This window comes from Coregonus lavaretus, assembly GCF_964263955.1.
Source record: "Coregonus lavaretus genome assembly, chromosome: 5".
Lineage (NCBI taxonomy): Eukaryota > Metazoa > Chordata > Actinopteri > Salmoniformes > Salmonidae > Coregonus > Coregonus lavaretus.
The window spans coordinates 70,619,819-70,763,997 of NC_139992.1; the positions used below are offsets into that span (position 1 = coordinate 70,619,819).

The window sequence follows — 144,179 nt, forward strand, 5'->3', positions numbered from 1 at the left end:
AATTTTGAAATTGCACCTTGTGTAATCTACTATTCTAACCTGCAACAGTAAGTTGAGACCCCAACTGTGTTGGGGGGTGGGGGGGGAGTGAGCCGAGGGCTTTACAAACGGGGGCCGCGGGACGCCGCCAGTTGCCCATCCCTGTTCTAAGTGGTTGAGGCTTTTGTAAACTATTCTTCTTCCAACATCACATGCAGTGAGATGTCTGGTATGGGTATCTGGTTTGGGTATAATTTCATAGAAGATCAAGGCTCTAACTTCAACCTACCAATATCCAAACTCCTCTGCAATCAATAAATAACTGTACTGCTTACTGTACAGACAGTCACATGCAAGAATACTTTCACTGTGTCAAGTGGAATAAAGTAGTCCCATATGAAAACTTGCAAAGATGATCTGGATGTCACGGTTCTCTAAGACCGAACCCAGAAGCAGACCAGGACAAGGTGAGTTGAACGAATGAGAGTGTTTATTTACAGATAAAAGATGCAGAATAGTCCTGGGGCCTGTTGCACAAAAGTAGAATTAAGACATCCGGGATAAATGACTCAGCTGAGCTCAATGAAGCCAAAACATGTGCGTCCAGGCTTAATTGGTTGCACAAAGACCAAGCCAGGATGAGCAGACACGGATTCATTAAGCCAGGTGAAACCAATCCTGGATAGGTGCGCGCTCACGGCTCACTCAAATAGACCCCGCCACAGATCACAGATTAACTGATTTACCATGGCAACTAGAGCCGCGTACTTTTCCCCGTCGGAAGCACAAATCCTCATGGAGGCATACGAGGAGGTAAAAGATATAATTAAGAAGAAAGGCAACACCGCCACAGTGATAAAGCAAAGAGAAAAAGCGTGGCAAAGTATTGCAGACCGCCTGAATGCGTAAGTAGTGCACAATTACACACTCACCGCTCCGCTGAAACATCACAATTACAATTCAAATATTTAATTCACATCTCCAAAAATGCAGTTGTACTGTAATTATGAAACGGTTAAATTTTTAATTGAAATGCACTGCAGATATGAGTGAAATTGTGTAAAGTAACTCCATCACACTGTATAAAGCTATGATAAATTTTTTGATATTTTTACTGAAAACAAGACAAAAATACCAAGTAATTTTTTGCAGTGTGACTCCATTAAATGTGTGTGTGTGTGTGTGTGTGTGTGTGTGTGTGTGTGTGTGTGTGTGTGTGTGTGTGTGTGTGTGTGTAGATTAAACATGAACGGGCCAAAACGGACATGGCAGCAGGTCAAAATCAAATACAAGAACATTCTGCAGAATGGTATGGTCCCTGACTAATATTTAACAAAGCACAAGCATATATTGTACCCAGAAGGTGCCTGCTCACACATTGTCTGTACTGTTTTAGCAGTGAAAAAGAATACCCACAGACAAGGCACGGGTGGTGGGTCACCAAAGGCTGACCTTACCCCAGCAGAGGACATGGCCTTGGAGCTAAATAAAGGCAGGCCCGTCTTAGAGGGGATCCCTGGGGGGAAAGAGACGAGCATAGGTTCCTCCCAAGATGCCACCCGCTTCATTCAAGGTATGTCCTTCCATCTCTACATGGGATACAACCACATTCATATTGAATCAATTTGGACTGTCTGACTTTGGTTTACCTATTGCCTTGCAGTGTCTGGCAGCACTGTGTTCCTGTTAGAGCCACCAGCACAAGCACCAGACAATGCTGATCCAGTGAGTACTCCATCAAAGGCATACTGTAGGCCTGGCATGTCTTGTCTACTAGCTTCAATATGAATCCGATTAAATGTGATAGGGTGAAGGCCCCAGTGCAGCAGCAACAGCACATGATGGAGACGATGATGAGGAGGAGACCATCTCTCTGGATTCCAGAAGGCATGAGGTATCATGTTAAGACTGTGAAAGTACTATTTACTCTACAATGGTGAGGAGTCCTCATCAAAATCAAAAAATCTAATTTCTTTTACAGGACCCAGATGCTATACAGTGGGAAAACCAGCCTGGCAACATAGTGCGTATTAATAAAAGGACACCACATCCTGCCAAATTCCAGCTGCGCTAATTGTATTGTGTTCACAGAGCTCACAAGCTATCAGAAAGTTGTATGGCAACCACCTCCGGCGCCAAATAGAACTGGCAGACATAGACATTCAGTACAAGAAGAAAAAGATGGAAAATCTTGCACTGGAGTCCGAAATAAAAAAGAGGACAATTAGGAAACTGGACCTTGAAATAAAAAAACTTGAGAGGGAGGTGAGATATGCCTTCAATGTACACTGTATGCTAACTGTAACACAAATGTATTAATCATTATTTTTCTTTCCTCCCCCAGCTCCAAGAAGATGACACAGCTCAAAATAAAAATTAGGTATATTCTCGTAAAGTCAAGTGAGCCATGACATATGAGCTCTTATTGTGAGCACACAGGACGGTGGCATCTTTCTAAGGTTTTTTTTATTTTCCCAGCAATCAGTACAACCAAGTCATCGTTATAAGGCATCGCCCTCTTTTGCCCACCCTCCCAGCACCAGGTGTGGCCACTAGCCTATATGAAGGCCCAAAATTGTGTGTTCCTTTCTGCTCTGACAATGGCATGCCCATTCGTGCGAGATGTGGTGGATGAAGAAGCACTTGTGCTGAGGAGAGCCTTCAGGCGAGAAAGGGTCTTCAGGGACCGGTTGGACCCACTGGCCTTCCCTGATGACCATCTATATGAAAGATACAGGTTTTCTGCAGATGGCATCAGGTATCTATGCAGACTACTGGGTCCCAGGATTAAGCACCGCACTGCACGGAGCCATGCACTGAGTGTGGAGCAAATGGTTTGTGTGGCCTTGCGCTTTTTTGCTAGTGGAGCCTTCCTGTACTCAGTGGGGGATGCAGAACAGCTGAACAAGGCCACAATTTGCCGCACAATAAGGAGTGTGTGTCTGGCTATCAAAGCATTAGCAGATGTCTTCATCTCCTTCCCTGGCCACAGAAGACTCTGTGACATCAGAGGAGTTCTATAGGATTGCAGGTAAGAGGATCTACAAATTACAGGACAACTGTTAACACATAGTAGGATACTCATTACTTTGTGTGACAGGTTTCCCCAATGTCATTGGTGCAGTGGACTGCACACACATAAGGATAAAAGCCCCCTCAGGTGCCCATGAGGCCGATTTTGTGAATAGGAAATCCTTTCACAGCATTAATGTTCAGGTGAACATAACTTTTTGATATTGTCCATTGACGAACACTCTGCATTGCCAGTGATGTGCATTGATTGGTGTAATATTCCTCATCTTATGATTTCAGATGGTCTGCAATGCTGACTGTGTGATCAGCAATGTTGTGGCAAAATGGCCTGGCTCAGTCCATGACTCCAGAATCTTTCGGGCCTCTGAAATCTATCAGTGCCTATCACAAGGTAAGCCACACAACCCCTATTTATAACCATCATGGCTGTGTCAAGAATATCACTGTGTTTATGAGGTAGTAATGATGAGATTTTGTGTTGACAGGTGAATTCTCTGGTGTGTTGCTGGGAGACAGGGGGTATGGCTGCCAGCCTTTTCTCCTGACACCTTTCACAGACCCCCAGGAAGCACAGCAGGCCTACAACCATGCCCATGCCAGGACCAGGGCCAGAGTTGAAATGACCTTTGGCCTCCTGAAGGCACGCTTTCACTGCCTTCACAAATTAAGGGTCAGCCCTGTTAGGGCATGTGATATTACTGTGGCTTGTGCTGTCCTCCACAATGTGGCCTGCCTGAGGAAGGAGAGGGCCCCCAGAGTGCCACCAGCCATGGACTGGGACAATCCGGCAATCTTCCCTGATGACGACAGTGGTCGGCTGCTGAGGGACCAATATGTGTTGAATTATTTTAGTTAGTATGTGTGCTTTCAATTTTGGTTAAATATGTCCTGCGGTGGCAGAGGAATTTGGGTTTTTTTGGGTTCGTTTTTTTACGAATTTGGCCTCTTATGATGTTTGTGCGGTATACTGTGTGTAATACAAGGCTGCAGGGAGGCTACTGCATCCATTCATTTGTCTGTTCAGTTGATGTGTATGGATTTGTCCTGCATTTATTTTAGTGTGCAGACATGCAGGGTGTGTTATATACAGACCTTTGAATGTGTATGTATCATTTTGTATAATATGCTTGGATTCTGTGCTTTCCATCTTGTAGAGTCACTGTGACTTCAGTTTCGAAAGGAGCTGATGGTTTACCTGCTTTGTTTTGTCCTTATTCAATAAAGGAACATAATGTTACACATTGTGTTTTTATATTCATATGGAATGTGTATTTGTTTATATGACAGAGTACTAGGGCCACACTGAAGAAAAAGGATAAAGTCATAAATTTATGAGGCTGGTTCTTTCTGCAGAAAAGCTACATATTGTTTTTACAGTTTTGATACTTATGACAATGTGATACTTAATATTCTGGCACATCAGCATGTCTTTGTTTATGAAACCATACTGAAGTACAATTTCACGAAATGCCCCACATCTGTCATTTTAACAACTGTCCTCCTTTAAAACAACTGGTTACAATATTATGACTTGTGTTTTTTTCCCCTCTGTGGCCCTAATATTCTATCATTTTATATATAGCCTTATAGTCTATGGGAAACTGTAAATTATCTAATAATAGCAACATCATCTAAAAATCATTTTTTATCCAAAATCATTGAAATTAATGATCACAAACGTTTAAATAATGACAGTGGGTCTAGTTATATGTGATAACAATGTATAGTGAGCAGTGAAATAACTATTGGTTTCCATTTGTGGTGACTGCTGACTGACATTAGGGATGAGATTAAATAGATCCTGGAATTTAGCCTGGTCTGGAGCAGGCTAGCTCCACAGAATAAATCTCCATGGTAATTTATACCATAACATATCCTCCTGCCCCCTATCCATCTTTAGTGCAACCGGATTACGGATCAATTGAGCCAGGATCACCAAGATATCCTGGCTTAATCCCTTATCCTAGTTTTGTGCAACAGGCCCCAGGAGACGGAACGGGTGGCGGAGATGAGTAGGTGGTGGTGAAGTGGCAGATGAACTGATGGCACGGCAGGGGTTGGGTGAAGGTTCCAGGAGAATGACTGTAGACAGAACAAACGGAGGTAAGTACAAGACAGGTCAACAAGGTGCAAAAAAACAACAAAACTAACGCTAGTACTCTGAGGCTGATACGCTGGCAAAACATACTGTTTATGGCTAACGATCCAGCAGGGAATGGATGTCAGGTCAGAGCTTATGAAGGGGTGATGATCAGGACCAGGTGTGCCGAAGCTGATGAGAAGCAGGTGCGGGTAATCGAGAGATCACCCGCCTAGCAACGTCGCCCGGCAACCGGACAGGGTGCGTTCAGGCACCTTCGGGAAACAGGAGATACAGAGCAGAAAAATGGCAACACAGGCAGGAACAGACTCAGGACGCAGGGTTCATGACACTGGACCAATCATCTCATCACTTGGAAATGAATTTCAGATCAGCTTGTCCCAGATTTACTGATTGCCGTCTATGCTCAATCTGCTCCAGTTAAGTCATATAATATGGCAATATGGTTACTCAAGTCCTAAGTGGCCACAGCTGAATTATGCACCATGTTACACAAACGTGACCAATACACCCTGATACACATGACAAAAGTAAGTCAATACTGTACTCGTTTAAATAATCTAATTGTTCTTTCTACTGGTGTAAGCAACTTATCTACTGTCTCGTGTCACTTTTGTGCTTTCTGCATCACTTTCCTACTGTCTTGAACCACTTGGCTATTGTCTTGTGCCATTTACCTACCTTCAAACAGTATTGGCAAAGCAGTAGGTGAGTGGTGCAACATTTTAGCCTAGTACCAATAACAACAGTAGAGTGAAGGTTTTGCTCCTAATTCCTCTTGAAAAGTAGAAACATCAAGTACAAAAGCAAGGAAGTTGGGCCATATGTTTATAAAGAAAGAAGTAAAGATGACAGGACAGTTTTGAGTAGAACATCAGCAGTTTGAAGAATAGCTGAGTGGAATATGTTACTGTCATTGCAGTCATCAAGTCAGGAAAATAATAGTAGTAATCTCATTATTGTTTACATTTCAAACCAAACTCCAATTTGTTTACAACAGACCCAACAACAAAGCATGGTAATTCCCACTCAGCTACCCTGGTCTGTATTAGGCTACCACTGTTCAGCTATCGTGAAAACCACTAAAGTTCTAATGTGTTCTCTTAACAATGGCAATCAAAGCTGTGGTAACATTAAACGAGTAAAACATGTGTTGAACGGAACCTTGAACAAGTTCAACAGAACTTTGAATGTGTCTGTTAATCTAGTCCTACTCTCAGCTGGTGTGGTGGCTTTAGTTTCTTCATTGAGCGGTAGCAGTGGGCTCTCACAGAGATCTCATTTGTAGCCCTGTTTTTACCTGATACTTTCATAAAAGTACAAACACATGAAGTGAGAGGTGTATATAAACATGATTAAACTTTATTTAAAGCATGATTAACCTGAAGCAGGACGGAGTCATGACTTAAAACACCAAAGCAAGGCTTCGAGCTCAGGCTAGCTAGTGTTAGCATATTACCTTCAAAGTTGCAAAGAAAAGAAGAAACGTAAAATTTGAAGCCTTAATCCAGCTATGTGGTGTCGTACTGGATGTCCGGACGACCCTCCGTATATCATTAACAGATACTTTAGGCAACTCCAGCAAACACCTTGTAAACTTCATCTCTGCCATCATAATGGTCTACGGTCACTGTCTAATGTTTTTTTTCCGGTAACCGGAAATGCCCAAGCATCCTTACGCCAATGCGGAAGTGATGCGTGCATAGAGCCTATTACATGCACATGGTCAATTATGCAAATTAGGCGATGACGTCATTTAGCAACTTCTAGCGGCTTTTAGGACAGCCAATAGCTACTTTCCTTAATGAGGAGTTGGCAACATTGCCCTCCTATGGACACAGTAAATAATGAATCCTACGTGCTTTCGACAATACCTTATCAACAAAAAGTAATGACTTTCAAATAAACCAAATTTGCCTTATCAACACAGTAGGCCTAAATATTTCCTAACGATATCACAACTTAAATATAGCCCACTTACTCCCCAATCGGCTCAAGAACATCTTGGTAATTATTTTTATAGTCTCTTAAGGAAACTATCTGGGTCAGACACTCTCGAAAATTGCGTCTGCCGCTTGTAAAGAAATGAACAAATTAATGTCTGTGTCGCCGCCGAGCTCTCAAATACCGTGCCCGTGTTTCACTCTATGAATGGACACTGCTATCCCGATTCGTTGGGACGTTCCTACCCTGAACTATAACCCTTACCTTATCTTAACCATTTTACATTTATACTTGATTGAGGTAGGGACATTCCAAGGATCCCGAAGAGAACGGACCCTCTGGGAAAGCCTATGAACTCCTCTACTCGACTGAAATGCACGGACACAACTCGTATTGGTTGTCTGATTAAGGCTACTGGGAACTGGTAACAACACAGACTGTGACTGGCCAACAACATTTAGATCTGTATACAGCGAGATAAGATAACATACCGTCCCATGAGGTGTTGAGGGAAAGACAGATTACCTATAGATTGGACATAATATTTTCTAGGCCATTAGCGATAACAGGAAATACATTATAGCTCAAGGTGTAGCTCAAGGTGGCTACATCGGAATGTCGGCTTGCACGGGAAAAACTGTACATTTCTAACATTTATGGTTGAGATTTAATTAATATAAACTATGCACCTTATGACTTTCATTAACACGCAGGCGTCACTCAGACATTAGTAAGGCGTTGGTATGACGACATGTTAGTTACACGTTCAATGGTAGGCAACAGCCACACGGTGGTACTGTTGCCTAGTTTTATTAACACGCAGGCATCACGCAGACGTTAGTGAAGCTTCGAACACACCTAGTGAGTTATGCGTTTTGGGACACCAGAAGTACATTAATTTCCAATGGAACTCTGCGTTTGCCTTGCAGCATTGCGTTGCAGAGGCAGTTGCAGTGCGTTCTGTGTGGTGCATACGTTGGATTTATCGAACGTATGCGTCAAACTGTATGCGTAAATGGGTTAACGGAAATGGTAAGCCCTCCTGTAGCTCAGTTGGTAGAGCATGGCGCTTGCAACGCCAGGGTTGTGGGTTCGATTCCCACGGGGGGCCAGTATGAAAAATGTATCAACTCACTAACTGTAAGTCGCTCTGGATAAGAGCGTCTGCTAAATGACTAAAAATGTAATAATGTAGCAGAAGGTGAATGTTGAACTTTTGTTGCACACATATCTAGATGACGCTGCATACCTTTATGCAAAACTTTTCTTAAACGAAAGCAAACGGAACGAAACGGGGGTAAACATACCTGAATTTGTCCAGTAGAAACTCTCGTTTGCAACTGTTGGACTAATGATTACACCCTAGATCAGCTAGATGCAGGCAAGTGTGTGCAAGGCGGTATTGAATATGTCACTGTCTGTCCATGTGTCACCTCAAATTTTTCTCTTGACCTTTGCGCACCTATGTTGTAAACTTTAATTCATAGACTAGGTTGTAGCAACCTCATGATGGGTATAGGGAAAATTCGAGAATCATGTAGTATCCTAAACTTATCGCTGTTACATTGAACTAGGTGAATGGAATATGAATGACAGTCATCCAATATGCTGTAATAGAAATAAGGCCACTGATATATTATGTACAGTGTGTGTGTGTGTGTGTGTGTGTGTGTATAATAAATATATATATATATATATATATATATATATACACTACCAGTCAAAAGTTTGGACACCTACTCATTCAAGGGTTTTTCTTAATTTTTACTATTTTCTACATTGTAGAATAATAGTGAAGACATCAAAACTATGAAATGACACATATGGAATCATGTAGTAACCAAAAAAGTGTTAAAACAAATCAAAATATATTTTCTATTTGAGATTCTTCAAAGTAGCCACCCTTTGCCTTGATAACAGCTTTGCACACTCTTGGCATTATCTCAACAGTCCATCATCATTACTGTAACACGTAACCGATCGAGAAAACCCCCCAGAAATAAACTCGCAAAAAAATAATGAATAAACATCAATATCTTCAAAACTGTTTAAAGCTGTTCAGGCTTATCATTTATTGACAATATGTATCCTGTTACTGGAAATCCAAACAGGGCTAAACTGGGCTATTTGAACTGGATGAGATATCCTTTTCAAATAGGCCAACTACAGTAACGGATACATTTTGTTTGATCTATTTCCCTTGTTGATTCACGTTGTTGCCACACCAAAAGGCTTTTTATATACAGTGGGGAGAACAAGTATTTGATACACTGCCGATTTTGCAGGTTTTCCTACTTACAAAGCATGTAGAGGTCTGTAATTTTTATCATAGGTACACTTCAACTGTGAGAGACGGAATCTAAAACAAAAATCCAGAAAATCACATTGTATGATTTTTAAGTAATTAATTTGCATTTTATTGCATGACATAAGTATTTGATACATCAGAAAAGCAGAAATAAATATTTGGTACAGAAACCTTTGTTTGCAATTACAGAGATCATACGTTTCCTGTAGGTCTTGACCAGGTTTGCACACACTGCAGCAGGGATTTTGGCCCACTCCTCCATACAGACCTTCTCCAGATCCTTCAGGTTTCGGGGCTGTCGCTGGGCAATACAGACTTTCAGCTCCCTCCAAAGATTTTCTATTGGGTTCAGGTCTGGAGACTGGCTAGGCCACTCCAGGACCTTGAGATGCTTCTTACGGAGCCACTCCTTAGTTGCCCTGGCTGTGTATTTCGGGTCGTTGTCATGCTGGAAGACCCAGCCACGACCCATCTTCAATGCTCTTACTGAGGGAAGGAGGTTGTTGGCCAAGATCTCGCAATACATGGCCCCATCCATCCTCCCCTCAATACGGTGCAGTCGTCCTGTCCCCTTTGCAGAAAAGCATCACCAAAAATGATGTTTCCACCTCCATGCTTCACGGTTGGGATGGTGTTCTTGGGGTTGTACTCATCCTTCTTTCGTCCTCCAAACACGGCGAGTGGAGTTTAGACCAAAAAGCTCTATTTTTGTCTCATCAGACCACATGACCTTCTCCCATTCCTCCTCTGGATCATCCAGATGGTCATTGGCAAACTTCAGACGGGCCTGGACATGCGCTGGCTTGAGCAGGGGGACCTTGCGTGCACTGCAGGATTTCAATCCATGACGGCGTAGGGTGTTACTAATGGTTTTCTTTGAGACTGTGGTCCCAGCTCTCTTCAGGTCATTGACCAGGTCCTGCCGTGTAGTTCTGGGCTGATCCCTCACCTTCCTCATGATCATTGATGCCCCATGAGGTGAGATCTTGCATGGAGCCCCAGACCGAGGGTGATTGACCGTCATCTTGAACTTCTTCCATTTTCTAATAATTGCGCCAACAGTGGTTGCCTTCTCACCAAGCTGCTTGCCTATTGTCCTGTAGCCCATCCCAGCCTTGTGCAGGTCTACAATTTTATCCCTGATGTCCTTACACAGCTCTCTGGTCTTGGCCATTGTGGAGAGGTTGGGGTCTGTTTGATTGAGTGTGTGGACAGGTGTCTTTTATACAGGTAATGAGTTCAAACAGGTTCAGTTAATACAGGTAATGAGTGGAGAACAGGAGGGCTTCTTAAAGAAAAACTAACAGGTCTGTGAGAGCCGGAATTCTTACTGGTTGGTAGGTGATCAAATACTTATGTCATGCAATAAAATGCAAATTAATTACTTAAAAATCATACAATGTGATTTTCTGGATCCGTCTCTCACAGTTGAAGTGTACCTATGATAAAAATTACAGACCTCTACATGCTTTGTAAGTAGGAAAACCTGCAAAATCGGCAGTGTATCAAATACTTGTTCTCCCACTGTATATCTAGCCAGGGACATCAGACACAGCGGTTCCTTGTACTATTCTGACGTCAGTTGTAGACCAAAGGGGAGGTTGGGCGACCAGTGAGATTGGGCGGATTCGATTATGCTGCGCCGCGGGGCACCGGGAGGATCGCCGTTATCAAATCGAACAGTAATCTGTGCCACTTGGTCATTTTGTCAACAAGGCGGAATGGTGCATCGTCCAGAAACAATTTTATTTTTTCCCTAAGTAAATGTTTAACTTTTCTGACTATTTTTCATTGGGAAGGTAGGTAAAGCGTTTTTATCAAAAGCAATCACTTTTGCATGGAAATCACAGAATCCTACTAATTACTACAAGTGCTTAATTACGTCACTTTTGTTTTGAGCCGACTTCGCCGTGGGTTTTGAACTGGGCACCTGGCTCACGCCTGGGAGGCAATCGGGTTCATATCGAATGCAATCAAATTTCAGCTGATGCAAAAGACGCCTACACGGGCGAGATTAATCGAACCCCCTCACTGAAGCGTGACAGTTCCACGAAGGTCTGAAAGAACAAGGAAGTTATAGCTAACCGCCAGATAACCTGCCGCCTGAGTTGGAGGAGAAACAAGACGTGTATTTTGGTTATTCCCTCTATTTCAACCAAGGTAAGTTTGATAATGTCTCTCTATCCATGTCTGAATTGATGGGCGCGGCGATTTTCCACAGCCTTTTCTGTCAAGGCAGGATGAGCAGAAAGTGAATTTGAGAGCACGGTTACATGCACACAATAATGCGATTATTGTGGATAGTCAAATTAATATAATAGTTCGTTTAAAACGTTTACATGTTTGTCAAGAAGAACGATTTCCCTAATAGTCCTGTTTACATGGACACATCTGAAATCAGGCTACCTGATGGCACTGATAAATGCAGACCGTGTTAGTTTTGGGAAGCATATTTGATTCTGAGTTCAGACATACATGAAAACTACTTCAAGACACATACATGATATTTTTCTGAACTCCACTTCGGAAGGGAGGCTCGCTTCGCTGGTGGTAGGACATGCGCATATTAAATACACTGCTGGAAGGCAGAATAAAAGTGTTTACATGCCCTAATAATTCGAACGATTGCTCAGAAAACTAGGTGTTTTAATCGGCGTATGCTACTTTGACTTTATGGCGATTTAAGATAAGCAGAATAAGGTGTTTACATGACTTGCATAATGCCTACTGCCATAATCAGTTTAATGTTGAATTATTAGTGTACATGTAAACATTTGTAATGAGATTGGAGAAACGGTTGGTTACAAAGTTGCTGATGATCATAATAATTGAAAACATAGTATGGACGATGTGGCTTTCTAGCAAATGTCCTGCAGTAGGCTTCTCTCTTTGATGGCTGTCACACAATGTCTTATTTTGATTTTAATGGTTGTAAACGTGTTTTTGTTTTTTACAACAATCCAAGATAATTACACTTTTGCTTTGTATACAACAACTGATCTCAATTAGGATGCTATGTAATAAGTCCCTAAATTAGGGGGAAAAAACCTATTTTTAAATAACATTGGTTAAACCAGTATTGTCTACTGAAGTTCAGTAGCCTAATTCACTTCAGTAAATTATTTTGAGGCTCTGCAGCTGCCACATCTAAATGTAAAGCCTGGTCAAGTTGATTCCAGGTATGATGTTTTGCTATTAGCTCTACTGCAGGCTGCTGTAGTGTATGGGCCAACAGGTGTTGTGCTGTGAAAGTTTTAGTGGGTTACTTAGTAGCCTATGTCGAATGAATCCATTGAACTTGCACTTTAAGTGCTAAATTGATGACATTGACCATACCTGTAGTGTAAATGACTAATGTCGTGGCAGAGGCCCATGATGGAGTTGAGCAAGCCAAGCTGTTGCTAGGTACACTGTTGGTGGTTCAGTGCTTGGCAACGTCATGTTTTCAGACCAAGATTCCAGCATATTAGGTTATTCATGCCTGGTAATAAAAGCAATGGTCCTTCTGCTGCCCTCTGCTACACATGTGATCCCCAGAGTATGAAGCAGAAGTTGTATGAATGCCAGGAATATATCTTATCCCCCACTGAGATGAGTTGCTTGGTGGAAAGTTTACTGTAGCCTACAATGCCTTCCTTGGACACATACATCCACAAAGTTTAAGTTATAGAACTTACATTATGGAATGGAGAGAGATGCTCATGCCAGCTTCAGAGGTCCTGCTGTGTTTGAAACTGTCTTTCATTCTTGTGCCCTGTAGGAGAACACAGCTTCTGAGGGGGTATTCCAGCAGGTTCTTGGCCATGTCTCCCAGGCCTAGTGTTGAGCTCACAGGGTGCTTCTGGCCAGAAGTGAGCTGCAGGTCTTTGTGTTGGTCATCGTCATCATTGCTGTGAGATCTGCCTGTCTGTTGACCCCTGACCCCGCAGTTCCTGTTATCACCCAATCATCATGGCCCCTGTGCCACCTGGCATCCGCTTCCTGGCCTCCTTCAACAGAGACCAGTGGTGAGTTTTGTATGTCTGTCTGTCAGATCAATACGTTCTGTTGGTTTGTGCCCCTACTCTGTTTTTTAGGGGTATTTGTCAGTACAGGACTGGCTTACACGTGAACTTAGTTGTAAATTGTTGATGACTTATCATGAAGAGACCTCAGGGCTCAAGCCATACTGTTCATGTGTGTGCCTGTGCAGGATTGTACATGTGAATGTGTGTCTGTGCTTGTAGCCGTTTCTATTTAGTCCTAATTATGTGTTTTCTGCGAGAGAGTGAATTGGCCGGGTCACAGAGAAAGAGAGCGAGAGCACTGTGCAACTAACACAACGGTCCTCTAAGTTCCCATACATCATGTAGAGGAGGGCATACGCACCATCTACTGTATGTGGCATAGCCCTGTATACGTACAGGCTGCTTAATGATCACGTATCCCGTTCATTATTAGGGCCAGGAGTTGTTCCTGCTCAGGTCACATGGTTAGGAAAAACTCCTGATCCTATTTATTATCAAGAGAAAGAGTGGGGAACCATGTTCTGAACCTGACTTCGAAGTATTTCTTAGAGCTTTATCACATTTCATTGCGTTCATACTGATTGTTATACTGTGCGAGTGACAGTGGCATGCTGAAATCGAGGTTGTAAACCTTTGTCCCTGTGTGGCTGTAGCCAGTATAGTCTCCCTCTGCTCAGTCTCTATATGTACAGTATGTCTGGTCCTATCAGAGAGTTGGAGCTGGGACAGTGGTGGTGTTCTGTGGTATCACAGAGCCACTGACATGTTTTTCACTAAATTACTGCCAACAGGGAAGATACATTGCCAGTGTCCTAACTGTCCCCTTCCTGTCCTGTCTTGTGAACACAACCCCCTCCCCACTAGACACACAGAGAGAGAGATACAAACACACACACATGCTGTTGTGAATGTGCCTAGGCAATCAGGGAATCTTCCCTCTGGCTACTTTCCACCCCTAACAATTGGTCTGTAGGGATGGTTTATTTTTTTATTTTTTTTGTCATTTAGCAGACGCTCTTATCCAGAGCGACTTACATGAGCAATTAGGGTTAAGTGCCTTGCTCAAGGGCACATCAGCAGATTTTTCACCTAGTCGGCTTGGGGATTAGAACCAGCGACCTTTCGGTTACTGGCACAACGCTCTTAAACACTAAGCTACCTGCCGTGGGGTTAAGATGTCAAGACTGCCATAAATTGCTGTGTTTGGCTAGGTCAGGGGCAGACCCACGTCGAGGTGGCTGTGTTTGGCTAGGTCAGGGGGTAGACGCGTCCAGATATGTCAAACTCGATTTGTTTGCCAATTGCACAAGTCCCCAAGGAAATGACTGAGTGGGAAAATTAAAGGAACGGCACATCCTGGCCTTTGTTATCCTTACCAGTTCTCACTGTGTACTTTTAACATTGAATTATTTTGCAAAGATTAGCAAATTCCTTTGATTGTGTAGGTGTAGCTATCCTCCCAGGTGAAATGTTTGATCTCCATTCAGCTCGTTTACGCCACTATAAAAGAAGCCAGCCAGTCAGTTCAGCCAAGAGGTCCAAAGTCCAGTTGTCCTCCACCCCCTCAGAATATAAGTTAACATCAACAACATATCTAAGGACAGATCTAGGATCAGATTACCCTAAATCCAAACCTCACATTGACCATTGCGAGAATGAAACGAGATCTCACCCTGTATCAGTCGTCAGGGATGAATGCTACCCACTGACTACCTCCTCCCGTCCAGCCCTTCTCACTGCTGCCCCCTTGTGTTGTCCCCCTCCAGGTACCGAGCCTTCACATTTGGCCTCACCTTCCTTCTGTACACCAGCTTCCACCTGTCCAGAAGACCCATCAGCATCGTCAAGGTAACATAAACACACACACACAGACAGACACACTGATGTATCCTATAGGGAATTTGCTGTACTATACTGGCATAACACATAATAAGAGATTTACTCACTAAACACTCCTCTCCACACATTAAATATACAGTGGGGAGAACAAGTATTTGATACACTGCCAATTTTGCAGGTTTTCCTACTTACATAGCATGTAGAGGTCTGTAATTTTTATCATAGGTACACTTCAACTGCGAGAGACGGAATCTAAAACAAAAATCCAGAAAATCACATTGTATGATTTTTAAGTAATTAATTAGCATTTTATTGCATGACATAAGTATTTGATACATCAGAAAAGCAGAAATTAATATTTGGTACAGAAACCTTTGTTTGCAATTACAGAGATCATACGTTTCCTGTAGGTCTTGACCAGGTTTGCACACATTGCAGCAGGGATTTTGGCCCACTCCTCCATATAGACCTTCTCCAGATCCTTCAGGTTTCGGGGCTGTCGCTGGGCAATACGGACTTTCAGCTCCCTCCAAAGATTTTCTATTGGGTTCAGGTCTGGAGACTGGCTAGGCCACTCCAGGACCTTGAGATGCTTCTTACGGAGCCACTCCTTAGTTGCCCTGGCTGTGTGTTTTGGGTCGTTGTCATGCTGGAAGACCCAGCCACGACCCATCTTCAATGCTCTTACTGAGGGAAGGAGGTTGTTGGCCAAGATCTTGCGATACATGGCCCCATCCATCCTCCCCTCAATACGGTGCAGTTGTCCTGTCCCCTTTGCAGAAAAGCATCCCCAAAGAATGATGTTTCCACCTCCATGCTTCACGGTTGGGATGGTGTTCTTGGGGTTGTATTCATCCTTCTTCTTCCTCCAAACACGGCGAGTGGAGTTTAGACCAAAAAGCTCTATTTTTGTCTCATCAGACCACATGACCTTCTCCCATTCCTCCTCTGGATCATCCAGATGGTCATTGGCAAACTTCAGACGCAGGGGGACCTTGCGTGCGCTGCAGGATTTTAATCCATGACGGCGTAGTGTGTTACTAATGGTTTTCTTTGAGACTGTGGTCCCAGCTCTCTTCAGGTCATTGACCAGGTCCTGCCGTGTAGTTCTGGGCTGATCCCTCACCTTCCTCATGATCATTGATGCCCCACGAGGTGAGATCTTGCATGGAGCCCCAGACCAAGGGTGATTGACCGTCATCTTGAACTTCTTCCATTTTCTAATAATTGCACCAACAGTTGTTACCTTCTCACCAAGCTGCTTGCCTATTGTCCTGTAGCCCATCCCAGCCTAGTGCAGGTCTACAATTTTATCCCTGATGTCCTTACACAGCTCTCTGGTCTTGGCCATTGTGGAGAGGTTGGAGTCTGTTTGAGTGTGTGGACAGGTGTCTTTTATACAGGTAACGAGTTCAAACAGGTGCAGTTAATACAGGTAATGAGTGGAGAACAGGAGGGCTTCTTAAAGAAAAACTAACAGGTCTGTAAGAGCCAGAATTCTTACTGGTTGGTAGGTGATCAAATACTTATTTTATGCAATAAAATGCAAATTAATTACTTAAAAATCATACAATGTGATTTTCTGGATCCGTCTCTCACAGTTGAAGTGTACCTATGATAAAAATTACAGACCTCTACATGCTTTGTAAGTAGGAAAACCTGCAAAATCGGCAGTGTATCAAATACTTGTTCTCCCCACTGTATGTTGGGTTTACTGTAGTTTGTGCTTTTTTCAGTGTGTGCACACATGAATGTTTGCTCATTCTGATTATTTGTTCCACAGAGTGAGCTACATAAGAACTGCTCAGCTCTCAATGAGCTCTCCACAGCCAGTAGTAGCCAGCTGTCTAACCTCCACACAGATGCAGAGTGCAGCTGGAAACCCTTTGGTGAGACCCCACTCAACCCTTGTTCTCCCCCTCTTTCATCCTCCTCTCAATCCCACTTTCTCTACTACATTCTATGCATCCTCTATCCCTACACTTATCACTAATCACATATTTTTTTACTATTCATTCACACATTGTTGTCGATCCCCATAACCAAACCCAGGAGCCTGTATTCAGATGAGTTGTCCTTGGTTGAATTGATGTCATTCTCATGTAAAACTACCTCCATATCCAGATAAAAGCAACTATAAGCAGCTGCTGGGAGCCGTGGACTACTCCTTCCTCTGTGCCTATGCTGTGGGCATGTTCCTCAGGTAAGGCTAAAACTAGGCAGTCCACTTTACCTGATCAGGAAAACCTCTGGGCTCTAGTTATCGGCTAAAGCTCTTCCCCATCTCTTGTCCGCCAGTCAGTCAGTCATTAAATCTGCAGGCAGAGTCTATGGGTGTTGCGGTGACCGTATTACTGCCACACCGGTGGTCATGAAGGCAGTCAAATTCCACATGACTGTTTAGTTACGGTAATTAGGCTTCTCCAAGCTCATATGCTCAGCTGGTAGAGCACGGAGCTTGTAACGCCAAGGTAGTGGGTTCGATCCCCGGGACCACCCATACACAAAAATGTATGCACGCATGACTGTAAGTCGCTTTGGATAAAAGCGTCTGCTAAATGGCATATTATTATTATATTATTATATGCTGCTGATGGTCATTAGTAGCCTACCAAACTTGCGAACTACCTGGTACTCAGCACTCTATTGTCCCTCTAATCACTCTGACATCAATGCAAATGTAATTGAAAATCTAATCAAACACTTCATGAGAGCTCATGTTGCGCAACATTTCTATAGGCTATGCAAATGCATGAGAAAACAGCGTGATGGCCTCTATTAAAAAGAGGAGGATCCCATCAGCTTTCTATAGGCTAGGCCTACTATATTTATTTCTCAATTTTCCTAATATTAAGCACATTGCTTATCTTTACAACAGGAGTTAAACCTACCTGGCTGGCATGAAAAAGAACCACGGGAAAAGCATCCTCCATTCGCTATTTAAGAGCATAGATGACATGTATTTTTTCCCCTGCCCCTGTTTCGAGACAGGTGCACGATAATGGTCCATTCTAAATCAAAACAAATTTCACACATATGTTATTTAGTATATGTAAAGACAAGATTAAATCAAGAATAGTCTGATGGGTGACAATATTAGCCTATCACTTGTGAATTATATGTTATCACTTGTGAATGATGCCCAGCATAAGGCTAGAAACAATGCCTTTTTTTGCAACTTTTGACATTTACATTTAAGTCATTTAGCAGACGCTCTTATCCAGAGCGACTTACAGTTAGTGAGTGCATACATTTATTTTTATTGATAAAAAAAATTAAAAAATTCTAATCATAGTCACACACCTCATGTAGCCTAGCCCATAGGCCTAAATGTTTTGATAAGGTTTGTATCACAACTAAAGTGGCCAAACAATTTCTTAAAATTAAGCACATTAATCTGCTTTACAAAGGGTGTAGAGCCTAACTGGCAAACATAAGCAGCGCATGAATTTCAAGTTTGGGGACGATTATTTTCACCAAAGAAATGCACCTTTATAATAAAAGCATTACATGCATAATCGCATTTGGGGTCACTTTTGATAATGGTGTTTTCCCGCTAATGGAACAATCGCGCTTATAGCCACTGGCCGCAAAAGGCATGACTTTTTTTAGGGTGCGTTACGGCCACACAAAGGGGACGCCGGGAAATTTGAGGCATTAACAAGTGTGTACAGCCTGTGCAAAAAACTAAGCAGAGCTCATGCCTTTTCAAGCAACTTTTTTCAAATCATCATTAGTCACATCATGCAGCCTTACAATGTATTAAAAATCAAAACATATAGCCCAACGTTTGTAGAACAACTAAAGTTACATGAATAACTAGAAGCGTAAAGGAGTACCTATTTCTTTGTTAACCGCTCAACACAGAATAGCTGCATGTGCACACTCCCTCAAATCGTTTGGAGAAAATATCCTTTCTATTTTATTCAGCTTTGTTCAATTGTATTCTGCATACTATAAAATAATGCCATGGAATTCTAAGCAAATCTTGTCTGCTAAATGAACTAGTGTAGCCCACAGCCATTCGGCATAGCCAGATCAGGACTAACATAAGGACAACTCAGAGTATCCTATTCTGTTCTTCTGAAATAGACTACATTTTCTTCATATCATGTTTATTTTAGACCTGTCGAAAATAAATAAATTATGGATTTATTGTGAAGGTGTAGGCTATATTACATGGATTTATTAGACTTTTTTAAATGTGGATGTTCCAAAGGTCTGCATCAGTGGCTTGTAGGCTATGTGTGGAAGCCAGGAGATGCTAAATGTGTTTATGTTAATTAACGGTCAATTACCGTGAGACCAACAGTTATTTGCTTGACAATCACCGGCTAACTACATTTTGTGACCGCCACAGCCCTAGCAGTCTCAATTGGGTGTTCTTCGTTGGTGAGCAGACCCTGATTTCAAGAATTTTAACAGATTTCAATTATTTTTTAGCCAGATCCTAATTGGGATATCGAATTTTATGTTCCTTTTGATGGCGTTGAAGGCCCTTCTTGCCTTGTCTCTCAGATCGTTCACAGCTTTGTGGAAGTTACCGGTGGTGTTGATGTTTAGGCCGAGGTAGGTATAGTTTTTGTGTGTGCTCTAGGGCAACGGTATCTAGATGGAATTTGTATTTGTGGTCCTGGCAACTGGATCTTTTTTGGAACACAATTATTTTTGTCTTAGTGAGATTCACTGTCAGGGCCCAGGTCTGACATAATCTGTACAGAAGATCTAATTACTGCTGTAGTCCCTCCTTGGTTGGGGACAGAAGCACCAGATCATCAGCAAACAGTAGACATTTGACTTCAGATTCTAGGAGGGTGAGGCTAGGTGCTGCAGACTTCTAGTGCCCTCGCCAATGTTTTTATATATATGTTGAAGAGGTTGGGGTTCAAGCTGCATCCTTGTCTCACCCCACGGCCCTGAGGAAAGAAATCAGTGTGTTTTTTGCCAATTTTAACCGCACACTTGTTTGTGTACATGGATTTTATAATGTTGTATGTTTTTCTCCCAACACCGCTTTCCATCAATTTATATAGCAGACCCCTATGTCAAATTGAGTCAAGCTTTTTTGAAATCTACAAAACATGAGAAGACTTTGTTTTGTTTGTTTTTAGGGTGTGTTGTGTGAATACGTGGTCTGCCATACGGTAATTTGGTAAAAAGCCAATTTGAAATTTGCTCAGGACGTTGTTTTCACTGAGGAAATGTAGGAGTCTGCTGTTAATGATAATGTAGAGAATTTTCCAGAGGTTGCTGTTGATGCAGATCCCATGGTAGTTATTGGGGTCAAATTTGTCTCCACATTTGTAGATTGGGGTGACCAGTCCTTGGTTCCAAATATTGGGGAAGATGCCAGAGCTGAGGATTGTGTTAAAGAGTTTTAAGTATAGCAAATTGGAATTTGTGGTCTGTATATTTTTTATCATTTCATTTAGGATACCATCAACACCACAGGCCTTTTTGGGTTTGAGTGTTTGTATTTTGTCCTGTAGTTCATTCAATGTAATTGGAGAATCCAGTGGGTTCTGGTAGTCTTTAATAACTGATTCTAAGATTTGTAAATGATCATGTGTATGTTTTTGCTGTTTGTTCTTTATTTTATAGTGCCAAAAAGAGAAGCGGTTTATCCATACATCTCCATTTTGGATAGATAGCTCTTCGTGTTGTTGTTTGTTTAGTGTGTTCCAATTTTCCCAGAGGTGGTTAGATTCTATGGATTCTTCAATTACGTGCGCGTCCTTCTTTTTCCTTAGTGTATTCCTGTACTGTTTTAGTGTTTCACCACAGTAAAGGCTTAGGTTTTCTTGGTCGCTGTGGTTTTGGTTGGATAGATTTCTACATTTCTTTTAGGTTTTTGCATTCTTCATCAAACCATTTGTCATTGTTGTTAATTTTCTTAGGTTGTCTGCTTGAAATGTTTAGATTTGATGGGGAAGCGGAAAGGTCAAATATACAGTTTACACCTTCACTATTGCAGTGAAACGTTTTGTCCAGAAAGTTGTCTAAAAGGGATTGAATTTGTTGTTGCCCAATTGTTTTTTGGTAGGTTTCTTCACTACTTTCCTTCCATCTATAGCATTTCTTAACAGTATGCGTTTGTTTGGCTTTGATGTCTCATGATTCAGTATTGCTCTGTTCAAGTAGACTGTGATTTTGCTGTGATCTGATATGAGTGTCAGTGGGCTGACTGTGAACGCTCTGAGAGACTCTGGGTTGAGGTCAGTAATAAAGTAATCAACAGTACTACTGCTAAGGGATGAGCTGTAGGTGTATCTACCGTAGGAGTTCCCTCAAAGCCTACCATTGACTATGTACAGACCCAGTGTTGTGACCCATTTTGTTGGTTGTTTTATCGTAGTTGTGTCTAGGGGGGAATATCTCGCTCTTTTTTTTCCTCTCTCTTTTTGTCTTTCGCTCTCTCTCCTCTCACTCCCCCTTTCTCTCCCTCTCTCTCTTTTAGAAATGAAAAGGTCCTCATTCTGTCGCTTTGCATTTCCACAGTGTTACAACATGAACACAGTGTGCTTTTCAAGGACAGTGTTGCGTAACTAACTCTGTGCCCCAGCAAGGTCAAACAGCTTCTAGCCAAGCTTGTGGCGGGCTGGATGTCATGCTAAATAGTGTTGGTTATTTTATTTTCATTTAATTCAAAACTGATGTTTCGTTGTATCAGGGGTAGAGAACATTTTTCAATATGCCAGCCAATTCTCATGCTGAATATGCCAGCCATTTTTGTCAGCCTGCATTGGGCGCCGAGTGGCGCAGTGGTCTAAGGCTGTGCCACTAGAGATCCTGGTTCGAATCCAGGCTCTGTCGTAGCCGGCCGCAACCGGGAGACCCATGGGGGGCGCACAATTGGCCCAGCGTCGTCCAGGGTAGGGGAGGGAATGGCCGGCAGGGATGTAGCTCAGTTGGTAGAGCATGGCGTTTGCAACGCCAGGGTTGTGGGTTCGATTCCCACAGGGGGCCAGTATGAAAAAATTAAATAATGTATGCACTCACTAACTGTAAGTCGCTCTGGATAAGAGCGTCTGCTAAATGACTAAAATGTAAATGTAAATGTAAAATGAAACTGGTCTTATGCATTGTTAAAATGTCATTGTGCGTCCTGCAGTGGCATCATCGGTGAACGCCTGCCCATCCGTCTGTACCTGACGTTTGGCATGCTGATGAGCGGCCTCTTCACCTGTCTGTTTGGCCTGGGCTACATCTACAACATCCACAGCCTTGGCTTCTATATATTTGTCCAGGTAAGTCACAAAGTGGACCTACTGTAACTACCTACACATGTACAATATAAGTCAAGCCATACAAAATTGTTGGTCTGACATTTCATAGGAAGACGAGTTCAGAATTCAGAGGTCAAAAGTTGTATATTCTGAATGTTTTTCTAACTCTGTGTTTCTCCTCTGCCTCAGGTGGCTAATGGCTTGGTTCAGACCACTGGCTGGCCCAGTGTTGTCACATGCATCGGGAACTGGTTTGGAAAGGGAAGGTAAGCCACGAGATCTGTTGTTAATGAAATGATTCCTCCATAGTTCAGATACACTGAAATTATAGGAGATGCATTGAATAGAAAATAGTTATAGAAGATACATTGAAGTTAAAACAGGATTCTAACTGGTTTGCCTGGTAGGAGGGGTCTGATCATGGGCCTGTTCACATGATAACACTAACCTAACCCTTTTTATAACTGGTGTCTCCTACAGGAGGGGTCTGATCATGGGCATATGGAACTCCCACACCTCCGTGGGCAACATCTTGGGCTCTCTGATTGCAGGCTACTGGGTCTCCTCCAACTGGGGCCTGTCCTTCATCGTTCCCGGCCTCGTCATCGCTGCCATGGGAATCATCTGCTTCCTCTTCCTCATCGAACGTGAGTACTGCTATGTGATTGGTTGGAGGAGGAAGAGACTCGTCCCATTTGCCTTTGAGTAGCTTCGATGCTTGATTTATGCGATGGTCAGAGTTTTGCATGCTGATATTTACTGTGATTTTGGTTTAAACTGTTCTTGGTTTTGTCTGTAGATCCAAATGATCTTAGAAGCATCCATGCTGTACAGAACCCTGCTCCCTGCAGCAACAATGTGAGTACTTAGGATGTCTCGCTTGTTCTCAAAAGCATCTCTAGTTAGTATAGACATAATATGAAGGACATTTCAGAGGTATAAATTCACAGATATATTCATGAATCACAGACAGTAAAAGCCCCACTTTGTTATATGCTTAGTCTAAATGCCATTTTGGAAATGTATGTCCGTGAGTGGGATCATTGTGTGGATCACACGTCATCAGAATTTGCCTGGATAGCATCACATCTGTCGCACATCGCGCCCGGCAACCATTTCCTAGACAACTGTCGTCCACTTTAGCTCCTTGTGTAGACGTAGAGTACCTGAGTGTCTCCGAGAGCGTGGGCTGGCTCTGGTAAAAAGGCCTCCCTGGAGACAAACACACAAATCAAAAAGAGATGAAACATTATGAACGTGGGCAGATTCATTGTATAAGCTTTATTTAGGGTTCTTCTTGATTGACAGGTGTCATTTTCAGTCTCCCACTGTACTATGAACTGCATTGCAGTTGTTTTCACTGGTAGCTGGTGGAACACCTACCAGTACATTGTGGTAAACTATATTGTACTTTGTTTTTGTTTTTTGCTCATGCAGCAAAAGCTGACAAAGAACTGGAATGGGACGAATGGACACAAGCAACTGTACCATTCATACAAACAGGGAGACAAATATCAGGTGTGCCTGTTTTTATCGGAGGTTGTCTGTGTTTATGTTAGTGTCTGTATGTGGATCTGTGTGTTATATTAACCCTTGTTTTTCCCCTCCATCTCTCTCTCAGAACTGGGACACAGATCTGCTGCTCCCTCAGGACAACAACAGCAGTGTGTCTGTCCCCGTACAGCAGGTGGCGGTGGTGAAGAGCGAATCAGAGCCCTCGGCCATCAGCTTCATGGGAGCTCTACGCATTCCGGTCAGTCACCTGACCTCTCACACCACCCATATCACATACACACAATAACAAAGGCCCAGGCCCTGTTCCCCAAAGCCAGGGGTGTCAAACTCAATTCCTGGAGGGCCATTTATCTGCTGGTTTTTGTTATTTCCTTTCAATTCATGTCCAATTAAGACCTAGACAACCAGGTAAGGTGAGTTTCTAACTAATAAATTACCTTAATTGATCAATCAAGTACCAGGGAGGGGCAAAAACCCGCAGAGGAGGACACTGGAAAATGGCGACTGCTTGAATCTCAAAGTGCAGCAAGTGAAGTGTGTGATAATGAATGGAAAATAGTGAAATCAAAGAATGGAACTAAACAAGCAGAAGATGTAGCAGAAGATGAGGACCTGCATTTTTTGGACAAGGAGGTTCATTTGGGAAATCCATTTGTACTATTGAGGACTGTGGAGAAAGCAGTGGGAAAGGTGGATTCAATCAAGGTGACTAGAAGCGGCCTCGTTTTGGTTAATTGGAGTTAACCAAAGGAGTTATGACTGGAGTCTCGTTGGATATACAGTACCTGTCAAAAGTTTGGACACATCTACTCATTCAAGGGTTTTTCTTTATTTTTACTATTTTCTACATTGTAGAATAATAGTGAAGACATCAAAACTATGAAATAACACATGGAATCATTTAGTAACCAAAAAAGTGTTAAACAAATCAAAATATATTTGAGATTCAACAAATAGCCACCCTTTGCCTTGATGACAGCTTTGCACACTCTTGGCATTCTCTCAACCAGCTTCACCTGGAATGCTTCTCCAACAGTCTTGAAGGAGTTCCCACATATGCTGAGCACTTGTTGGCTGCTGTTCTTACACTCTGCGGTCCAACTCATCCCAAACCATCTCAATTGGGTTGAGGTCGGGGGATTGTGGAGGTAAGGTCATCTGATGCAGCACTCCATCACTCTCCTTCTTGGTCAAATAGACCTTACGCAGCCTGGAGGTGTGTTGGGTCATTGTCCTGTTGAAAAACAAATGATAGTCCCACTAAGTGCAAACCAGATGGGATGGCGTATCGCTGCAGAATGCTGTGGTAGCCATGCTGGTTAAGTGTGCCTTGAATTCTAAATAAATCACAGACCGTGTCACCAGCAAATCACCATCACACCACCTCCTCCATGCTTCACGGTGGGAACCACACATGCAGAGAAAATCCGTTCACCTACTCTGCGTCTCTCAAAGACATGGCGGTTGGAACCAAAAATCTCAAATTTGGACTCATCAGACCAAAGGACATATTTCCACCGGTCTAATGTCCATTGCTCGTGTTTCTTGGCCCTAGCAAGTCTCTTCTTGTTGGTGTCCTTTAGTAGTGGTTTCTTTGCAGCAATTCGACCATAAAGGCCTGATCCACGCAGTCTCCTCTGAACAGTTGATGTTGAGATGTGTCTGTAACTTGAACTCTGAAGCATTTATTTGGGCTGCAATTTCTGAGGCTGGTAACTCTAATGAACTTATCTTCTGCAGCAGAGGTAACTCTGGGTCTTCCTTTCCTGTGGCGGTCCTCATGAGAGCCAGTTTCATCATAGCGCTTGATGGTTTTTTCGACTGCACTTGAAGAAACTTTCAAAGTAATGATGGACTGTCGTTTCTCTTTGCTTATTTGAACTGTTATTGCCATAATATGCACTTGGTCTTTTACCAAATAGGGCTATCTTCTGTATACCACCTACCCCTACATTGTCCCAACACAACTGATTGGCTCAAATGCATTAAGAAGGAAAGAAATTCCACAAATTAACTTTTAACAAGGCACACCTGTTAATTGAAATGCATTATTGGTGACTACCTCATGAATCTGGTTGAGAGAATGCCAATAGTGTGCAAAGCTGTCATCAAGGCAAAGGGTGGCTACTTTGAAGAATCTCAAATATAAAATATATTTTTTGGTTACTACATGATTCCATATGTGTTATTTCATAGTTTTGGTGTCTTCACTATTATTATACAATGTAGAAAATAGTAAAAATTAAGAAAAACCTTTGAATGAGTAGGTGTGTCAACTTTTGACTGGTACTGTAGATGACGAGTACTTTAGTCAGAAAATCCCAGGAGTGTTCAGTGCACGTCGCATGACCCGTATGGTAAATGGAAGGAAGGAGAAAAGCCTATCGATGTTGTTTGAGGAGATTCTACCTGAATATGTGAAGCTTGGATATGTGAGGTATGCGGTGAGAGCATTTGTGTCCAAACCATTACAGTGTGGGAATTGTAAAGGATATGGTCACGTGTCAAATGTTTGCGGAAGGGAGAAGTAATGTATTGAAGAATCTGTCAATGGAAAATGTTGCAACTGTGGTGGGGATCATACTCCGGACTTCCTTGAGTGCCCTTTTAGGGTGAATGAGGTTGAGGTGTCAAGGATCAGGGCTGTACAGCAGATCTCCTATGTGGAGGTGGTGAAGAGAGTCGAAGGTGCAAGAGGCAACAGTGTTGAAAATATGGCGGTGGATGCATTGCAACCAGTTGCTAATGTTTTAAGTTGATCGAGTGATCTGGATACACTCATTGTGAAAAAGGTAGATTTTGTGGCATTTATAACCACAGTGATTCATTGTAAAGCACAAGTGTCTAAGAAGTCCAAGAAGCTGGACATCATATCTGCAGCCAATTTAGATAATTTTTTCTTACAGAAAAGCAGGTTGGTTTTGTTTAGTTCATTTCTTTTTTGATAGTGGGTATGATATTTAATGTATTTTTACCCACATTATTTAATTTTTTGGGATCCTTATTATCCACCCGCACAGTAGTAGGCAGAATGCACATCCAATTGTTGTGAACGCCATTATACCATAAAAGAAGAAGAGCCTGCAAACACATGTGCCCTATGCACTTAAATAGATCTGAAATAATTGCATAGGTACTGTATAAGCAACAGGGAAAACCCCTTGCCCTAAACATACACCATACAAGGTACCACGGCATTCTATTCTGGAGAAATGTATAGTTTTTTTTATTTGTTGACAGTATGCTTCTCTCTTTCTCTCTCCAGGGAGTAATAGAGTTCTCGCTCTGTTTGCTGTTTGCCAAGCTGGTCAGCTACACCTTCCTCTTCTGGCTGCCACTCTACATCACGAAAACAGGTATGTACATCACACTTCAACAGTGGTTCTGAACTGGTGGGTTGCGAATATTTTTTTATTTTAAAAATAATTATTAAACATTTAAAATCAGTTAAAAATGGATATTATATTTTTTATGAAAATATACTCCCGTCTGAGTTTAAACAACTAATACCAGGTAGAAAGTGTGTAGAAATTATAATGAACCTACATTAAAAAAAAATAAAAAATTCTCTGAAAACGATTATTCTTCAATCACAGTATTTTCAATATAGAGTTATAAGCAGCACTATTTAGATTTTTACATTTTAGTCATTTAGCAGACGCTCTTATCCAGAGCGATTTACAGTTAGTGAGTGCATACATTTTTCATACTGGCCCCCCATGGGAATCAAACCCACAACCCTGGCGTTGCAAACGCCATGCTCTACCAACTGAGCTACACGGGACACAGATGAGTTTGTGGTCTCAAACAAGTGAGCTTGCCAACGTTCTTCATCAAGAATATGAGCAATATGGAATTATTGACAATTAAAAAGGTGGGAATGTTGTTCCCTTGTCTAATATAATTGCTACATTTACTGTCAATATAGCATTAAAAATTGTTTTCCAGATTGCATTTTTCCCCAAATAAGTTGCCATACGAATATTGGGTTGCGACTGAGACAACCTGGTTCAATTTGGGTGCCGACGCAAAATCAGTTGAACCATTACACTAGACTACACCAAAACCCTCACCCCCTGCTACATCCATATAGGAACTCTGTCTGTTTGGTCAAGTATACGGTACATGAATCCAGGGCATTGTGGAGAGATCTATAAGAAGTGTCAGGGCATTCAGTATTTGTCCACTACCTGCTATACCTGCTAGTCATTGTCTGATACATACTGTATCTATCTGCTATCTGACATTTATGTCTTGATAGTCTGTGGTCAGGTATGTGGTCAAACCAGCTCTACCTATTAGGACAGAGGTTCTCAAACCTTTTCACTCAGGCCTCCCTTCCAGCATTGGGGAACATCCCTGCCTGCCGACCCCTCGCCCCACAGTTTGAGAACCACTGTGTTAGGATACCTATGCTTTGCTGGTTGTTTTTGTTAGTATCCTGTGTCACTTGTTTGGTTTGCCAGAGGGTGTGTGGAGATAATATACCTATCTGTCTATCTCAGCTCACCTAGATGCCAAGAAGGCCGGTGATCTCTCCACTCTGTTTGACGTGGGAGGAATTGTGGGTATGTTCCCTTTTAGTTTTTTCAGTGGTTGTTTTTAGATCTGATTCTTTGGTATGAATCAAACAACTTTATGATCTGGATATTTGTATGCTCCTGTGTGTGTTGTCAGATATTTGATTTGTAAAGATGAATTAGGAAGTCCTGACATCATTCACACATCATTATAATTGAACTACCCCCAAACCACTAATTTTATCTTGATTGTTGTGCTAATCTCATCTCTTTCTGTGTGTGTGTGTGTGTGTGTGTGTGTGTGTGTGTGTGTGTGTGTGTGTGTGTGTAGGGGGAATCTTGGCTGGGGTCATATCTGATAAACTGGGAAAGAGAGCCACCACCTGTGCAGTGATGCTGCTGCTGGCTGCTCCTACAGTGAGTGCCTCTTTCCCTGTGTTGCTCTGTTTGTTTCTATTTCTCTCTTTCTTCTCTCTCTTTCCCTCTCCGTTTCTGAGAATCAAACCAACTATCCTGGCGTTGCAAGAACCATGCTCTTCCAACTGAGGTTCAGAAGACCACTGAGCTACAGAGGACCGTTGACCATCTCAATGGCTAAACATAAGCATGTATCATTTAATCTTACAGGAGGACATGATTTTTAAAGTTCTTATTTTTGTTCTGTATCTCAGCTTTATGGCTTCTCCATGATCAGCGAGTTTGGACTGGGACCGACCATCGGTAATGATCCATTTATATTAATAAGTCCAGTTTTTGTTGCTCTTTTGTGAGAGGGATTGTAGACTGACTTCATGACATCCCACTCCTGAGCTCGTTTACTTATTGGCTGTGCTATTCTGACTGTCAATAACTCCCAGGTGAACAGAGCTATGTCACAAGCTTGGTTGGTTTTGACATTCAACCAACGATCAAGTGAATCATGATGTGATGTCCATTTTCCTCATAGGTATGCTACTGGTGTGTGGAGGACTAGTGAATGGGCCATATGCCCTTATTACAACAGCAGTGGCTGCTGATCTGGTAAGTGTGTAGTGAGTGAGTCTTTCTCACTGTTGTTTTGCACTAATGTTAAATAATCCTCCCTAGTACAGTTTTGTCTTTCTAACCTTTTAGATCAGCCATGCTATGTCAGTATTTCCTGTGTCTGTGGGCCTTTCTCTGACCTCATATCCTGTCCCTCTCTATTTTGACCTTGGAACCTAGGGAACACACAAGAGCCTGAAGGGCAACGCCAGGGCTCTTTCTACTGTCACGGCCATCATTGACGGCACAGGATCAGTAGGTCAGTCTCTCCTGTCACCTCCAACCATACCAGTAGATCCTATGTGATAAATTAGCTCCACGAGGGGAGAATTTAGCATAGGATTAGCTCTGTGACTTACAAACTGTCCTGTGATCGTGTTCTTCTCAGGTGCAGCAATAGGCCCCCTTCTGGCAGGAGTGTTGTCGTCACAGGGCTGGGACCAGGTCTTCTACATGCTGATGGCAGCTGACTTCCTAGCACTGTTGGTAGGTGCTGATGCTTGTTAATATTTGTCTTATTTTGTATGTGGATCTTATAAAATGAGGCTTTGTGTGTGGATGTGTTTTCTCTGTAGCTGTTGCTGCGGCTGGTGACGAAGGAGCTGACCTCTGGTAATGTGGTTAAACCTCGTTCTGGCAGCACCACTGTAGAGTAAGTGAATTCTCTCTGTTTGGTTTATATTCTACTTGTTGTAGTATGGTGGTATTGTGTTGTATACAGGCTTGATTATGATGACTGATGCCACTGATCATGTTATATGTTGATGATCCATGTTAATGTCTATGTTCTATGATCTATGTTAATGACTTGTATTTAATATCTGATTGTGTCTTTTTTATATTGTTTGCTGATGACACCAACATATTTTTGTCTGATAAAGACAGTCAGAAACGTATCACTAAATTAACTCCAATACAATTGTGAAAGGTATTGGTGTCATCAGATGAATGCAACATCTTCCCAATAAAAAAATTAATGGAATCTGTACTACACCTTACTCTATCCATTTATCTCATATTGTAATGTAGTATGGGTCAGTACTTATAAAAGCAACCGCAATAACATCTTCATTCTCCAAAAACTTTTTGTGAGGATGGCAACTCACTCAGACAGTCGTGCCAGTTCCTCTCCACTCTTTCGTCGCCTTCAAATCCTCAATATTTATATCAACCAACTTTAAGTCTCTGTTTGTATTCCAATTCAAAATGAATCTACACCCTGTTTCTTTTCAAATGCTATTCAAATTCAATACTCGGGTTCATCATTATTCTAGAAGAACAGCCACCGATCTCCACATCCCTCCTTCTATTCAAGATTAGGTCAATTTTCCATAACTTAGATTTTAAAAAAATATATATATATACAAAAAATACAAACCTGCCAGTGGTGTGTTTCCACCAGACAGACTTGTTGTGGATAAAACATCAGTGCCTGATGACGTAGTGCACACAAAATGTACTTTTTCGCTTACGTTTTCATGTACCGAATAAAAATCAAAAGTTCAATGTGTTTCCATCGCATTTTCAACTCTACCAATTTAGTTTTGTCGCAAACTGTAGCCTTAAATAGTAAATGTGCCTACTCTGGTCTTGGCACGTGCGCTCTAGCCAACAGCTGGCAGATACTGTGCGGTTAGGCAAGTCTACATGATGATATTATTATGGATAAGAGCGAGAATATCTTATTTGTCAAGCATCTCATAATGTCACCAGAATAAGACCCTCAATATTTATTGGAAAGGACCATCAAGATCACTGTGCACTTTCACCACCCTGTCATCATAACTTATTTAGACTATAGCCTAATAAACTGCATGGTTTCCCAAGTCGTAGTGGGAGGACCACACCATATCATCGTGTGACTCCAAGTTTACTTCAATATGATGGTTATTATATCAATATTTGCGCATAAAGGCATTTCTACCACCGTTTCTCTTATAATTAATTTTACCGACACAAAAAGATTATTGTCGATGCTTGGCTGCTGTTTGACAAATCAAAATAATCTTACTCTTTTGTCCATAATAATCTCATCATGTAGGCTATACCTGCACTGTAGCCTAAATGTGAGCTGTTGACTAGAGCGCACGTGCCAATACCAGAGTGGGCACACTCGCTATATAACGCAACATTTTTGGTGAGAAAACCATACATAGAGTTGAAAATGTGATGGAAACCCATTTAACTTGTTGTTTTTACGGTACATCAGAATTTTAACTGCAAAAGGTATTTATATGTACATTAGGTCATCGCACACAGCCTTTTATCAATTTGATGGTTGGAAAATGCACATTGTTTTTATGCGGATTTCTGAATATTCGCATGGAAACCTAGCTAGTGATCAAAGTCTGTTTTTCTGTTTCCGTCTTGTAGGATGAAGGAGCACTAAGCACTTTGCACTAACTCTAGACCGAGAAGTGAACAGACTGGCCCTCTCAGCACAGACACACTGCATCTTATACCACTACCCTGGACTGGACCTTTTAACTGAGATGAACTGAACCCACCCTGCCTGTGGTCAACTCTCTATCTTAATCCATTCCCTACAAACCAGGGCACAGTTTTTCAAAAGTTATCTGGATTTCAAGTAAATTATTTGTCTGTTCTATTAATATGCCTTTAATCCTGTCTGATAGGTTTTGAAAAACTGGGCCCAAGAGCTAGACCATGTTCACAAAGAGACATAGACAGACAACACTTCTTTCTAAAGGTCTGTTGTCACTGCGATCTTGGCTGTACCTCCGTCCATTCAGCAGTAGTTGACGTTAACTAGTGTGTAGCTGCAGCACCAATTGGAACCGAATGAAAGTCTATGAAGATTCAGTAGCGGAGAATAACAAGCAACCAACCAAGCCATCCTCTGAGCACATACCACTTTTTTTTTTTACTTGTTCTACAGCACATTGGGCCTTTAAAAATATATTTTTTACTGTCACTTCTGCCTTATGTAACCAAAGATTGTGGTGAAATGCATAGTAATTTATATGAAAATATTTAAATGATATTTTCTTTTTTCTGGTGGTGATCTATGTATGTTCTCTGTTTAGGAAGTATATGAAGGTACTGATATGTTGTATTCTTATATGATCAGCAAATGATGGTGCGGTTTGTTATGTTTGGGGACTTGAATACTACGAATGTAACATTTTGTGTTTGAGTATGAAATTCTATATACCAACTCCGAGGAGGATCAACCATTTTTCAATCAGTTATATTTATGCAGTGCAATGTTGAAAACTGTGTGATGTTCTTTAGTATATGTAGAAAATACCAAATGCCATCACCCCAAACCTTAAAATGCTCACAAAGTAAGATAATTCATTCTGCCTTTATTGTGAACATTTTTAAAGGTGTTCCTGTGACTAATGCTTGCTACCTCCGAGTCCTGCGAGTTTAATGCGCCAAATGAGTGAAGAAAGGTAGCCTATGTACAGTGAGGGAAAAAAGTATTTGATCCCCTGCTGATTTTGTACGTTTGCCCACTGACAAAGACATGATCAATCTATAATTTTAATGGTAGGTGTATTTGAACAGTGAGAGACAGAATAACAACAAAAAAATCCAGAAAAACGCATGTCAAAAATGTTATAAATTGATTTGCATTTTAATGAGGGAAATAAGTATTTGACCCCTCTGCAAAACATGACTTAGTACTTGGTGGCAAAACCCTTGTTGGCAATCACAGAGGTCAGACGTTTCTTGTAGTTGGCCACCAGGTTTGCACACATCTCAGGAGGGATTTTGTCCCACTCCTCTTTACAGATCTTTTCCAAGTCATTAAGGTTTTGAGGCTGACGTTTGGCAACTCGAACCTTCAGCTCCCTCCACAGATTGTCTATGGGATTAAGGTCTGGAGACTGGCTAGGCCACTCCAGGGCCTTAATGTGCTTCTTCTTGAGCCACTCCTTTGTTGCCTTGGCCGTGTGTTTTGGGTCATTGTCATGCTGGAATACCCATCCACGACCCATTTTCAATGCCCTGGCTGAGGGAAGGAGGTTCTCACCCAAGATTTGACGGTACATGGCCCCTTCCATCGTCCCTTTGATGCAGTGAAGTTGTCCTGTCCCCTTAGCAGAAAAACACCCCCAAAGCATAATGTTTCCACCTCCATGTTTGACGGTGGGGATGGTGTTCATCTGACCACAACACTTTCACCCAGTTCTCCTCTGAATCATTCAGATGTTCATTGGCAAACTTGAGAGGGGGTCAAATACTCATTTCCCTCATTAAAATGATAATCAATTTATATCATTTTTGACATGCGTTATTCTGGATTTTTTTGTTGTTATTCTGTCTCACTGTTCAAATAAACCTACCATTAAAATTATAGACGGATCATTTCTTTGTCAGTGGGCAAACGTACAAAATCAGCAGGGGATCAAATACTTTTTTCCCTCACTGTACCTTCATGAAAAAGTCATCTATATTCTTATGAACTTTCATGATGGCACATGCCTGGGGCTGTGGTGAATTTCAATTCACCTCCCGTATTTAACTGAATTGAAATGGAAGGGACCCCATCCAGTAACATGTCATTGTTCTTTATGTGGCGCTAGAGCACTTCTTGGTGGAAGCTGAATCATTATTATCGCAGTGCTTCAGTGGTAGTACTTGAAATACTGTGTACGTTTTGGTGTTTGTTCATTTGTCGTGCAGTTGCTTTGTTCAGTTACTTGTGTCTGATTCTTACCTGACTTCTATAAGTACACGGTCTTGGTGACAATTGTCCGTTTGTAAAGACATCTTGGTAAATAAATAAAAGGGGAGTGGCTGTGTTGCTGAATTCTCTGGAAGCCTCTTCCCAAAAGCAAAAGATCGGTCTTGGTTTCTAAGCATAATGTTGAGTTGATTTGTTCACCAGGCTAAATGTGTTCCAGTTAGGAGGCTGGGTGGTCTCAAGTCGCCCAGCTGGAGCTGGCAGGTGTCAAACAAAATGTTCACTTCTGAAAGCTAGTCTGCCACTCAGTGACGCAGGCAGGCACACACACACAATCTGTGTTTCTGAGAAGTACTGCAGGCCAAATCAAAGATGAATTATTATTCTCTGAAACAGTTTTAAAAACATTAACAATAAGTTATTGGGACTGGTAGGTTCTCATGTTGTGCCTAAATAAACCAAAATGTAATTATGCAGGATTATAAGGCTACATTCAATGAGCGTTTATTGAAAGTATTAGTATGTTTTGATTGCCGATGACTCATCTTCCACGCATAGCGCCACAAAACCCCTGAGCTGACTCGAGCCTGCAAGGCTTGATTGATATGTCATCAAGGGAAGCGCGCGGGCGCCCATGCAAGAAACTAAATTACATGTGAAACATCTCTTTTCACGGCGCTTGCTGTCTGTTTTGGTTTTCTTTCGTCGGTTCCTTTCCTCTCGTGTGCCTTGACAAAAATACAGTTTATAGAGACTAGATATGATTTTAATAGCCATATTCAGGGTAGAATATAGACTAGTGTATTCTTAAAAGGTGAATGAACATCGCGGACAGACTGCAGTGTGGGCAGGCAAACTACCCCGCTCATGCTTCCTTGAGGAGCCCCGGTAACTATGGCGATAAGAGAAAGAAGCGTATGATGATCGTTGCTCTTCAATTTTCCGTGTGTGTGTGTGTGTGTGTGTGTGTTTGTCTGCGACTCATTGAGTGAGGCTGAGGGAGGGGGTTTATGAGATGAGAGATAGCTAGGTGACCGAGAGAGATGTTGAAACGCTAACTTAATTTGCCCATTCAGAGACGGACCGACGGCTCTCTGGGTTTTTCCAATTCGACCACGGACTGAACGGCGCGGTAGCCTATAGCCCGCAATCCGACTCCTCGGCAGGTTTGAGGGGTGGAGAGAGAGATGGGATCAGCTTCTTCGGCGTACCGACTAATCTACCTGGACGTGGATGGCAGAATTCAGAAGGTATAACTGTCAATCAACCGTTATATCATGTCAGCCTGTTTCATCATCAACCTACACCCTGCCCTATAGGCCTAACCGGGAAGAGGTCCAATATTGCATAGGAAATATTTGGAAGAAAGGTGCAATGATAGTTATGCTTTCTATAGAATAGGCTGCCCTCAATAGCATATAATTGTATAATATTCATATACAAATCGTGGTTAAAATGAATAGCTTAATGCAGTCAATGATAATGATAATGCAATACAAATCTATTCATTTTTTGATGGTTTAGGCAATAATGCATATGCCAGACAAACTTGATTTACTGTTTAACGGATGCGCCGGTTCACTTTTCTCCCACCGCTTCAATTTTATAAAAATATGTATACTTTTTTGGGTCAGTTTATGCGGTGCTTTGTTCATATAACGCTCTCCCTTGAGGATTTCCCAAACTGATGTGCGAGAATCAAAGACGAATCCACCTCAGATCAAGCGCTTATTATGTTCGGGCCTCTGATTGGACAGTGACACAATTCTGTAGATTATACAATAGGCTATAGTCTACTCTATGGCCCGATTGAAATTTACTTTTTCCAATGCTACATTCATTTGACAGACCTTACTTGAACGATTGTCCCTCTTTCTTCAAAGTAAAGGCCTAGTCTATGATAGGCCTATTCATATTTGTATTGTATTACTATTTTGTTAAAGCGTAGTTAGGCTATACATTTAAGTAATGAACTGATTATACATTTTGTCCATTTTTTCATTAGAAAAAACACATTTGATATTGTACTCTATTATATATATGTTAATAATGGTGCTATTGATGTTTATCAGATATGTTCAGAATAAAGAAACTGTCACAAGATATAGTCTCCAGTGGTGTAAGGCACTGCATGGCAGTGCTAGCTGTGCCACTAGAGATCCTGGTTCAAATCCAGGCTCTGTCGCAGAGTCTCGGGAGACTCATGGGCGGCGCACAATTGGCCCGGCGTCGTCCAGAGTAGGGGAGGGAATGGCCGGCAGGGATATAGCTCAGTTGATAGAGCATGGCGTTTGCAACGCCAGGGTTGTGGGTTCGATTCCCACGGGGGGCCAGTATGAAAAAAAAAAAAAAATATTCACTAACTGTAAGTCGCTCTGGATAAGAGCGTCTGCTAAATGACTAAAATGTAAATAGGCTTACTGCCCATTGTGTTTCATTTCACATGATTATAACAATTAACATTGTACCATCATCTGCATTATTTTTCAAAATAACACAGGAAAGATTTCCTAGCATAGGTTTTTGCTTGGAATAATATAACTATTGAAGCCCACATTAGGCCTAAAGCTTGCACAGGTTGGTAGGACAATGTGGTAAAGTACTAATTTTAAAGTCTCTCACTTGCTATCAATTTGGAGTCCATTTTATTTTGGGGTCAATTATCTTTTTTTTGCTCGCTCGCCTCACTTTTATGAAGTAGAAAAATGCAGTTAAACAGTAAATCAACTTTGTTCAGCCATATAAAAAACTGAATTTTCAGAATACTGTCTATGTTGATTGGACACATTCACTGTCCTCTCTCTCTCTCTCTCTCTCTCTCTCTCTCTCTCTCTCTCTCTATATGTGTGTGTGTGTTACATTTGCATCTTTATCAAGATTTGAAACTGCACTATTTTTATGAACCTGTGTGGAATGGCAACATATGTAGGGCTCTATTTTTGGCTGGCTCAAACGCACGTTAGTTTGCAATTTCGTCATTTAAAAACTGGCGCACTGGCATTTTCCAACCCCAACGCCAGGTTCCGCAGTTTACCTGTTTTATATCAGCTTGCTTGCGCTCAGATGGGCGGGGTGGAAATATTTGAGGTGTGTCCTTAAAAACATGATCCAAAGTGCTGATTTCAGGCAGCGCTGATATGGATATTTAAGACCAACCAAAAGCTGGTTTTAGCAGTAACGCAGTTGGTTATGGCATGAATTTTGACAGCAGAAACGCAGCCTATCCAGCCGTGACGCACACTGCCCAAATGCGCATGGAACAAGAGTAGCCCAATGTGCTGTTGGTGCCTGTATACTTCATAATTAGAAATATAAAAAACTAAGTTTTTTTCCCCATTTTGTTTTATTTGATTAAAAACCAAGCATAGATTCCCCTCCTCTCAATTAAGGTTTTTTTTTTGTCTGCCCAATGGAATCGCGAAGTAGGCTAGTCAATACTGTCGATAAAGGGTTTTGCTCCTGAGACCGCTTGGGAATAAATCTTAATCACCAAAGCGTTATGAAAATATAAGGTGGAGTAAAACAGTGAGCTGACATTCTCTATGCATTGTAGTCAGGCCCACATTATTTTAGTCATGCAGGTCCCGTTTTGGACGTGCGTAAAACCTCCTCCATGATGTGTCCATGCCCATCATGAAACGAGAGATGAGTACCTCGGTGAATGAATACCGGTGAACCTCGTATTTAGAAGTGATCTGTAACCTGTAGAAATGGCTTGTTTTCCGTTTCATATGTTCAAAACCCAAGCCCTTCCTTAGGCCTACCATAACGAAGGCTAGTTCAACAGCAATGTGTCTTTTTTTTATCCTGGCGATTGTATGATACCATTAAATTTTACATTAATTTATTGTTGTTGTTGTAAAAAAAAAACGGCTTGTTTTTTGTTTAATTTTATTACAACCAAACTTATTAGTATGATTCACCTTCCTGGTTTTATGGTGACAACGTCCGTGCGCGCTTGCAATGCAACTTCTGATCTGTAAAATGGTTCCGATTATATTCGTAAAGCATAGGCCTATTGGGGAGTAGTATAACGGTGAATGGAAATTCTCCCTTTCTATTTATATTGGATCTTTGTCCAGCTACTGTGAAAAGTTTGGATGTGTGTATAACCCTCCATAGTCTACATTGTTTTAATATGATATGCCCACGGGGAGAAATTATGTCTGTAAGTCTGACATAGCCTATTTAAAACAAGTTGTTTTGTTTAGAATTTGATTAGAATTATTAATTCTCTTTTTAGGCCTTATCAATTAATTAATTTAATATTGCTTATTGACAATGTTTGACATGTCAATGCTCAGCCATAATGCAATTTACAGTAGGCCTAGCCCCTATATCAGTGTGAACGCTATTGAAGCAATGCAATTACTTAGAACAATGTGGACTGAAATTGGGTTCAAGTTAATGTATTTAGCAAAGATAGGTCTACATTTTGTTATTTTGTTTCTGTAAGCCATTTAACAAACTATTATGGACTAATATTGGAATTTGAGTTAATTCCAAGACAGTACATAAAAGACCATAAATACACAACTTGAAGCAACCACATATTTCGCCATGGAGCATGTTCTGATTGGCCAGTGATGGGCCAAGCCCCCACACACCCACAATTTGTTTATTCATCAAAACCCAGCCCTTTCGCGCCAACGCCAGCAAGTGCGCGGATAATTGTGATAATGAAAATAGCAAACATATTTCTGACACACCCCTGAACCTATAGTGCTACCGCCTGCGCTTAGATTGACCATTGCTTGAGGTTTGTTAAAATAGTGCCCCTAGAGTTACATTTTGGTAAAAGCATGATAGCCTATCAATCATTTGAGTGGAAAAAATAACAGCTAATCATTAAATGCTTGATGAAATTCCTTAGAGGAAGAATAATTCCTTTCAGGATTAAGATGAGAGGACCAGATATTTGCTGTTTACTTTGCTGGACAATTATACAACTCCAGTTCGGAACAGATCATCTCCCACACATTTTAGTCATTTAGCAGACGCTCTTATCCAGAGCAACTTACATGAGCAATTAGGGTTAAGTGCCTTGCTCAAGGGCACATCGACAGATTTTTCACCTAGTCGGCTCGGGGATTAGAACCAGCGACCTTTCGGTTACTGGCACAGCGCTCTTAACCACTAAGCTACCTGCATGTAGTCTACACATCTCTATTACAGTAGATATACCCGCCATTCTAGATTCCAGGATGAAATGCTCAGGTTCTTACATATATGATCGAAACCTCAGCATGTAGGGGCCAAATCTTAACTTGAGATGTGTTTGTGTAAATCACTGGAACACTCCCTACATGAAACCTCAAGTGACTTACCTGCATCTCATGTAAGGATTTGGCCTAAAGACAATTTTGTATAGTGTCACAAACTCCTTATTCTACAACGGCTTTGTCAAAACAAGCATTGTGATTAGTTGAGACGCGTTCTAAGCCATACTAAAAAAAACTGTTTAGCACGGGTAAGCCTATGACGCAAAAATGGGAATCTTGTTTTCTGTTCCATCTGAGAAATCCCTGCTCATCAGCCCAGCCAGCCAATTCATTAACTTGAGCTCCACTGTAAAAGGCATCTAGACATTATTTCCCCTTGCTTCTAGCCTAACATTTGGTTTGCAACAACTGGTGGTTGTACAAACGTTGCTGTCTGTCTCTTGACATTTGCAACATAGTTTCAATAGTGAAATTAGATCTAAAAAGTCATTTAGCACGCCCTCTCGTGTACAATTGCTTTAATCTCACACAGACTATATCCATGTCAATTAGCCTCCACAAACAGAGCCAGAATGGTGGGTCTAGTTCCTGTCCAGGGGGTTCTTTACACTTACACCCAGTGGAGTGGAGGACACTGAGGACCAGGGCCATAAAGGAACAACATAAAGACTTTTATGCTCCGCTCCGATGGCACTTTGCATTTATTGCAGACGTGTCATTTTTTATGGAGTTCATTCCAAGTCTGTATTATGTTTGTTTGGTGTTTCTCTGTGAGCTTGTTTGTTCAGTCGGTTTAGGATATGCTGTGGTGTAGGCTAGTACATTTACATTTTAGTCATTTAGCAGACGCTCTTATCCAGAGCGACTTACAGTTAGTGAATACATTTTTTTTTTTTTTTTTATACTGGCCCCCCGTGGGAATCGAACCCGCAACCCTGGCGTTGCAAACGCCATGCTCTATCAACTGAGCTACATCCCTGCCGGCCATTCCCTCCCCTACCCTGGACGACGCTGGGCCAATTGTGCGCCGCCCATGAGTCTCCTGGTCGCGGCCAGCTGCGACAGAGCCTGGATTCGAACCAGGATCTCTAGTGACACAGTTAGCACTGCGATGCAGTGCCTTAGACCACTGCGCCACTCAGGAGTCTAGTAGTCGGTGACTACATCTGTGAGCGCAAAGAGATAGATCAATTTATCTCTGACTGTGTGTAAGCTTTTGTTCTCTATTTCTGATATTGATCTGTTTGTTCCGTTGTCATTGGTCAGTTGTTGCTGGGGGAAAAATATGGCATCTCGTCTCTTTCTCTCTCCCTCACCCTCTGTTGTTTTCTCTCCCTCTCTCATTCTCTTGTGTCTATGGGACGCTTCATTTTCTCACACTGTTGATCTATCAATCTCTCACACACACATTCTCTCGCTCCTTTCCTTTATCCCTCTCACACACTCCTCTCTCTCTCTCACACACTTGCATTCCTTTATCCCCCTCTCTTTCTCTGTCTCTCTCTCTCTGATCTCTCTCTTCTCTCTCTCATACTTATTATCACTGCTCCGTCATTTCTGAAGATTACTTCCCATCAGACTCAATTAGAGTGTCTTGCCTTACTTCTCCCACTCACAGCTCAGTCTGAGTCATAACAACAGGGACATATCAGATCTCCTCATAATTCCAGCATAGCTCTATACACAGGAGCCCATTACTAACCACGTTTCCATCCACAGTTTTTATGCGAGTAAAGTCGTACCATATTTGTAAAAAATCACGACAGCTGTGATGGAAACAGGAAGTTTCGGTACAATTTTATAAATGCCGATAGATCATTTGTTCGTTCGACATGGTGGGATCTTTTTGTGTCGGTAAAATGAATTATGTGAGAAATGTCGGTGGAAATGCCTTTATGCACAAATATTGATATAATAACCATCATATCGAAGTAAACTTGGAGTCACGCGATGACATGGTGTGTGGTCCTTCCTCTACGACTCAGGAAACCATACAGTTTATTAGGCTATAGATTAAATAGGTTAAGATGAACTTCACAGGGTGGTGAAAGTGCACAGTGATGAGCTTGATGCTCCTTTCCAATAAATATTGAGGGTCTTATTCTGGTGACATGATGATCGATGCTTGACTGCTGTTTGACAAATACAAATATTCTCGCTCTTATCCATAATAATTTCATTATGTAGACTAGCCTACCCACACAGCCTACCCGCACTGTAACTGTGAGCTGTTCGCTAGAGCACACGTGCCAAGACAAAAGTAGGCACATTTGCTATTTAATACAACCATTTTTGTGACAAAACTATTGGTAGAGTTGAAAATGCGATGGAAACACTTTGAACTTTAGATTTTCATTCAGTAAATGAAAACTTAAGTGAAAAGTACATTTTGTGTGCACTACGTCATCACGCACTGATTTTTATCCGCAACAAGTCAGTTTGGTGGTAAACTCTGCCGAGTCCCCAACAACCGGATGTTCCGGTTTTCAGGGGAAATGGAAAGAGAGCCTGTGACCCAACTTCCGCTTTTGGACGAACAAGGTGACACTCCATCTTAACTCCTCCTCCACATTTACTGGATTGGTTGAAAAGTGCAGAAGAGAAACCTCCCCCAACAGTTTTTTTTTCTTCTCGTCAAGACCAGTATGTGGGGGATCTAATTTCAGGCGTTTCTTTTACACCTGCTACGTTAGGTTAGTTTGGTGAAAACACACCACTGGTAGGAAAATGCACATATTTTCTTTATGCTGATTTCTTTATATTTGCATGAAAATCTGTCGCCAAATGGATGGAAACCTAGCTACTGACTGTTTTGCTCACTGTCTGTGGCAGCCAACAGCAGTAATCAAGCCACCAGCGGTAATCAAGCTGGAAGCCTCACCAGTCCATCCACCAGCTACTTACTGTCTCGCTTTTTCAATTCTATTCTACTTTTCTCTTCCCATTTAGGTAGCATGTTATGACTAGGGCCTAGGAGTCTTTCCTGGTCTGGTCATGTAGTCACTCATAACACCACTGGCCTTTGTCTGACCTGAAAGTTTATGATGTTTGACATACAGTATAATTTTGACTGGAACATTGTGCCGTGCTTCCTGCTAGCCTGTGCTGTAGCACCAATTCGAACTGCTCTCGGACTCACATATTGCTGTTCACTGGACCTTATGATCACTCAGCTGCACAGCTGATCCCTGCTGGACTGTTCCTTTACACGGTACCCTGTCCTGTTTATCTGTTTAGCCTCAGCCCAAACTTTCATCGCCATTACCAGTTGTTGTCTTAGCTCTCTCGAATAACACCTGTGATTGCTTTATGCCTCTCTCCCATGTCAATATGCCTTGCCTATTGCTGTTCCAGTTAGTTCTTATTATACAATTTCACTGTAAAGCCCCAAGTCCCTCTCAAACTGCCTCAAATAGGTCCTTTGTTCCACCCCCCCATTCACGCGGAGACCAGCTCAATCGGTGCCTCCAGTGATGCTATCTCTTTCATTGTTACCCAACGCTTAGGTTTACCTCCACTGTACTCATATCCTTCCATATCCTTGTCTGTACATAATGCCCTGAATCTATTCTACAACGCCCGGAAATCTGCCCCCTTTACTCTCTGTACCCAACGCAATAGAAGACCAGTTCTTAAAGCCTTTAGCCGTATCCTTATTCTAGTCCTCCTCTGTTCCTCTGGTGATGTAGAGGTTAACCCAGGCCCTGCAGCCCCCAGTATCACTCCTACTCCCCAGGAGCTATCATTTGTTGACTTCTGTAACCGTAAAAGCATTGCTTTTTTGCATGTTAACATCAGAAGCCTCCTCCCTAAGTTTGAGTTATTCACTGCGTTAGCACACTCCGCCAACCCTGATGTTCTAGCAGTGTCTGAATCCTGGCTTAGGAAGGCCACCAAAAATTCAGAAATGTCCATCCCCAACTACAACATTTTCCGTCTAGAAAGAACTGCCAAAGGGGGTGGAGTTGCAATCTACTGTAGAGATAGCCTGCAGACCTCTATCATACTATCCAGGTCTGTGCCCAAACAGTTTGAGCTCCTACTTCTAAAAATCCACCTTTCCAGAAATAAGTCTCTCACTGTTGCCGCTTGCTACAGACCCCCCTCAGCCCCCAGCTGTGCCCTGGACACCATATGTGAATTGATTGCCCCCCATCTATCCTCAGAGTTCGTACTGCTTGGTGACCTAAACTGGGATATGCTTAACACCCCGGCCATCCTACAATCCAAACTAGATGCCCTCAATCTCACACAAATTATCAAGGAACCTACCAGGTACAACCCTAAATCCGTAAACATGGGCACCCTCATAGATATCATCCTGACTAACTTACCCTCTAAATACACTTCCGCTGTCTTCAACCAGGATCTCAGCGATCACTGCCTTATTGCCTGCGTCCGTAACGGGTCCGCGGTCAAACGACCACCCCTGTCAAACGCTCCCTAAAACACTTTAGCGAGCAGGCCTTCCTAATTGACCTGGCCCAGGTATCCTGGATGGATATCGATCTCATTCCGTCAGTAGAGGATGCCTGGTTGTTCTTTAAAAGTGCTTTCCTCTCAATCTTAAATAAGCATGCCCCATTCAAAAAAATTCAGAACTAAGAACAGATATAGCCCCTGGTTCTCCTCAGACTTGACTGCCCTTGACCAGCACAAAAACATCCTGTGGCGTACTGCATTAGCATCGAATTGCCCCCGCGATATGCAACTTTTCAGGGAAGTTAGGAACCAATATACACAAGCAGTTAGGAAAGCAAAGGCTAGCTTTTTCAAACAGAAATGTGCATCCTGTAGCACTAACTCCAAAAAGTTTTGGGACACTGTAAAGTCCATGGAGAATAAGAGCACCTCCTCCCAGCTGCCCACTGCACTGAGGCTAGGAAACACTATCACCACTGATAAATCTACAATAATCGAGAATTTCAACAAGCATTTTGCTACGGCTGGCCATGCTTTCCACCTGGCTACCACTACCCCGGTCACCAGCTCTGCACCCCCTGCTTCTCCTTCACACAAATTCAGACAGCTGATGTTCTGAAAGAGCTGCAAAATCTGGACACCTACAAATCAGCTGGGCTAGACAATCTGGACCCTTTCTAAAATTAGCCACCAAAATTGTCGCAACCCCTATTACTAGCCTGTTCAACCTCTCTTTCGTAACGTCTGAGATCCACAGAGATTGGAAAGCTGCCGCGCTCATCCCCCTCTTCAAAGGGGGTGACACTCTAGATCCAAACTGTTACAGACCTATATCCATCCTGCCCTGCCTTTCGAAAGTTTTTGAAAGCCAAGTTAACAAACAGATTACCGACCATTTAGAATCACACCGTACCTTCTCCGCTATGCAATCCGGTTTCCGAGCTGGTCATGGGTGCACCTCAGCCACACTCAAGGTCCTAAACGATATTATAACCGCGATCAATAATAGACAGTACTGTGCAGCCGTCTTCATCGACCTGGCCAAGGCTTTTGACTCTGTCAACCACCGCATTCTTATTGGCAGACTAAATAGCCTTGGTTTCTCAAATGACTGCCTCGCCTGGTTCACCAACTACTTCTCAGATAGAGTTCAATGTGTCAAATCGGAGGGCCTGTTGTCTGGACCTATGGCAGTCTCTATGGGGGTGCCACAGGGTTCAATTCTTGGGCCGACTCTTTTCTCTTTGTATATCAATGATTTCGCTCTTGCTGCTGGTGATTCTCAGATCCACCTCTATGCAGACGACACCATTTTGTATACATCTGGCCCTTCATTGGACACTGTGTTAACAAACCTCCAAATGAGCTTCAATGCCATACAACACTCCTTCCGTAGCCTCCAACTGCTCTTAAACACAAGTAAAACTAAATGCATGCTCTTCAATCGAACGCTGCTGGCACCCGCCCACCCGGCTAGAATCACTACTCTCGACGGGTCTGACCTAGAGTATGTGGTCAACTACAAATACCTAGGTGTCTGGTTAGACTGTAAACTCTCCTTCCAGACTCACATTAAGCATCTCCAATCCAAAGTTAAATCCAGAATCTGCTTCCTATTTTGCAACAAAGCCTCCTTTACTCATGCTGCCAAACATGCCCTCGTAAAACTGACTATCCTACCGATCCTTGACTTCGGCGATGTCATTTACAAAATAGCCTCCAACACTCTACTCAGCAAATTGGATGTAGTCTATCGCAGTGCCATCCGTTTTGTCACCAAAGCCCCATATACTACCCACCACTGTGACCTGTACGCTCTTGTTGGCTGGTCCTCACTACATATTCGTCGCCAAACCCACTGGCTCCAGGCCATCTATAAATCACTGCTAGGCAAATCCCCGCCTTATCTTAGCTCATTGGTCACCATAGCAACACCCACCCGTAGTATGCGCTCCAGCAGGTATATCTCACTGGTCATCCCCAAAGCCAACACCTCCTTTGGCCGCCATTCCTTCCAGTTCTCTGCTGCCGATGACTGGAACGAACTGCAAAAATCTCTGAAGCTGGAGACTCTTATCTCCCTCACTAACTTTAAGCATCAGTTGTCAGAGCACCTTACCGATCACTGCACCTGTACACAGCCCATCTGAAATTAGCCCACCCAACTACCTCATCCCCATATTGTTATTTATTTTGCTCATTTGCACCCCAGTATCTCTATTTGCACATCATCTCTTGCACATCTATCATTCCAGTGTTAATACTAATTGTAATTATTTTGCACTATAGCCTATTTATTGCCTTACCTCCATAACTTGCTACATTTGCACACACTGTATATATATTTTCTGTTGTATTTTTGACTTTATGTTTTGTTTTACCCCATATGTATCTCTGTGTTGTTGTTTTTATCGCACTGCTTTGCTTTATCTTGGCCAGGTCGCAGTTGTAAATGAGAACTTGTTCTCAACTGGCTTACCTGGTTAAATAAAGGTGAAATACAATTTTTTTTAAATATGTTGGTTTGGACTCATTAGATTATCAGAGAGATTGTTGTTTTTGTACTGATGCACAGATCATTTACATTTTAAGGCTATAGGCAGTTGGGTTCCAGGCTCCATTCTGTTGCTGCGTGACTGACTGTGTGTAATGCAGACATTGTGTTTTTATTATCTAGCTTCCTTATACAGAAATTATGCTGATTAGTTCCTGCTTTACATGCTCCATTGTTCTTCTGCGTGTTCTGTGTGTGAATGAATTTGAATATGGTATTTCCTGTGCCATGGGATAATCAGGAGTGTGGATTTATTATGTCGTTTTGCATGTTGGTTTAGGTGTCCATATATAGAAGCTCAACAAGAACAGAGCTCAGGTATTAGAGAGGAACTGGTTATTCATCAGTTATTATTAGATGACATGGAGGGTCCATAAACATCCAGGTTAGTCAGCACTATGTACGGACCTGGTTCCACATACAAGAGAGCTCCTATGCTTACCATTACACCTTATGCTCTCTCAGCCCTTTAGCATACTATCTGCTATCAAGCTAGCGTCATCCATGATCGAAAACAGAAGCGGGCAGCAGTGCCAGGCTATTACATGAGAACCTCCACATGTTCAAGTACACACAGCAACACACACGCTCACCCATGCGTGCACATGTATGAAAACACACACACGTGATGAAGAGAGTCAGAGCTCTACATGCATCATGCCATCCTTCACAAGCATGACAGATGACAAAGACAATGTTTACCCCTGACCCACTTGTATTACTTTTACTAAAGGGCTGTTGTATGTCACTGTATATTATGCATACTGAGTGGATTTCCTTGTTGCATCCGCTCAGATGTTAAGACACTAGTACTGTTACTGTAGGTCTACTACACATCTCTATAGAGGAGATGGAACATGATGTTACTGTAGGTCTACTACACGTCTCTATAGAGGAGATGGAACATGATGTTACTGTAGGTCTACTACACGTCTCTAGAGTGGAGATGGAACATGATGTTACTGTAGGTCTACTACACGTCTCTATAGAGGAGATGGAACATGATGTTACTGTAGGTCTACTACACGTCTCTCTATAGAGGAGATGCAACATGATGTTACTGTAGGTCTACTACACGTCTCTATAGAGGAGATGGAACATGATGTTACTGTAGGTCTACTACACGTCTCTCTATAGAGGAGATGGAACATGATGTTACTGTAGGTCTACTACACGTCTCTCTATAGACGAGATGGAACATGATGTTACTGTAGGTCTACTACACGTCTCTATAGAGGAGATGGAACATGTGTAGTAGACCTACAGTAACATCATGTTCCATCTCCTCTATAGAGATGTGTAGTAGACCTACAGTAACATCATGTTCCATCTCCTCTATAGAGAGACGTGTAGTAGACCTACAGTAACATCATGTTCCATCTCCTCTATAGAGACGTGTAGTAGACCTACAGTAACATCATGTTCCATCTCCTCTATAGAGACGTGTAGTAGACCTACAGTAACATCATGTTCCATCTCCTCTATAGAGACGTGTAGTAGACCTACAGTAACATCGTCTCTAGAGAGGAGATGGAACATGATGTTACTGTAGGTCTACTACACGTCTCTCTATAGAGGAGATGGAACAGGATGTTACTGTAGGTCTACTACACGTCTCTATAGAGGAGATGGAACATGATGTTACTGTAGGTCTACTACACGTCTCTATAGAGGAGATGGAACATGATGTTACTGTAGGTCTACTACACGTCTCTCTATAGAGGAGATGGATCATGATGTTACTGTAGGTCTACTACACGTCTCTATAGAGGAGATGAAACATGATGTTACTGTAGGCATACAGTAGCCTTTATGCATTTTTCTGAAAACGGATATGGGAAATGGATTAACAATAACTAAATGAATTTTTAGGATTTGTGACTAAACAATCCTGCAGTTTATATTGTATTTCATGGTGAATTGTCTGTTTGTGAACATAAGTGGCTCTTTGCTTACATGTCTCTGAACTTAACACATCACTGTCTGACACACCTGTGACAGCCTGCCACTGACAGGTTTCTGGAGTGCTCTCTGTCTCTCTCATCTCTCCCCCTCCTCCTCTCTCCCCCCATCCCTCTTTCCCTCTTACCCTACACATTTCTCCATCTCTCTCCTTCTTACCCTTGTTGCCGTGGTTCCTTTTGTCACCTATTTTAGTGACTTTGTTGTCCCTGCCGATGGCATAAGAATCAAGATGCTTTTATCTAAATGGGTCAAAGTCATCTGTGTTGGTGAAGCTGGGGTTGACACTAGAAATGACTGACTGACTTGTCACTGTTGATGACGGCACTCAACATTATTTGGAAGGCAATAAAAGGAGAGGAGGGGTGGGATGGGGGGATATATACTGCAGTGCGCTGGAATCTGCATATTTGTAATGAAAAGAAAGCCCAGAATGAGAGACCTGTCAATACAGAAAGCAGTCAGAATCCTTCTTCCCTCCCTAGTGGGGGGGTTGGTCCATTTTCTCTCACTCTGTACTCTGATGGTGCTTGAGGGGATAGTAGAACAGGCTGACTAAATACACTGGTTTGGTGGTCTGCTGTACCACCCTGATCACTGGGAATATATTCCACGTCTAGTATTAGTATCTCCATATATGCATATATTTCCATAATATACACTGTTAGAAAAAAGGGTTCCAAATGGGTTCTTTGACTGTCCCCATAGGAGAACCATTTTTGGTTCCAGGTAGAACCCATTTTGGTTTCAGGTAGAACCCTTTTGGGTTCCATGTAGAACCCTCTGTGGAAAGAGTTCTTCATGGAACCCAAAAGGGTTCTACCTGGAACCAAAAAGGGTTCTTCAAAGGGTTTTCTTATTTATTTATTTATTTTTAATTCTCAACATGCTGTATCCCTTAGATCTAAGTTGTTATGTGAACATGAATGTTTTGCTCACATGTCAAACATGATGTACTCAGTGTGGACTTTGTTGGGCTACTGACACTATAAATAGAGTATTGCATGCTACACTATTAGAAAAATCTAGAACCAAAAAGGGTTATTCGGCTGTCCCCATAGGAGAACCCTTTGAAGAACCCCCTTTGGGTTCCATGTAGAACCCTTTGTGGAAAGGTGGGAAAATAGTTCTACCTGGAACCAAAAAGGCTTCTCCTATGGGGACAGCCGCAGAACCCTTTTGGAACCCTTTTTTCTAAGAGTGTATGCATTATATATCATATATGTACTAGATCATGACTATGTTTCGTGTCTTTGCTACCCTTCCCGTAGGTGGTCTTCAGCAGATTCTGCAGCCCGTACGATATCAAGGAGTTATTCTGTACCGCTCTAGGTCTTCCAAGGTAATGCTCTGCTCTGCTCTCTTTTTCCCTCGTCAGTTCAGCTGTGAAGCTTAGAATCGTCTCTGTCACAGTCCTGTTAGGGTCCTTTAATCTCTCTGTCTGCTAGGCTGTTTTTCTAATGTTGTTTTGAGGATCACTTCTATTAGATGCCACATTGAGGACACATACTGTATAGTGACAAGATAAGACTCTATAGTGAGTGGCCTAGTCCCAATAGTCTTGACTAGCTTCCATCTCTCGCTTGGTTTCCTTGATTGATATTTGGAATTACATTTACATTTTAGTAATTTAGCAGACGCTCTTATCCAGAGCGACTTACAGTTAGTGCATACATGTTCATACTGGCCCCCCGTGGGAAATGAACCCACAACCCTGGCGTTGCAAGCGCCATGCTCTACCAACTGAGCTATGTGCCCAACACCTACACTCTCTTCATTGAACCATAGTGGGACACATCCTCAGAGAGAGTTTCCCTGCTTTGTCTGTTTTGGACAGGAACACCACCTTGTCTCTGCTGGATTCCACGGGAGCTATGGTGTCCATCGACCCCACCATGCCACACAACACCGAGAGGTAGGCCCTGTCACATCTACATTCAGGGATGGAATTTAAGGATTTCTGGCACTGGCCAGCCGGGCTAGTAGACTTAAATTCTTTACTAGCCCTGGTCCAAAATCTGTGCCATGCAATATTTGAAAATATACAATTTCACTAGCCGGCGGGCTAATTGGACACATTTTCTACTAGCCCGGTCTGAAAAATACTAGCCATGGGCTAGAGGGCTACCTTCATTTCCTTCCCTGTTTACATTTATAGCAGAAAAATACATACAGTGGGGAAAAAAAGTATTTAGTCAGCCACCAATTGTGCAAGTTCTCCCACTTAAAAAGATGAGAGAGGCCTGTAATTTTCGTCATAGGTACACGTCAACTATGACAGACAAAATGAGAAAAAAAAATCCAGAAAATCACATTGTAGGATTTTTTATGAATTTATTGACATATGATGGTGGAAAATAAGTATTTGGTCAATAACAAAAGTTTCTCAATACTTTGTTATATACCCTTTGTTGGCAATGACACAGGTCAAACGTTTTCTGTAAGTCTTCACAAGGTTTTCACACACTGTTGCTGGTATTTTGGCCCATTCCTCCATGCAGATCTCCTCTAGAGCAGTGATGTTTTGGGGCTGTCGCTGGGCAACACAGACTTTCAACTCCCTCCAAAGATTTTCTATGGGGTTGAGATCTGGAGACTGGCTAGGCCACTCCAGGACCTTGAAATGCTTCTTACGAAGCCACTCCTTCGTTGCCCGGGCGGTGTGTTTGGGATCATTGTCATGCTGAAAGACCCAGCCATGTTTCATCTTCAATGCCCTTGCTGATGGAAGGAGGATTTCACTCAAAATCTCACGATACATGGCCCCATTCATTCTTTCCTTTACACGGATTAGTCGTCCTGGTCCCTTTGCAGAAAAACAGCCCCAAAGCATGATGTTTCCAACCCCATGCTTCACAGTAGGTATGGTGTTCTTTGGATGCAACTCAGCATTCTTTGTCCTCCAAACATGACGAGTTGAGTTTTTACCAAAAAGTTATATTTTGGTTTCATCTGACCGTATGACATTCTCCCAATCCTCTTCTGGATCATCCAAATGCACTTCAGACGGGCCTGGACATGTACTGGCTTAAGCAGGGGGACACGTCTCGCACTGCAGGATTTGAGTCCCTGGCGGCGTAGTGTGTTACTGATGGTAGGCTTTGTTACTTTGGTCCCAGCTCTCTGCAGGTCATTCACTAGGTCCCCCCGTGTGGTTCTGGGATTTTTGCTCACCGTTCTTGTGATCATTTTGACCCCACGGGGTGAGATCTTGCGTGGAGCCCCAGATCGAGGGAGATTATCAGTGGTCTTGTATGTCTTCCATTTCCTAATAATTGCTCCCACAGTTGATTTCTTCAAACCAAGCTGCTTACCTATTGCAGATTCAGTCTTCCCAGCCTGGTGCAGGTCTACAATTTTGTTTTTGGTGTCCTTTGACAGCTCTTTGGTCTTGGCCATTGTGGAGTTTGGAGTGTGACTGTTTGAGGTTGTGGACAGGTGTCTTTTATACTGATAACAAGTTCAAACAGGTGCCATTAATACAGGTAACGAGTGGAGGACAGAGGAGCCTCTTAAAGAAGAAGTTACAGGTCTGTGAGAGCCAGAAATCTTGCTTGTTTGTAGGTGACCAAATACTTATTTTCCACCATAATTAGCAAATAAATTCATTAAAAATCCTACAATGTGATTTTCTGGATTTTTTTTTCTCAATTTGTCTGTCATAGTTGACGTGTACCTATGATGACAATTACAGGCCTCTCTCATCTTTTTAAGTGGGAGAACTTGCACAATTGGTGGCTGACTAAATACTTTTTTTCCCCACTGTATGTTGGTCCTTAAATGCATAATCTGTCATTTCAGCAGCCTAAACTCATAAGCAGAAGTTACATTCTTCAAGGGTTAATGGTTATATTATTGATTGAAATCTCCATTCAACAGCAGGAAGTATCCCAGATTGTGCCCTATTGCCCAGGACTTGTTAGGCCGAAAATACTAACAGATCCAAGGTCAGGGTGGATCAGTGAGCACACACACACACACACACACACACACACACACACACACACACACACACACACACACACACACATACACACACACACATACACATACACACATACACATACACACACACACATACACACACATACACACACACACACACGCTTGTTTTACTAACCAAATTGCCTAACCCCTAACCCCTAATCCTAATTCTAACCCTAAACCTAACCCCTAAGCCTAAAATAGCATTTTTCCTTGTGGAGACTGGCAAAACATCCCCACTTGTCTGAATTTTCCTTGTTTTACTATCCTTGTGAGGACTTCTGGTCCCCACAAGGATAGTAAAACCTAAAAGACACATACACACAGCCCCCAGCGTGTCCTCACACTTCAGACGCTGAGTAAGAGAGTTGGAGGAAGAGGACATTCACAACACGTCTGATTAGGAGGAAGGGGGGACGTATTTGAGTACTGCACCACTTGCTGTCTAAACTGACTGGTGTGTATGTGTGTGTTCTGTTTGTTGAAGGTCACCGTACAGAGTGGTGCCCCTGACTGGAGGACAGCTAGCTGGTGAGTCCCAGGGGGCCATTGGCTTTTCACATACATGCACTGACTATGCAAATAGACACGCATGGCTGACAAGCACATACAAAATATTTCATTAGCATATGCATACGTACCATATCGTATATAGCATATATGCAAGCATGCACATACACAAAGCACAGCACACTAACCCACATACCTGATGTGCACACTGCACATAAAGAAGCATAATCATTAACATGTGTAAGCAATAGACACAGATACATAAACGTAAACACACTCAGACACACACACACACTATATTATTTACTGTTTTGGTTGGTTAATGACCTCAGTTTATGGGAAATGTCACGTAGTAAACCTGGCTGATTTAACAGTGTGACGAGACCCAGTTCCCCAGTGTAGGGAAGGAAACAAAACAACATCCTTATTGTCAGTCATCACTCACACACAAGAGTACACAGACAGGCCAGCTGAACATCTGGGAAAAATTCCATGAAGAGCAGCTTGTGTCTTTGTTCCACATTTTTTTAAAGCTTTATTTTAGCAGGCCCAAGGTCTCTTTTGCAGGTTTGCAGGAGTCCTGCAAATACACTTTTTTACAAATACCACATAATAACAAATATTAAACATTCAAGAGAAACAATCACATTCCTCAGTAAAGAGGTCCTCAATCAACAATGTGAACTTCCCGAGAGGCACCTGTACATCTAGTGGTAGGGAACTCTGTAGATTGTTCCATACATGGGGTGCAAAAAACATCTACACAACAATCACCTGGTTCAATACCATATAACTCAAATTGATTGTTTTGATACAGTGATGGAACCTTACGGGCAGTGATGCGGTTTAGTGTGCCCCTGACCTCTAATGAAATAGTGTTCTAGCATTAATGTGACACGGGAAGGTAGCATTAATGAGACACGGTGTACAACAGGACAGCATTAATGTGACACGGTGTACAATAGGACAGCATTAATGTGACACGGTGTACAACAGGATAGCATTAATGTGACACGGTGTACAACAGGCTAGCATTAATGTGACACGGTGTACAATAGGACAGCATTAATGTGACACGGTGTACAATAGGACAGCATTAATGAGACACTGTGTACAACAGGATAGCATTAATGAGACACTGTGTACAACAGGATAGCATTAATGTGACCAGGGGCGGTGTGTTCATTAGGGCGATATGGGCGACGCACTGCCAAACGGGAAAAGCAAGGGATTTTTTTTCTAATCAATTATATCACGGCAACAGTAGTTATCAGTGTTCTAATCTAGACGTCTGATCTGCCACTAAATGTCCAATCAGGCTAAAGTCGTGCTTCAAATGGCCCCGCCCGTTTTGGGGCGATTTCAGTCAGGTTGAAAATCGCCCAGAAGTCTCTCATAGCCTCTCATGTAAAATCTTTTTTTTTCAAATATCAGAGCTTTCAATACAATCTCTATGGGTTTCTGAGGGCTTGCACTTACGCGCTTTCGTCATACGTAACATAACCATGAACGTAACTAAGAAAAGAGCGGGTAGCAGCGTCAATCAATTCACGTACTACTATCAAGATGGCTATAGCGTTCAGTGCAACTCGATTGTCTCTTTGAAAGAAGTTCACATCAAAGACCATTCAAAACGAGCTACTGGAGTGTATGCTAGCGGTCATGAGGGAACATATTGTGGAGGAGGTGAAGTCGGCGAACTTCGTAGCTATCCAAGCTGACGAGACCACGGACGTTTCTACACATACACAGCTGGTGCTGAGGTACATAGATAGCAACCACAGAGTGCAGGAGCGCTTTTTTGAGTTCCTTCCCATCTCGGAATCAACCTCAGTCTCAATCGCCAGTGTGCTTTTGGAGAGACTGAAACTGAGAGTCAAACTCATTGCGCAAGCTTACGATGGAGCCAGTGTGATGAGGGGAGAGAAGGCTGGTGTGCAGCAAAAGGTACGTGAGCATTTCAAGAATGCCCATTACGTGCATTGCTATGTGCATCAGCTGAATTTTATGCCTGATTTCAATGAGAAAGTCATTGACCGCTTTGCTGCATTGAAAGAGAGAAGAGAACAGTTTCAGTACAAGTAATGTAGCCTCTCTCTCTCTTTGTCCCTCCCTGTCTGTCTCTTTAACACACACACGCCCAAATCAGTTCACAGTTGATGTTGTTTAAAATAGTTATTTTTCATTAAAAAAAAAGTAAAACTTTTTTTTTACAAATCTATACAATTGGCCAGAATATGGTTGTTCATATTTACAAATCTATACAATTGGCCAGAATATGGTTGTTCATTTTTACAAAGCCATACAGATAGCTGTGTTTACCTTTTCTATAAATTATTTTCAAATTCTGTTTTCAGGCAAAATGTCTATCACTGTTCATTTTCACAAATCTATACAAGAGGGCAGAATATGGAAGTGTATAAACATTTCCTATTACCAATAACTTGCATCAATGTTTTCAGTAGCCTCTATCAAAAGCTCCTGCTTGCTTGTTGTGAATTATGCTCAGGTGCACATATTTCCAATTCAACCATGAGGCCTTTTTGAAGCAAGTAATGTGTATATCAGTATTGACTTATATGCTGCCCCTGTCTTCATGTTGTTGCTGGACATATCTTTTTTAAAATGTGTGTAGGTCACCTAAATCATCAGAAAAATTGCCCCCCCTGAGAATTTTTTCAGGAGCCGCCACTGAATGTGACACGGTGTACAACAGGACAGCATTAATGTGACACGGTGTACAACAGGATAGCATTAATGTGACACGGTGTACAATAGGATAGCATTAATATGACACAGTGTACAACAGGATAGCATTAATGTGACACGTGTACAATAGGATCAGTCCAACAGGTGCCAGATGGTTTTACTAGTTCACATACCTGCACTTTTATTGGCCTCTCAGGTGAACTTTGGCCACAAGTCTGCTCTGCACCAATAGCAGAGTTATTTTCTGTGTGTGGGAAGGGAAATTACAAGTGCCTTGTTAACATATCAAGCTGGCACCATCTTGAAATGTGACTACTGCATTCAGTAATGAGACAGAGAAAACACTCTCTCTTCTTTTGCCATCTGTTGTGTTTGTTTCATTCTCTTGTTGTTGCTGGTTTACATAAGGTATGTGTGTGTGTGCGTGCGTGTTTGTGTTTGAGTGTGATAAAGGGGCAATCAAAATCTGTTACACCCCCAGGCTCGGATAGAATTTACATTTTTACACTTTAGCCATTTAGCAGACGCTCTTATCCAGAGCGACTTACAGTTAGTGAGTGGATACATTTTTCATACTGGCCCCCCGTGGGAATCAAACCCACAACCCTGGCGTTGCAAGCGCCATGCTCTACCAACTGAGCTACATTTAATGAAACGCTTCAGACATGTGTGCAGTGTTGTCGTTACAGCACAGAGTGAAGTATGAGTTGTGTTTTCCCTGTGTGCAATGCAGTACCATCTTTTTCTTCCAGATAAAGAGGAACTCTTCCAGAATGTATTGACACAGGTGGCAGAGCAGTTTTCCAGGTAAGAGCACTGATGTAGCTTTCATGGAAATGTTGTCTCTTGCTTCGTAAATCCTTTTTGTTCTCTTGTTTTCGTAAATGTACGCTATTTGTGTCACTGTATTATTGAGTGTGCTGCTTTCAGATAATGATTGCTCTCTGTCCCTTTTGTTCTCTCTTTCCCTCCCTCTCTCTCTTTCTTTATCTCTCTCTTTCTCGATCTCATTTTCTCGCTCTCTTTTTCTGTCTCTTTCTCTCTTTCTATCTCCCCTTTCTTTTCTCTCCCCATCTCTCTCTCTGTCTGTCCTTCACTCTCTTTCTTTTGCAGAGCGTTTAAAATCAACGAGCTGAAGACGGAGGTGACGAACCGCTTGGCCATGTTGGAGAAGAGAGTGGAGCGTGAGTCATACAGTACTGTGTGTGTCTGTGTGTTTATTTCTCCCTAGAGAGGAGACAGCCTCTGCTTATATCAAAGTATTGTTACCTGCCATGGGGAATACAGAGCAAATACACTGAATGTAGAAAATAGAAGAATACAATATGGTCCTTTAACAGATGATTTTGATCTAAGGTGACTTCTAGTTTTATTTTATTTATATATATTTTTTACCCCTTTTTCTCCCCAATTTCGTGACATCCAATTGGTAGTTACAGTCTTGTCCCATCGCTGCAACTCCCGTACGGACTCGGGAGAGGCGAAGGTCGAGAGCCATGCGTCCTCCGAAACACAACCCTGCCAAGCTGCACTGCTTCTTGACACACTATTCACTTAACCCGGAAGCCAGCCGCACCAATGTGTCGGAGGAAACGCCGTACAACTGGCGACCGTGTGTGCGCCCGGCCCGCCACAGGAGTCGCTAGAGCACGATGGGACATCCTGGCCGGCCAAACCCTCCCCTAGCCCGGACAACACTGGGCCAATTGTGCGTCGCTTCATGGGTCTCCCGGTCGTGGCCGGCTGCAACACAGCCCGGGATCGAACCCGGATCTGTAGAGACACCTCAAGCACTGCATTGCCTTAGACCGCTGTGCCACTCGGGAGGCCCTGGTGACTTTTAGTTAAAGAGTGACATACAATGACAAAAAATAACTAAAATGTAATACCAAGCGGATGCCCTAAAACCGTATTCAGTATTCACTTTCAGTAAGTGTATGTGTGGCCCGTGTATGAGGCAATCGAACCCTCACGGAAACTGTGCAGTAAGGCGTGCAGTAAACATTGTTCTTCTACTGTATGTGAGCAGGCATATTTTAATAGCTTTAATTGCCACTCATTAACTTGGCTGGATGGGACATTTTAATAGAAATAGTAGCCCCGGGAGATTGAGTCATAAAAAGATGATGTTAAAGGAAATGTCACAGCTGCTCTATTTCACTAAACACTGACTGTACAAAACATTAGGAACACCTTCTCTTTCCATGCCATAGACTGACCAGGTGAATCCAGGTGAAATCTATGATCCTTTATTGATGGCACCTGTTAAATCCACTTCAATCAGTGTAGATGAAGGGGAGGAGACAGGATAAAGAAGGATTTTTAAGCCTTGAGACAATTGAGACATGGATTGTGTATGTGTGCCATTCAGAGGGTGAATTGGCAAGACAAAATATTTAAGTTCCCTTGAATGGGATATGGTAGTAGGTGCCAGGTGCACCGGTTTGAGTGTGTCAAGAACTGCAACGCTGCTGGGTTTTTCACGCTCAACTGTTTCCCGTGTGTATCAAGAATGGTCCACCACCCAAAGGACATCCAGTCAAAGGCAGGCCAGTGGTCGAAAACGGGTCATTGATGAAAGAGGAAAATGGAGGCTGACATGAATTGTGCAGAGCAACAGATGGGCTACAGTTAGTCAACTGACAGTCCAGTACAACAGTGGTGCCCAAAGACCCATAAAAGAATGCACAACTCGTCGTACCTTGACACAAATGGGGTATGGCAGCCAACAACCTTACAGAGTTCTACTTCTTTCAGCAAAAAACAAGAAACTGCAGTTGCAGTGGGCTAAGGAACTAAAAACCTTGAACACTTTGATGGAAAGACTAGGGTATGGAGAAAACCACACGTTTTTGGGGGACTGAGTGGCGCAGCTGTCTAAGGCACTGCATCGCAGTGCTAGAGGCATTACTACAGACCCGGGTTCGATCCCGGGCTGTATCACAACCGTTCGGGAGTCCCATAGGGCGGCGCACAATTGGCCCAGCGTCGTCCGGGTTAGGGGAGGGTTTGGCTGGGGTAGACTGTCATTGTAAATAAGAATTTGTTCTTAACTGACTTGCCTAGGTAAATAAAGGTTAAATAAAAACATACGTCCATCGTGCCGCGTGTCAACATTGAAGACTGATAGTGATAGTGATGGTGTGGGGTGTGTTTTCATGGCACACATTGGGCCCCTTGATAAAAGTGGAGCAATGTTTGAATGCCATAGGATATCTGAAAATCATTTCCAATGACAGTGAATTCAGCTTACTGTAGTGGCCTGCCTGTAGGATCTTAATTTGAGCCAGTTTGCTACAGCAGGAAAACAATCCTGCAGCAACAGAAAATGTGATTTATTATATGGATTGTAATTAATTTTTGCAGGGGTTGATGCGTTTTTCGTAAGGGAAAATCAAGTCTGAAATTTCAAAGTGGAAATTACAAACTTCAGAAGCCTTTATAAACCTCAAATACACTACACGTTTTAAATGACCTGCATTGCAGGAAAGTTCTCCTACAACAGGGTGATCAAATTAAGATCCTACATCTATGCTAGCTGTCCTTGACCCTATAATAAATCATACTGCTGCCTATTTAATCTATTTCTGTCCATTTTGTTGTGTGCCAGGAAGTTAGTTTACACCCTCCCACACTATGCTCGCTGGCTTCTCTTTGAGCTTTGGTTCGATGTGGTAGATCTCTCTAATCAGATTGTAAAAATGGCTACAAAATCGAATCGATAAAGATGGCTTGATATGCCTCATTCCATCAAAGTACTGGTAGTACATTGGGTTTCCTCCTGTTTTTGCACCGTACTGTATGTTTCAAAGGCCTCTACGGCCTTCAGCTGTTCTGTCACAATTTGTTCCGTGCACACATGGTGCTCTAGCCTCCCTGTGCAGTCCAGTGGGAACATTTAATCAGTAATCAATCTTTAATCATTACATCGTCTTTCACTGTAAAGTACTGCTACTGTGATGGCTGGGGGATGTTTTGAGGTTCATTTGTTCTGGATGACTGACTGCCTCAGGCCCAGGTCACCTGACTATTGGTATTGTAGGATATATTAACCTCGCTCCCTCTCTCTCTTTCCCTCCCTCTCTCATTCTCTCTCTGCAGTGGAAGGGATGAAGGTGGTGGAGATAGAGAAGTGTCGCAGTGACATCAAGAAGCTCCGGGAGGAGATGGCCTCCAGGAACAACAGGTTAGTCACATGATTATCTGATCATCTTTGAAGCTTGACCTCTAGCTTTGACCCGAATCCTGATAACGATGTCCAATGTAAGCCTGAATGATGTTTGTTTTCTGCGTCTTACATTGAATAGTCTTTGTTAGCTCCTAGTTAGAGGAAATATTGGAGGAAAACTTCCTCTCCCCTGTCTGTCATTAGCAGGGCTTTAAAACCACTGTCCCCAGATCAGTAAGTAGCCTTGCAGGAGCCTTGGCTTGTGTGAGCCGTAATGCCTCATACTGATACTGTTACAGACTGTTACATGCTGTAATATAGGCCTACTGATACTGTTACAGAGGCTAGCATATCGTAATATTTAATATTTCATTACAATCTTCTCACTATGATGTGTGTGTCTATGGTCTGATTATATTAATTGGTTACTGCTTGCTTTGTACTGTAGTCATTTCCTGGATGACAACAAGAAGCTGACACCTCGCAGAGACGTGCCCTCTTACCCCAAAGTAAGTCAGTGGTCTGCAAATTCCTCCTACTTCATTGTCACCGTCAGTCTGTGTTTTGTCATTGTCAATGAGCCTGTTATCAGGTACTGAATGTCCATAGCGTCAGAACACCACCTTTGAATGTCCAGAGTCAGTTGTGTGATCCTCTGGTCCTCTGTAGCTCAGTTGGTAGATCATGGTTCTTGAAACACCAGGAAGGTGGGTTAGATTCCCGGGAACACCCATACGTAACAAATGGATGCACGCATGACTGTGGATAAACTTGTGTGCTAAATGGCATTCCAATTAAGATAGTGTGAGAGATGCACCTCCTATAATCAGATACAGCATCAAAGATGGTGGATAAATTAAGATGTTTCATAAAGGCCGTTTTCCATTGAAAGAATGGTCAAGGTTCCTGTCTGTGTAAGTGGGCGTACCCTCTCTCGCGTGAATATGATTTCCTGCGTGAGCTCAGGGTTCCTCCATAATCTCTGGCAATGCTCACGCGATAGAGGGAATGCCCACTTACACAGACAGAATTGTTTTCAATGGGAAACTGCCCAATAACAGCTGGCTCTGGTCTACTTTATTCCCCTACCCACGCTCACCCGTCCCGCCATACCAGAAAAAAATTGCCTGTGAGATGTCTCGCTTTCTCTTCCGTCTCTGACAGCATGTCCCTAGTTAGGTGCGCCCATCACAGGTGTGCTAATGTTTCCCCTAGTTTTCATTTCTAGGTGGACTGCACTAGGACAGTGGCAAGCTGCCTCACTTAAAGAAATACAGGGGGAAACTAACTGAGGTTAAACCTGCAGTCAGGTGTGCCCAGGTGTGTGTGTGTGTGTGTAGAGGTGAGCCCACAGCCAGCGGAGACAAACATGGTTAACTGGGTGCTCTGTCGCCTGCAGTACATGCTCTCGCAGCAGACCATAGATGCCCTCAGAAAGCCTGCCTTTGACCTCTGGCTGTGGGAGTCCAACGAGGTAAGATGCTGACTTCACTTTGTTCTTCTCTCTCCGCCCCTTCTGTCCCTCTATCTGCATGCGTCTATGTGTGTGTGTATGTGTGTGTGTAGTACCACCTGTCTCAGGAGACAGTGGAAGCTCTCAGACAACCCACCTTTGATGTATGGCAGTGGGAGCCCAATGAGGTGAGGACAGGGGGTTGGACCATACAGGTTCAACTACCATAGATAGGAGAAACTCAACTTCCATAGACACTAAACTCAACCATAGAGTTGTTGACCATAGACAATCAAATACTACCATATAACTGTTGACCATAGATGAACAACCGCAACAAAGTATCGCTCACCTTTGGCCTCACTCCTCCACCTTGCTTCATGTGACCAGATGCTGAGCTGCTTGGAGCACATGTACCACGACTTGGACCTGGTCAAGGACTTCAACATGAACCCCATCACACTGAAGAGGTGGCTGGTAAGACTGCTAGAGATATCTACAACTGATCACCATCTACTGCTGCGGCACTTGTTTCAGGTTACTAGTGGCAGGTTTGTTGTAGCTGTCTGATGGTCTCACACATTCACTCATCTTCCCTCTCCCCCCCTCCCTCCCTGCAGCTTTGTATCCATGACAACTACAGGATGAATCCCTTCCATAACTTCCGCCACTGTTTTTGTGTCACCCAGATGATGTACAGCATGATCTGCCTCTGCAGCCTACAGGTAATACCACAGTAATACCACAGTAATACTACAGTAATACCTCAGATCTATAAAAGGGCAGCATTAATACTGGAGGGATAGAATGGTGAGGAAAAATGATGTTTGTTCTTGAAGAGGAAGGACGAGGGGGAGGGAGAGAGAAGCTGAGAGATGTGTCTGAAAGATAAATTATATTCCCTTGGAGACGCTCCCTTAGACATCATCTCGAACCCAGTTGTCATGGATAACCATTCATGAGAGGTTTATTAATCAAATCCTATAATGGCCAATTACGAGACGGCCATGTTAATGATGTGCTAATGAGATCTCTCACAAACACACACACTTTCACACACACACTCTTTTACACACCACACACTCACTTACACAAACATGAATGCACCTACATGTGCACAGTTGCATGATGCGTACACACACATGCACACACACACACACATGTGCTCACACAGATGGCCCATTAATTGTGAGACTTATAATAATACATAATAATAATTGTGAATTGTGTGTCTTCCAGGAGACGTTCACCCAGGTGGACATTCTGATTCTGATGACAGCTGCAGTGTGCCACGATCTGGATCACCCCGGATACAACAACATGTAATCCATACTTTTATTCTCTCTCTCTCTCTCTTACTCTACCACTGCCATCTGTCTATCTTGATTCAAGAAAATGTGATACAATCTGTCTATCCTAGTTCGATATAGCCTCGGAAACCCAGGTTCCGTTCAACAAGAAGACATTTGAAAGCAAGCCCCTGTGAGACTAAGTCTCCCTCTCTCTGTCTCTCAGGTACCAGATAAACGCGCGGACGGAGCTGGCAGTACGCTACAATGACATCTCCCCTCTGGAGAATCACCACTGTGCCGTGGCCTTCCAGATCTTCTCCCAGCCCGACTGCAACATCTTCTCCACCTTCGACCCCGAGGCCTTCAAACAGATACGCCAGGTAGGGCGTGTGTGTGTGTGGGCATGTTTAACTATACTTGTGTGTGTGTGTATACTACTATAGCAGTAGTCTGATCTATAGTCTGATCTAACCGCCTATTTCTGTCTTAGGGAATCATCACACTGATCCTGGCCACAGACATGGCACGACATGGTGAGATACTGGACTCCTTCAAGCATAAAGTGGACAGCTTTGACTTCACTGATGAAGAGCATGTCATTTGTGTAAGGATACACATTCCTATGTATTTGCAACCTACCGTAGAATGCATATTTTCCACTCCCTTACAGTTTGTGCAGTGTATTTGTCCTCCTGCCCTATGCAGTAATGCTATATTTACAACTTTACTATGTATGATTGTTAGTCCTTTGTGCTGCTATCTATGTGAGCAATCTAGTAGACCCCTTCCCTATACTGAACTCTGCTCTGTGTGACCTTTGACCCCCCCCCCAAGCTGAAGATGGTGCTCATTAAGTGCTGTGATATCTCTAACGAGGTGCGACCCATGGAGGTGGCTGAGCCCTGGGTGGACTGTCTGCTGGAAGAGTACTTCATGCAGGTATGTGAAGCCCTATCTATACTGTATACTTACCTACGTATGTATTTGGACAGTGATGCTAACATTTTTTATTTGGCTCTATACTCCAGCATTTTGGATTTAAGATGAAATGTTTCATATGAGGTGAAATTGGTCCAAATACTTATGACATCTTCAAATGGGGAGGACTAGATATATGAAAATACCCTCAAATAAAAGGTGACATTCTGTACTGTCACTGTATATGAAACATTTGATCTCAAATCCAAAATGGGGAGTGTTTATGCGTTTTTATTCAGTACATAGCCTACTGTGTAATTCAAGGTATGTGTCATACCTGCCTCATATCTCAATCTTGATACATAAGTCTGTGTGAAAATGGAACAACAAATTCCATGAAACATTGTATTTTGATATACAGTGCCTTCAGAAAGTATTCACACCTCTTGACTTTTTCCACATTTTGTTGTGTTACAAAGTGGGATTAAAATTGATTTAATTGTCATGTTTCTAACATTTGTAAAAAAATATATATATATATATATATTTTCAACACTAATATAGGATTCAACCCCCTGAGTCAATACATGTTAGAATCACCTTTGGCAGCGATTACAGCTATGAGTCTTTCTGAGCTTTGCACAGCTGGATTGTACAACATTTGCACTTTTTTAAAAAGAATTATTCTTTAAACTCTGTCAAATTGATTGTTGATCATTGCTAGACAACCATTTTCAGGTCTTGCCATAGATTTTCAAGCCGATTTAAGTCCAAACTGTAACTAGGCCACTCAAGAACTTTCAACGTCGTCTTGGTAAGCAACTCCAGTGTATATGTGGCGTTGTGTTTTAGGTTATTGTCCTGCTGAAAGGTGAATTCATCACCCAGTGTCTGTTGAAAAGCAGACTGAACCAGGTTTTCCTCTAGGATTATGCCAGTGCTTAGCTCTATTCCATTTATTTTGATCCTAAAAAACTCCCTAGTCCTTGCCGATGACAAGCATACCCATAACATGATGCAGCCACCACCATGCTTGAAAATATGAAGAGTGGTACTCAGTGATGTGTTGTATTGGATTTGCCCGAAACATAACGCTTTGTATTCAGGAAATAAAGTTAATTTCTTTGCCACATTTTTTGGCAGTTTTATTTTAGTGCCTTATTGCAAATAGGATGCATGTTTTAGATTTTTTTTATTCTGTACAGGCTTCCTTCTTTTCACTCTGTCATTTAGGTTAGTATTGTGTAGTAACTACAAGATTGTTGATCCATCCTCTGTTTTCTCCTATCACAGCCATTAAACTCTGTAAACTGTTTTAAAGTCACCATTGGCCTCATGGTGAAATCCATGAGCGGTTTTCTTCCTCTCCAGCAACTGAGTTAGGAAGGACACCTGTATCATTGTAGTGACTGGGTGTATTGATACACCATCCAAAATTGAATTAATAACTTCACCATGCTCAAAGGTATATTCAATGTCTGGGTTTTTTTAACCCATCTACCAATAGGTGCCCTTCTTTGCGAGGCATTGGAAAACCTCCCTGGTCTTTGTGGTTAAATCTGTGTTTGAAATGCACTGCTCGACTGAGGGACCTTACAGATAATTGTATGTGTGGGGTACAGAGATGAGGTAGTCATTCAAAAATCACTATTATTGTACACAGAGTGAGTCCATGCAACTTGTTAAGCACATTTTTACTCCTGAACTCATTTAGGCTTGCCATAACAAAAGGGTTGAATACTTATTGACTCAAGACATTTTAGCATTTCATTTTCAATTAATTTGTAAAAATTTCGAAAAACATAATTCCACTTTGACATTATCGGGTATTGTGTGTAGGCCAGTGACACACAATCTCAATTTAATCAATTTTAAATTCATGCTGTAACACAACAAAATGTTGAAAAAGTAAAGGGCTGTGAATACTTTGTGAAAGTACTGTAGATACAGTATTTGCCATTTGTATTAAAAATGATGGATTGCACTGACATCTTTCTCTCTCTTCTCCATCTTTTCCTCAGAGTGACAGGGAGAAGGTGGAGGGTCTGCCTGTGGCCCCCTTCATGGACAGAGAAAAGGTCACCAAACCCACAGCCCAGATCGGCTTCATCAAGTTCGTCCTCATCCCAATGTTTGAGACCGTCATGAAGGTGAGCAATGGATGGATGGGACTGTAAAAAGAGGATGTTGGAGTGATAGGACTGTGATGATGATGATAAAGCCTGCCTCCTTTCTCTCTATCTCTCTCTGTGTCTCAGCTGTTCCCTCAGATTGAGGATGTGATGGTCCAGCCTCTGAGAGAGTCGCGAGACAGATACGAGGAGCTCAAGCAGATCGACGATGCCATGAATGAGGTCAGAGGTATTTGTGTGTGTACGTGTTTTTGTGTTTTATCATTTTTATTTAAGGAGGACATGTTTGCATGTTCTTATGTGTAGTCGCAGTGATTGTAACAGTCCTGTGAATGTTTCTTCTTTAGGTGCAGAAAAAGAAAAGTGAGAACTTGACTATGGGGAAGAAGAAATGAAAGCTCAAAGGTAGGTGTTTTTAAACTGGCTGCATTGAGCAAAGTCTTTCTATACACTATATGGCTCTGGTGCGGTGTAGATGAAATGAATGTGTGTTCTTCTGTTTTAGCTCAAACTTCCTACAGTGGTAAAGGTTGAGTCAGGATGGCAGTCTGAGGAATGGATGGCAGTCTGAGGAATGGGACCAGAGGAAGATGGAAACAGACCAAGCCACTGACTGACTGACTGGCCGGATGGACAATCCAAAGCTTTTATCAGGGAATGTCAACTTGTACAGCACATACTACTTCAGTGAACAATATTTAGATTTTCTCTTGCGTTGTGTTTTTTTTTATGTTGTTTTATACAGAATGTACAGATTTTTAGTCACTTTGGTTGTTTCCTACAAAAATAAAAGGTTTACTTTAATTATAACCTTTCACATAGACTGTTTTGTATTTTGTTTTAAGCATATATGACCATTATAAAGCTTATAAGAGTTATTAGTCTTATATTAGCTGTGGAGAAGTTTCATGTGATTAAGATAGACAGAATGGATGAGGAGCACGTGTTACACTCTCTGTTCTACTCTTTGCCAAGTACCATGTCAGCCTGTGCTCTCAGCATTCTGAACATTCCAAACATCATACACACATAGCCTTGTTGCTGTGGATCAGAAACGTGCCATCCTTCCGTATGCCTCCACTCCCTGTTCACTTTCTGCACATTCCTAGCAAACATAGCAGCTATTGAAGGTTTAAAGAGCTGTCAGTGTGGGGGTGACACTTACAAAACGTGACTTAGTCAAACAGGATGCTGAAACACCTAAAGCCTTTCAATGCAAAACATACATACAAGGGTTGGTTTTAAGAAGAAAGGGCATGGTAAGAGTATTAGGGAGGGTAGATAATGAATGACAGATATGCACTGCCACTGCAGCATGATCAGAGTCCCGTTCCCCTGCTTGAACGTTGCATGCATCAACCAATGGTTGCTATACTGTACTTTGACAGTGGAAGGACTTGGGCCCCCAGTGGTCAAGGTATGACATTACAGGTACATCCTGTTGACAGAAAGCTTGGCTCCAGTTCAGAGGGGTATTAGTATTCCAGAAAGATGGTTTAACAAATTCAGGATTTCCTGAACATGTCCGGCTCCCAGATGAGGGAGTCCAGGATTTCTTGGTTCCAGTACAGCTGCTTCTCGTTTAAGTTATTAGGCTAAGCGAAGCACAGATTGGTTGATCTGACAACTGGCGCGTCGTGCACGCAACATTTAAAAAGGTCCTCAAGTCGATGACAGAAAAAACGATTGATATGGAGTCAAAAGACAGAGCCCAATATTTCACAAGTCAACAACAAGAAACAGTTGTAACAACATACAACGAATATGTTCACATATTTACCAAAAAAAGTAATACATCCACCGCCGCAAGAGCCAGAGAGGGAGCCTGGCAGAAAATTGTAGAGAGAGTAAATATGCAAGTGAAGTGGCACGATTCCAATATCTAATAGGCCTAGTTTAAACACATGGCTGATCAGTAATAATGTTGTCACTTTAAAGAGCACTTTTATTATAACGCTGGTGATATTAAGTGTCAAGGCTATGGCATAATATGGAAGTTGTAGTAGCCTATGTCACAATTGCAATGGTAGGCCCATTCCATAGCCTATGTAGGATGAATACTAATTTATTGAATTCATCAAGTGCTTTTCATGACAACATGAGCAACAATGTGTTCTATGTTTAGTTGTAACCCAATGGGAGTCACAGATCATCTGACAAAAGAAGTAAGGAAGATCATTGAATTGAATGACTGTTTCTGAAAATGATTTGATTTGGTTAAAGTGTAGGCTACAGTATTCAATAGTTACCTGTTTGTTTAAGCTGTGAAAATATTTTCTCCCCTTCATTTGGTCCAGAGGGTCTTTGAATGGGGGATATGTGTCCCATCTATAGCACCAAGGACGTTTGGGAAATCTGCGGGATGAATTAGGCTATTTATCATGTTTATTATGTTGCCTAGCTTTATTAATTTGAGGTTAGCAAAGCATCGCTGGCAGTCAACTGACTACTATACCTGCAATTCTGTAAAAGTCCTCATTAATTATTATATGGACAGCTTGATGGCCAGGGAATGCAACAAATATATTAAACATATATATTCAATGCGATGCAGATTCCTTTTACGGCTCTACACACAGTTGCCTTGCCAAATAGTTCAGCATCTCCCACATTGTACAGGAAATTTCCAGTAGCAAAAAATATCAACCCAATACACAGAGTTTGTATAGCAGTCAAAGCGAAACCGCGTTGGGTTACATTTGGTATGGGTTGAGTAAATTGACCAGATATGAGTGATTGTGCGGAAAAACGATCATGAAAAATAAATTATTCAGAATGGTCTAAAGGATGTATTCGAGGTCCAATAATTTGTTCCCCCTGTAGAGCACGGTGAACAATCCAGGCTCCAATGTCAAGTGGATTTTCCAAGAAGGGACAGGCCATAGTGATGAACAAGAATCTGATTGGCGGAGAAGTCTATTTATTCACCAGGACAGGCTAGAATCAAGTTAAAGTAGTAGGTAGCAGGTTTACAAAAACACATTTACTTGAACAGTGCAGAAGATAAGTTTGGTAACAGAATGACAGCACTACGCTCAGCAACTGAGCTCAAATCAGACCATAAGAGAACAAAAAACAGTTCCTCTCCAAGCATCCACTAGGTTTTGTCTTTGGGGCTATGAGAGGGCACTCAAAGGGGACAAAAGAGGTATTTATGCTGTGTTATGGTCCCCATTTGTCAGCAGTTTGGGCTCTGGGCCTGCTGGCATAACAGCTGCAGGCGTGTCTGTGTGCATGTCCTTCTCTTGGTGCTGTGTAAGCGTTGACAGATGCGAATCTAGTAGGCCATTACCATCTTATCGGAAAGCGCCAACATGGCATGTTGCTCTGTGTGTTTACTGTTTGCCATGTTAAAACTGCGTTACTGTTTCCCCACTTGATTCCCCATGAAGAGTGCATGGTCCACAAGATAACACTCTTAGACAGCCTTGTATAGATGTACATTAAAACTACCCTCTGTAGTGCCTTGCGGTCAGAGGCCAAGCAGTTGCCATACCAGGCGGTGATGCAACCAGTCAGGATGCTCTCGATGGTGCAGCTGTAGAATTTTTTGAGGATCTGAGGACCCATGCCAAATCTTTTTAGTCTCCTGAGGGGGAATAGGCTTTGTCGTGCCCTCTTCACGACTGTCTTGGTGTGTTTGGACCATGATAGTTCGTTGGTGATGTGGACACCAAGGAACTTGAAGCTCTCAACCTGTTCCACTACAGCCCGTCGATGAGAATGGGGGCGTGCTCAGTCCTCTTTTTTTTCCTGTAGTCCACAATCATCTCATTTGTCTTGGTCACGTTGAGGGAGAGGTTGTTGTCCTGGCACCACACGGCCAGATCTCTGACCTCCTCCCTATAGGCTGTCTCATCGTTGTCGGTGATCAGGCCTACCACTGTTGTGTCGTCGGCAAACTTAATGATGGTGTTGGAGTCGTGCCTGGCCATGCAGTCATGGGTGAACAGAGAGTACAGGAGGGGACTGAGCACGCACCCCTGAGGGGCCCCCGTGTTGAGGATCAGTGTGGCAGATGTGTTGTTACCTACCCTTACCACCTGGGGGCGGCCCATCAGGAAGTCCAGGATCCAGTTGCAGAGGGAGGTGTTTAGTCCCAGGATCCTTAGCTTAGTGATGAGCTTAGAGGGCACTATGGTGTTGAATGCTGAGCTGTAGTCAATGAATAGCATTCTCACGTAGGTGTTCCTCTTGTCCAGGTGGGAAAGGGCAGTGTGGAGTGCAATAGAGATTGCATCATCTGTGGATCTGTTGGGGCGGTATGCAAATTGGAGTGGGTCTAGGGTTTCTGGGATAATGCTGTTGATATGAGCCATGACCAGCCTTTCAAAGCACTTCATGGCTACAGACGTCAGTGCTACGGGTCGGTAGTCATTTAGGCAAGTTATCTTAGAGTCCTTGGGCACGGGGACTATGGTGGTCTGCTTGAAACATGTTGGTATTACAGACTCAGTCAGGGACATGTTGAAAATGTCAGTGAAGACACTTGCCAGTTGGAATACAACAGGTATATACTTTATTGTGAAATGCTTACTTATGAGCCCTTTCCCAACAACCCAGAGTTAAAAATTAAGAAAACTGCTAAAAATTTAAAAGGAAATAGTAACACAATAAAATAACAATAATGAGACTATATACAAGGAATACCGGTACAGAGTCAATGTACAGGTGTAGGTAGGGGTAAAAGTGACTAGGCAATCAGGATATATAAGCAGGGTATGTGTGTGGTGTGTGTGGTGCCAATATGCATGTGTGTGAGTATGTATGTATGTGTGTGTTGGAGTGTCAGTGTAGTATGTGTGAGTAGAGTCCAGTGACTGTGCATTGAGTCAAGGGGGGTAGGGGCAGTAGGAGAGAAAGAGAGACCCTTTTAGGCATCCAACTGTCAGTCCTAATGTTGTTTTTTTAAATCAAGAAAATTATTTGTACATAAAAAATTATACTACATTTACATAACTAATCTGCCATTTAACACATCCGGGTGGAACCTCAAGCTCTGTTGAATGGTCTGGGCGGTGGTCAACCTATCTATCTCCGAATGAAGATAGAAGAACAGAGCAAACTCTGAAAGAAGCCTTTTAAAACTCAAATACATCATATCTCTCTTTCTGTCTCTCCTTTCAGTCTCAGCTAGAGGCATGGAGCACTGGCTCTGACTTGTTGCCTTTCTTGGCTTTCTTACTGGCTGCATTGGACTGCTGTCCATTCCCTGGTCCCCTCTTCTTGCCCCAGTGTTCATTCTGCTGTTGGAGCCTCTGCTTCTTCTTCTCTCTGTAGGACGCCATGTTGTCAAAGCTGACCTTGTACTGGTGCTGGAACCGACTCTCTAACCCTGCTGAGACTGTTGTGATGAGAAACAGGAGGGAGGAGCAGGATCAGAGACAGTGAAAGGGATTGTAGCACAGTTCAGGTGGTGGATTACTATTATAATGTCAAACCCCTTCGTTCTAAGCCTAGATTCAAGTTTATGTTGCAGGTATTTCTGAGCATCCGCTAAATAACAAAAGAGTAAAAAACAAATGTGAATGTAAAGTCTCCTCTAAGTCTGACTACTTTGCATTAGAATTACTTAGCTCAGGGGAACATTAGGAGGCAGAAAGGGAGCAGAGTGCATACACACCGCAGGTTAGTTCTGCTCTTTACTGAGGGAGGAGGAGGATGATGAGGGGGCGATGTGGTAATTTGTGTGTGTGTGTGTGATGACTCACCCTGACGTGCCTCCCAATGTGGCTGAAGGGTTTCTGTCACTCTCTTCAACTCCGGGCTTTCACTGTTGCACTGCAGAATACAAACAACACCGGGGCTCTGTGAACAGTACAAACAACACCGGGGCTCTGTGAACAGTACAAACAACACCGGGGCTCTGTGAACAGTACAAACAACACCGGGGCTCTGTGAACAGTACAAACAACACCGGGGCTCTGTGAACAGTACAAACAACACCGGGGCTCTGTGAACAGTACAAACAACACAGTGAGAGTATAAGAGATACAAGCCAAATCTTGTTGTTTGTGTGTGTTTACTAAACCAGTACTGTATAATCTTGTGGTTTTTAAGTCAAGTATTTGCTCTACACCTGTACCTTCCAGCTGCTGGAGGGCACCAGCTGCTCCTCTGCCACCTAGTCCATCCCAAACAGCTGCACTGAGGGAACTCTGTAAAACTCATGGCAAACATTACATCCCAGTTTCCATTCATACAAAGCATGTGTCATCTAGGTATATCTTTCAACAAAACAGGGTATACATTACTAAAAATTGTAGTCTGTGAGGAGAACGCTGACCTCTCACACTGCACTGTCACATGACGTCCACCAGGGGAGCCAGCGACCGCAGACCTCTGGGAACAAAGGCAGAGATTAAGATGTCACAAACATAACATGGCTCAGGGGAAAATCTGTGACCTGCCACCCAGCACAAAACAGCACAGCTGGTGTAGCCATAATAAACTGTCTAAGAAAGGAATGCCATCCTATATAGGAAACAGCCATATACATGGAGGGTGCAGTGAACTATAAACAGTGAGCTCTATGGATTGAAGCTTGGTATGAGTGAGGAGGAGGATAGCTATTCAGTATGTGTGTGACTGTGAATGGCATAAGTAACACACTCAGAAGAGAAAGGACTCCTTCATGTATCAATGTGAGTGGCTCGGTTAATGTGAGAAGTAAAGTGATCACCTTTTCTGTATCTGTATCAGAGTTCGGCATGTCCCTCAGCTACTTCAGGTTCCAGCTCTGGAGCCTCCGGCTTCACTTAAACTCCCACAGCTTTATGGTCCCATCCTGTCAACACACACCAGCCCAGTCAGACACACTAGTCTCCATTGAAAATGTTTTTTTAGTGCAGTAGTAGAGCTTCATCTGTATCAGTACAACTGCAGCTAGTCTAGAGAAATCTTATATATTGGGTTTTGATGGGGTAACAAAATGGAACTAAGCTCATGAAGCATTTATAAGTTATATTATTCAAGAATCAATGGGTATATATCATGAATTTAAAAGTCAAAAAATGTATGTAGCAATCACAGATTTCCCCTTTAAGTCGAAGAACTCAATTCATTGATGCGTCTAGCAGTTCGTCTAAATCTCCCCCCTGATCCAGAGAGTAGACACTGCGGATGTCCTGGTGGGGCCAATAGAGAACTGACAAACCTATGGAGAAAAACATGTTAAATGTCAAGAAATGGCAGTGTTAACCAACTGCTTAAGCATTAATTAATGTTAAATTCTGTCTCTTTCTCGTGGCCATTCTCTGACAGGTACGCCAGCCGTACTCACTAAGTGTCTCAGGCAGAATGCCTGGATGTTGTGTGGGGACTTCAGGTGGCTGACTGACCCTGATATTCTCATTGTGGTCAGCTGTGATGACATACTTGTTGTTGGCATTCAGGGTCTAGAGGAGAGGGAGGGAGATATACCAAACTGAGAGGCAGTTCCTTATGGAGTTTAACCTGCTCTGTAAGCTGAACCTAAAGCAAGCCATGATCAACAGGGTACTATAAAGAAAATGTGTTAGGGATTCTTGCTTATCAGTGCTACACATAGGATTTTGTTGTTTAATTTTTGCATTGTAATTTCAGTAATTATCCATAATATATTGTTGTGAAATATCTTTTCAATGACAGAAAATATCATTTTTACAGCTGTTTGAAGCTGGTGGACCAAAACTGCAGTTTGAAGCTGGTGGACCAGCTTCAAACAACTGAAAAAACAATATGTTTTGTTATTGAAAATATACACTGCTCAAAAAAATAAAGGGAACACTTAAACAACACAATGTAACTCCAAGTCAATCACACTTCTGTGAAATCAAACTGTCCACTTAGGAAGCAACACTGATTGACAATACATTTCACATGCTGTTGTGCAAATGGAATAGACAACAGGTGGAAATTATAGGCAATTAGCAAGACACCCCCAATAAAGGACTGGTTTTGCAGGTGGTGACCACAGACCACTTCTCAGTTCCTATGCTTCCTGGCTGATGTTTTGGTCACTTTTGAATGCTGGCGGTGCTTTCACTCTATTGGTAGAATGAGACGGAGTCTTCAACCCACACAAGTGGCTCAGGTAGTGCAGCTCATCCAGGATGGCACATCAATGCGAGCTGTGGCAAGAAGGTTTGCTGTGTCTGTCAGCATAGTATCCAGAGCATGGAGGCGCGACCAGGAGACAGGCCAGTACATCAGGAGACGTGGAGGAGGCCGTAGGAGGGCAACAACTCAGCAGCAGGACTGCTACCTCCGCCTTTGTGCAAGGAGGAGCAGGAGGAGCACTGCCAGAGCCCTGCAAAATGACCTCCAGCAGGCCACAAATGTGCATGTGTCTGCTCAAACGGTCAGAAACAGACTCCATGAGGGTGGTATGAGGGCCCGACGTCCACAGGTGGGGGCCCAACGCCGTGCAGGACGTTTGGCATTTGCCAGAGAACACCAAGATTGGCAAATTCGCCACTGGCGCCCTGTGCTCTTCACAGATGAAAGCAGGTTCACACTGAGCACATGTGACAGCCGTGACAGAGTCTGGAGACGCCGTGGAGAACGTTCTGCTGCCTGCAACATCCTCCAGCATGACCGGTTTGGCAGTGGGTCAGTCATGGTGTGGGGTGGCATTTCTTTGGGGGGCCGCACAGCCCTCCATGTGCTCGCCAGAGGTAGCCTGACTGCCATTAGGTACCGAGATGAGATCCTCAGACCCCTTGTGAGATCATATGCTGGTGCGGTTGGCCCTGGGTTCCTCCTAATGAAAGACAATGCTAGACCTCATGTGGCTGGAGTGTGTCAGCAGTTCCTGCAAGAGGAAGGCATTGATGCTATGGACTGGCCCGCCCGTTCCCCAGACCTGAATCCAATTGAGCACATCTGGGACATCATGTCTCGCTCCATCCACCAACGCCACGTTGCACCACAGACTGTCCAGGAATTGGCGGATGCTTTAGTCCAGGTCTGGGAGGAGATCCCTCAGGAGACCATCTGCCACCTCATCAGGAGCATGCCCAGGCGTTGTAGGGAGGTCATACAGGCACGTGGAGGCCACACACACTACTGAGCCTCATTTTGACTTGTTTTAAGGACATTACATCAAAGTTGGATCAGCCTGTAATGTGATTTTCCACTTTAATTTTGAGGGTGACTCCAAATCCAGACCTCCATGGGTTGATACATTTGATTTCCATTGATAATTTGTGTGTGATTTTGTTGTCAGCACATTCAACTATGTAAAGAAAAAAGTATTTAATAAGATTATTTCATTCATTCAGATCTAGGATGTGTTATTTTAGTGTTCCCTTTATTTTTTTGAGCAGGTATCAGACCTGGGTTGAAATACATGTGTATTTCATTATTTGTTATTTAAATAGTTATAGTATTTTCAAATAATGTGGCCTGAATAAACTACTTCTATTGGAAGTATTTGAAAGTATTTTTAAATAATTTCATTTAAATAGCCTACTATTTGAAAGTATTTTCAAATACTTATTTCAAATGCTATTTTCAAATGTCTTTGAAAGTAATTGAAATACCCTAAATATACTGAGCAAAAGTAAACGCAACATGCAACAATTTCAACGATTTTACTAAGTTACAGTTCATATAAGGAAATCAGTCGGTTGAAATAAATCCATCAGGCCCTAATCTATGGATTTCACATGACTGGGCAGAGATGCAGCCATGGGTGGGCCTGGGAGGGCATAGGCCCATCCACTGGGGAGCCAAGCCCAGCCAATCAGGATTAGTTTTTATTAAAGACAGAAATACTCCTCAGTTTCATCAGCTGTCTGGGTGGCTGGTCTCAGACGATCCCGCAGGTAAAGAAGCCGGATGTGGAGGTCCTGGGCTGGCATGGTTACATGTGGTCTGTGGTTGTAAGGTCGGTTGGACGTACTGCCAAATTCTCTAAAATGATATTGGAGGCGGCTTATGGTAAAGAAATGAACATTCAATTCTCTGGCAACAGTTCTAGTGAACATTCCTGCAGTCAGCATGCCAATTGCACGCACCCTCAAAACTTGAGACATCTGTGGCATTGTGTTGTGTGACAAAACTGCAGATTTTAGAGTGGCCTTTTATTGTCCCCAGTATAAGGTGCACCTGTGTAATGATCATGCTGTTCAATCAGCTTCTTGATATGCCACACCTGTCAGGTGAATGGATTATCTTGACAAAGGAGAAATGCTCACTAACAGGGATGTAAACAAATTTGTGCACAACATTTGAGAGAAATAAGCTTTTTGTGCGTTTGGAACATTTCTGGGATCTTTTATTTCAGCTCATGAAACATGGGACCAACACTTTACATGTTGCATTTATATTTTTGTTCAGTATAGTATTTTAACTCAAGTACTGCATGTTAGGTACTGTATATGAATCAACTACATATCTTTTGATTTCTATGAGCAATACATTTGTCAAAGTCAAGGCATATTTTAATATACTATAGATGCAAATGTATTGTATATTAAAGTGTATTGTATTATGTTACAACAGTGTTCTACCTGTCTGTAATTTCTGTCTTGCTCAGATGGTGTCAATCCCACTTATGTACAGTTATTAGGTAGGGGGGCCGCACAGCCCTCCATGTGCTCGCCAGAGGTAGCCTGACTGCCATTAGGTACCGAGATGAGATCCTCAGACCCCTTGTGAGACCATATCCTGGTGCGGTTGGCCCTGGGTTCCTCCAACAAGACAATGCTAGACCTCATGTGGCTGGAGTGTGTCAGCAGTTCCTGCAAGAGGAAGGCATTGATGCTATGGACTGGCCCGCCCGTTCCCCAGACCTGAATCCAATTGAGCACATCTGGGACATCATGTCTCGCTCCATCCACCAATGCCACGTTGCACCACAGACTGTCCAGGAGTTGGTGGATGCTTTAGTCCAGGTCTGGGAGGAGATCCCTCAGGAGACCATCCGCCACCTCATCAGGAGCATGCCCAGGCGTTGTAGGGAGGTCATACAGGCACGTGGAGGCCACACACACTACTGAGCCTCATTTTGACTTGTTTTAAGGACATTACATCAAAGTTGGATCAGCCTGTAGTGTGGTTTTCCACTTTAAATTTTGAGGGTGACTCCAAATCCAGACCTCCATGGGTTGCTAAATTTGATTTCCATTGATAATTTTTATGTGATTTTGTTGTCAGCACATTCAACTATGTAAAGAAAAAAGTATTTAATAAGATTATTTCATTCATTCAGATCTAGGATGTGTTATTTTAGTGTTCCCTTTATTGTTTTGAGCAGTGTATTTCACAGTGATTTAGATGGTACAATGACACCCTACACTATTCAGTGCTTGTTGTCTCACATAAACTGAAATTGAGCGACCAGTGTAGAATTTTAGCAGCCAGGAAATGACAGAGCGATTTGCATTTGATAACAGAGCCACAAAGTCAGAACAGCTTTTCCCATTTTGACAACAGATGCTGCTCCGGAGGGAGAAATCAATAGGTGAATATCACAGCCAATCACAACACTGGTGGGTAAGTAATACTGTGAAACACTATCATCCCACTATTAGCGGCAGATATATTTTTTGGGGAAAAATCCTATAGCACCTTTAATGTATATCTTGAAATGTATGGCAGTATGGGCTGATGAATACTCAATAATAATAAATTATTATGTGCATGAGGAATTCTTCCTTACCATGATCAGAAGCAAAGAGAGATGTCCCAGCTTCAACTCTCCTGTCTTCTTGGGTTCCATTTAAAAACATTCAACTAGGAAGAATAGCCTACCTATTAATAAGATAGTATTATGTGCATGAAGTAATCATCTTTACCATGGATAGCAGCATGGACAGATGTCCCAGCTTCAACTCTCCTGTCTTCTGGGGCTACACCACAGATAAGGAGTACATGTCACCTGTCTTGTCTGCTGCCCACACCTCATCCTCAGCCTCGGTGAACATGAGATGTGCACCTTCGCACCACCCACCTGAAATCACACAACTTTTTCAGTCAACACCTTAAAGCAATAGTGGCAGTCTTTGCACATTTAAGTTTGTGGTTGTTGTAGATTTCAGTAAGCAGGAAGTCACCCCGCTGTGTATGATGATGTCATATTGCTGAGTCTAAGTGTGGAGGATACCTTGTACTGATGACCTGCCATGAGGGTTCACAGTGGAACAGAACCATGTGTTTGGTGTCATCTGTCAGTGCCAGCAGCTTCCCTGAGGCTGACACGCAAACGGCAGGATTTTGTCACTCCCTGTTTCCTATGATCCATGGCCATCACTACCAGGATGAAAAGGATCAGGGCCCGGTTTCCCGATAGCGATGAAACTTAGGCTTACGAGTGTTTTTAACAATGCATCTTATAGGGCTACAAAGGGTCGTGAAGGAAGCATGAAGAGGCCAGAGATAGCCAGACTTGAGCTATGGAACAGAAGTTGGGTAGATGGGTAGAGTGTAGTGGGTAGATGTGTGTTGAGGAAGAATGGCGCCAGACATGATAAAGAAGAATCTGGACCAGTAGGAGTGAAATTTTTGGAGAAAGTGGACCCTTGTCTTTTGGTGGATCCATTTGTGGTTTCAGTGTGGGTGAGAAAGGAGTTGGGTGCAGTTGACGGTAACCTGTAGTGGACTTGTGATATTTGTGACCAGAGGGAGCAGGCGCTCTGTGTCACGCAACTTGGGTCAAAATCTGTTTCTTGCTTTGCTCTTAGGAACAGGGCACCATTGAAAGGAGTGTTTTCTGGGGTAGCGTTAAGTGTGGAGGTGGAACAATTGAAGTTGAACATTCCTGGTGTTTGTGGTTCCCGCCGTTTGTTGTGATGGAGACCCGATGGGAAGTGTGGTGAAACAGAGGAGTCACTGTCAGTCCTTTTGAGTTTTGAGTCAGAGTCTCTACCAGACAAAGTCAGGTTAAGATACATCAGTTATCCTGTTAGAGCTTTTGTGCAGAATCCACTGCGCTGTTTCAGATGCAATGTTTATGGTCATGTTGCAACAGTGTGTAGGAAGGAGATTCCAAGATGTGGGAAGTGTGCAGGAGGGCATGGGACAGAGGATTGTGTAGTTTCGGTGGATAAAGTTGTGTGTGTCAACTGTAGTGATGCTCATGTTGCTGGGGATCGGAAGTGTCCGGTGCGAGACAGGCAGGTTGATGTGGCCAGTGAGAGTACTGCAGAAGATGTCATATGCTGAGGCAGTGAAGAAAATAGAGGAGGATGGGTCAAGAGTGATGGATCCTGAGAGGATCCTAGTGAGTAGTAGATTTGTGCCAGCACAGAGGGATAGGGCAACAAGTGATTTATGCTTCAGTAAGGTTGGCTTCTTAGCGTTCATAGCAATGGTTATCAACTGTACCGCAGAAATTGAACGTAAATCACAGAAAATAGATGTTGTGGTGGCAGCTGCAGAAGTATTTGGGTATCCGAGATTTTAGTTACAGGGTGTGTTGAGGTGTGGTGTCCCATCCTCCCAGGCCGTTGTCATGGTACAGGAGCAGATATGGTCAAAGTAGTGGAATGGGGTAGTGGGTTTTTAATGAGTGTAGGCGGCAGCTGCAGAGAAGTACCTTGGTGTACAAGATTTTACTGCAGAAGAGTTAATGGAGTGGTGATCTTTATGTTAATGAAATAGTGGTATATAGGTGTAGGGTTAGTCGGTGGTGCATTTTTTTCCTTTTAGGAACAGGAATAATTAAGTGAATGTAATAAATGTACAATTAGTTTTTAACAATGTTTGAGCTCCCTTTCTCACCAAAGGAATATGAAATGATGTGTAAAGCAATACCAGATGGTGTTCTAAATATTTTGAAACAAACTGTGGTCAATACAGATCCATCACTTGTAAATTCAAGCATAGTAGTTAAGTGTCTCAATTACTGATAAAAAAATTAATAATTCATTAATTAATTAGAGAAGCTTTTTATGACTGTGATGTTCCAATAGCAAAATGTAGGTGGAACTTGCAAATTGGCCAAAGGTATGGACTTTATCACTATATATACAAAAGTATGTGAACAGCCCCCAGCTATTTCAGCCACACCCGTTGCTGACAGGTGTATAAAATCAAGCACACAGCCATGCAATCTCCATAGACAAACATTGGCAGTAGAATGGCCTTACTGAAGAACTCACTGACTTTCAACTTGTCACCGTCATAGGATGCCACCTTTCCAACAAGCCAGTTCGTCAAATTTCTGCCATGCTAGAGCTGCCCCGGTCAACTGTAAGTGCTGTTATTGCTGTTAAGTGGAAACGTCTAGGATCAACAACGGCTCAGCCGTGAAGTGGTAGGCCACACAAGCTCACAGAACAGGACAGCCGAGTGCTGATGCGCGTAGCGCGTAATAATAGTCTGTCCTCGGTTGCAACACTCACTACCGAGTTCCAAACTGCCTCTGGAAGCAACGTCAGCACAAGAACTGTTCGTCTGGAGCTTCATTAAATGGGTTTCCATGGCCAAGCAGCCGCAGACAAGCCTAAGATCACCATGCGCAATGCCAAGCTTCGGCTGGAGTGGTGTAAAGCTCGCCGTCATTGGACTCTGGAGTAGTGGAAACGCGTTCTCTGGAGTGCTGAATCATGCTTCACCATCTGGCAGTCCGATGGATTAATCTGGGTTTGGTGGATGCCAAGTGAACGCTACCTGCCCGAATGCATAGTGCCAACTGTAAAGGAGGAATAATGGTCTGGTGTTGTTTTTCATGGTTTGGGCTAGGCCCCTTAGTTCCAGTGAAGGGAAATCTTAACGCTAGCATACAATGACATTCTAGACGCTTCTGTGCTTCCAACTTTCTGGCAACAGTTTGGGGAAGGCCCTTTCCTGTTTCACCAACTTCATATTAATGCCCATGATTTTGGAATGAGATGTTCAAATATCTCAATCATTATTTGAATTTGTTGTATAAAAGCGATAATGCACTCGAAGACGGTATTTGGAGGATATATTGGCATGGTTTGTCAGCCTTCGACTTCGTCTTGGGCCTAACAACAACCGTGCCAATATATCCTCCAAACGCCGCCTTTTCGGGCATCACTTAATTAGACCTATCACAGGAAATATTTGTATGAAAATCAGTGCAATATAAAATGGCAATTCTAATGGGTGTACTATGGACTAGAGAGCTCAAAGACCTAAACTGAAGTGGTTTTAGGTGTATATGTCATTAGGACTGGAAGTTATTGAAAATTAGATCTGTACATGAATTAATAACCACAGCTGTAATGGAATAAATATTTGTAGAAATTCAAATGGGAGAATTTTGAAAAAATAAAAAAGGTGTACCTTTATTTAGGTCAAGGAACATACCACACTTGTCTGTAGATCTGTAGCTCATATCGACAGTGAGCTATTGGAAATTATACCCATCACAGGAAATATTCATGTAAAATCAGTTAAATAAAAAATGACAATTATAATGGGTGTACTATGGAGGAGGGACACCAGTGAACAACATCAAGTTATTTTATAGATGTATATTTAATTTGGACTGGACACTATTGAAAATTAGATCTGTACGTGAATTAATAACCACAGCTGTACTAGGTGAAATATTTTATAGAAAATGAAAGGTGAGGAATTTGGAAAAAAATGAAAGGTGTACCTTTGATAAGAGAGATCAATGAACCCAACACATGTCTGTAAATCTGTAACTCATATGGACAGTGAGCTATTTAAAATATCAGGAAATATTCATGTAAAATCAGGGAAGTGGTGAACTGGAATTCTAATGAATGTAGCATGGATGAGGGGGAGTCAGTGACTTTACATAATATAGTTTTACATCTCCATTTCACCTGGATAAAAAGCTTTTGAAAAGTGTCCTTGTAAGTATCCTTGTTACACCTTTAACATTAGAATGTCACAAGAGGGGATGGCTGCCGTTTTACGGGCTCCTGACCAACTATGTTATTTTGTGTGTTTTTTTGCATTTTGTACGTAATGTTGCTGCTACCATCTCTTATGACCGAAAATAGCTTCTGGATATCAGAACAGCGATTACTCACCTCGAACTGGACAAAGATTTTATTTCATGAGTCCGACGCGAAGGATATACTGTTTCTCCGAGACCAGGCCCAAATCCCCGTCATTCGCGTGAAGAAAAGACAGAGGTACAGGGGGTGGAGATCGGGGTGCCTTGTGAGAATTTGTTGGCGAGTGGGTAACCCACCTCTACCATCCGTTCTATTGGCCAACGTGCAATCACTGGAGAATAAACTGGATGAGCTCCGTTCGAGACTATCCTACCAATGGGACATTAAAAACTGTAATATCTTATGTTTCACCGAGTCGTGGCTGAACGACGACACCGATAATATACAGTTGGCTTGCTTTCCCGTGCATCGGCAGGACAGAACAGCTACGTCCGGTAAGACGAGGGGTGGTGGTGTGTGTCTATTTGTCAATGACAGCTAGTGCGCAATGTCTAATATTAAGGAAGTCTCGAGGTATTGCTCGCCTGAGGTAGAGTACCTCATGATAAGCTGTAGGCCACACTATCTACCAAGAGAGATTTCATCTATATTTTTCGTAGCCGTCTATTTACCATCACAAACTGATGCTGGCACTAAGACCGCACTCAATGAGCTGTATAAGGCCATAAGCAAACAAGAAAATGCTCATCCAGAAGCGGCACTCCTAGTGGCTGGGGACTTTAATGCAGGCAAACTTACATCCGTTTTACCTCATTTCTACCAGCATGTCACATGTGCAACCAGAGGAAATAAAAAAAACTCTAGACCATCTTTACTCCACACACAGAGACGCATACAAAGCTCTCCCTCGACCTCCATTTGGCAAATCTGACCATAATTCTATCCTCCTGATTCCTGCTTACAAGCAAAGACTAAAGCAGGAAGTACCAGTGACTCGCTCAATACGGAAGTGGTCAGATGACGCGGATGCTACGCTACTGGACTGTTTTGCTAGCACAGACTGGAATATGTTCCGGGATCAGTGGCGGCTCCTGAAAAGATTCTCAGGAGGGGCAATTTTTCTGATGATTTAGGTGACCTACACACATTTTAAAAAAGATATGTCCAGCAACAACATGAAGACAGGGGCAGCATATAAGTCAATACCAGAAGCATTTATTGACTGATCTGGGGAGATGGATTCCAGTTTCTGTGACAGATTATAAATAATCTCTGATGCCTTTGTTATATTAGCTTTTGGTTGAATGTACTGTCGTAGTAAATATATAATGTTATAGCTTGGTCTGACTAAAATCTTGTGCATGACCCATTTTGTGTTGGGCGTTTGTTTTCAATCAATGCTGTTCCTATCCTATAACAATGGACAAAAGAGTCCTATCTTGTCAGCCTTGTCAGCAGGTGGCCAAGGACAACACCCACGCCATAGGTCTCTCAGTTCTTCCAACTCACGAGTTCTTGCTCTGAGGACACACACACACACACACACACACACATCATCACTGATAACACACACACACACACACATCATCACTGTTAAACACACACACACACACACACAAAAATCCCCTCTCTTTAGGCTGAACATTTGAAGACAGAGAACCCGACTCAGAGCCAATGCAACAGTGGAGGGGACCTCGCCCAACTCATCAGGACCAATCAGAAGATCAGAACTACTAGATTCAACCTACATCATTTATTGTATAAAATGTCAGCACACAATGTTTTCGGGGCTCTCTTCAGATAGCTCCCTAAGAGTTTGACGAACGAGTCCGTGCACGCGATTCCAGATATCTTTACCTCTGAATAAACTGCCTTTATTATACCATATCCACCCTGTCCAAAGTCTCTACTTGGTCTCAGTTCTCCAGTAAACTTGTGATTATCAACAGTACACAACGGTAACAAACAATTGGGGGAACTCACGGGGCAGATAGTAAGGTCACAGTGACACAGAAAGCAGTTCAATGTCGGGGCTCGGGGGTACAGAGTCGCTCTCTTACCAGGATCGATTTTCCTTGTGACTGTCAGATCGAGGTCCGCTCCGACCAGGGTGAAGCCGGCCGGCTCCACTTCTCTGTCCGGGACTCTGTCATCCAGCCAAGTCTCCCAGCTGTATTGGATTCCGCTGCCAGCAACGTTTTCATTATTTAGTCCGTTCGTAGCGGGTATGTACACGATCAACAAGATCAGTCCAAAACCCACCACTCGAAATCCATGGTTGGCAGAATGTTTGTAAACTAAGTGTACAAATTAAAAACATAAAATAACGCCACTAAGTGTACAAATTAAAAACATAAAATAACGCCACACTGCAGGTCGCAAAGAGACGCTGCTAGCCGCTATTTGCTTAGTTACGTTCATGGTTACGTCACGTATGACGAAAGCGCGTAAGTGCAAGCCCACAGACACCCATAGAGAATGTATTGAAAGCTTTGAAATTTGAAAAAAATAGATTTTACATGACAGGCTATGAGAGACTTCTGGGCGATTTTCAACCTGACTGAAATCGCCCAAAAACGGGCGGGGCCATTTGAAGCACGACTTTAGCCTGATTTGACATTTAGTGGCAGTCAGATCAGATTACAACACTGATAACTACTGTTGCCGTGATATAATTGATTAGAAAAAAAATCCCTTCCTTTTCCCGTTTGGCAGTGCGTCGCCCATATCGCCCTATTGAACAGGCCGTCCCTGTCCGGGATTCATCCAATGGCATTGAGGAGTATACCACCTCAGTCACCGGCTTCATCAATAAGTGCGTCGACGACGTCGTCCCCACAGTGACCGTATGTACATTGCCCAACCAGAAGCCATGGATTACAGGCAACATCTGCACCGAACTAAAGGCTAGAGCTGCCACTTTCAAGGAGCAGGACACTAATCCGGATGCTTATAAGAAATCCTGCTATGCCCTCTGACGAACCCTCAAACAGGCAAAGCATCAATACAGGACTAAGATTGAATCCTACTACACCGGCTCTGACGCTCGTCGGATGTGGCAGGGCTTGCAAACTATTACGGACAACAAAGGGAAACCCAGCCGCAAGCTGCCCAGTGACACGAGCCTACCAGACGGGCTAAATGCCTTTTATGCTCGCTTTGAGGCAAGCAACACTGAAGCGTGCGATCACGCTCTCCGTAGCCGATGTGAGCAAGTCCTTTAAACAGGTCAACATTCACAAGGCCGCGGTGCCAGACGGATTACCAGGACGTGTACTCAGAGCATGCGAAGACCAACTGGCAAGTGTCTTCACTGACATTTTCAACCTCTCCCTGACCGAGTCTGTAATACCTACATGTTTCAAGCAGACCACCATAGACCCTGTGCCCAAGAAAGCGAAGGTAACCTGCCTAAATGACTACCGCCCCGTTGCACTCACGTCAGTAGCCATGAAGTGCTTTGAAAGGCTGGTCATGGCTCACATCAACACCATCATCCCGGAAACCCTAGACCCACTCCAATTCGCATACCGCCCCAACAGATCCACAGATGCCCTTTCCCACCTGGACAAAAGGATGTGATAATGCTGTTCATTGACTACAGCTCAGCGTTCACCACCATAGTGCCCACAAAGCTCATCACTAAGCTAAGGACCCTGGGACTAAACACCTCCCTCTGCAAATGGATCCTGGACTTCCTGACAGACCGCCCCCAGGTGTTAAGGGTAGGCAACAACACATCTGCCACGCTGATCCTCAACACGGGGGCCCCTCAGGGGTGCGTGCTTAGTCCCCTCCTGTACTCCCTGTTCACCCACGACTGCGTGGCCAAGCACGACTCCAACACCATCATTAAGTTTGCTGACGACACAACAGTGGTAGGCCTGATCACCGACAACAATGAGACAGCCTATAAGGAGGAGGTCAGAGAACTGGCAGTATGGTGCCAGGACAACAACCTCTCCCTCAACATGAGCAAGACAAAGGAGATGATCGTAGACTACAGGAAAAGGAGGGCCGAACATACCCCCATTCACATCGACAGGGCTGTAGTGGAGCGGGTAGAGAGTTTCAAGTTCCTTGGTGTCCACATCACCAACAAACTATCATGGTCCAAACACACCAAGACAGTCGTGAAGAGGGCATGACAACACCTTTTCCCCCTCAGGAGACTGAAAAGATTTGGCATGGGTCCCCAGATCCTCAAAAAGTCAGAGGTGTAGTCCAGGGTATACGCTGGTATACGGCGTATACCTACTTATTTTTCAGTCAGCATTGCGTATACCCACTTCTAAATCCCCCCTGATGCGCATCATTCAGTAATATCTGTGAGTCAGATTGCCTATTTTCTTCCTCGGGGATAGTGAAGCCATGACCCACCCTCCTCTGCCTCTAATTGGCTGGTACTCGCTGCTTTCACTGATTAGATTGGTTAACTTTAGGCATGAGGACTGATGAGCCAATCAGAGGCAGAGTAGGGCGGGTCATGCCGAGGAAAATATCGCTAATACCTCAGGTGCCAGTGAAAAAAAAAAAAAAAAAAACTCAGGTGCCGGTGCCACTTGACTACGATAACGGCAGCAGACCAAACAACGGATGAAGAAAGGACACAAGCGGCGGTGTGCCACCCCAGTTGATGGAAGACATCATTCTGAGGTAAGTTTTAAGGTGGTTTCCAAATGAATCATTATTTTAAACTACTGGCAAATTGCCAGTGACTGCACATTTAGAGGAGAAGAGATGTTGCCGCCAATAGTTAGTGCGAGTCGGCTAACGTTATGAAGCTAGCTACGTAGATTGGGATAATGTGGGGAAACCGGGGCATTGTTGGTTTTCAGTAAGTGTTTAATCAACCCAGTTCATAAGAATTTCATACCAGACTGATGAAACTGATTATCTCAATGTTTATGAAGCTTGTTTATTATTGTAAAGGTCTAAATTATAACGTTAGCCAAGTTACTAAGCCCTAAATTATAACATTAGCCAAGTTACTTAGCCCTAACTAACCTATATGATCTAGTTTAATTGCATAGTAGCTAAGCTGGTAGTTGATTTTTAAGTAAGTTAAAACACAAGAATGGGGACAAATAGTTTAAGATTCAGCCTAAAACAATATTGAGGTCTAATCAGGCTGTCTTATTTTGTATAGGGACAGGTAACCATGAAAAGGAAGGGAGATATTGCAGACTTTTTTGTAAAGAGGCACAAATCAGGCCCAGATCAGGCCCAGGCAGACCCCACCCCTAAAACCAGCAGCCCTGGCAGCTCTCAACCGGGAGCTAGCCAGGCAAGTCAGTGTGAGCATAGAGAAGGATCCAGTCTACCACCACCAGGTCAGAACACACAGGCAGTAAATTGCAACTCCAGTTTATTGAAAAGTGAAGCCTCACACTGTAACAAAAGGTGATTTTGACAGATTAAGCCTCATTTTGAATTTCTGTGTGATGTTATTTATTTTATTGCCCTTCTATTTATTTTGTCTGTATCCATGTTTGTTTTTTACAATGCTACTGTTATATAACATTTTGTACATTTTGTGTTAAATTTGTTGTTTTTTTGTTAAATAAACTCTCCCAAGTATTTCACTCACTAATCTCCTGTATGCTTCAGCTTCACTTGCTGAAAATATTTCCACTTCGTTATGCAGATTGTTAATGTAAAGAGGGGGACCCATGTCTTGCTGATGACTATTGTGATCACAGTAGTGTGTGTGTGTGTGTGTGTGTGTGTGTGTAAGTGTGTGAGAGAGAGAGAGACAGGGAGATGCATAATTAGTTTTGTTGTTGTCTGTAGACATCAATAATGACTGGCCAGACCTGTGGAGTGCTAAACAAACAGAAGACTTCAAATCCAAGAACCCCTGGTTGGGATCCAAAAACAAAAAATTGGGTAAGTTTAGGTAGATTGCTAGTTTGGGTAACTTCTGAAACAGTGGGCACAGATAACTTTGTGTGTGTGTGTGTGTGTGTGTGTGTGTGTGTGTAAAGGACCATGCACACGTACAGCTGTGGATACAGGAGTAGTTACATTGTTTGTTTATGCTTCGCAGGATGTCTGGTCTGTAGCAGTGTGAACTCCATTGGGATCGACAAGGAGCAAGGTGTATCGCTCTCAAGAGAATGGATGAACTTTGAAATTCAAGTGTCTGGCCAGGGAAGTAGAACAACAAGTTTGTCAATCTTGAGAAATAAGGTGAGGAAACATGCGTTGTCCAAGGCCCACACTCAGGCTGTGAAGGTGGCAGAGCAACAGAAAGAAGCTGCCATTGAGAATGCAGTGGAGACTATGACTGAGTCCTACATGAAGGAAACTGAAGCTGTGTTTCGAACAGCCTACCATCTGGCCAAAAAGAACCGACCCTTTTCTGACCATGAGAGCCTCATTGAGCTGCAGGAACTGAATGGTGTAAAAATGGGCTCAATACTTCATTCACGTTACAGTGCAACACAAATAATACAACATGTTGCTAGTGAGATGCAGAGCAAAATCATCAGTAGCATTATAGCATCATCCAGTAAGTTAGCTGTCCTAATTGACGAGGCATCTTCTTTAAGTCACAAAGCTGTCATGACAGTTTCTATTAAAGCATCAATTCAAGAAGAAAGCCCTGAGTTCATATTCCTGGAACTTGTTGAACTGGAAAATCAGAGAGCAGATGGCATATTACAGGCGTTACTCACCTGTTTAACTAATGCTGGCTTTACAGAAGAGTGGCTTCATGAAAACTGGGTAACATTTGTATCTGATGGAGCCAGTGTCATGCTAGGAAAGAAGTCAGGAGTAGCAACCAGACTGACTTTGAGATTCCCAAAGCTTTTTGTATGGCACTGCATGAACCATAGACTTGAACTTGCTGTGTCAGATGCAGTTGATGAGGTAAACTCTGTCAATCACTTTAAAACTTTTATCCAGAAGCTATACTCTCTGTATAGTGTGTCAAACAAAAATGAACGTGAACTTGTTAATGCAGCAGCTGAAGTAGGCTCACAACTTCTTCGCATTGGCAGAATCTTGGATGTACGCTGGGTGGCCAGTAGCTTTCGGACTGTTCGTGCTGTTTGGACATCCCTGGGAGCTCTTGTGCAGCACTTTAAAAATGCTTGCAGTGATGAGATGAGGTCCACCAAAGAGAGGCAGATGTACAGAGGTTTGTTAGACCGTGTTCAAAGTCCAGAATTCATTTGTGACCTTGGCCTCATGTACGACACTCTCCATGAACTAAGTCTCCTGTCACAGGAGCTTCAGTCTCGTTCTATAACGCTCCTCGGAGCAGAGCATCTGCTGAAACGCTCAATCAGAGTGATCCAGTCATTCAAAGAGAGTCCAGGTGAGAAATATAGTGAGGCTTTAGAAGCAAAACAGACTGGGGAGTATCGGTCTATAGCCCTGAAAACAAATGCAAAGCTGAAGTCTATCAATCCAGGCCAGTTCTTACAAAGCCTTGTGAACAATCTGGAGAAACGCTTGTCTTTTGAAGATGAGACCATCATGGACCTCAGCATCCTTGATCAGAGTAAGTGGCCATCAAAGCCCAGCATCCGCCATGGTGAAGAACAAGTTAAGCGACTGTGCAAGCGATTTAACTTGTGCACAGACCAAGCACTGAATGGGATGCGGGACCTACTGGAAGAGCCCAGTAGTGAGCCCAAGGACCTAAAACCACTTATGAACTGTATGAAAACATTCCCTGTCGGTACAGCAGAGTGTGAGAGGAATTTTAGCCTTATGAACAATATAAGCTCAGACAAGAGGGCTGTCCTTCTGATCTCAAACATATCAAACTTGATGATGATTAATATCAACGGCCCACCAACTTCCAAGTTTGATCCTAGAAAATATACAAGGACCTGGTTGAAGAGCCATCGTGCTGCCTCTTCGGTGCGTTCTAGACAGTGCAGTGTGAAAGCTCCTGCAGAAAGCAAATTTGTCTGGAATATACTGTAGTATGAGCAAAGGTCAGAAACCCAGTGCTGGGTTGAGAGAGTATATCACTGTTGATGTGTTGTTAATGCATATATTTTTGTTAATTGTTAACTAAATATTGTTGTAACATATTTTGTTGAATGATTTACCGGTAAATGAACATGTTCAAAACAAAGCATATAGCAATATGAACAAGGATGCATTGTCACCTTCAGATTTGAAGTATTTTATTTAAATAAATGTGCAAAAAATAATCGAAACACCATTTCCTGTTTGCCTCATGATAAATACATTTTACATTCATCCAGGCTGCTCTTGTGACCAGTAGTAACTACAAACTGCTCCTAATCAAGTCATGATCATTTTATAATAGTGTGCAAGTAGAAATTACATATTTTTGGGTAAACTAAATCATAGTCTTACATGTCACTGTTTCTAAAACAGGGCTTTTTTCTGGACTACTTAAAAAAAAAAAAGGTGAATACTGAGAGTATACCCACTTCTCCAGGGACCACTACACCACTGCAAAAAGTTATACAGCTGCACCATCGAGAACATCCTGACTAGTTGCATCACCGCCTGGTATGGCAACTGCTTGGCATCCGACCGTAAGGCGCTACAGAGGGTAGTGCGTACAGCCCAGTACATCATGACCTATATACTAGGCGGTGTCAGAGGAAGGCCCAAAACATTTTCAAAAACTTCAGTCACCCAAGTCATAGACTGTTCTCTCTGCTACCGCATGGCAAGCGGTACCGGAGAGCCAAGTCTCGGTCCAAAAGGCTCCTTAACAGCTTCTACCCCCAAGCCATAACACTGCTGAACAATTAATCAAATGGCCACCCGGACTATTTACAGTTGAAATCGGAAGTTTACATACACCTTAGCCAAATACATTTAAACTCAGTTTTTCACAATTCTGACATTTAATCCTAGTAAAAATTCCGTGTCTTAGGTCAGTTAGGATCACCACTTTATTTTAAGAATGTGAAATGTCAGAATAATAGTAGAGAGAATGATTTCTTTCAGCTTTTATTTATTTCATCACATTCCCAGTGGGTCTGAAGTTTACATACACTCAATTAGCATTGCCTTTAAATTGTTTAACTTGGGTCAAACGTTTCGGGTAGCCTTCCACAAGCTTCCCACAATAAGTTGGGTGAATTTTGGCCCATTCCTCCTGACAGAGCTGGTGTAACTGAGTCAGGTTTGTAGGCCTCCTTGCTCGCACACGCTTTTTCAATTCTGCCCACACATTTTCTGTAGGATTGAGGTCAGGGCTTTGTGATGGCCACTCCAATACCTTGACTTTGTTGTCCTTAAGCCATTTTGCCACAACTTTGGAAATATGCTTTGGGTCATTGTCCATTTGCGACCAAGCTTTAACTTCCTGACTGATGTCTTGAGATGTTGCTTCAATATATATCCACATAATTTTCCTTCCTCATGATGCCATCTATTTTGTGAAGTGCACCAGTCCCTCCTGCAGCAAAGCACCCCCACAGCATGATGCTGCCACCCCCGTGCTTCACGGTTGGGATGGTGTTCTTCAGGCTTGCAAGCACCCACTTTTTCCTCCAAACATAACGATGGTCATTATGGTCAAACAGTTATATTTTTGTTTCATCAGAACAGAGGACATTTCTCCAAAAAGTACGATCTTTGTCCCCATGTGCAGTTGCAAACCGTAGTCTGGCTTTTTTTATGGCGGTTTTGGAGCAGTGGCTTCTTCCTTGCTGAGCGGCCTTTCAGGTTATGTGGATATAGGACTCATTCTACTGTGGATATAGATACTTTTGTACCTGTTTCCTCCAGCATCTTCACAAGGTCCTTTGCTGTTGTTCTGGGATTGATTTGCACTTTTCGCACCAAAGTACGAGGAGACAGAATGCGTCTCCTTCCTGAGCGGTATGACGGCTGCGTGGTACCATGGTGTTTATACTTGAGTATTATTGTTTGTACAGATGATCGTGGTACCTTCAGGCGTTTGGAAATTGCTCCCAAGGATGAACCAGACTTGTGGAGGTCTACAACTTTTTTTCTGAGGTCTTGGCTGATTTCTTTTGATTTTCCCATGATGTCAAGCAAATAGGCATTGAGTTTGAAGGTAGGCCTTGAAATACATCCACAGGTACACCTCCAATTGACTCAAATTATGTCAATTAGCCTATCAGAAGCTTCTAAAGGCATAACATATTTTTCTGGAATTTTCAAAGCTGTTTAAAGGCACAGTCATCTTAGTGTATGTAAACTTCTGACCCACTGGAATTGTGATACAGTGAATTATAAGTGAAATAATCTGTCTGTAAACAATTGTTGGAAAAATTACTTGTGTCATGAACAAAGTAGATGTCCTAACCGACTTGCCAACACTATAGTTTGTTAACAAGAAATGTGTGGAGTGGTTGGAAAACGAGTTTTAATGACACCAACCTAAGTGTATGTAAACTTCCAACATCAACTGTACATTGACCCCCCCCCCCCCCCCCCCCCACCCCCTTTGTTTTTACACTGCTGCTACTCGCTGTTTATCTATGCATAGTCACTTTACCCCTATCTGCATGTACAAATTACCTCGACTAACCTGTACCCCCGCACATTGACTTGGTACCGGTACCCCCTGTATATAGCCTCATTATTGTTATTGTGTTACTTTGTATTTTATTTTTTTACTTTATTTTCTTAACAATTTCTTGAACTGCATTGTTGGTTATGGGCTTGTAAGTAAGCATTTCATGGTAAGGTCTACACCTGTTGTATTCGGCGCATGTGACAAATAAAATGTGATTTGAAATGGGTCAAATATTGCACCCTTAGTAGCTAGAGTTAACAAAAAAAGGTTGGGCCTTTGCAGTGTGTAATCGTCATATAGGGCTAACCCTCCTGAAGGGGAATGCAAAAACATATATATTTTTGCTTACATGTAATCACAGATATTGCACTTTTACGATGTGCCCTAAACCACCTAAGCGCTAGAAATAAGCATATTGCCTCCCTTTTCCCTCTCTGCTAAGGGAAGAGTTCGAGCATTGGTAAAAACATAATCTTATCCTACAGTAGATACAGTGCATTCGGAAAGTATTCAGACCCCTGCCCTTTTTCTACATGTTGTTACATTAGAGCCTTATTCTAAAATGTATTACATTATTCCCCCCCCCCCCCCATCAATCTACACACAATACCCTATAAAGACAAAGATAAAACAGGTTTTTATAAATGTTAGCAAATGTATTAAAAATAAAAAGCAGAAATACCTTATACACCGAAGTATTCAGACCCTTTACAATGACACTCGAAATTGCGCTCAGGTGCATTCTGTTTCCATTGATCATCCTTGAGATGTTTCTACAACTTGATTGGAGTCCACCTGTGGTAAATTCAATTGATTGGACATGAAAGGCACACACCTGTCTATATTAGGTCCCACAGTTGACAGTGCATGTCAGAGCAAAAAAACAAAACAAGCCGTGAGATCGAAGGAATTGTCGGTAGAGCGCCGAGACAGGATTGTGTCGAGGCACAGATCTGGGGAAAGGTACCAAAACATTTCTGCAGCATTGAAGGTCCCCAAGAACACAGTGGCCTCCATCATTCATCATTCTTACTGCACACATTGTTAATTACTATTGGGGATTTATTATTCTCCTAAATTGATGGGATGACTAACTTAGAAAGAATGCATTATTGACTGGGCTAATGTAGGTTGTGACACCTGGCAGGCTGTGATTGATGTGAAGAGCTGTTTTAGGGGGTAAAATTAGATAAGGATTGTGTCTTCAAATGCTAGACTATACTGGTTCTTTGTGATCTGTGAACCTTCCTTGGACGTAGGAATGATGTCTAAGGGAGCTGGCTCTTCTCACTATGATAGGTTGTTATGATAAACTTGTGCCTGGCTGAAGTGTGCAACAAATGGTGCCGAGGAGATGAGACCAACCCCTGAACCAACGGATTGGCTGAGTAAAGTTTAAACCACACTCAGTTCTTTACTCTGATTGGCCAGCAGAGAAGTGGGAAACTTTCTCTGTCAGAGTATTTGAGCAACAATCTGAAACAATGGATTTAGTTCTCTGGGGTGTCCTGCGAGGTATCTCAGAGAGCCCGTATATACGAAACATCATATTTACCATTGAAGGTTTTTGCATTAATTAAAATAACTAGTATATCTTAGAAGTCGTGTTGACCTCTTTTGTTCCTAATACCAGATTTGAATTGACGCGACTTTGACATTACTGAAAAGCTTTAAGGGAAAATATGTCATATTTTCAGGGTCAAATTCAGGTGCAATCATTTTTACTAATTATTTAAGGAAATACATTATTAAAAATAGGGTTTTGTAAATCATTGTGGATTAGTAGAATATTCAAATAAAAGACATAGGCCTACGTATTATTTGTTGCATTCTGATTTTTTTTTTAGTCATAATAGAACATCAAAACAGCAAATTCAATTGCCAGGGTTAGAGCTTTCCAGCCCGTTCTATTCATTCTTAGTTCTATGATAGGGACGTCCCAAAAATTCCAGAAAGCACAGAAGCAAAGACAATACAGTATGAAGATAATTAGAAACTGCTTGTCCAATGGAAATCCCCGATTACGCTTGTAGGCGATGCCATGGCGACGTTGGCTAGTTAAATTAATGCACAGAAACACATCATGGGGTCTAACTTTCGTCACGTGTTCAACTATTTAAGACATCGGCTCGAATCTAGTTTGTGCCTTTAGATTTCGAGAAAATTAACAAATAAGGAAGAAATGTTCACTTCTCTCATTGACTTCTCAAACCCCGGCATGGTCTGCTTAGCAAGCGTTCCCGGAAGTTTTGCGATGTTGCTTCTCTGGGTTTAGAAACTCTGTGACAGAAGTGCGGAAGAATTTGTCGCACCTCTTATACGTCATCAAAGAACAAAATGTACACTCCTTTGAATTATGAACTATTGTTGCTTTAAAATAAGTAAAGTGACTTTAACAAAGGAGAAAACTAATGCCTGAATACAGATTTACATAACTCATGTCAAGATGAGTTGAAAAACTGTTTCATGTGTTATGCAGCTGGACCTGAATACAGAAGCAGTATGAAAACAAAAGGACTGTACTTGATATAGCTTCCATCAACTGTGCATTATAAATGTTAATATTATGTTGAAGGTTAAAGAAAAACTGTTGCACACTGTTACACTTATAGAACAATGGGTTAGTTGCCACAAACACTTTAATTGTACTGATGTGTCCCAGACTGGAGGAGGGGGCGTGTACTGTCACTGGTTGAGCTTCTGTTACATAAACCGATTGAAGCTGTGACCACCGGGCAGGAGCTTCAAGATTTGCCCTTCCAGACCTATTGGTAGATATCCTATTTTAATTCTAACTTCAAAGCTAGGCTATAGAAATATAGCAAATAGCCACGATTGGTCGAATCTTAGTTTGAGGATGCTTCCTGACTATAGAAGCCATTGAACTTTACTAAAGGCGGTAAAACTTTCACTGAACTTATGGCAATGTCATCTTGACCCTGAGCTCACATTCGTAAAGAATAATTAAATTACAGACAGACAATCGCATAAATGATCAATCATGTAATCGTTAAATATTGCAGACGTGTAATGAGTGTTGTGCACTGCTTCAATACACACGTTTGATATTTGTTACTAGTTGTCGCAAAATGAACTAACTTCCCTAACATTGATCACATGCATTCTGTTATAAAGGGATGATAAATTAATGGAATATATATATTTTAATTAAAACACACAGGCAGACTGTGGGCCGAAGATCAAGCAGTGTTTCCGTAGGAAGGATTTTAAGCGCAAAGATGGCGGCTTCCTTGCTGAGGATAGGGCGACTTGGCTCTCTCAAGGTAATGAAATGTCATGCAGATAACCACAGCATTATTTAAAGTTTTAACACACCATTGTTTTCGAAAAGATACCTTTAACAACCTGCTCCTTTGTTTTTCCATTTGTGTTGAGAAAACATGAATTGTGCGCTAGATTGGATTTTAGCAACATGGATAGCACTAGCAAACGTTAGATAGCTAAGTTGTCCAGTAAGCTGTCTACTTTACTTTCATATCAAGTGCACACATGAGTGTTTCATTTAGAATATGAAAAAATATTTTGAGTGAGTAAATAAGTTGTCAAAGTATCTAGCCATATCAGCTATTTATTTAAGATTATGAGTGTTCGCTAACTTGGAATACGCAAACTTTGATGTTAGCTAGCTAGATGGCTGGGGCGGTGGGGCCCACTTAAATAGCCATGGCACGAAGCTAGCAGGAGTAGCTAACTATAGGTAACATCTCTGCCCAAAAATGTAATAGCCAACCAACTCAACATTGAACATTAACAAACTGCATACCTATAGACCTAAAATTGTCTGACAGTCATTATTAGTTTCTGTTGCAGTCATGTGAATTATCACTAATTCGTGTGTACTTTGATCAGTGCGTGCAGGCAGAGAGCTGGAGCTCTTTGAGGAGAGCTCCTGCAGCTGTTGCCCTATGCACGAAAGCTGGTGGTCCCAAGAAGACCAAGAAGAGCAGCTCAGAAAGTAAGTACAATTACTTATACTGTATGATACTTGAGCAGATTAGTGATGTGGAGTTCGCGAACGATTCGTTCTTTTTGAACAACTCTTTTTACAGACTCGAGTGTCATGATACGTTTTGCTGAGTGACTCGTTCATTTAAGTAGTTTGTTTGACCTGCTGGCAGCAGGGTTGATATATGCTCCTGCAGCGCTAGAGACAAATCAAATTGTATTTGCCAAATGCTTCGTAAACAACAGGTGTAGACTAACAGCCAGTGCTTGGGTACGAGGTAATTAAGGTAGATACAGTGCCTTCGTAAAGTATTGAGACCCCTTAACAATTTTTATTTATTTAAAAACAACAGAAATACCTTATTTACATAAGTATTCAGACCCCTATGAGACTCGAAATTCAGCTCAGGTGCATCCAGTTTCCATTGATCATCACCACCCCAGGTGGACATCTCAAGGATGATGAATGGGAAACTGGATGCACCTTGAGCTCAATTTCGAGTCTCATAGCAAAGGGTCTGAATACTTACGTAAATAAGGTATTTCTGTTTTCTATTTTTAATACATTTGCAAAAATTTCAAAAACAGTTTTCGCTTTTTTAATCAATTTTAGAATAAGGCCGTAACGTAACAAAATGTAGGGAAGGGGTCTGAATACTTTCCGAATTAACTGTATAGGTAGGGGACTTGCTCCGATCAACAACTGTCTGTCATAAATGTGCGAAGGAAAATAGATAATGTTGCAGGCAGCATAGAAAAGAAAAACACATATTTAAAACTGATGTGATCGCATGGTGCAAACATGAATACGTGCAATTAATTGATTATTGAATGTTATGGTGGAAACAGCTTTGTAGAACCAAAACATACACAGCCTATGCTCAACAAATTCGAGAACGAATCGTTCAGGTGGTTGCAGTACGCAAGAAGATATTGTGCTTATCACCCTCAAGGCAGTCAAACAATGCATTCCGCCAAGAGTCGTTCACAATTTAGTCCGGTTGCAGCCACAACTAGACCTCGTTTCAAATGTATCAAAAAGAATCATATTTGTATGAGCCAGGCGTCTATTTCAACACTAGGGCTGTCCCCAACTAAAACTTGGTCTCAAAATCTTGGTTGACCGAGAGTCACCTCAGACAAACTAGGTGGTGGGTTGACGCCGAAAACGGTGAAGTTGATTGATCTACGTCGAGGGAGGAGCTGATTTTTAAAAAATTGTTATTTATATATATTTTTAATAATTACGTTTTTTTGTGTAATTTGTTTTCTCAGAAAGTGTTTCAACACTGTTCAAGCAACTTTTCAAACTGCTAAACTTGGAACTAATCAGAACTCCCGTACATACCCCAATGGCATGCTTCTATCTAAGATGTAAACACAGCCTACCATGAAATCGTGGTCTGCTGTCAGTGTGTTGAGGAAGTAACGTTAGCTCCCAAAGACTGAAATAAGATAAATATCAGTTTTTGACTGCACTTGAAATATGCAGCATGCAATACAAATTGTATTTCTTGATCATATGGAGAGGTAACTCTGTTGACCAATTTATTGAAAGCTAGCCAATGTTACAGTTGACTAGCCTAGCCAGCTAATACTGTAAACGTCAATGTGCCTGCTCAAGAAGCTAGTGTTTCATTAGTTATCTCTGTCAGTTAATTAATGTTTGAATCATGAATACATTTTATTTTTTATTTTTGACATGATTGTCTCATTTCAAGTAACTAGCTGCAGGTTTAAACAAACATTGAATCATATAATTTGCATAGAAACCCAAATAAAAGCATGTAGAAATATTTCATTTACATAAGTATTCACACCCCTGAGTCAATACTTTTGTAGAAGCACCTTTGGTGGTAAAAACAGCTGTGAGTCTTTTGGGGTAAGTCTCTCAAGAGCTTTGCACACCTGAATTGTACAATATTTGCCCATTATTCTTAAAAAAATTATTCAAGCTCTGTCAAGTTGATCATTGCTAGACAGCCATTTTCAAGTCTTTACATAGATTTTCAAACTGATTTAAGTCAAAACTGTAACTAGGCCACTCAGGAACATTCAATGTCTTGGTAAGCAACTTCAGTGTAGATTTGGCCTTGTGTTTTAGGTTATTGTCCTGCTGAAAGGTGAATTCATCTCCCAGTGTCTGTTGGAAAGCAGACTGAACCAGGTTTTCCTCTAGGATTTTGCCTGTGCTTATACAGTGGGGGAAAAAAGTATTTAGTCAGCCACCAATTGTGCAAGTTCTCCCACTTAAAAAGATGAGAGAGGCCTGTAATTTTCATCATAGGTACACGTCAACTATGACAGACAAATTGAGAAAAAAAAATCCAGAAAATCACATTGTAGGATTTTTAATGAATTTATTTGCAAATTATGGTGGAAAATAAGTATTTGGTCACCTACAAACAAGCAAGATTTCTGGCTCTCACAGACCTGTAACTTCTTCTTTAAGAGGCTCCTCTGTCCTCTACTCGTTACCTGTATTAATGGCACCTGTTTGAACTTGTTATCAGTATAAAAGACACCTGTCCACAAACTCAAACAGTCACACTCCAAACTCCACTATGGCCAAGACCAAAGAGCTGTCAAAGGACACCAGAAACAAAATTGTAGACCTGCACCAGGCTGGGAAGACTGAATCTGCAATAGGTAAGCAGCTTGGTTTGAAGAAATCAACTGTGGGAGCAATTATTAGGAAATGGAAGACATACAAGACCACTGATAATCTCCCTCGATCTGGGGCTCCACGCAAGATCTCACCCTGTGGGGTCAAAATGATCACAAGAACAGTGAGCAAAAATCCCAGAACCACACAGGGGGGACCTAGTGAATGACCTGCAGAGAGCTGGGACCAAAGTAACAAAGCCTACCATCAGTAACACACTACGCCGCCAGGGACTCAAATCCTGCAGTGACAGACGTGTCCCCCTGCTTAAGCCAGTACATGTCCAGGCCCGTCTGAAGTTTGCTAGACTGCATTTGGATGATCCAGAAGAGGATTGGGAGAATGTCATATGGTCAGATGAAACCAAAATATAACTTTTTGGTAAAAACTCAACTCGTCGTGTTTGGAGGACAAAGAATGCTGAGTTGCATCCAAAGAACACCATACCTACTGTGAAGCATGTGGGTGGAAACATCATGCTTTGGGGCTGTTTTTCTGCAAAGGGACCAGGACGACTGATCCGTGTAAAGGAAAGAATGAATGGGGCCATGTATCGTGAGATTTTGAGTGAAAACCTCCTTCCATCAGCAAGGGCATTGAAGATGAAACGTGGCTGGGTCTTTCAGCATGACAATGATCCCAAACACACCTCCCGGGCAACGAAGGAGTCGCTTCGTAAGAAGCATTTCAAGGTCCTGGAGTGGCCTAGCCAGTCTCCAGATCTCAACCCCATAGAAAATCTTTGGAGGGAGTTGAAAGTCCGTGTTGCCCGGCGACAGCCCCAAAACATCACTGCTCTAGAGGAGATCTGCATGGAGGAATGGGCCAAAATACCAGCAACAGTGTGTGAAAACCTTGTGAAGACTTAAAGAAAACGTTTGACCTGTGTCATTGCCAACAAAGGGTATATAACAAAGTATTGAGAAACTTTTGTTATTGACCAAAGACTTATTTTCCACCATAATTTGAAAATAAATTCATTAAAAATTCTACAATTTTTTTTCCTTCTCATTTTGTCTGTCATAGTTGACGTGTACCTATGATGAAAATTACAGGCTTCTCTCATCTTTTTAAGTGGGAGAACTTGCACAATTGGTGGTTGACTAAATACTTTTTTTCCCCACTGTAGCTGTATTCCGTTTATTTTTATCCCAAAAAACTACCTATTCCTTACCGATGACGAGCATAACCATAACATGATGCAGCCACCACGCTTAAAAATATGAAGTGGTACTCAATAATATGTGGTGTTGGATTTGCCCCAAACATAACGCTTTGTATTCAGGACTAAGTGCATTTCTTTGGCACATTTTTTGCAGTGTTACTTAAGTGCCTTGTTGCAAACAGGATGCATGTTTTGGAATATTTTTATTCTGTACAGGCTTTCTTCTTTTCACTCTCATTTAGGTTAGTATTGAGGAGTAACTGCAATGTTGCTGATCCATTAGTTTTCTCATATCACAACCATTGAACTCTGTAACTGGTTTAAAACCACCATTGGCCTCATGGTGAAATCCCTAAACAGTTTCCTTCCTCTCCGGCAACTGAATTAAGAAGGACGCCTGTATCTTTGTAGTGACTGGGTGTATTGATACACCATCCAAAGTGTAATTAAGAACTTCACCATGCACAAAGGAATATTCAGCGTCTGCTTTTTATAATTTTTTACACATCTACCAATCGGTGCCCTTCTTTGCGAGGCATTGGAAAAACCTCTTTGGTCTTTGTAGTTGAGTCTGTTCTTGAAATTCACTACTCGATTGAGGGACCTTACAATTATCTGTATGTGTGGGGTACAGAGATGGTGTAGTCATACAAAAATAATGTTAACCATTATTATTGAACACGGAATGAGTCCATGCTACTAACTTTGCGTTTTCATAAGCACATTTTTACTCCTGAATTTATTTAGGCTTGCCATAACAAAGGGGTTGAATATTTATTGACTCAAGACATTTCAGATTATTTTTTCAAAATTAATTTCTAAAATGTTCTACAAACAAAATTACACTTTGACATTATGGGGTAATGTGTTTACAGTCGTCGTCCAAAGTTTTGAGAATGACACAAATATTAATTTTCACAAAGTCTGCTGCCTCAGTTTTTATGATGGCAATTTGCATATACTCCATCATGTTATGAAGAGTGATCAGATGAATTGCAATTAATTGCAAAGTCCCTCTTTTTCATAAAAATGATCTTAATCCCCAAAAAACATTTCCACTGCATTTCAGCCCTGCCACAAAAGGACCAGCTGACATCAGCTGAAGCAGCAAACTTTGTGAAGACCAATACTTACATTATCAAAACTTTTGACCACAACTGTAGGCCAGTGACACAATCTCAATGTAATACATTTTTAATTCAGGCTGTAACACAACAAAATGTGGAAAAAGTAAAGGGGTGTGAATACATAATGAAGGCACTGTTTTGATTTCTAAACCAGATGAGTTCTCAAATAGCAGCTGCCCAATACCATTGGTGGGCATGCATAATGTTGGAGGTATGGAGAATGATGAAGAGCCTGTAGGATTATAAAAAAAGCAGTTGGGAAATTAATGTTAGTTTTAAAGATGTTCAGTGAATGTGAGTATATTTAGGTGGTTTAAATGGTTAACCTTCTAAAAGTTGACGGTGCCAATCTTTTCAATCCATTAATTATTCTATTAACAATGAGTGAGACGTTTCACAATGTACACTTCATGCATATACAGTTGAAGTCGGAAGTTTACATACACTTAGGTTGGAGTCATTAAAACTTGTTAACTTGTTAACAAACTATAGTTTTGGCAAGTCGGTTAGGACATCTACTTTGTGCGTGACACAAGTCATTTTTCCAACAATTGTTTACAGACAGATTATTTCACTTATAATTCACTGTATCACAATTCCAGTGGGTCAGAAGTTTACATACATTAAGTTGACTGTGCCTTTAAACAGCTTGGAAAATTCCAGAAAATTATGTCATGGCTTTAGAAGCTTCTGATAGGCTAATTGACATAATTTGAGTCAATTGGAGGTGTACCTGTGGATGTATTTCAAGGCCTACCTTCAAACTCAGTGCCTCTTTACTTGACATCATGGGAAAATCAAAAGAAATCAGCCAAGACCTCAGAAAAATAATGGTAGACCTCCACAAGTCTGGTTCATCCTTAGGAGCAATTTCCAAACGCCTGAAGGTACCACGTTCATCTGTACAAACAATAGTACGCAAGTATAAACGCCATGGGACCACGAAGCCGTCATACCGAAGGAGACGCGTTCTGTCTCCTAGAGACGAACGTACTTTGGTGTGAAAAGTGCAAATCAATCCCAGAACAACAGCAAAGGACCTTGTGAAGATGCTGGAGGAAACGGGTACAAAAGTATCTATATCCACAGTAAAACGAGTCCTATTTCGACATAACCTGAAAGGCCGCTCAGCAAGGAAGAAGCCACTGCTCCAAAACCGCCATAAAAAAGCCAGACTACGGTTTGCAACTGCACATGGGGACAAAGATCGTACTTTTTGGAGAAATGTCCTCTAGTCTGATGAAACAAAATTAGAACTGTTTTGCCATAATGACCATCGTCATGTTTGGAGGAAAAAAGGGAGCACTTGCAAACCGAAGAACACCATCCCAACCGTGAAGCATGGGGGTGGCAGCATCATGCTGTGGGGTTGCTTTGCTCTAGGAGGGACAGGTGCACTTCACAAAATAGATGGCATCATGAGGAAGGAAAATTATGTGGATATATTGAAGCAACATCTCAAGACATCAGTCAGGAAGTTAAAACTTGGTCGCAAATGGGTCTTCCAAATGGACAATGACCACAAGCATATTTCCAAAGTTGTGGCAAAATGGCTTAAGGACAACAAAGTCAAGGTATTGGAGTGTCCATCACAAAGCCCTGACCTCAATCCTATAGAAAATGTGTGGGCAGAACTGAAAAAGCGTGTGCGAGCAAGGAGGCCTACAAACCTGACTCAGTTACACCAGCTCTGTCAGGAGGAATGGGCCAAAATTCACCCAACTTATTGTGGGAAGCTTGTGGAAGGCTACCCGAAACGTTTTGACCCAAGTTAAACAATTTTAAAGGCAATGCTGCCAAATACTAATTGAGTGTATGTAAACTTCTGACCCACTGGGAATGTGATGAAATAAATAAAAGCTGAAATAAATCATTCTCTCTACTATTATTCTGACATTTCACATTCTTAAAATAAAGTGGTGATCCTAACTGACCTAAGACAGGGAACTTTTACTAGGATAAATGTCAGGAATTGTGAAAAACTGAGTTTAAATATATTTGGCAATGGTATATGTAAACTTCTGACTTCAACTGTACATAAGAACACATCACAAATAGTTTCACCATTTGAGTACGAAGACAAATAGCAAAGGTGTTTTAAGCAATATTTGAAGTATCTAAATAAAGTGTAGCCTACCAGTCAATGTATATCAAGTGCCATGGATGACACAATCTTACAATGTTGCAGTCCAGAAATGAGAGCTTTACCATCTATGCCAAAAGCCTGGGCCTCTGATGGTGACTGTAGAACTGTCGTCAACGCATGCTTAAGTATTCCCCCTTCTCTCGGAGCATTTGTGTGCCCAGGCCCCATAGGCATATCGAAAGTATCCCACCCTAGTCACCAATGTAGCTGACTGACATAGAAAGAGAGAAGTGCCTTGGCAGAATGCAATATAACGTTTGTGTGGTCCAGAGACATGAACTCTGCCATCTGTGGCAAAAGCCTGGGCTCCTGACAGGGCAATGGAATTCTCACCACTGCATGTTAAAATAGTAAAATTATGTTACCTGTCCAATTGATTATACATTGAATTTAGTCTTCGACACTCAGAAAAGCATGTGTATCTGTAGTTGGTGCTCTTCAACTCTAAAATGCACAAGACTGTGTAAGACAAAATCCACATAGAAAAGACAACAGGCAAATGCATATGTTCAAACTGCAGAAGGATGGTTCTCCTCACAGGTCTGGGAATCCGCTCATGCTCGGAGAAAAGCACTTGGTTGATCTCTGGGAGCAGGACACAGGAGAGCTGAATAGATAATGTGAGACAAAAGTGAGAGACAATAATTAATCAAATAAATCATCACAGCAAAGGAATGTATGTAGTTTGAGCTAGAAAATGAACATCCTGGCAGGGTGTAATCATCCTACACTACATGACCAAAATTATGTGCACACCTGCTCGTTAAACATCTCATACCAAAATCATGGGTATTAATATGGAGTTGGTCCCCCCTTTGCTGCAATAACAGCCTCCACCCTTCTGGGAAGGCTTTCCATTAATGTTGGAACATTGCTGCGGGGACTTGCTTCCATTCAGCCACAAGACCATTAGTGAGGTCAGGCACTGATGTTGGACGATTAGGCCTGGCTTGCAGTCGGGGTTCCAATTCATCCCAAAGGTGTTCGATGGGGTTGAGGTCAGGGCTCTGTGCAGGCCAGTCAAGTTCTTCCACACAGATCTCGACAAACCATTTCTGTATGGACCTCGCTTTGTGCATAGGGGCATTGACATGATGAAACAGGAAAGGGCCTTCCCCAAACTGTTGCCACAAAGTTGGAAGCACAGAATCGTCTAGAATGTAATTGTATGCTGTAGCGTTAAGATTTCCCTTCACTGGAACTAAGGGCCTAGCCCGAACCATGAAAAACAGCCCCAGACCATTATTCCTCCTCCACCAAACTTTACAGTTGGCACTATGCATTGGGGCAGGTAGCGTTCTCCTGCCATCCACCAAACCTAGATTTGTCTGTCGGACTGCCAGATGGTGAAGCGTGTTGGTGCCACGTTGAAAGTCACTGAGCTCTTCAGTACGGGCCATTCTACTGCCAATGTTTGTCTATGGTGATTGCATGCTCTTGCATTTTATACACCTGTCAGCAATGGGTGTGGCTGAAATAGCCGAATCTGATTTTTAAATGTGTGTCCACATATTTTTGACAGGGATAATGTGGCATTATGTCAGTATGATTGAAATGAGTGGGTCCTGCTTTGATGACTATACTAGGTTTACACTACTTGTTCTATAGATTTTTGTAGTCTGAAATTATTACTTAGACATAAACTGAAAGCTAAAACACTCCTTGTCCCGGAATAACATACTAGCTAGTGATACAGCGATCTGCTCCTGCTAGCTATCAACAGATTTACTTGTTGTAAATAACCAACTAGCAAGCTAGCTACATTACTAAGGTTGCTGCACTCTAAGTTGGGAGTCATTTTACATCTTGCATTGATGGTATCGCATTTCTATAACTAAATAGTTAGCTAGATTACAAATATAATAAGACCACCTGATGGCAGTTTGTCGGACGGAGGTCTCTCTCGAGCTGTCGCCGGCTGTCTACTACCTTAGGTACGGATAACGTGGTTGGCAGACGTGATCAGCGGAGTTAGTACAATGGATAGTACACAAAGTTTGAATGGTTTACAGTTTAGTTCTTGGCTGTGTTTGCCTGTCCAGCTAGCAAACATAAAAGCAATTATTTTGAAAACATTTGCAAGAATCGACATTGCCAACAAATGGAATTATGTTCAGAATAAATAAATAGACACAATATGTAAAACCAGCTCCTCCCTCGACAGAGATCGATCAACCTCCCGAGTGGCGCAGTGGTCTAAGGCACTAGCTAGAGATCCTGGTTCGAATCCAGGCTCTGTCGTAGCCAGCCGCGACCGGGAGACCCATGGGGCGGCGTACATTTGGCCCAGCGTCGTCCAGGGTAGGGGAGGGAATGGCCGGCAGGGATGTAGCTCAGTTGGTAGAGCATTGCGTTTGCAACGCCAGGGTTGTGGGTTCGATTCCCACGGGGGGGCAGTATGAAAAAAAAAATAATAATGTAGCACTCACTAACTGTAAGTCACTCTGGATAAGAGCATCTGCAAAATGACTAAAAAAATCTCGAAAGCTAAAGCAGATAGCTTGCTTCGGCCCACCGCCTAAACTTTGAAGTTCAACTTTTTTTTCTTCAACTTTTTTTACGCCATTCTCACTTGTTTTGGATCTATTCCAAAATGCCTGGCTGTTGCCTCGACAGAATCTTGCTCTGCGAATTTCACCACTGCTAGCTTGAATTTGATGATTTTCCTTTTTTAATGCACATGACCGTGGCAATAATCAGAGGCTGTGTCCATGGTAACCTCGTAAACAATTCATTTTGACCCTGCGTTTTATTTGGTGAAATATGTCCCCATGCTCTGCTATTTGAGACTGAGTTTTATTGAAGTTTTACGATGCATTGTTTTAAGCACACATTTTTACAAGTCTGTCACAAATGACAGCTCCAATAAAGCCCCCCTTATGGTGAACAACACGTGAACGAGAGGCTTGTAGAATCATGACTCTTTTGAGTTTTTAGTTCATTGTTCGCCAGAAGGGTGTCCTGCGTGCTCTGGGCATTACGGATTCAAATGAATTAAATTTGTCGAAATATTTGTTATTTTGACTGAACAAGACAAAGATCAGAGTCAGTAAAAATATCCTAACTTCCCATCACTAGAGCAGATGTCAATTCTTGAGCATAGTGTGAGTGCTCAAATTGTGGTACAAGTATAATTAGGCAAATCAATAGACTGACAAACATTTTGTTGGATATTTTACAAAGGCATCAAATACTTGGCACACCATGACAAAGTGAGAGACTTGGCAGTGAACCATCCAGATATTTCATTTAGCTGTAATGCTAGGGCCCAGTTCTGCATTCATCTGTTGATCCAGGAAGAAGAGGATGAAGAGACCCAGTGATGGCAAGACTGAATAAACACCCCAATATGGCTCATCTGATTAGACACCTCACTAGTGACATGACCACCCCATTTGTCCCGGAAGATTTCTATTTGTAGTGAGACTTTTTTTAATGACGTGGTTCCTATTGTGAAACATTTCCAGCACCAATCATGAACACTCCATAATAAAAGCGTCTGCTAAATGGCTTATTATTATTATTATTATTATTATCCTGCCTTTACGGAATATTGACCTGCACTTTCATTATGAAGTTGCATAGAAGAAAAGTTTGCCACATCGCCTCTCAGAATACATTTAAAATCATTTTCAGATGCTGAAGACGCTGTGTACAATGGGTGCCAAAGAAATTGGCTGAAGTCAAGAAGATGATAATCTAATTAACTGAAGTCATCTAGGCCTACATGCTGAAGGGAAAGTGACGCTCAAGCATTCTGGGGGCCTGTCCTTGGAGCCTAACGGCTGAAAAATCTACAACAAATCTGAATCTTCTAGAGATTTGATTTCTGCAGGCTACTTGTACCACAATTTGAGCAAATATCTTGGCTAGTTCAACCATTTTTTTATATTAAGTTGTGGTGAACATTTTGAATTTAAAGTCTTCCTTCCCCAGGTGTCAACATGAAATGATGTAAAATAAATACATTTTTTCTCAACATTCAGTGATAGGCCTATAAATCTGTTATTTTTCAAATACTTTTATCCTCTTATAAGTTGAATGGTCAACGAAAGTTAGTTTTATCTAGTGGCCAAGTTGTTTTGTGGCACATAAGCACTTTAATTATGAAACTGTGTGAGGGGTGGACGGCTCATAATAATGTCTGGAATGGGTTAGTATCAAACTGTTTGTTTTTATACCATTAAGTACTCTCCATTCCAGCCATTACTATGAGCCCGTCCTCCCCAATTAAGGTGCCACCAGCCACCTGTGGTCCCTCATTTAACATTACAGCTACACTTTTTGTGCCCTTCCTTGAAATTTGGCACTTGTCTAGTCACCATATATGTCTTGCAAAGGGACATTCTTGAATAAACTGGGGGTAGCCATGTTGTGCTGGGTAAGTTTCGTCCACATTTCTATGGCAAAGTTGGGGCTTGTTGGTGTCCAAGCCTTTTAGACTACATAGAGTATGAATAGAAATAAATAAATCCAGTGTTTTTTTCCCTCCCTCCTCCGTCCTAGAAAAGTCCCAGGGCAAAACATACTTCGATATAGAGAAGCTTGTCCCACACAGAACATATGTGGAATTTCCCAAGAAAGACGCAACAGCAGCAGCAGCTGCTGCCGCAGCAGAACTTGCTGCCACCCCCAAACCTGTTGTTGAAGCAGTTGCCGCAGAGCCAATTGTCGCCGCCACTGCGGCTGAAGCTGTAGCAGCTCCCGCTGCAGTCGAAGCCACACCTGTCGTTGAAACCGTTGCCCCCTCCGATGAAGCAGTTGCTGAAGCCGACGCTCCTGCAGCCGAGGCCGTCCCTGTTGAAGCCACTGCCCCTGCTCCAGCCACTGCTCTGGCAGCTGAAGCCGCCCCCGTTGTTGAAGCCATTGCAGCTGAAGCCGCCCCCGTTGTTGAAGCTGTTGCAGCTGAAGCTACCCCTGTTGCTGCACCTGAAGCTGTTGCAGCTGAAGCTGCCCCTGCTCCAGCCACTGCCCCTGCTCCAGCTGCTGCTCCGGCAGCTGAAGCTGCCCTCGTTGTTGAAGCCATTGCAGCTGAAGCCGCCCCCGTCGTTGAAGCCGCTGCCGCTGCCCCTGCTCCAGCCACAGCTCCGGCAGCTGAAACCGCCCCCGTTATTGAAGCCATTGCAGCTGAAGCAGCCCCCGTTGTTGAAGCTGTTGCAGCTAAAGCCGCCCCCGTCGTTGAAGCCGCTGCTCCAGCAACTGCCCCTGCTCCAGCCGCTGCTCCGGCAGCTGAAGCTGCCCCCGTTGTTGAAGCCATTGCAGCTGAAGCTGCCCCTGTTGTTGCACCTGAAGCAGCCCCTGTCGTTGAAGCTCCTGCCGAAGCTGTTGCCCCTGTACCCGAAGCCGCACCCACTGTTGAAGCTGCACCTGCAACCGCTCCAGTTGTCGACGCCGCACCCGCTGAAGCCGCACCTGCAGCCGAAGCCCCCGTTGAGGCCGTTGCACCAGCAGCTGAAGCCCCAGCAGAAGTTGTTGCTGAAGCTGCCCCTGTTGAAGCTGCGGCTGAAGCCCCTGTTGAAACCGTAGCAGAGGCTCCAGTAGAAGCTGACCCAGTTGAAGCTGCCCCCATTGAAGCTGCGGCTGAAGCCCCTGTTGTAGCGGAGGTTGTGGCTGAAGCTGCTGCAGAGGTTGTAGCTGAAGCAGCCCCAGTTGAAGCTGCCACCGAGGAGCTGGTAGACACCGCCCCTGTAGTGGCAGAGGCTGCAGGAGAGGAGCTGATTGCAGAGGCCCCAGCTGATGCAGTACCGACTGAGGCGTCTGAGGGTATACACCACACCCCCCCCCCCCCCCAAACCCTTCTCTCCTCTCTGTGGACCCTACAGTCTACCAACAGTCATATTTGTATTCCCATTTGATGTTAATATATTATAACATTAAGGATAAGTTGTAAAGATACCCGATATCACAAAAGCGCTTTTCGTTCTTGCATTGGGCAGCTTATTGGCTTACCTTTTTTTAGTGGGCTTATTTACTACATAATCTATTTTGCTATTTATCCCTTAAACTACCACATTTCTACAGCATTGCAGCCATGTAGACTCAAGCCACACAACCCCATTCTCCTCTGTGCATTTGGGGTCATTCTGGGATTGTGTGCATTAACTTGTAACCATACTGCTTTGACCATCCGACACCTGATGCATGTTTCCACTGCATTCATCTGCATGCATCATCATTTTCTCAGGGGTTCATCTGTGATGGCCTGCACTGATCTGCTTGGCTCAGCGTCTTTCTGCACTTTATTTTGCCATGTTTTTCCAGCACTCACTAATTCTGAACTGCTCTCATCTGTCTGCTGCAAGTTCTTTTTCTCAGCCTCTCCCTTCTATTTTTTCACTTGATCATTGTGATGTCATTTACCTGTTTTACCAATTCAGTTATTATTTGCACAAATCCTCAATTTCATATCCTCTATTCCCTTCACCAAATATTGTTACAAGAAAGACTTGATCCTCGATACCCCTAATTTTGTTTTTTTATAATTAAAACTACTGTTTGGTGTGCTTATGTTAAAGATTATGTGTATGGTTAATGCTGAAGTCACTGTGTACTGTCAAAAGTAATGTTATGGTCATATTAACCAACCAGGGTTTTGGCTAGTCTGTTGCCTCTGGGCAGCTACTGAGGGATTACCTTGTGAAATGGGGTCTGATTTCCTACTCTTCTCTTCTCTCAACTTCTCTCACACTTGTTTTCCCCAGGAGTTGTATGATATCAGTAATCTGTAATTGATCCCCTCACTTCTGTATTTGTTTGGTGCTGTATGAGATTACTTTGGAAATGTAAACTTTCCATCCCCTTTGTGGTCAATGCACTCAGTGAGTTTGAGTTTGCACCTTGGTTGCTGTGTGTGGAATCAAACAAGAATAGGGGAAGAGGTTGTCCAATGTTTATGTTAAATGTACATGAATTTGTTATGCAGGGATTTGAATTAGACATCTCAATCTCAAATATAGAACCCAGTGTCTGCCAAGTGATGCTATGAACTTGTGAAGCCTAGCATGACACGGCAACTTATTTAACCTGTTACCTGACCTTTCACACTCAATCCTTTCCTCTCTTACCCCTGTAGATGCCATACTGTCTACCACTCCCAGGTGCTGTTTTTGTGCATGAGGGTTTTGGTCACATACGTGATTTGTTTTTTTAATCATGTGGTTTAAGCCAAAGGGGCATGGTCATAGTTGGAATGTCTGTGAATGAATAAAAAATAATTGTTTTCTTTTCTTGGACTCTCAGCTCAACTGGACCCAATCCAGAAGCTATTCCTGGATTCGATCCGCGAGTATTCCTCAAAGAGCGCGTAAGTGACACAGCTGTTTTTTTGTGTGGCTAGTGCTTTGGTCTTGCTTACAATCACCCCCTTTGTCATCAAGCTGACGTTTAGGCCTATTTTTCTCTCAGGGCTAGTGGTGGTTTGGTAGATGCAGGCCCTGCATATGAGAAGAACTTGGCAGAAGAGCTGACTAAACTCCAGAGGCTGTATGGCGGTGGAGACCTCACAGCTTTCCCAGAGTTCAAGTTCACAGGTTAGTAGTTTTATAAAGGTGGCCATGAGCCTTTTTGAAATGCTTTATATAGAATTGTCATCTCACACCCTTTCTCTCCCTGTTCAGAGCCCAAGTTGGAGGAAGTTGCCCCGAAGTAAACATCACCAGTCATCTTTTCTACTGTTGCCTTTTCCTGTGAATCTGTTCTATGAAGCGAACATCTAATAATAAATTACAATGGCTACTATATAAAATCAATTATAAAATAATTTACATTCATTTTGTATGTGGGGGATAGAGCTGTTTCCGTATATCTAGAAATTCTCTGCGAATTAGTCTGTATTAGATGCATGTGTTGGAGGACAAGTTGATGCTGAACTTTGAGCTGTGAAATATGCTTTTGCATAGGATGATGATCCAGAAATGTTTCAGTTGGATAAGGGAAAAAATAAACTCTGGTCCATATTGTTTTACTTTTGTCTCCGTTGCATCTTTCATCCGAAGTGGACCAATATCTTCTAAGTCATCATTGTACTTCACATGCAATGCTTGAGTCAAGAGACTACCCATATACAATCAGTGGCTGGATGGGATACTTCCTGGGTGTCTCGGTTTATTAGGTACACCCATCTAGTACCGGGTCGGACCCCCCTTTGCCTCCAGAACAGCCTGAATTCTTCAGGGCATGGAAACGTTGCTCAATAGGTATCAAGGGCCCTAACGTGTGCCAGGAAAATATTTCCCACACCATCGCCAACAGCCTGTACCGTTGACACCAGACAGGATGGGGACATGGAGTCATGCTGCTTATGTAAAATCCTGACTCTGACAGCAGCATGACACAACAGGAACCGGGATTTGTTGGACCAGGCAACGTTTTTCCACTCAATTGTCCAGTGTTGGTGATAGCGTGCCCATTGGAGCCGCTTCTTGCTGACAGGTGTATAAAATCGAGCACACAGCCATGCAATCTTCATAGAAAAACATTGGCAGTAGAATGGCCTTACGAAGAGCTCAGTGACTTTCAACGTGGCACCGTCATAGGATGCCACCTTTCCAACAAGTCAGTTCATCAAATTTCTGCCCTTCTAGAGCTTCCCCGGTCAACTGTAAGTGCTGATATTGTGAAGTGGAAACGTCTAGGATCGACAACGGCTCAGCCGTGAAGTGGTAGACCACACAAGCTAATATAAAGGCGAAAGAAACACAAACCTATTTAGGCGAGGTGCTGGCTGACGGCGTAAAACAATTGAAAAAGAAAAGGAAAGCCGCACACTCTAGGAGCTCAGATGCAATAATTTAATATCCTAATAACCAACGTTTCGACAGACAAGCTGTCTTCATCAGGATGTAATGACAAACACTGCGGGTCACTAGTTTATATAATGTCAAAGGAAACACGCAGGTGTCTAATCATGGCCGGGTGTGGCCTAATAGCATTGGTTAATTCACAGATAAAAACAACACACAAAAAACATGGGTAGCATATGATCATAGATACTTGGCTACATAGACCCACAAACATTTACAATGAATAGCAAAATCACAAGAATGGCTTCACATCAAAGTCTACGTTGAGACCGAAGGGAGCAAGGGTCTTTAAATTAAAGATCGACAGCCTCTCGTTTTAACAATAAGTTGTCGAGGTCGCCCCCTCTCCTAGAGAGCACAAGAACTGTTCGTCAGGAGCTTCATGAATTGGGTTTCCATGGCCGAGCAGCCGCACACAAGCTTAAGATCACCATGTCCAATGCCAAGCGTTGGCTGGAGTGGTGTAAAGCTTGCCGCCATTGGACTCTGGAGCAATGGAAATACGTTCTCTGAAGTGATGAATCACGCTTCACCATCTGGCAGTCCGATGGACGAATCTGGGTTTGGTGGATGCCAGTAGAACGCTACCTGCCCGAATGCATAGTGCGACCTGTAAAGTTTGGTGGAGAAGGAATAATGGTCTGGGGCTGTTTTTCATGGTTCATGCTAGGCCCCTTAGTTCCAGTGAAAGGAAATCTTAACGCTACAGCGTACAATGGCATTCTAGACGATTCTGTGCTTCCAACTTTGTTTGCAACGCCAGGGTTGTGGGTTCGATTCCCACGGGGGGCCAGTATACAAAAAAAAATGTATTCACTAACTGTAAGTCGCTCTGGATAAGACCGTCTGCTAAATGACTAAAATGTAAAAATGTAAATGTAAATTTGGAAAGGCACACACCTGTCTATATAAGGTCCCACAGTTCACAGTGCATGTCAGAGCAAAAACCAAGCCATGAGGTCGAAGGAATTGTCCGTAGAGCTCCGAGACAGGATTGGGTTGAGGCACAGATCTGGGGAAGGGTACCAAAAAATGTCTGCAGCATTGAAGGTCCCCAAGAGAACCACCCAGAAGGACAACCATCTCTGCAGCACTCTCTGGGCTGAATGCCAAGCGTCACGTCTGGAGGAAACCTGGCACCATCCTTACGGTGAAGGGTGGTGGCAGCATCATGCTGTGGGGATGTTTTTCAGCAGCAGGGACTGGGAGACTAGTCAGGATCAAGGGAAATATGAACGGAGCAAAGTACAGAGAGATCCTTGATGAAAACCTGCTCCAGAGCGCTCAGGACCTCAGACTGGGGAGAAGGTTCACCTTCCAACAGGACAACGACCCTAAGCACACAGTCAAGACAAAGCAGGAGTGGCTTCAGGACAAGTCTCTGAATGTCCTTGAGTGGCCCAGCCAGAGCCCGGACTTGAACCCAATCTAACATCTCTGGAGAGACCTGAAAATAGCTGTGCAGCGACGCTCCCCATCCAACCTGACAGAGCTTGAGAGGATCTGCAGAGAAGAATGGGAGAAACTCCCCAAATACAGGTGTGCCAAGCTTGTAGCGTCATACCCAAGAAGACTTGAGGCTGTAATCGCTGCCAAAGGTGCTTCAACAAAGTACTGAGTAAAGGGTCTTAATACTTATGTAAATGTAATATTTACGGTTTTTATATTTGCAAAAAAATCTAAAAAACAGTTTTTGCTTTGTCATTATGGGGTATTGTGTGTAGATTGATGAGGGGAAAAAACAATATAAATCAATTTTAGAATATGGCTGTAACTTAACAAAATGTGGAAAAAGTCAAGGGGTCTGAATACTTTCCGAATGCAATGTATTACTGACTTCACAGGTCATTTGATTAGTCATGTACAACAGATTATTTAGTGGAACAAAACTGTTTTTGTTTTGTATGGGAAAACATTGAGCCCACAAGTCCTTTGTGAGCTAGCTAGCCAGCTAGTTAATGTTAGCTCACTGTTCGTGTAGTCACTTTTCCACGTGGTGACATGCTATCTAATGTTAGCCGACCAGGGCAGGAATATTTAGCTAACATTTAGCTACCTAGTTACATTAGTGCATCGTTTGTGTAGTCAGACACGGGTGGTGACATGCTAACTAGTCCAGGTCAGGGATATACAACGTTAGCTAGTTAGCGCTAATCGCTAACGTTAGGCACATTCGCTAGCATGTCACCGCCTGTCAGGAAAGTCTGATTACACCACAGTGAGATACGGTGCAATCAAAGATTTGTATAACTAAACCTATCTGTGGTGCAACGTTAGTTAATGTAGCCAACTAGCCAACCAAGGTGCCTAACTAGCTAGCCCACCAGGGCAAGGGTATAGCTAGCTAGCTAAATATCGCCTGGTGGGCTAGCTAGTTAGGCTACACAAACCCTGAGCTAACGTTAACTAGCTGGCTAGCTCACAAAGGACTTAATAATAAGGTCACAACAGTCATTATGCTGGTTTTCTTTTTACTTGTAAGTAAGGTAACGTGTGTTGTACAGGTAACTACAGTCGGTCATTATCTAGCTAGCAAATTTTCACAAGCACGTAGCTAACCACAGATCTTTGACCTAACCAAAATAGCTTGTTACCAGCTAGCAAACAGGGCTTACTTTATCACATGGCTCCAGCGACACCACTCGATTACAGAGGTCGGAAAACGATAAAATGCAGACGTGATTATCGGAGTAGTGGTTATAATCCGGTACATATCACAGAACCATCCTTGCTTCAGATTGATGGGGAGAACTAAGATTAGCTAGTTCGCTACAAAAGCCAGAGGGATGATGTCAAAGTTTGCGACAGGATATGTAGTTCTGTATGATAGCCACATTAGCGGCTAATTAGCATTAATGTCCTTTTGAGTTTTGATTCTGAGTCTTTACCTGACAAAGTAATGTTAGGACATATCTTGTAAGAGCTTTTGTTCTGAACCCACTACGGTGTTTCAGGTGCCAAGCTTATGGTCTTGTTAAAGCAGTGCAGGAGGGATATCCTAGATGTGAGAAGTGTGCAGGAGGTTGACTCCCGAGTGGCGCAGTGGTCTAAGGCACTGCATCGCAGTGCTAGCTGTGCCACTAGAGATCCTGGTTCGAGTCCAGGCTCTGTCGCAACCGGGAGACCCATGGGCGGCGCACAATTGGTCCAGCGTCGTCCAAGGTAGGGGAGGGTTTGGCCGGCAGGGATGTGGGTTCGTTTCCCACGGGGGGCCAGTATGGAAAAAACAAAACAAAAACGATGCATTCACTAACTGTAAGTCGCTCTTGATAAGAGCGTCTGCTAAATGACTAAAATGTAAATGTTGAGGTTGCCAGGGTCAGAGTAGTAAAGAGGGTGTTATATGCTGAGGCAGTGAAGGGAGTAGAGGAAGATGGGTCATGGGTGAGGGATCCTAAGAGGCTCCAGTTGAATAGTCGACCTTTGTCAGTACAGAGTGTTGGGTTCTATTTTTCTCATAATTGGATCTGTATGTGATGAATAACTTAGAAGGAATGCATTAATGAGGAGCATAGGTTTGTACTATACTGATATAAATTGTTTCACATAACAGGCTGTGGTCCTCTGTAGCTCAGCTGGTAGAGCACGGCGCTTGTAACGCCAAGGTAGTGGGTTCGATCCCCGGGACCACCCATACACAAAAATGTATGCACGCACGACTGTAAGTCGCTTTGGATAAAAAGCGTCTGCTAAATGGCATATTATTATTATTATTATTATTCATGTAAGGAACGTTAGGGGTAGGACAGATAAGACTTGTATTTCTTACAGATACGAACACTCTCTCTTTGTTGTCTGTGAAACCGTCCATGAACGTGGGTACATGGAGTACAGATTGGAGGGGTGTCTTTTGGGTGCTGACTCCACAGGTTATTATGATAGCAACTTATGCCTGGGAACGGTGGAGCGCCAAGGGGTGGAGCGCCAAGGGGTGGGACTAACCCGTGCGCCAATGGATTGGCTGAGTAAAGTCTAAACCACACTCAGTCCTTTACTCTGATTGGCCAACAGAAGAGGTGGGAACTCTCTGTCAGAGTATTTGAGAAAGTACCTGTAAACAATGGTTTAGTTCTCTGAGTGCCCTGCGATGTATTTCAGTGGACCCGTATATACGAACCTTCATACTTATCATACATACATTTTGCATATAATAAATTAAGCTTGGATTGAAGATCTCTTGATTCTTATTCCAATACCAGATTTGAATTATGCAATTTCTAACAAGAGTAATAAGCCTACGAATGAAATGTACTTCAGTAAGGTTGGCGTTTTAGCGTTCATTGCCATGGTTATCAACTATACTGCAGAAATGGAATGTAAATCACAGAAAATAGGTATTGTGGTGGCAGCTGCTGCAAAGTACTTGGGTTTACAAGATTGTACTGCTGAGGAGTTCCAGGGAGTGTTGAAAGGTAGTGTCCCATTCTCCCAGGTTGTTGGCCTGGGGTAGGATCAGAAATAGACACCCAGGCTAATGAATGCTGCATTTACAATGCAAAACAATGGGATGCATTTATTGCTGTGCAGGTTCTCAAGGCCCCTCTGCAACTGCACCCTGCACCAAGGCGGAGGAGAAAAGAAGGCAAAGTAGTGAAATGGGGTGATGGGTTTTATTAAGTGAAGGGTTAGTTGGCAGGTTATTATTATTATTTTTATCCCGTTTTGTATCACAAAGTGTAATGGATTTACACTCTCCAGTCTAGTTGGTGGCGGTAATGTAACTTTTGGTTGCCAAACGCCATTTAAAAAACGATGATCGTGTTTCCGCCAATGATGTGTATATACACGTCATTGGTTTCCACACAGAAAATAATAGAGGAAGAACCAAAATGGCGACCTCCTTACTTCGGCTTGGACGACTGGGGTCTCTCAAGGTAATATGCTTTGGTTATTGTCTAAATATGTTGTTATTCAGTTGTCATTTCGATTATTTCAGAAATAATGTATTCTTTAGTTGATTGGTTTGTAATCAACGTAACCGTTTTTTTTTTCGACCGTCCTGTTGACCTGAGTTGGACTACTAGTTAGCTAGCTAAAGTTAGCTAGAGAGATAATACTTTCCATCCTCACGTTTTGAGACTGGGCTTCACCTATGGCTTTTTATTTAGACATAAATTGTAGTGATGACATATTTATAATGCATAATAAAAATACCTGCTCATTCTGAGTTAAGCTACCCAACTTGCTAGGTGACACATTAGATAACTTGAGCCATGGCATGGATGCTTAGGCTGGTCTCAGATCTGTTTGTCATGCCAAACATGGTAAGCATGACAATTCCATAAGGAGGGCAGAAATAGACTGACACCAGGCTTATGAACGATGCATTTACAATGCAAAACAATTGAATGCATTTATTTCTGTGCAGGCGCTCCAGCGAGAGAGCTGGGGCCTTTTGAGGAGCCCCTCTGTGGCTGCATTCTGCACCAAGGCGGAGGAGCCAAAGAAAGCTGTTAAAAAGGCGAAGGCTGCAAGTAAGCGTACGGGTATTCCTTTGTTTTGTTTACGTCAGTGTTTCCCAACTCCTCGATAACCCCCAACATCACATTTTGGTTGTAGTCCCATACAAACTCACCTGATTCAATTTATTGAGGGCTTGGTGATTAGTTGACAGGTTGACTCCGGTGTGCTTGTCTGGGGTAAAAAGAAACGTGTGCTGTTGGGGTACTCAAGGACTGGAGTTGGGAAACACTGGTTTATATTATGTGCCATTGCTAGGTCCTTCTTATTCTCCCCTAAATTGCTTATCTTGAATGACATTTCTCTCTCTGGTATAGCCCACATTTGGATTATCTCCTTGATTCGAACTATGTGCCAACAAACTTTCTCCAATGACCAAATTCCTGGAATCTTACAGATAAATCATTACCATTTCCTAAAGCCAATTGTACTTCTGGAGTTCCACAGAAGCATTGGGGTTAGGAGGTGAGTTTTCTGTATGTTGTTTGTTATTGGTAGTTCTATGTAACCTGTCCCATTTACCATTTCCTCAGCCCTAGAGGCCTCAGAAGAGAGGGCAGCACTACTAGCCTACAAGACCGCAGTTGCCTTCCCCATTAAGCTTTCAACCTCAGGACTTTTCCCAGCACAGGCTCTAGGTGAAATCGAAACAATGGCTAGCCCTGTCACTGCCGAAACAATAGTAGTTGCAGCTGCCGCAGCTGCAGAACCAGCTCCCATTTCCACAAGCCATGCCGAAGCTATGCCTGCTGAAATTGCTGTGGCTGAAGAAATAGCTAGTCCTGCTATCAATGTAGTTTCTCCAGTTGTAGAGGCGGCTGAGTCTGCTCCTACTTCTGAGAGTGTTGCAGAGACTGCAGCTCCTGTAGCAGAGGAGGCTGCAGCACCAGAAACACCAGTAGTAGAAGTCGCTGCACCAGTTGCAGAGGCTGCACCAGTCGCCAATGCTGTTGCTAATGAAGCCGCCCCATTTGAAACAGTCGCGGCAGAGGCTCCTTCAGTTGCGGAGGCTGTCACCAAACCTGCCCCAGTCGCTGACATTGCTGCTCCCATCGTCGATTCTGCTCCACCTGTGATTGATGCCACCACCGAAATCGTGGATGCCGCTTCCCCAGTCGCTGAGCTTGTTGTTGCTTTAAGTTCTGTAGCAGCCTCTGCCGAACCACCCGGAGTGGCTACTGCGGCCTCCACTGAACCCAGAGCCCCATCAGCTGATTCGTCCTCCTCATCCAGTGATTCTGACTCAGACTCAGACTCTGACTCTGACTCTGATGACGAGAAGTCTGAAGTGAAATCAAAGGTAAAACCAGAAATCCAAGTAGAAGAAGCTGCAGAAAAGGAAGCCGTGGCTGTGGCCAGCAAAGCTGAGAAGGCAGTGGTGGCAGCGCCCTCTGAAGCCAACCTTGTGGTCACTGCTGAAGCTGTGCAAGAAGCTACACCTGAAGTGACTCTGGATGCAGTTCCTGAAGCTAAGGAAAAAGCACCAGAAGATGTAGCCGAAGAGGTTCAAGTGGCCACTCCAGAGGTTGAAAGTGCTGAGCTGGTTGACCCCGCCCCAGTCCTGGAAGCAGCCCCAGCTGAAGCTGCCCCTGAGATCGCTGCTGCCCCAGAGGTTGAAGTGACCACTCCAGAAGTCGCGGCTGCAGTAGAAGCCACTCCAGAAGTTGTTCCAGAAGCTGCACATGAGGCTCAAGTAGCAGCGGAAGAAGTATCTGAATCTGCTCCTGCAGAAGTTGTCACTGAAGCCTGTCCTGCTGCTGAAACTGCTCCTGTGGAAGCTGCGTCAGAAGCCCCCCTTGAAGCCGCAGCAGAAGCTGCACCAGCCGAGGCTGTTGCTGAAGCTGCCCCAGTTGAAGCTGGCACAGAGGAGCTGGTAAATGCCGCCCCTGTTGTAGCTGAAGCTGCTACGGAGGAGCTGATAGACACCGCCCTTGTAGTGACTGAAGCAGCAGGAGAGGAGCTGATTGCAGAGGCCCCGGCTGATGCAGTACCGATTGAGGCTTCTGAGGGTATACACCACACCTCCATAAAACCCTACTATTTCTCTCCTCTGTGGACCTTTCCAACCACAGATGGCCATATTTCTTCTACATTTTGTTATTCATAACCGGTACTGTTAAATGTTAATACGCTGTAAAGTGCCTCACATAAGTGCTTTTGCTTTAGCTGTAGCTTTATAACATTTTTTTCTCCCAGTAATTTTATTATGCCATTTAATTTGTTGTAGCTAGCTTTCTTGCCATGTGTAAACCAAAATTTTAAAGTGAAAGTAGACTCCTAATTTCACACAACATGATCATTTTGGCTACTTCAGGCTACTTCATGTAATGCATGTTTGTATTACATGCTGCATTTCAACTCAGCCCTGCTTGCCTTGCATTTACCTCTCTCCTTGTGCACTGATGGTTCTCAGTTGGGACTTAGGATCTATATTTGCATATAGAATGTTATTTACATAGCCTTTTTATTAAAACAATTATATATACAGTGGGGAGAACAAGTATTTGATACACTGCCGATTTTGCAGGTTTTCCTACTTACAAAGCATGTAGAGGTCTGTAATTTTTAGCATAGGTACACTTCAACTGTGAGAGACGGAATCTAAAAACAAAAATCCAGAAAATCACATTGTATGATTTTTAAGTAATTCATTTGCATTTTATTGCATGACATAAGTATTTGATACATCAGAAAAGCAGAACTTAATATTTGGTACAGAAACCTTTGTTTGCAATTACAGAGATCATACGTTTCCTGTAGGTCTTGATCAGGTTTGCACACACTGCAGCAGGGATTTTGGCCCACTCCTCCATACAGACCTTCTCCAGATCCTTCAGGTTTCGGGGCTGTCGCTGGGCAATACGGACTTTCAGCTCCCTCCAAAGATGTTCTATTGGGTTCAGGTCTGGAGACTGGCTAGGCCACTCCAGGACCTTGAGATGCTTTTTACGGAGCCACTCCTTAGTTGCCCTGGCTGTGTGTTTCGGGTCATTGTCATGCTGGAAGATCCAGCCACGACACATCTTCAATGCTCTTACTGAGGGAAGAAGGTTGTTGGCCAAGATCTCGCGATACATGGCCCCATCCATCCTCCCCTCAATACAGTGCAGTCGTCCTGTCCCCTTTGCAGAAAAGCATCCCCAAAGAATGATGTTTCCACCTCCATGCTTCACGGTTGGGATGGTGTTCTTGGGGTTGTACTCATCCTTCTTCTTCCTCCAAACACGGTGAGTGGAGTTTAGACCAAAAAGCTCTCTTTTTGTCTCATCAGACCACATGACCTTCTCCCATTCCTCCTCTGGATCATCCAGATGGTCATTGGCAAACTTCAGACGGGCCTGGACATGCGCTGGCTTGAGCAGGGGGACCTTGCGTGCGCTGCAGGATTTTAATCCATGACGGCGTAGTGTGTTACTAATGGTTTTCTTTGAGACTGTGGTCCCAGCTCTCTTCAGGTCATTGACCATGTCCTGCCGTGTAGTTCTGGGCTGATCCCTCACCTTCCTCATGATCATTGATGCCCCACGAGGTGAGATCTTGCATGGAGCCCCAGACTGAGGGTGATTGACCGTCATCTTGAACTTCTTCCATTTTCTAATAATTGCGGCAACAGTTGTTGCCTTCTCACCAAGCTGCTTGCCTATTGTCCTGTAGCCCATCCCAGCCTTGTGCAGGTCTACAATTTTATCCCTGATGTTCTTACACAGCTCTCTGGTCTTGGCCATTGTGGAGAGGTTGGAGTCTGTTTGATTGAGTGTGTGGACAGGTGTCTTTTTATACAGGTAGCGAGTTCAAACAGGTGCAGTTAATACAGGTAATGAGTAGAGAACAGGAGGGCTTTCTAAAGAAAAACTAACAGGTCTGTGAGAGCCCGGAATTCTTACTGGTTGGTAGGTGATCAAATACTTATGTCATGCAATAAAATGCAAATTAATTACTTAAAAATCATACAATGTGATTTTCTGGATTTCTGTTTTAGATTCCGTCTCTCACAGTTGAAGTGTACCTATGATAAAAATGACAGACCTCTACATGCTTTGTAAGTAGGAAAACCTGCAAAATCGGCAGTATATCAAATACTTGTTCTCCCCACTGTGTGTGTGTATATATATATATATAATCACACCATCACATTGTTACTGTGAATGTTCGGAGGAGGCTGCGATACATGTTATTTTACTGGCTCACATTGGAATCTTCACACACAACCAAAAAATGGCACTAAACTAATCATTTTACATCATAGTCATTTAGCAGACGTTCTTATCCAGAGCGACTTACAGGAGCAATTAGGGTTAAGTGCCTTGCTCAAGGGCACATCGACAGATTTTTCACCTAGTCGGCTCAGGGATTAGAACCAGTGACCTTTCGGTTACTGGCACAACTCTCTTAACCACTAAGCTACCTGCCGCCCTAATCCTTCTCTGTTTCCTCACTCTTATGACTAGTATATTTTCAATCTCTACTCCCAGAGTGTTTTATATTTATTTTCAGTATTTGGTATATGATATTATGCTCTCTTGTTCATTGACACATTTGTATATTGTATTTCGGTTCTGGGTTGTCGGCTAAGGTTACAGTTGTACAAGCTTATGGTAAGGTTACTGTGTACAAGCGAATGGTAAAGTTAGTGAACCAGCCTCCCACTCTTGACTCCAGCTTGAAGAACAGGAGCTGGGAGTGATTGATCACTCATTGGTTTCCTTTCACTTCTTTCTCTCACTTTTTCTCTCTTGCACTGGAATTGTAGGGATAAGCTAAAGCATGCAATCAATTAATGAAAATGTCTTGAATATGCACATGATTTGGATGTGGAAGGTGTCTTTCTTGGTCTATTTCAGTGTGATTGGATTTGGGACTGTTAATCCTCTTTGCTGTTTACAATAGGCGAGTTGCCCCAACAAAAATATGACATTATTAGTCAACATCTTACGATATTGCAGTAGTATTTTAATAAGGGTCTGAGTTTTAGCCAATTCGTATTTTCAACAAAAACATGACAACCTGTGTATAAAACCTTTTTGATATGGACAAGAATAATCCTACTTCAAGGATAATATTTTTTTGTATGGAATATTCATTTTCTAATTGGCTGTTGGTGCTCTTATGACAAATTTATTGAGTTATCTTAGATTAATTCTGACTATTTTGAGGAAGTGTATACTGGCTACAGCATCTCAAAATAGACAAACTGTGCTATTGCCACTTTTTTTCGAGTACACTCGTTCGGCTCACCTAGCAGAGTTCGGCTAGGCGCTAGCCGAACTGAAGCATGCTGAGGCCTTTAAGGCCATTCACTCCAGGCTCTATAGGGGGATACATCCTTACCACTGTAGGAAATGCCCCAACATAAATTACTTTTGTCAAACTTATAAATATTTAAATTTGCGGCCTTTTAAGATCTTATCAAGCATCACTTTTTGTGGCCAGTGACTATACTGACTGCAAATATGTTTTTTCCTGCCAGCCAGCCAGTGCCTTCGGAAAGTATTCAAACCCCTTGACTTTTTCCACATTTTGTTAGGTTACAGCCGTATTCTAAAATTGATTTAAATTATTTTTTCCCCCTCATCAATCTACACACACTACCCCATAATGACAAAGCAAAAACATATATATATATATATTTTTATTATTGTTATTTATATAAATAAATAAAACTAACATTTACATAAGTATTCAGACCCTTTGCTCAGTACTTTATTGAAGCACCTTTGGCAGCGATTACAGCCTTGAGTCTTCTTGGGTATGACAGTACAAGCTTGGCACACCTGTATTTGGTGAGTTTCTCCCATTCTTTGCTGCAGATCCTCTCAAGCTATGTCAAGTTGGATGGGGAGCGTTGCTGCACAGCTATTTACATGTCTCTCCAGAGATGTTAGATTGGGTTCAAGTCCGGGCTCTGGCTGGGCCACTCAAGGACATTGAGACTTGTCCTGAAGCCACTCCTACGTTGTCTTGGCTGTGTGTTTAGGGTTGTTGTCCTGTTTAAGATGAACCTTCGCCCCAGTCTGAGGTCCTTAGCGCTCTGGAGCAGGTTTTCATCAAGGATCTCTCTACTTTGCTCTGTTCATCTTTCCCTCAATCCTGACTAGTCTCCCAGTCCCTGCCGCTGAAAAACATCCCCACAGCATGATGCTGCCACCACCATGCTTCACCGTAGGGATGGTGCCAGGTTTCCTCCAGACGTGACGCTTGGCATTCTGGCCAAAGAGTTCAATCTTGGTTTCATCAGACCAGAGAATCATGTTTCTCATTGTCTGAGAGTCTTTAGGTGCCTTTTGGCAAACTCCAAGTGGGCTGAAATTTACAATTTACTGAAGAGTGGCTTCCGTCTGGCCACTCTACCATAAAGGCCTGATTGGTGGAGAGCAGCAGGGATGGTTGTCCTTCTGGAAGGTTCTCCCATCTCCACAGAGGAACTTTGGAGCTCTGTCAGAGTGACCATCTGGTTCTTGGTCCCTCCCTGACCAAGGCCCTTCTCTCCTGATTGCTCAGTTTGGCCGGGCGGCCAGCTCTAGGAAGAGTCTTGGTGGTTCCAAACTTGTTCCATTTAAGAATGATGGAGGCCACTGTGTTCTTGGTGACCTTCAATGCTGCAGAATTTTTTTTGGCACACTTGCCCAGATCTGTGCCTCGACACAATCCTGTCCCGGAGCTCTACGGACAATTCCTTCCACCTCATTACTTGGTTTTTGCTCTGACATGCACTGTCAACTGTGGGATCTTATATAGACAGATGTGTGCCTTTCCAAATCATGTCCAGTCAATTGAATTTACCACAAGTGGACTTCAAGTTGTAGAAACATCTCAAGGATGATCAATGGAAACATGATGCACCTGAACTCAATTTTGAGTGTCATAGCAAAGGGTCTGAATACTTATAAAATAAGGTATTTGTTTTTTTATTATTTTTTTATTAGCAAAAAATTCTAAGAACCTGTTTTCACGTCGTCATTATGGGGTATTGTGAGTAGGTTGCTGAGGAAATTGATTAAATGAAAACATTTTAGAATAAGGCTGTAACGTAACAAAATGTGGAAAAGGTCAAGGGGTCTGAATACTTTCCGAAGGCACTGTATGCCTGTGCTTTGTCTCTTATACCCATTTTTGTGTTGTACCCCCTTCAGAGGCGGCAGAGGCACCTCTAGCGCCAGCCCCCGAGCCTTTCGACAACAGTACTTACAAGAACCTCCAGCACCACAGCTACAACCATTACACCTTCGCAGACCTGGACCTGGAGATGGCCAAGTACCGTCTGCCCCAGCCCTCCTCCGGCAGACCCTCCCCCAGGCACTGAGATGGCCCAGCCTGCCTGGACACCAGGCCACATGACCCCAACCCCATGTCCCCAGACCCCGCTGCCCAACACGGGTGTCTTTTTAGAATAATGATTTCCCCCGCTACTTTACGATCCCTAAGAGGTGCTTGTAATTGTTATATGTAATATATTAAACTACACAAAAGGGATCTGAGGCTTTGAGATTTTTGTATTGTTTGAGGTTTTTCTCGTGTAAAAATAAGGGGAAAATATTAAAGATGTCTTATTTTTTGGGATCTGCCTTAGGGGGTCATTTGAATAGTGCTGTGCATGCACATTTTTAAAAATCTACGTTCTATTTTAATTACTCCCGACTTTGACTCTGGGGCTGATTGTACAGTACACATCAGTATGACCTAATTATCACATCAGTACAATCAATACACATCATAGAAGAATTAAGTATGAAAATGTATGCACTCACTAACTGTATGTTGCTCTGGATAAGAGCATCTGCTAAATGACTAAAATGTAAGAATGGATCTTCTTTGTCTGTAATAATACCCACTGATGTGGGAGGGGGATGGGTACTGGTAAAAGTCAAGTTAATTACATGAATTTAGTTGTTATAAGGGGCTTTTCATTTTTCATTGAACTAAACTAGAGAGCAGCAGTGGTTTAGAGTTTGCCTGGCATGCTACCAGCCGGGCGCCTAGATTCTAGGGGCGAGGAGAATGGCACAAACGGACTTCTCCTCCTACTTTATAAATATTCATGAGCGAAATACCCTGCGTGACCATACGCGATGACGCAGCGCGACAACTGCGAGTCCCCATTGCTGCAGCCGCTTGTCAGTGTGACGAAGATTGGCACTCAGGTAAGCTGTCACTCAAAATATTTTTCTGTTCCCTATCAATCAAACAATCTGGGACGCACAGAAAAATGCCTAGGGCAAAAGCTAGGGACACAGCCAGGCCAGTGGAGCTTATTTGGCAGTGAATAGATGGCCGGGGCCAAGGAAGATGGAAATTTACCCGAGGAAAAAATATGTCCGCGTTTTGGGCGGAGAGAAGGATTCTGGAAAAGAAAGGGCGAGAGCTAGCTAGAAGCAAGGCCCCAGCTTTATCCCCATCAGTTGAAGCGCGAGTGGCACAGGGGCATGGAAGGGATGGGCATCTGTCCCTTGCTTGCTTGATTGACTGACTATCGTGGGCAGGATGTTAGAACCAACTAAAATTAGAGACATGTATTTAATAGTAATAATACTGTAATACAATGTACATACATATTGGATGAACTACGCGTTTATATGCACTTCATTAACCCAGCAACATTTTATGTTAGCTTGTTATCTTGCGCGCCTGGCTAGCGAATCTGTAGCAAACGCTGCTGTAAATATGGTGCTTCTGCTAGCTACGTTAGCTTCAATGTGGTCAACTAACGTTTAAAACAAGGATGCTTCAGTGGGTGTTTCGTCCGTAGAGTGGGTGATGCATATTATATTTGACATACGTTTGATGTCGTTTTCGAATAGATTGTCAAAGAAAACTCAAAATGAATTAGCTAACGTTACTAGCTAGCTGTTTTCGCAAATGAACTAGCTACAGTAGCGTGTTATTTTGTCTAACGACCGTACAGTCTGGATATGAAGAGGTAAACATTTCTATGTAGCTAACGTTCTGTAAAATTGAATTGTCTCACTCGACCGCCTTCCTTCACATGGTTTACAGCTAATTCCATCCTTGCTAACAAACCACCAACAAGCTAGCTTTGTTGCCGCCAGCACGGCAGTGAGAAAAGCAAGTAAATTCAACGTGGTGGGTGTGTAACATTATGATAGACGGGTATGTTTGATCTTCATCGTTTTCTTGTCAATTCGCTACATCGTATCGTATGTAGCTGAACACAAGTTAAAAAAGTGAACAAAGCATTTCGAATGCAAGCGAATAAACGTGATACATTGTGTTCCCCTAATCATCAAAAGCCTTTCATCTGGATGTAGACATGAGATTCATGTTGTTCCATTCTCTTTGAACACAGACAGTACAGTCAAATAGGCAGCTGGATTATATATGTTATTGCAGTAAAGTAGAAGACCACCTGTATCAGAACAATCAAGCTTTGCTATGCTCCATTCATAGAAATATGGAAATGTTTGTGAAGTACAAAAGTGGAATGTTTTGGTATTTAGACTATAACAACGATAACATGTTTACAGCATTTGTCCTGTCAGAAGGAAAAACAATTTACATGAACCATTCAAATAGATTTTCACTGAAGCGCAGCAACTTTCTCCCTCCACAACCCTACTCCATTCACAGTACAGGATCAGTACTAACATTTTAATTCGAATTTTCCCTGGATTAGAATAATCGCAATTTATCATCAGGTGTAATTGATACAATAATAGCCGTCTTTAATTCTCAAAGGTGTGTGGGTTTATGTCTCTTTCTAGGTCCGCCAACGCTCCACGTCCTTATAATGCTTCAGTGTTTGCGGCGTCTGCAGTGAATATGATGGCTGCCCAATCAGTTTCCATAGACAATTACACGGAGGGAGAGCAGCAGGTGGGTCAGAAGGACAAATTTAGTCTGACGCTCAGCTTTGTGCCTGAAACCACAAGGGTGGTTGAAGGGAAGATTTGAAGTTCTTGAGGTGATAATTGACGTTTTTAATCCGTCATCAATGGCAAGAAAGTAGGAAAACTATTGTCATTTTTACCTGCCACAAAGCTTTTTTAATGTTTTAATTCCGTAAATGATTTATTACAGTGTAATAGTTTGTCATTAATGCATTTAGAATGACAGGTATTGCAAAATGTGTGGGTGAGGAGATGGGGAGGATGAAAGTATTCACACCCGTTGACTTTTTCCACATTGTGTTGTTACAAAGTGGGATCTACACAAAATACTCTGTCAAAGTGGAATATTTATTTTTATTTTTTATTAATGGAAAATAAAACATATTTTGATTAGGTAAGTATTCAACCCCCTGAGTCAATACATGTTAGAATCACCTTTGGCAACGATTACAGCTGTGAGTGTTTCTGGGTAAGTCTCTAAGAGCTTTGCAAACCTGGATTGTACAATATTTGCCCATTATTCTTTTAAAAATTCTTCAAGCTCTGTCAAGTTGGTTGTTGATCATTGCTAGAAAGCCATTTTCAAGTCTTGCCAAAGATTTTCAAGCCAATTTTAAGTGAACTATAACTAGACCACTCTGGAACATTCAATGTCGTCTTGTTAAGTAACTCCAGTGTATATTTAGCCTTGCGTTTTAGGTTATTGTCCTGTTGAAAGGTGGATTTGTCTCCCAGTGTCAGTTGGAAAGCAGACTGAACCAGGTTTTCCACTTGGACTTTGCCTGGGCTTATCTCTATTCCTTTTCTTTTTATCCTAAAAACACCCTAGTCCTTGCCGATGACAAGCATACCCATAACATGATGCAGTCACCACCATGCTAGAAAATGAAGAATGGTACTCAGTGATGTGTTGTTGAATTTGCCCCAAACGTAATGCTTTGTATTCAGGACAAAACGTTAACTTCTTTGCCAAATGTTTTGCAGTATTACTTTAGTGCCTAATTGCTAACAGGATAATGGAATAATTGTATATTTGCACATGCTTCCTTCTTTTCACTCGGTCATTTAGGTTCGTTTTGAGGAGTAACTACAATGTTGTTGATCCATCCTCAGTTTTCTCCTATCACAGCCATTTACATTTTTAGATTTTAGTCATTTAGCAGACGATCTTATCCAGAGTGCATAATTTTTTTTTCTTCTTCTTCATACTGGCCCCCCGTGGGAATCGAACCCACAACCCTGGCGTTGCAAGCGCTATGCTCTATCAACTGAGCTACACGGGGCCAACTCTAACTGGTTTAAAATCACCATTGGCTTCATGGTGAAATCCCTGAGCGGTTTCCTTCCTCTCAGTCAACTGAGTTAGGAAGGACGCCTGTATCTTTGTAGTGACTGGGTGTATTGATACACCATCCAAAATTGAATTAATAACTTCACCATGCTCAAAGGGATATTCAATGTCTGCTTTTTTTTACCCATCTACCAATCGGTGCCCTTCTTTGCGAGGCATTGGAAAACCTCACTGGTTTTTGTGGTTGAACTTGTTTGAAATTCACTGCTCGACTGAGGGACCTTACAGATAAATGTATGTGTGGGGTACAGAGATGAGGTAGTCATTCAAAAATCACTATTATTGCACACAGCGAGTCCATGCAACTTATTATCTGACTTGTTAAGCACATTTTTACTCCTGAAGTTATTTAGGCTTGCCATAACAAAGGGGTTGAATACTAATTGACTCAAGACATTTCAGATTTTCACTTTATAGTAATTTGTAAAAATGTCTAAAAACATAATTCCACTTTGACATTATGGGGTATTATGTGTAGATCAGTGACACAACATCTAAATGTAATCCATTTTAAATGCAGGCTGTAACACAACAAAATGTGGAAAAAGTCAAGGGGTGTTAATACTTTCTGAAGGCACTATATCTATGTGACTAACTTGAGATTTTTCAGCTCTAGGGGAAAAAAATTGTTTTGCGCATTTGCGCTCAATCAAAGTCATTGTCGCTCCAGTCACATGGTAGAAGATTGGATTTATGTTCTTGGAAGTGAGCCTGGCTAGCTGCTGGTATGCATGTTGTAAAAGCAGGAGAGGAGGAGCAAGTTGGCTTCCAATCAATTAATGTAACTGTTGATCTGAATGAAGCAGCACAAGTTAAAGCTTGGTGTGGCTATCAATAACGGTTAAATATGATATGATATGCCACCACCTATCTTTATATTCTGGCGCAGACCAAAGAGATACTGACATGGCCAGGACACCTCTGCATCATCCACCAATTTTAGAATCGTTAAGCTAGGCTATATCCTTTCCATTTTGTACTGAAATACTCAGTGGTCCTCTGTAGCTCAGTTTGTAGAGCATGGTGCTTGCAAGACCACGCTAGTGGGTTTGATTCCCGGGACACCCATACGTAAAATGTATGCACGCATGACTGTAAGTCGCTTTGGATAAAAGAGTCTGCTAAATGGCATTTATTGTGATTAATTTTAGTACCTAAACCTATTGCCAATGCCAACAAGACCAATCTTCTCAAGCCTTATTGTCGAGGAAGGGTTCTGAGCTTTACGTGTCCACCACTATTGCTCCTTACTCTGCTGTCATCTCTCTCTCCTCTCCTCATGCAGGGGGTGGAGCAGAAGGACATTGATGCTGATCATGATCAGAAGTTCAATGAGGAGGGGTTGGCTGCAGCTTCCAGTCCTGACCCCACTGAACCCCAGACACCCTTGGATGTAGATAAGGCCTCCATATACCGGTACACCTCCTAACTCTGTTGGCCCCCTGCCAAAGATTTAGTCAACCAACCCCCTCCTCAACTACTTTCAAACAGGATAATGTTGCTGACGATGGCAGTCCTAGATGTTGTCGGGCTTTTGTGCCCTACCTAACTAAAAGTATGGGGTAGAAATGGCCACATTTGACAACTGTAGATAATAGCAATTTAGTGATGTTTCTCTTTGTGTGTGTGTGTGTGGCAGGCATCCCTTGTTTCCTCTTCTGGCCCAGCTCTTTGAGAAATGTGAGCAGTCTACACAGGGCTCAGACTGCATCACGTCAGCCAGCTTTGACGTGGACATCGAGAACTTTGTCCGCAGCCAGGAGAAAGAGGGCAAAGCATTCTTCAGCGAGGACCCTGACCTCGACAATCTGGTCAGCGCCCTCGTCTGCTGTCAATACTCTTTGAATGATTTTGCATCACTATGACATCTAGTGACACTATTCGCTAATTTCTGCAATTGACACATCAAATGTCAAATCAAATCACATATGTCACATGCTTCGTAAACGCCAGGTGTAGACAAACAGTGAAACGCTTACTTTTGTGCCCTTCCCAACAAGGCAGAGAGAAAAAATAGAAAAATAATAACACAAGGAATAAGTACACACTGAGTAACGATAACTTGGCTATATACACGGGGTACCAGTACCGAGTTGATGTGCAGGGGTACGAGGTAATTGAGGTAGATATGTACATAGGAACGACTAGGAAAGAGGATAGATAATAAGCTGTAGCAGCGTATGTGAGGAGTCAAAAGAGTTAGTGCAAAAAGGGTCAATGCAGATAGTCCGGGTAGCTATATATTGGTTAACCATTAATCAAACTATTTATCAGTCTTATGTCTTGGGGGTAGAAGCTGTTCAGGGTCCTGTTGGTTCCAGACTTTGTGCATCGGTACCGCTTGCCGTACGGTAGCAGAGAGAACAGTCTATGTCTTGGGTGGCTGGAGTCTTTGACAAGTTTTAGAGCCTTCCTCTGACACCGCCTTGTATAGAGGTCCTGGATGGCAGGCAGATGTACTGGGGCCGATCTCATCTCGTTACCTAATGGCAGTCAGGCTACCTCTGGCGAGCACATGGAGGGCTGTGCGGCCCCCCCAAAGAAATGCCACCCCACACCATAACTGACCCACCGCCAAACTGGTCATGCTGGAGGATGTTGCAGGCAGCAGAACATTCTCCACGGCGTCTCCAGACTCTGTCACGTCTGTCACATGTGCTCAGTGTGAACCTGCTTTCATCTGTGAAGAGCACAGGGCGCCAGTGGCGAATTTGCCAATCTTGGTGTTCTCTGGCAAATGCCAAACGTCCTGCACAGTGTTGGGCTGTAAGCACAACCCCCACCTGTGGATGTCGGGCCCTCATACCACCCTCATGGAGTCTGTTTCTGACCGTTTGAGCAGACACATGCACATTTGTGGCCTGCTGGAGGTCATTTTGCAGGGCTCTGGCAGTGCTCCTCCTGCTCCTCCTTGCACAAAGGCGGAGGTAGCAGTCCTGCTACTGGGTTGTTGCCCTCCTACGGCCTCCTCCACGTCTCCTGATGTACTGGCCTGTCTCCTGGTAGCGCCTCCATGCTCTGGACACTACGCTGACAGACACAGCAAACCTTCTTGCCACAGCTCGCATTGATGTGCCATCCTGGATGAGCTGCACTACCTGAGCCACTTGTGTGGGTTGTACACTCCGTCTCATGCTACCACTAGAGTGAAAGCACCGCCAGCATTCAAAAGTGACCAAAACATCAGCCAGGAAGCATAGGAACTGAGAAGTGGTCTGTGGTCACCACCTGCAAAACCAGTCCTTTATTGGGGGTGTCTTGCTAATTGCCTATAATTTCCACCTGTTGTCTATTCCATTTGCACAACAGCATGTGAAATGTATTGTCAATCAGTGTTGCTTCCTAAGTGGACAGTTTGATTTCACAGAAGTGTGATTGACTTGGAGTTACATTGTGTTGTTTAAGTGTTCCCTTTATTTTTTTGAGCAGTGTATTTTCAGGTAGAGATACCTCGTGAAGCAACTGCTCTTATCTCCCTCTTGATCGTGCATTCTTCTCTCTTCTCTCGCTCACCTTGTCTGCACCAAACTAACCTAACGTAGCAGGAGTAAAATAAATACAGAACGGACAAGTAGGCGTGCAAAGGATTATGGTCATTGTAGTTAATTACCACATTTTCTGTGCTAAACTATGTAGAATATTGGCCTGTTGGAAACTTCAACGCCCTACTACATCGCACAGTTCGAGCTTGATCTGATTTATCTCTAGAGAAACTGCAATGTGTGCATTGAACTCACAGAAAGAAAAAAACAGAACAAAATGGAATTAAAATAATTAAACTGACATTGGTCAATTAGTTGTTTAAAAAAAGAAAAATTACAAATGTTGGTTAATCGCTCAGCACTATTATGCACGCACCCCTGAGGGTCAGCGTGGCGGATGTGTTCTGGCCTACCCTCACCACCTGGGTGTGGCCCATCAGGAAGTCCAGCATCCAGTTGCAGAGGGAGGTGTTCTGTCCCAGGGTCCTGAGCTTAGTGATGAGCTTGGCGGGCACTATGGTGTTGAATGCTGAGCTGTAGTTGATGACCGCATTCTCACGTAGGCGTTCCTCTTGTCCAGGTGGGAGAAGGCAGTGTGGAATGCAATAGAGATTGCGTCATCTGTGGATCTGTTGGGGCGGTATATGAATTGGATTGGGTGTCTGAGATGATTGTGTTGATGTGAGCCATGACCAGCCTTTCAAAGCATTTCATGGCTACAGATGTGAGTGCTACGGGGCGATAGTCATTTAGACAGGTTACCTTGGCGTTCTTGGGCACAGGGACTAAGGTGGTCTGCTTGAAACGTACGTATTACAGCCTGGGTCAGCGCTTACTCTGAGTACATTTTACATTTACATTTTAGTCATTTAGCAGACGCTCTTATCCAGAGCGACTTACAGTTAGTGAGTGCATACATTTTGTTTTTTCATAACTAGGATATTGTTGACACGAGTAACTTATGACAACAGTAGAACAGTTTTTTTCTCTCTGGAGTAAGGTAAATCCAGCACATTCTATGACTGATGACCTTGTACGATACAATGGGTTAGTGTTTATTCACAGTAGGCTACAGGTCTTAAGACGATTGACAGACTTTCTCTCCACTGTCTGGTGTTCTGGTCCTGAGCCTGTATTCACAGAGTCAGAGTAGCAGTGCTGATCTAGGATCTGCCTTTTAAATCATAATGAATATAAAGAGGGACCTGATCCTAGATCAGCACTCCTCTACTCTGAGATGCTTTATGAATCGGGCCCTGGTGTTCTGGTCCTGTGTGTCCCCTCTCCTCTGATTGGCTCGTGTCCTAGTCCTCGTGTCCTAGCCTCTGAGTACGTGTCCTAGTAATCCGTCTGGGCCCGCGCGGCCTTGTGAATGTTACTCACATTGGCTACGGTGAGCGAGATCACACAGTTGGGAACAGCTGGTGCTCTCTGCATGGTTCAGTGTTGCTTGCCTCGAAGCGAGCATAGAAGAAACAAAAAAATCAGTAGAATAAAAAGCAATAAAATCACATGAATTAAGTATATAAAAGTACACTAAACATAAGGACAGATTAACCATGGAGAACACTAAACATGATGACAGACTAACCAGGTAAGTGAACTAGACAGAGGATAAAAGCTAAGACAACAGAGAATCCAGGTAAGCCTGTGTGAAGAGGTGTGTCTTTAGTGTGTACTTGAATATGTGTATGGATTGTGAGGTTCTGACATGGAGATGGAGGGAGTTCCAGAGTTGGAGGGCTGCACTGCTAAAAGCCCGGTCTCCCAGGGAGCGAAGCCTGGTGCAAGGGATGGTGTGGAGGCCAGTGTCAGAGGAGCGCAGTGAACAGGTGCGAGTGTAGGGGTGCAGGAGGTCAGTAAGGTAGGTGGGGGCCAGTCCATTGAGTGCTCTGTAGGTGAGCATGAGCAATTTGAAGATGATCATGTATTTAACTGGGAGCCAGTGGAGTTTGATTAGGGTGGGAGGGATGTGGTCCCATTTATAAGCGCAATCCCATTTTATAAGCGTCCGGATTAGTGTCCCACTCCTTGAAAGCGGCAGCTCTAGCCTTTAGCTCAGTGCGGATGTTGCCTGTAATCCATGGCTTCTGGTTGGGATATGGAATATGCTTGGAATATGGTTGGGATATGGCTTCTGGTTGGTCACTGGGGTCGACGTTGTTGTTGCACCTATTAATGAAGCCGGTGACTGATGTGGAAAATCCTCAATGTTATCAGATGGATCCCGGAACATATTCCAGTCTGTGTTAGAGAAACAGTCCTGTATCTTAGCATCCGCTTCATCGGACCACTTCCGTATTGAGCGCATCAAAGTGAGCTACTGTTTCATTGGAGTTGTTTGACTCATGTCAAAGGGTTAATAAAGCCATTTGGGCATACATTACACACACATAGCATGACACATTTACATTTTAGTCATTTAACAGACGCTCTTATCCAGAGCGACTTAGTTAGTGAGTGCATACATTTTTATTTGTTTATTATTTTTTCATACTGGCCCCCCGTGGGAATCGAAACCACAGCCCTGGCGTTGCAAGCGCCATGCTCTACCAACTGAGCTACACGCGACACAAAGGCCTTATACCAAAGTAGCTACTAGTGGAATAATTAATGTACTATGTAACACACTACAGACAACATACATGCCATTTTTAGTGCAAACGTCCTTGCCTCTGCTAACTCCTCTTCCCTCCCTGACCTTTGACCCCAGATGGTGAAGGCCATCCAGGTGCTGCGGATCCACCTGCTAGAGCTGGAGAAGGTGAGCGACCTGTGTAAAGATTTCTGCAGCCGCTACATCGCCTGCCTCAAGACCAAGATGAACAGCGAGACCATGCTGAGTGGAGAGCCTGGCAGCCCCTACTCACCTGGACAGGGCTACTCTCCCACCAAGACCCAGGTACACACATCCGCAATACATATAAACATTACCTACTACCGTACACTCTTGCTATACACCCACCACAGACACACCCTATGTAGCATATACACCTGATAGGATACAGTGGGGGAAAAAAGTATTTAGTCAGCCACCAATGGTGCATGTTCTCCCACTTAAAAAGATGAGAGAGGCCTGTCATTTTCATCATAGGTACACATCAACCATGACAGACAAAATGAGGGGAAAAAAATCCAGAAAATCACATTGTAGGATTTTGTATTAATTTATTTGCAAATTATGGTGGAAAATAAGTATTTGGTCAATAACAAAAGTTTCTCAATACTTTGTTATATACCCTTTGTTGGCAATGACACAGGTCAAACGTTTTCTGTAAGTCTTCACAAGGTTTTCACACACTGTTGCTGGTATTTTGGCCCATTCCTCCATGCAGATCTCCTCTAGAGCAGTGATGTTTTGGGGCTGTCGCTGGGAAACACGGACTTTCAACTCCCTCCAAAGATTTTCTATGGGGTTGAGATCTGGAGACTGGCTAGGCCACTCCAGGACCTTGAAATGCTTCTTACGAAGCCACCCCTTTGTTGCCCGGGCGGTGTGTTTGGGATCATTGTCATGCTGAAAGACCCAGCCACGTTTAATCTTCAATGCCCTTGCTGATGGAAGGAGGTTTTCACTCAAAATCTCACGATACATGGCCCCATTCATTCTTTCCTTTACACGGATCAGTCGTCCTGGTCCCTTTGCAGAAAAACAGCCCCAAAGCATGATGTTTCCACCCCCATGCTTCACAGTAGGTATGGTGTTCTTTGGATGCAACTCAGCATTCTTTGTCCTCCAAACACGACGAGTTGAGTTTTTACCAAAAAGTTATATTTTGGTTTCATCTGACCATATGACATTCTCCCAATCCTCTTCTGGATCATCCAAATGCACTCTAGCAAACTTCAGACGGGCCTGGACATGTACTGGCTTAAGCAGGGGGACACGTCTGGCACTGCAGGATTTGAATCCCTGGCGGCGTAGTGTGTTACTGATGGTAGGCTTTGTTACTTTGGTCCCAGCTCTCTGCAGGTCATTCACTAGGTCCCTCCGTGTGGTTCTGGGATTTTTGCTCACCGTTCTTGTGATCATTTTGACCCCACAGGGTGAGATCTTGCGTGGAGCCCCAGATCGAGGGAGATTATCAGTGGTCTTGTATGTCTTCCATTTCCTAATAATTGCTCCCACAGTTGATTTCTTCAAACCAAGCTGCTTACCTATTGCAGATTCAGTCTTCCCAGCCTGGTGCAGGTCTACAATGTTGTTTCTGGTGTCCTTTGACAGCTCTTTGGTCTTGGCCATAGTGGAGTTTGGAGTGTGACTGTTTGAGGTTGTGGACAGGTGTCTTTTATACTGATAACAAGTTCAAACAGGTGCCATTAATACAGGTAACGAGTGGAGGACAGAGGAGCCTCTTAAAGAAGAAGTTACAGGTCTGTGAGAGCCAGAAATCTTGCTTGTTTGTAGGTGACCAAATACTTATTTTCCACCATAATTTGCAAATAAATTCATAAAAAATCCTACAATGTGATTTTCTGGATTTTCTTTTCTCAATTTGTCTGTCATAGTTGACGTGTACCTATGATGAAAATTACAGGCCTCTCATCTTTTTAAGTGGGAGAACTTGCACAATTGGTGGCTGACTAAACACTTTTTCCCCCCACTGTATACACTCTATTTACCCATGAAGGCTCAGTTTAACTCACCTGTGTGTGTGTTCTGTGTGTGTGTGTTGTGCAGACCTCCAGCTCTTTCAAAGGAACCCTCAGTCCCCAGAGGATTGTGGTGCCAGCGTCAGCCCTGCAGCAAGACAACGTAACTGTGACAACAGTCAACCCCACACAGGTTATGGCAGGTATGTCACCCTGGCATACAACAACCACAGGTACCCTTAGACACCAACCACCACTGCCCACCGCCCTCAGCTCAGTAGGACTGTTAGTGTACCGGCTGGTTTCACAGTCTTTCTCTGTGCCTGCACTTTAAAGCAGCCCTTACGTGTGTCTGTGTCCTCCAGGTGGCACAGTGTACCAGCCTGTCACAGTAGTCAACTCACAGGGACAGGTGATGTCACAGACCATCTCTCCCCACACTATACACATTCAGAACACACAGGTAAGACACACATCTGTCTGGACTAAAACATAGAATGCTGACATTTACTGCTTGCTGAAGAGTGTGCTAATGTAACCGCCTCTCTCTTTCTCTCTCTCAGCTTCAGCTGCAGCTCAACCAGGACCTGAGCTTCTTCAACCACGATGACAGCTCGTCCAAGAACAAGCGTGGCGTCCTTCCCAAACAAGCCACCAATGTCATGCGCTCCTGGCTCTTCCAGCACATCGGGGTGAGTAGAACACAGGCCAACTCTGGATTACAACCTGGAATGATTCTGGGATTTGGTTGGATTGCAGTGTTTTAATCTTGCCCTACTTAATTACTATTGTATTTAATTGTTTTGTTTTGTTTCCATAGCACCCCTACCCCACAGAGGATGAGAAGAAGCAGATCGCTACACAAACTAACCTGAGCCTCCTCCAGGTCAACAACTGGTGAGTTACATGAACCCATGCCATACTACCATGAACAACCACCTAAGTGCATGAAATGACAGAATGACCTCTCCTAGAGTGAACCTCCAGTAATGTGTCAAACCCTTAAATTTCCTTTTAGTGATTGGTCAACACGCTTGTTCCCTGTCTCGTGATGGGTCCAATCTCTCCTTCCGTTCCAGGTTCATCAATGCGCGGAGGCGGATCCTGCAGCCCATGCTGGACGCCAGCTCTTCGGAGATGGCCAAAACCAAGAAGAAACCGCCTCCGAACCGGCCGCTACAGCGTTTCTGGCCTGACTCTATCGCCACAGGGATGACCCAACAACGGGTCCAGATGGCAGACGGTACATACGGCTACTTGCTTGCTACACTGCTCATTGGATCAGCACTGCTGTGTATTGCGAGTTGCTAGAGCTGTTGGCTATACTTGTTTTTAAAGCAACTAGGCACAAGAGCGCTTACTGTATTGGGAATGATGGCCACAAGGCGAATTCAGTCACAAGGCAAAGTCAAGGCTCTCTTGGTAAAGCGACTTATTTCTCAATAAGAGACTAACTAAATGTAATGTCGCTGACGTGTCCTCTCCTGGTCGTCTGTTCCCCAGGCACCATGGTGACAATGAGTGTGGAGGGTCTCCAGAGCCTTACATCAGACGGCGCCACGCTGGCCGTGCAGCAGGTGATAATCGGCGGGCACAGCGAGGACGAATCAGGAGACAGCAGGGACGAGGAGGACGATGATGATGACATGACTGGGCTGGGCCTGGACAACAGCGACTCCCTTCAGTAGGACACACACACAGACATACTGTACACACACAGACATACTGTACACTCACACCACAGGAGGCTGCTGATGGGAGAACGGCACATAATAATGGCCGGAATGGAGCAAATGGAATGGCAATTTATTTGATACAATTCCATTTATTCTGCTCCAGTCATTACCACGAGCCCATTCTCCCCAATGAAGGTGCCACCAACCTCCTGTGACTCACACACGCAAATACACACAAATAAACACACACAAACACTAATAGACATACACAGACAAAAACAAACTTTGTATGCTCTGTTGAAAATATGGTGGTTCAGGCCTTTCACAATGAACAAACATGATGAAGGCAGACTGATATTGAATAATGTAGACTAATAATGAATTGCGTACACACACTAGCACAAAATCAGATCAATGTGTTATGCACCAAAAAAAGGATGGCTCAGATCATGTATGTACTGTAGATAGACTGATATTGCATTGCGCATGCACACACACTCTCTAAATCAGTTTACACAGAGCACAACCACAGGATGTACGGGAGCACTCCTGATGTCCCTTTACTGAACAGAGTGTGCTGTGTGTGAGGAGTTTCATTTCAGAAACTGTTTTTTACTATGTAGTCTTTGTACGCAAGAACGGACGCAGCTAAAAAAATCATGAAGTGTTTAAAAATACACCCAGAAGCAAGTTTGTACGCTCCGTTAATAAATGTTGAATGATTTTCTTATTTTTTTATTTAATCTCCTTTTGGATGCCAACACTTTCAAGTAATGGTTTGTTTTGTTCACTTTGCATGCCTGTGACTTTTACCCACTCTGATCATGACTGACTCCCAGGCTTACAGACAGGCCCTATAGAGCCATTTTCTTTTTACTGTCGAACGTCCCGTTCGACATCTAGAAGCTCTGTAGCAGGATAGCTAACGCTGATGTCGGGACCATGACACATTAACAGTGAGTTTGTGATGACCATGAAAACACGCAAGACTGATGGCTATAGGCGACAACCATCTGATTACATGTTTGTTAACTTGCACAAGCTGCATTTTAAGTTGCATGTGATCGTATCCACTGCAAGGTAAACAACAAGGTATCTGACGAGTAATTGCGTACCCAACTTTTCATGACGCGCCAGGGAAAGGGTCTAGAGAGCAATAGTAATGGCGTCTTTTTGTAGGCACTAATGGAGGCTAACGCCGCCAAGGCTAGTCGGCTGAAGCCTATTGGGGAAATTAATGTTTTTTTTAAATATAAATGCCGAAAATAAAGTCTGTGGTAAACACAGGCTTAGGAGATCTTATACATTTTGTTCTTTGAGATAATATCATCAGCTAACATAACTTTTTGTGATTTGAATTTTTTTCTGCATTTATGTAATCAAAACAAGTAAAAAGCTTAATGTCCTAACATGTAAAAAATACAACTACGCCTCAGGTCTCATGCCTTTGACGTCTAACTAACAGGCTTAGTTTACCTTATCAGATGGGCTCAAAGTCTCCTCTGGACAACATCGTTCGGGAATCGATAAAATGAGCACATTCCTGCTGAAGAGATGGTTGCAGCCTGGAACAAAACAATAGACCATCCTTTGCATTTTCATTCGAGCTGGTAAAGCAGAAAGTGTGACGTGAAACATTTTGTGACTAATGTAGTTCCAGTTCTCTGACAGTTGGCGATTCGTTAGTAACTGACATATTTTGAGCACATAAAGGCTTCATAATTCATGTTAACTGACTGATATTATCTCATAGAACAAAATGTATAAGATCTCGTAAGCCTGCGTAAACCTCAGACCTCATTTTCGGCGTATATCCCAAAACCCCCATTATTTTCCCCCAAAGGAATGCCCGATGAACCAGAGGTAGAAAATGTTAACTCATTTTCGTTTTTTAGGACTACAAGCTGCCAAGCGCTATAGGCCCAACAGCCCATGAGAAAAGAGATGCTTATTTTTATATACGAACATGAGAAGTATGTGTTTTTTGTTTTGTGTTCTCGTTTTGTATGGAATGTTTATGTACAAATGGTTTGTTATTGAAGCTAGTTGCCCTATTTACCAGGGTCTGATTAAGTTTTCAAAATATTGAAGATGACAAATGAGAAACAAAATGTGTCAATTGGTTTTAAACAAGAGATACGAAAAAGGCCTTATGTAGGTAATTTTTTTAAAGACCTAACTACAGCGCAGAAAGCTTAACTAGATGAGCAGCTATATACCTATAGTGAAATTAGTCAATGGAAGCTAAAATGCAGGAAACTGACTTGGCATAGTAATGTTACATTGTCAATCGCAGTTGGTTGCAATTAAAATATACTGAGATATACTTCATCTCGCACATGTAATTGATTGCAGTACCCTGATTTTCTACAAACAAGTCCAGTTTTGCCACAGTGTTTCATGTTTTTTAATCATTTATAATAGTAGCATAATGTCACTCTTTCAAGTGCACAATCCAGTACACTATGCTTATTATAACACGATCACATGGAACTGAAATAGATATTATGGTGCTTAGGCAGACAGAGATACAGTACAAACTCAGTTTTTTAAAAACATGGATATTTTGCACGCGTTAATCAAAAGAGCGCAGTTGGGATCCTCAGACCTCACAGATGGCACATTGATCCTCTGTTTGAGGAGTGGAAGACTAGTACTGTGGCTGATCTAGGTCCAGCTTTTAAGAATGTTTTCCAAACTTATTTTCTAATATTATTGCACAAGTCAGGAAAACCTGCACCAATGTATAATTCAAACCTGAGATGAGACTTCGATACCCACTGAGTGTTTCAGGCTCGGGGTCCGTTGGGTCACAGCTGCTCTCTCGGTCTCTCACATCTGTTGCTTTTTATCTACTGTTGTTCACTTTTCTCTGTCTGTTTGCCTTAAAGCTTTCTATTTTGGAATAAACAATGCCTAACCTCAACTGTCAAGTGTTCCACTGCCTTCATTGTGCTTGGTTGTAGACATGATTTGTGACAAACGGTCAACCCCATACAGGTTATGGCAGGTGTCACCCTGGCATACAACAACCACAGGTACCCTCAGACACTGCCCACAACTTCATAAGTGATGATATGGCTGGGCTAGGCCTAGACAACAGTGTCTCCTTGCAGTAGGACACCCACACACAATGTACTGTACACACATGAACAGACATACACACTCAAAAACAAACTTTGCTTTGAAAATATGGTGGTTCAGACCTTCCACAACTAACATACATGATTTAGGCAGGCTGATATTGAATGAGGTAGGCTGATAATGAATTGCATGCACACCAGCACAAAATCAGATGCATTTTCTATGCTTTACAAAAAAATAGGACGGCTCAGATCTTGGACTCATGTATGTTTACATCATGTATGTAGGGTAGATAGATTGATATTGATTTACATGTACACACAGTCATTAGACCTTTGGTGGATTGGGCACTTGAATAAACACAATCTCATCAGCCTGTAGTTGCAGTACACCCACTAATTGATCATGTTTTCTTACATTAAAAAACGTCGATGACCACCAGATTATCGCCAGCTGATCTTTCGTTAAACCATCAATACGCGCTAAAATCAACCGCACAGCTGATCTCAATCGCTACCATTGGCCATGAGATCGCTAAAAACTGAGAGAAAGTTTAACTATGCATGTGCTTCCCTCTGCTGGATACAACCATAACTGCAACATGAGTATACGTTCTATGTAAAACGTATATATTCTACCCTTCTCTGGTCCCATCAACAGAACCAATTTTGTCTCTTGACATAAATACAACAGTTTATGCAATAGTCAGTAAATATCAACTGACAAAACAATCCTTGCCTCATGTGAAAATGTTACATGACAGTGATGGTACCTGCATCAAATCTATTAAAAGACAGGCCTACTCCATTCAAATGGTAATTGAGACAATTTAGTAACCAGGATAACTCTAGATAGGAAATAGAATAGCCTACACAAATTGTATCTGTGTTGCCTCAGATGGATCTTGTTGGCTAGGAAGATGCTGCTGATAAACAAATACTTCTCACCCTACATGAAGTTAATAGGATTTATTTAAGGCTTAAGCCAATCAACAACTTGGCATGATAACTAGTTCAGTTCATATGTGCCAAACGTTGCAGATAGAAATGCCATGAAATTAGCCATGTTTGTTCTACGTTACATTTCTATTTGAACGTTCCAAAACATTGTCCTGGTGGGTTTTCACTACTCCATTGTACTTGATTAGTTAGGAACTCCCCTCACCCGTTTGTCTACTTAGACAAATTGAAATTATATTGACATGCTGTTAGTGACTGCTCTAACAATGGAAATCTATTGTCCTCAAAGATGGAAGGCAGGAGGCGATCAGGTGGGACCATTCTAGCCAATGCATGTGAACAGGCCATAGAGATAGGAATCATCTTTATCTGTGCCATTATAGCGCCTGATGGCATGGGCAGTGCCATCTCCATTTTAAAGTAGTCAATTTTTTTAAATTGGCTGATTACTGCAAACTCAGGAACCCCACCTAGTTGGCTACTTCAAAATGGTGGAAGCCCTCAATGTCCATGCTAAAACAGGTTGTATCCATGAGTCCTCGATCTCTTTGACAACAGGCACAGCGATATAGTAATTTTTGGGTCAGTTGCCAAAATGCAATCAATGCATACATAACCTAACCATCACAACTTCTACTCAATCAAATAAGACTCATGTAGAAAAAAAGTATTTTTTTGTTGACCAAATTAGACATGCTCATTGACCTCAATTCCTTACTTAGTGGCCGTATTGTAGTGTACATTTTGTGGGCGGTGCAGTAACTCTCGCGTGGAGTTTGACATTCCTGCCATAGAGCATACCTCACCACTTTGGTCATGTAATTTAAATGGGCCTGGTTTCATAATCAGCATGATTGTGCAAATTCTCAGTGGCTACAAACTTCATCTACAAAGTCATGACATTTATATGGATTAGACATTGTTTAGCTACATTATAGCTTTGCTTTTACTTGCTCAAGGGTCTGATTATGGAGCAGCATAACAAATTAACAATAAGTGCTCATCACATGGCCACTAAACAGATTGTTTTAAATGGAGACATTTCTTTGTTTACGTGTTTTAACATGACAAATGAAAGCTTATAAAGGCTGTGTATGAGCTGCAATTTGTGGGAAACCATTTTATTTCACACAAACCTTCATCCAATGTCTTGAAATCAACATTTTATTTTGCCCTAGACCACTAAATATTTTCTTTCAACACACCAAATGTTACTCACATTTATCTTTGACATAATACCATCTTCAGCTGAAGGACAAAAACTTCAACGAAAGCAATATACGGTATATCATAAAACAGAGTGAGATGTAAGCAAAATTCAATATTTTATTAAAGCAGTCAGCAAATCAAGACATTTCTTCAAATCTATTGGAAACAATCAGATTCATGGAGATGTATTGTGGTCTAATTTCACCCGAGAGACCTTCTGCAGCTGGACAATTCCCCAAGTCCTCAACAGGCCGGGACAAGTGCAATACCATACAAGTACTGAGCATTGCTGCCTATCCCAACCTGCACAGAAAGGGATTGCTATTCTGATGAATGATTTAAATCACTGCTATGATCAGTTTTGCATGGATTTGCACAGCAGTACATTGAAAAGCTGAAAGCAAACCAGCAAAACTAACCAGAGACCAGTGGCTCCAGCCTCAGGCGGCCTCTGCTGTACCCTGTGGTGATGCACGCATCTAGAAGTACTTCAAGTGCTCACACTGCAGTAGATATTCATAAAACTACCTGCACTATAAGCACTTTAATACTGCTGAAACCTGTCTGCAGTGCACATTAACATTGCTGTGGGAGGAAGGGTCTTGGATGGCCAAGAGCCTTCCAGGATGCTCAACCGATATCAATGTAGACAATCAACAGGACAGATGGACACACAGGCCACCGACAGTTTTGCATAGATTTGCACAACTCAATTTTTCTTGTAGTGCAACTATGCAAAACTAGCAGAGATCTGCAAGAATAAATCATACACATTTCATAGACCAGACGAGTCCCAGACCCTTATGCCAGAAGGAGCACTTAGGGCAGTAGGCGCTAGTCTACTTCACTATCT

At 42.7% G+C, this 144,179-nt stretch overlaps 4 protein-coding genes, 1 long non-coding RNA gene and 2 pseudogenes across 11 annotated transcripts; 5 read left to right on the plus strand and 2 right to left on the minus strand.

The window, feature by feature from the left end:
* Nucleotides 1-4,912: 4,912 nt before the first annotated feature.
* On the minus strand, nt 4,913-13,130 carry LOC311130063. Its single transcript, XR_014613331.1, has 3 exons — nt 13,043-13,130; nt 5,201-5,367; nt 4,913-5,094 (listed from the first exon to the last, which is right to left on the minus strand). It is a non-coding gene; the product is annotated as an uncharacterized lncRNA (long non-coding RNA).
* Nucleotides 11,019-32,816, plus strand: LOC311130061 (glucose-6-phosphate exchanger SLC37A1-like). 2 transcript variants are annotated; one of them, XM_084162701.1, is made up of 21 exons: nt 11,084-11,164; nt 11,350-11,525; nt 13,126-13,372; nt 15,139-15,220; nt 16,995-17,100; nt 17,336-17,414; nt 22,323-22,458; nt 22,627-22,703; nt 22,918-23,084; nt 23,237-23,295; nt 23,875-23,955; nt 24,059-24,190; nt 27,218-27,308; nt 28,458-28,520; nt 28,804-28,889; nt 29,144-29,192; nt 29,419-29,492; nt 29,676-29,754; nt 29,884-29,981; nt 30,071-30,147; nt 31,869-32,816. In XM_084162701.1, exons 3-21 carry the CDS (start codon nt 13,317-13,319, stop codon nt 31,882-31,884), a joined length of 1,608 nt encoding a protein of 535 aa, XP_084018827.1. In that variant the 5' UTR covers nt 11,084-11,164; nt 11,350-11,525; nt 13,126-13,316; the 3' UTR covers nt 31,885-32,816. The 2 variants fall into 2 exon arrangements, with proteins under 2 accessions (XP_084018826.1, XP_084018827.1); XM_084162700.1 differs by having other exon boundaries at nt 11,019-11,525.
* Nucleotides 32,817-33,162: 346 nt separating this feature from the next.
* On the plus strand, nt 33,163-66,295 carry LOC311130062 (high affinity cGMP-specific 3',5'-cyclic phosphodiesterase 9A-like). Of its 3 annotated transcripts, none has more exons than XM_084162703.1 (19): nt 33,163-35,402; nt 49,584-49,654; nt 50,150-50,227; nt 52,784-52,827; nt 56,268-56,322; nt 56,629-56,699; nt 59,617-59,701; nt 60,132-60,192; nt 61,083-61,157; nt 61,527-61,613; nt 61,757-61,861; nt 62,376-62,458; nt 62,652-62,808; nt 62,919-63,032; nt 63,263-63,367; nt 65,368-65,496; nt 65,605-65,700; nt 65,826-65,883; nt 65,984-66,295. In XM_084162703.1, exons 1-18 carry the CDS (start codon nt 35,340-35,342, stop codon nt 65,871-65,873), a joined length of 1,527 nt encoding a protein of 508 aa, XP_084018829.1. In that variant the 5' UTR covers nt 33,163-35,339; the 3' UTR covers nt 65,874-65,883; nt 65,984-66,295. The 3 variants fall into 3 exon arrangements, with proteins under 3 accessions (XP_084018829.1, XP_084018830.1, XP_084018828.1); XM_084162704.1 differs by lacking the exon at nt 61,083-61,157 and adding an exon at nt 61,250-61,324 and having other exon boundaries at nt 65,605-65,719; XM_084162702.1 differs by lacking the exon at nt 61,083-61,157 and adding an exon at nt 61,250-61,324.
* A 5,307-nt stretch (nt 66,296-71,602) lies between these two features.
* LOC311129334 (tRNA (guanine-N(7)-)-methyltransferase non-catalytic subunit wdr4-like) lies at nt 71,603-78,899 on the minus strand (annotated as a pseudogene). The gene is made up of 8 exons: nt 78,873-78,899; nt 77,570-77,696; nt 77,262-77,416; nt 72,757-72,875; nt 72,574-72,634; nt 72,161-72,265; nt 71,765-71,820; nt 71,603-71,636 (listed from the first exon to the last, which is right to left on the minus strand). The product of its transcript is annotated as a tRNA (guanine-N(7)-)-methyltransferase non-catalytic subunit wdr4-like (transcript).
* A 16,140-nt stretch (nt 78,900-95,039) lies between these two features.
* Nucleotides 95,040-110,831, plus strand: LOC311129335 (uncharacterized protein; the record flags this gene model as incomplete). The annotated part of the gene is made up of 6 exons (XM_084161606.1): nt 95,040-95,084; nt 95,671-95,776; nt 107,331-108,632; nt 110,109-110,172; nt 110,274-110,398; nt 110,486-110,831. The coding sequence occupies 6 exons, from the start codon at nt 95,040-95,042 to the stop codon at nt 110,515-110,517; spliced, it is 1,674 nt and encodes a 557-aa protein (XP_084017732.1). The 3' UTR covers nt 110,518-110,831.
* Nucleotides 110,832-116,475: 5,644 nt separating this feature from the next.
* Nucleotides 116,476-124,600, plus strand: ndufv3 (NADH:ubiquinone oxidoreductase subunit V3). Of its 2 annotated transcripts, none has more exons than XM_084161866.1 (4): nt 116,476-116,544; nt 117,039-117,144; nt 117,664-119,139; nt 124,261-124,600. In XM_084161866.1, exons 1-4 carry the CDS (start codon nt 116,500-116,502, stop codon nt 124,428-124,430), a joined length of 1,797 nt encoding a protein of 598 aa, XP_084017992.1. In that variant the 5' UTR covers nt 116,476-116,499; the 3' UTR covers nt 124,431-124,600. The 2 variants fall into 2 exon arrangements, with proteins under 2 accessions (XP_084017992.1, XP_084017991.1); XM_084161865.1 differs by having other exon boundaries at nt 116,479-116,544; nt 117,039-117,150.
* Nucleotides 124,601-125,165: 565 nt separating this feature from the next.
* LOC311129622 (homeobox protein PKNOX1-like) lies at nt 125,166-141,000 on the plus strand (annotated as a pseudogene). Its single transcript, XR_014615330.1, has 11 exons — nt 125,166-125,268; nt 126,847-126,958; nt 129,609-129,739; nt 129,963-130,134; nt 134,519-134,707; nt 136,487-136,601; nt 136,764-136,861; nt 136,962-137,090; nt 137,219-137,295; nt 137,478-137,641; nt 137,902-141,000. The product of XR_014615330.1 is annotated as a homeobox protein PKNOX1-like (transcript).
* The last annotated feature ends 3,179 nt before the right edge of the window (nt 141,001-144,179 follow it).

Coding starts and splice junctions, on each gene's coding strand:
- LOC311130061 (XM_084162700.1), top strand. CDS start 13,317: ATGGCCCCTGTGCCACCTGGCATCCGCTTCCTGGCCTCCTTCAACAGA. Junction 17,101..17,335: donor GTGCAGCTGGAAACCCTTTG/GTGAGACCCCAC, acceptor CTCCATATCCAG/ATAAAAGCAACTATAAGCAG. Junction 29,755..29,883: donor TGACGGCACAGGATCAGTAG/GTCAGTCTCTCC, acceptor TGTTCTTCTCAG/GTGCAGCAATAGGCCCCCTT.
- ndufv3 (XM_084161865.1), top strand. CDS start 116,500: ATGGCGACCTCCTTACTTCGGCTTGGACGACTGGGGTCTCTCAAG. Junction 116,545..117,038: donor GACGACTGGGGTCTCTCAAG/GTAATATGCTTT, acceptor ATTTCTGTGCAG/GCGCTCCAGCGAGAGAGCTG. Junction 117,151..117,663: donor GGCGAAGGCTGCAAGTAAGC/GTACGGGTATTC, acceptor CCATTTCCTCAG/CCCTAGAGGCCTCAGAAGAG.
- LOC311130062 (XM_084162703.1), top strand. CDS start 35,340: ATGGGATCAGCTTCTTCGGCGTACCGACTAATCTACCTGGACGTGGAT. Junction 62,809..62,918: donor CCTTCAAACAGATACGCCAG/GTAGGGCGTGTG, acceptor TTTCTGTCTTAG/GGAATCATCACACTGATCCT. Junction 63,368..65,367: donor TGGAAGAGTACTTCATGCAG/GTATGTGAAGCC, acceptor TCTTTTCCTCAG/AGTGACAGGGAGAAGGTGGA.